We start from the raw sequence: 105109 nt of genomic DNA, 5'->3' as shown, positions 1-105109 counted from the left end.
GTGTAGACCGGGTGGTCCAGGTGTTGCTGGGCCCAGGGCCTGTGTTCTGGCCCCTGGCCTCAGCTTAGGGTGCTTGTGCTCCACCCTCTTCTCCCACCCGGCAGTGCGGCAGTGCGGCAGGTCCCCTGGGCCAGGCGGAGGGGCTGGGGGAGTGGGGGCAGGGCTCACAGAGCCGTCTCCGAGTGAGAGCGATAGAAACCTTGCGTGATGGATTGAAGGAGACGAGATCATTCCCAGCTGATGGCTGATGTGCGGCGGCAGTGACAGGCGGCGATGTTTGTGCTCTGAACCTGCAATCTCAGCTAATAGGAGAGATGGAGGGGTTTGGAATGAGAAGCGTCATGGGCCATGGCCCCAGGGGCAGAGATGCTGCAGGTGGAGAGGGGCACGGCTCTCAGCTTCCTGAAGGAGGGCGTGGGGGACACTCACCTGCCCCAGCCCCTGGGCCAGAGACCTTTCCCATCCAGGGTCTGGGCTAACTGGACAGGCCCCAGGCTGCCCCTCTGGTGGCCTGTGACTGTAGGAGGGGCAGGCGCCTTAAGCAGTGCCCGCCTCGAGCCTCCCCAGGGGTGGCCCAGCACAGGCATCCCCACTGCTATGCCAAGTAGGGAAGCCCCGGCTACCCGGGGTGGGGCTGGCCCGAGGCTGAGGGCCTAGTGCAGCCCTGGAGTGACTTCCCTGCCCCCCACGGGAGCTTCAGGTGTCCTGCTGGGCAGCCAGAGGAAAGAGTTGGTTGAAAAATAAGTATTAAAATCTGGAATTTGAGATTCAGCTCATGCACCTCCCACTGCTTCTTTCTTGGCTTTGAAGCCGTACTGCTCTGGGCTCCAGTTCCACAGCTACCATTTCCTACCCCTGACCTTGGACAACCAAGGCCACCTCTTTGGGCCTCAGTGTCTTCATCTGTGAAATCTGAAGGAGAAAAAAACCCATCTCCTGAGAATGTCGTACCAAGGACTGAACGATGCAAACTGTAAATCCCCACCTGCGAATCACCCGGGGAGTTCGTTCAGATGTGGACTCCGACTCTCAGGTCTGGTGTGGGGCCTGAGAGCCAGTAGTTCTGGTGAGCTCCAGGCGAGGCCAGTGGATCCCAACTCTAGTAACGGGGGTGTGGCAGGGTCCATGGTGGGTGCCGACACTCTGACCTCCGTGGTCAGCGTCATCACTGCCAGTGCAGAGTGGGTGAGGCTGCGTCTCCCCCTGCTCCAGTCCACCCCCTCCTTCTCAGCTTCCTGTTCCGCTCATGGTTTCCTCGGAAGACACCTGGACGCAGATATTGGAGAGGCCCAAAGGGGGTTCATTGCAAGCCTTGTCTCCAGGGCTATCCGGGAAGGCTCCACTGGCTCCACTGCGGGTGCCCAGTGGCCAACCTGTGCATGAGCCATTTCTACAACCAACCGTTGCTACGCGCTCTGGACCCAGGGTCTGATGGGCCCTGTCACTGGGACCTCCAACCTGTCAAGTGGGGATAGCAGGGGTTGTCACCCAGCTCCTTCTCCACTCTAGCACAGCTGACCAAACACATGCTGAGATCATTACTGTCCCTATCCCACCGCTCAAAAGAGGACGCTTGCTGTCCTCTTTCCTTATGGGAGGGGTCCCTGGGGGTCTGGGGCGAGCTCCTCCAGCAGCAGTGGAAGCAGCGTGGCCCAGTAATCAAAAGCTTGGAACTTGGGCAACTTGGATCATCTATCAGAGCCTCAGTTTCCTCATCTGTAAAATGGGGCTGACACTACCATCACAGCGTTGGCGTGAGCATGAAATGAGAAATGGATGTAGAACGCCTCTCACATGGTCCGCACCAAATGCATGTCATTTTATAGTCATTAGTGTCTCCATGTTGCTGGACCTGCCTCCTCAGCACCTACCTTAAAGCTGGCCCTAGAAGCATGTGAGCTGTGATGGGAACCACGGGTTTGAACCAGCTCTGCTCATGCTCGGACCGAGGTGGTTCTGTGGTTTGGAGCCAGGCCAAGTGTAGTGGAAACACAAAGCCCAAGGAAACAGAGGAGGAGACCAGCTGCTCGCAGCTGTGGCTCAGGTGAAGAGGGCAAAGGTGTGGGGAGGGGCAGAGGAGGGGGGAAGAGGAAGGGAGAAGGAGAGGGGGTGTCAATTTTGGAGAGGCGGATGCAGTGCCACACTCAACTGATGGCTGATCTCCAGGGGCAACTGGGAGGGGTGGGGTATGTGGAGGCCTTGGCACCTAGACCCCCACTGCCCTCTCTGGGGACACTTCCTGTGAGCCTAACTATTCCAAACCCTGCCTTCCGTTTGCACTCAGGGTAAAATACGTATAACGCCTTAACCATTTGCACTATTTCTAAGGGTACATTAGCAATGTCACAGAGATTTGTATTGTTGGGCAACTTATCTCCAGAAGTCTTTTCATCTCCCCAAACAGAAACTCTGTAAATTTGCATGCTCTAGGTACTTCACAGGAGAAGAATAAGACTGGACTTGTCTTTTGTGACTGGCTTATTTCACTTAGCACAGAGTCCTCAAGGTTTGTCCACATTGTAATTTTCTGTTTTTAAATCCAGCTTAGTCACCAGTTGTTCTCCGAGGCTTGGTTGGCCAGATACCAGTGAGTCACTCAAAGCTAGAAGCAGGAGTGCCGCCCATGGCCTGGGGAGGGACCAGCCCCCCTGCTGCAGGCGCTCGTCACCTGTCAGACGATACAGTGATGAGAGCTCAGCACCTCCTGCTTCTGGCACCTGGTTAATAAGGAGCAGCTTCCAAGGACACCGGGCTGGAGAACTCAGCTCACTGCAGCTGCAGTGCAGGCTCATGAGGTGAAGTCCATGCATTTGCTACCTCCAAGGTCAATGTTGTACACTGAGGGGAAACTTGGGCTCCGGGGTCAGGCAGCCTGGATGTGCATCCTGGTACTGTGACTCACTACCTACATGTTCCTTTATAAAGTGAAGGTGACAATAGGGTACATGTGGGGAGTGGGTGAGGTGACCTCTCTGAAGTGCATAGCAAGAGCCAGCCCAGAGGACATGCTCAGCGGGGGCTGGAAATGACTGATTTTGTCAGCATTTTATGGATCGAAAACCTCATCTCCACAGCTTCTGACGTTGCCCGGCTTGGACTGAGATGAGCACAGGGTCCCTGCAGGGTGTTCCCGGGCTAGTCGGGTGGTCCTCAAGTTTTGTGTGTTTGTGAACAGTAGAACCCTTTGGCAAATTTGTTGGTGAAGCCCCAGTCTTGGGTTGGAAAAGGAGAGTTGCTCTGACTGGGGGGTGGGAAATCCGGTCCTCCCGGCACCAAAGGCACGCACCCATATACATAGACACACAACATACACACGCACACATACATTCAACACACAAACATACTATGCACCCACTCCGCTTCTTCAGGTTGAATCCAATAAGCTCTGGGCTTTATAGGATAGAGTTGGAAACCGTGCCTTGTGCGAAGGGCCCTCTTCGTGGGCCGCCCCCACGGGGTCTCCAGGTGCCGTCAACGAGGAAACACTCACTGGGCTCCGTGGGAGGGAGGGCAGGGCTTCAGCCTGCCAAGGCCTCCGTACAGTCCCGGGCAGGCACGGCTGCCAGGAGCCCCAATCAGGACCAAAAGGAAGAAACACTGTGGGGTTCCCAGTGTCTCTTTGTCTCACCTTCTTTTGGGTCCTCAGAAGCACTTGTCTCTCGCTTCCCAAGAGGAAACTGAAAGAACAGGGCCTTTGATGGTGAGTCCCAGGGTCATACATGTGAGCTAAAGGCTGCGTGTTTGGTATGTGTCTATGTGTGAGTGTGTGTGTTCCTGAGTGTACCTGTGCACATGTGCATGAACTCCCAGATAGGTCCTCACGCTCTATCGTGGTCCCCTGCAGATCTCCTCATTAACTCACTAATTCACTCACTCCCCCACTCATGTACCCCTTCAACAAACTACATGATGCATCTTACAATGATGAATGATGACTTGTGAAATGCCATGGTGCCGGGAGGGCAGATGGCTGTGACTCTGTGATGCCCTGCACCCTGAGGTCTCCCTGGGGCCTGTGTCTCCCTGGTCTCAAACTCTGGCCCTCCCACAGCTTGGAGCGCACTGTCTGAGCTCTGAGTCTGTGCCCTGCCTTTGCTTATTGTATGTGTAACCCTGCTTCTCCCTCATACCTATGGCGCCAGGCCACCCCTGAGGGCAGGGCAGTTTCCCTTCCTGCTTTTTGCCACATCAGACACTCACGGGTCCCCTTCAGCATTTCTGTGTGCGTCCCCCTAGGTCAGTGGGTATGGGCCCCCACTTTGATGTAGGAAGGTATATTCTCGGGTGTGAGGCCTGGGAGGGTGACCCTGGGATCTCCTCTGAAGGCATCTCCGACTGAGTGGATGTGTCTCTGAGCCTGGCCTGGGCCCGGATCCATTCCTAGCCTGCCCCGGAAGCCCCCACTGTGTTGTCCTGCCAGTAATTACAGCAATAAAGTGCGCCAGTTGAGGGCTGCTGGCCCGGCTGGCTGCCAGCCATGCGGCCCCAGGCTGTGCCGTGGGAGTCCATTCATTTTAATAAGAGGTACACCCTGTGTTATTAAGAAGAGTGTTTATTACTGTCGCCGCACACTGACAGCAGCTTCCATCATGGTTAAACGGCAGATGGGGGGAGGGCAGGGGCTGTGCACTGCAGCTCCTTGGAGGCTCTAGCTCAGCTGGTGAGGCTGGGTGGGGAGGCGCTCACTCTCTCTCTCTCTCTCTCTCCCCCTCTCTTCCCCCTCTCTTCCCCCTCTCTTCCCCAACCCCTTGCTTCAGAACTGTGGCAACCAACCCCTTTCCTAGCAAGAATGGACACATGCAGCTGACGCTGCTTGGGGTGAGGATCAGAGATGGCGGAGGGATGTTGGAGGGAACTCTGCTCAGCAACCAGATGCTGCCCCAGAGAGGAAGGGGGACCCCGAATTTTGGCTTGTCCCTAGAGTTAGGCAAGGTGACCCCATGCTCCACCTGCCCGACTCCTGATTTCACCTGAATGCCCCACCTGGGGCTTTGCTTGATTGCTCTTTGGGGTCCTGTAGTTTCAGCTCCACCTACAGTAATCCACGCCAGCCACCAGCCACCAGTCACTCTCACTGGTCAGCAGTTGTATCACACAACCCTCTGCTCTGTCCACCCCACCGAGGGACGCTCTGTGGAGCAGGGCCCCTTCAGTCTGTTCACTGCTCTCTGTCCAGTGCGGACAGCAGGCCTGCATTCGACAGATAAGTATTTCATCATTGAAGGATGAAGCCTCGCCAAACTCCTTACCTACCCTTCCTGTCATCTTTCAGGACGTTTGGGTGTGGACAAGCGTCGGCGCAATAATGGGAAGTGTGTGGAGAAGAAGGAAGAACAGGAGTCCCCAGACTTCCTCAGTTCCCGGTGCTGTTAGCATCTCGGTAATTTGTTCACGATGCCCTTGGTCAAAGGAAACACCTAAAAGTCTTCATCAGTAAGTGGTTAGGCCTAAGCAACTTCAGTGTTTATAGCTTCATGGATGATTGGCCATTTGAAAAAATAATACACATACATTTAAGTTTTCAAGATTTAACTTTACTGTTAACCCCAATGACACACCCACGGACACGTGTGTTTGTGGGACACTGTACTTCTTCCCACACCCCGTCTGGGATCAGGTCAAGCATGCCACCTTCTTTCTGGCTCCACACTGATTTATCACAGCGACCACCAAAAGCCCCGCACGTTAAGGATACGACCCCATGGCAAAGAACGCAGCGCGATCTAATGTGGGAACTGCGAACTGCCTCGAGCTAGTCGCTCACGTGGTGTCTGACAGAGGTCGAACAGCGTTTGCCTGGGAAACTTCTAGCATCTTACACTCTCGCTTCGGTGCCGGGTACCTTGGGCCACGGTTTGGAAACCATGACGGTGGATGATCTGGGTTCAGGTCCCAGTGTGCTAGTTCACTGGTGTGCATGTTTATTTAACATGTTCATAGTGCTGACTCTATTATTTAATCATCATAACAACCGAATGAGGTTGGTTGTATTGCATGATGGCTCATTTCACGCAACCACCGGGCCGGTTAGCACACCCAGTTGTTTGGTCAAGCACCATTCTAGCTGTTGCTGTGAAGGGATTTCTTAGATATGATTAACATTTAAATCAGTAGACTTTAAGTAAAGCAGATGACCCTCTATACTGTGGGTGGGCCTTGTCCAATCAGTTGAAGGCCTTAAGAAGGAGGCTTCCCAAAGAAGAGCTTCTCAAGACTGTGACGTAGAAACCCTGCCTCCGTCTCCAGCTTGCTGCCCCACAACACTGAGACTTGAGACCGCAGCACCACCCCTCACCTGAACGTCCAGGCCGCTGGCCTGCTCCTATAGGGACTGCAGCCTCGCTAGTTCCCCAGTGACTTGAGCCAATTCCCGAAAATCAGTTTCTCTGAATATCGCTTCTTCTCTCTTTCTGTATTTATATTTTCCTCTGGAGAACCCCAGTTCTGATTAAAGCATACTGTTACTCTCATTTATGGATAGAGATACTGTTCAGCTACTAATGCCTACTAACTAGCTGTGTGGCCTTGGACAAGTTTTTCTCATTTGGACCCCTGTTTTATCATAGCCAAGTGCAGGGGTTAACCAGGATGAAGTCAGGGTTCCTCCCAGCGCCAACATCTGGGCCGTGAGAAGGGGGATCAGGAGGACGACGACCTTGCCGAGGAGACTGCAGTAGTCCCTGCTTGCCGGCCGCCCACAGCCAGCCCCAGCCACTGCTTCCTCGCCACCACTTACTCTGTAGTATAGCTTCTCTCATTCCTGGTTTTGCTTATGGCTAGGTGTAGCGTGTGAACTGCTTCCGGCTAACAATATACAAGGAGAAATGTGCTGGGAATTTGTACAAAATGCATTTAGCTTCTCCATAGAAAAAGATCAAAGAAGAGAATACCCTGGTGCTGATCTTTTCCCTTTGCTTTGCGCCTTGAAGAAGGCCCTGACGCTTGGCACCGAAACGCGGTCCACAGCTTGGGGCTGCGAGAGCCGTCCCCCGTGGGATGATTTCCACGGACGGCAGTGATGGCGCTGAGACTGCCAAGCTGAGATTTAACAGGGGTGCATATGAAACCGTGCACCTTTGTGTAAGAAAAACTCTGTCGTACTGACACAAAGCAGGCATGGGTGGCCACACTGTGGTGCGCATGCTGGAAGTTCTGGGTGCACCTGTGGCCGGCAGGCTCAGGGAACCAGACCTGAAGGGCGGCCACACACCAGCAAACTGGCTCCTTCGTGTGCGATCGAGTAGGGTGTCCAGGAGGGGGTAGGACAGACCTGAGACCCACTTTCCACAGTTGTACCACACACAGGTGGTTGGGTTCTACTCACTGAACTACATCCCACAGAGAAATAGCAACACACCAGAGAGCGCAGAGAGAGGGGGGACCATGGTAGCTACAGTGGTCAGTGGTTGGCCCAACCTCCATTCTTTCTTGTTCTGGAAAGATCTCCATGATTTTCCTTAGGCGACCCAGCTCACCTCATCGTCCACGTCATGTAGGAGGGGCCGACCCATGCGGCAGGTATATGATGGTTCAGGGACCTGCATCTCCCTAGACCCACAGACGGGTTTAGGGGTGGGCGTGTGATCTAAGACCAGCCGGAGAGAGCCCTAGCCATGGCCTTTTCCAGAATTATTGGGAAAGAGGAAATGCAGCTCTTTCTGTTGCATTTAAGCTGGTCTCAGTCGGCCTGTCCAGGGCTCCGGCATTGGGAGCACCTGCCTGGGAAGAGGCTTGAAGCAGAGGAAGGCTGAGCTGGGAAATGGGGACAGGTTTCTGGAAACATTGTCTGAAGTCTTGGGTCTCACTGTCCCTGGTCCCTCATTTTGCCACTTTCACGAGCCAATGCCTTTCCTCTGTGGTCTGGATTTTGTCCCTTGTGATTCTGACTGCTGCGGCAACTGAGCCTGTTGGGTCTTTGAACTCATACAGTAGATGACTTTTCCGCCTGGATCCTCGGAGCAGCAGCAGAAGCAGTGGTGGGTGAGAGGACACCCCGGATTTGGGCTCCAGGAGGAATGAAAAGGTTTCCTGAGGGCCAGTGCTACCCAAGGATGGACTGGACCATCCCTCTGTGGTGCCAGCAGGCTGCAGGGCCCTCTGTGCCCAGTTCATGGAGGCTACTCATGCACAGGGTAAAGAACTGGACCAAACAGTACTTGAACTCTGAGATGCAATGATTCAACTATAAATTTAACTTGGGCGTGGGGGAGGCAAAGTTTTAGTAGGATTATGGTCCAGTGGAAAGAGACATCTGGAATCAGAATCTCTGAGTGCTCTTCTCTCTTTCATGGGCCAGCTGAGGGTTTCCAAACAGGCCAGTAACTCTCTGATTCACGCTCTCCCTCTTCCCAGGGAGATGGTGCTATCTGCCATCTCAGGGGTCATTATGAGGCTCAGATGCAGTAAAAACTTGGGTTGGAGGAAGATAATTCACTGTCCAGATAGATGAAAGAGGCTGGCAATAAGCAGTGAGGTGGAGAAGGAGCCACAGGCAGGGTGCAGGGTCTGGGTGGGACCACCCAGGAGCCAGGCCTGGGTTGCAGGGGCTCTTGTTGGGGGGTGGGAATCATGCTCCCTGTGGGGAAGAGGCAGGTGATGGGACATGCATGACCAGAACTGGGACCAAGTGAGACGCAGGTGTCTGTGAGGCCTGGACGGGAGTGAGCCTGCCCTGTCTGCAGGACGGCCAATTCCAACTTGATAAAAACAATTGCAGACCAAATAACAGGCACCTGTGGAGCCATATTTGGCTTATGAGACCCAGTTGGCAACCCCTCGGTTAGATGAATAAATGAAAGAGGACTTGAAAGCTGTCCGGTGTGTTGTGAATAAGTGCGTTTCAGGATGATTGACATCCTGGCTCCAGGGTCCACCATGGAAGTGGTACATGCCTGCCTGGGTCAGGGATTCAGGCCATCAGATCCCATTGCTTCACAGATGCTAAGCAGTGAACCCTGGAAAGGCCCTCATGGGTCCTGCACACAACCCAGGAAGTCACGCCCTCCATGCCCAGGTGACCTATCACGGGTAGGAGGCACCACTCCAGGCTCCCTGTAGAAGCCGGAAGTGCTCCAGGCCTGGTGACCTTCCTGTCCAGTGCCCTGATTACAGGAAGCTCCTGAGAAGCCCATCCAAGGAGGTGACAGGCCAAGGGGTGGCTTGGCTTAAGGCTGGTTTTCTTTCCTCCTTCTTCCCCTCCCCTCGGGGTGTGATAAACCAGCCTAGGAGCCAGCTGCCCTCACCTGTCCGACCCTCCCCAGGGACACGGGGGTGGACATGACATGGGGACTCGTGTGGAGGCTGCTGGCTTTGGCAAGGTTGATTGGGACCCACGTGTCAGCCCAGGCCACTTCTTCATCACCGTGACTCTGAGCCGAATAACAAGACCACGGGAATCTGCTAGCGCAGGCCTAGGGCGCGCACTCCATTACTCTCTTTGATTCGCTCGGGAGATTTATGTGGCCTATCTCCCTTCCCTTTGTCCACCTGCGAGGCCCTATAAGTCATGTCCTCAGGCTGACAGGTCACAGGGCCTGGGCTGCTGCTCTGTCAGAGTGAGTGATGCCGGGGGGTGATTAAAGAAGAGGAAGGGTGAGAGGTCAGCAGCAGGCGGCATGATGGGAGTTTGGGATGTAATTATCACTCCTGTGACATACTGCTGGGCTGTTCTCCCCCTTCTGCTAATAGATATACACACTCGGGTGGGTGCAGCTCAGAGAGTGGGGGAGGGTGGCGATGTTAAGAGGTGCCGGAAGGACCCGCTGGGACGGGCCATGTGGAACGGGCCTCAGGAGAGAGGTTAGAGCACCAAGCCCCAGAGGAGTGAGCTGGCTCCGGGCGGGCGGCACCCTTGCTGCAGGGAGATGGCCCCCAGGCCTGCCCGCAGCACAGCACCTGGAGCAGAGGAAGCCGTCACTGTTGCCACTGGGTTTGTAGGGAACTGCTAAGGAGAAGCCCAGATGGAGCAGACTCAGCAGGTAACTGAGAAGAAAACTCGCCCAAATCGCTCATTTCCTGGGCTGCTTGGCACTTCCCACTGGCATCTAGTTGTCAGGGGCTTCCGGACATGTGGGAGCCCAGGAGGTGTCCAGTCCTTGCCTGCTCAGGAGCCTCTCCCTCACCCACGTGCTGCAGTGTCTGGAAGTTTCTGCTTTAGGAGACCCCTGCAGCTGCCCCGGAGGAGGGAGGGCCTGGCCTGGGACTGCTGGGGCCCAGCAGCGCCCTGACGGATAGGTTACCACGGATCAGCATGCTCGGTCGGTCCCGAGGGGGAGTTTTTATCAGAAAGGGTTATGCTGGAGGTGGGCCCCGAGGAGACCAAGCCTTGCTCAGAGTCCGTGTGGCGGGGGAGGGCATCAGAGAACCCCTGCTGCACGGCCATGTCACCCAGGGTGGGCCACTCCCTAAGTGCAGGAGAGCCACAGTTTCCAGACGGCGCCGTGCTGGGTGGAGTATGGCGCCTCTCTGCACTCACACCCTTGGGTGGTCCCTCCCACACTGAATCTGGACTGGCCTATGACTGTGACAAAAGTGAGGTTGTGTAAGTAAGTTCTCGGCCCAGGTCTGAAGAGGCCACATGGCTTCCACGTTTGCTCTCTCGGAGTTCTGAGCCACCACGAGTTCTGGTCATCTTGTCGGAGAAGTAGTGTGGCAATAAAGGCCTGGAGGAAGAAAGCCTGAGAGGAGAGAAGGGGCCCTGTTGCAGCCATCCCCACTGAGGGGCTGGGTGGGACAGGAAAGCCGTTTGGTGCCTTCCGGTCCAAATCGCAGCTGCAGACCAAGCCCGGACAAGCCACATGGAGGAGAGCTGGGCCAAGCTGGCTGAGCTCTGCCTCGACAGCTCTCGGCATCATAAGCAATAAAATGGTTGTTGCTTTGGTGTGGTGGGTGACCTTTTGTCTCTGGTCCCTGTAGCCACCCTCCCTTCTTGCCTTGCTTCCTGCTAGGATCCTCTCTTGAGGCCATGCAAGGACCCCTTATTGGAACAGATGTGCCCATACCAAGTAGCATTCTTACCTAGAGGTGGACCAAGGGTGGGGTGGGGGAACGGCCCACCTGGAGTGCAGGCGTTTAGAACTTGGACCAACGTTTTGGGGGGGAAGCATATTTTATCACTGGTATGGTTTGAAATTGCTATGTGCGGTAATAGTAAAAAGCAGGCTGACTGAAATTCAGTCTCCTGCTGCCTTACAGTTCTTTAAAACAAAGCACCTCTATTGCCCATGGTGAGGGCCAACCTTGCTCACTGCCCAACCTGCGGAACCCCTCTGGTCCCAGGTCTTTCTCACGACAATGTGATGTTCGAGAGGAGAGTTGGGAAGAGGTCGAATCCGGAAGTGGCCCAGAGGCCCAGGAAGGAAGGATGGTAAGGTGTTCTTGAGCCTCTGATAACGTGCAGGGCTTTTGTGAGTGTTACAGGGAACTGCCTGCATTTCGGCCTCGGGAGACAGGAGGCTCCCTGGGGTGGGAGGCTTGCCCAAGCCACAGAGCAAGGCCTGGCAGGCCGCAGCGTGGACACGAGGCTTTTTAGACTCATGCAACGCAGTGAGGGTGGAAGGAAGAGTGGGCGCCGGCCCCGAGGTCTGGGACACCGTGGACAAGGATGGGGTGCTCTCTGACAGGGGTGATGGTGGCCTTTTCTGAGAGTTTCTAAATGCCCTTCTGAGAGTTTTCGCCGCTTTTCACAGCTCCCCCAAGAAATGAAACCTGGCTCCTCCCTTCGCCTCTTCCCACGATGACGACAGCAGGGGTGTAGTGGTGCTGGGGCCTCTGGGGCCAAGTCCCAGCTCCACCCACCGTGCAGGGGTACTGGGCCTTGGACAGATTCTGCACTCCTCTTTGTCCTGCTTTCTTTTTCTCTAAAGTAGACAATAATAGTATTTATTTAAGTTAAACTGATGCATGACTCAGAGAGAATATAGACACTGGCATATAATATTATTAATTAACAATCACTAGGATAGTATTAGGGGCAGGCACCTTAACAACTTGACAAATATTAACTGTTTAATTCCCCAAACAACCTAAAAAGTGGGGATTACTATCCTCATTTAGTAGATGGGGGGCCCAAACTCAGAGAGGCTGAGTGGCTCACTCAGGGGCACACAGCGGACAAGCGGCAGGGCCAGGACCCAGACCCTGACTCTCCGCCTCCCAGACACGATTCAGCGCCTGTGCCGGGCTGTGCTGCGCAGAGGTCAGCTACCACGACTTCACCCAGCTCCCCCAAATAAACTCTGAAAATTCCGTAACTCTCCCTTCATTTTTCTTCTACAGAAATTGTTCTAGGGACCCATAAAAAAGAAAAAAAAAAGTGAAAGCAGGTACAGTTTCCACCCATCAAATATATGAAAATTAGAGAGTGTGGTGACATCAGGTATCATTGAGAGTTTGAGGAAATGGGCACCTTCGTAATCACAGGTGGGAGTGTTCACTGCAAATCTTTGAAAGGCTTGTTTGGAAGAGGACAGCCAAGTGAAAACCATGAATTCCTTATGCTCCAACAATGCCACATCTTGGTGTCCATCCCAGAGAAAGCTGTGCACCTGTGCACTGGGCGACATAGCACGGTGCACACTGAGGCACTGTAACAGTGTAAACGGGGGACGGCCCACGCGTCCGTCATGAGGGGACGGCTGCCCAGAGTGGGGAGCCCACCCGCCCACCCACTCTGCCACACCGTGCAGTGCTGAAACGGATGCGGTCCCTCTGCGGGCGCTCACGGAAAAGGGTCTCTAAGATTTAGCGTTTGTTCATTCGTCCAATCAATAAACTTGTGCTGAGCACCTACTGTGTGCCGCATACTCTTTTAGGTCCTGGGACACAGCTGTGAACATGAAAGACCTTGTGGGGCTTCTTCCAGTCACTGCTGAGTGAAAAGAGCAGCTGACAGAACAACACGTAGAAAGCCATTTGTGTAAAGATAAAATCATGCCACTGACAATGATATATATTTTCTCAGTACCTACATGTATTCTACATTCATGTATGTATGTAAACTACATAGAAAAAACACTGGAAGTTTACATTCCACATAACTAACGGTGGTAACCTCTGGGAATCGAGAAGATTACCACCTTGGTCTCAGGGAGAGACCAAGGCTTAAGGTTGGTCAAACACTATCAATAATATTTCTTTAATAAGAAGTAATACTCTGTATTACTTCTATAAAATTTTTCAATATTAAAATGGGAAAAATTGGTCAAGGAGCATAGCTTTCTATGGCGTAGACCCTGAAATTAGACAAACCTGATGTATTAGTCTACTCAGGCTGCTGTAACAAAGACCACAGACTGGTTGGCTTTGACAAGAGACTTTTCTTCATTTCTCACAATTCTAGAGGCTGAAGTCCAAGATCAATAGACTGACGGATGTGGTTCCTGGTGAAAACCCTCTTCTTGGCTTGCAGAGAGCCACCTCCTCACTGCGTCCCCACATGGGGGATGGAGAGAGCTCCAGGGTCTCTTCCTCTTCTTGTAAGGACACTGATCACATCATGTGGGTCACAGCCTCATGACCTCATCTAAACCTAAGTACCAGTCAACAGTCCCACCACCAGATACCATCACATTGGGGGTAGGGACTAAGCATGAGATTTTGAGGGGGTGGGGGACAAAAATATTCATTCCATAGCACTGTGTGGCCCTTGCAAATTGTTCATCTCTCCAGCTGTTTACTCAGCTATAAAAATGGGGGTCACACCCCTCACTTCACTGGACTGTGCTGTGTTTTAAAAGATCCCTGTGAGAAACGCCTGGCCGATAAACGTTGAGTCCCGTTAACCGATGACGTGAACCTTGCTTCCCCACAAGCCCTCCGTCACAGCCCCTCCACCTTCATCTCCCTGCCAGCTGACCTCACCACGTGCACACGGCTTTCTGTCTGCAAGTCTCTGCATTAAGGTTTATGAATGGAGGAACCACAATTGGTGTGCCAATGTTCCCCACCCAACACCATCAGGAATGCACCTCTGGTTTTTAATGAAGTCGGGCTTGTTGTTTTGCTGCAATGAGGCAACAGCGTGCCATAAGGAATTGTAGGATGTCTCAATAAGAGAGTATTAGAAATGAAGTATTATAGGATTTGGACTCATGATAGGAGATTTGAGGGAGGGTTCAAGGAAGCAAGACTTTGTTCTGAGTTGGATGCTGTCAGGGAAATGGGACAATTCTATGACTGAGTATCTTTTTTTTAATTTTTATTTTATTTTTAGAGAGAGGAAGAGGGAGAAATATCAATGTGTGGTTGCCTCTTGAATGCCCCCTACTGGGGACCTGGCTTGCAACCCAGACATGTGTGTTGACTGGGAATTGAACCTGCGACCCTTTAGTTCACAGGGCGTCACTCAATCTACTGAGGCACACCAGCCAGGGCATATGGCTGGGTGTCTTAATGAACCTTATCTGCAAGAAGACAAGATGGATTTAGACTAAAGCTACAATTGGTGAAGGAGTGGCAGTCATCCAGTTAGCACAGATAAGGGGGACACTTGGTCATTCTGTGCTTTGGATAAGATTCTTGTTTTGTCTGTTTTTAGACATAGTCTTGACGTGGTCTGGTTTTCACCTTGATCCATCATGGTCATGGAGTGGCTTTTCTGATCTTGGGTTCTGTGAAATTGTTTACAATCACCAGGAAAGCACCACAGCCTACCTTTGAGTGCTAGGCCAACTCTCTGATGTTGAAAACAGCTTTTTTCTTTTATGTGGGAACAACTTGGAGGTCAGCGGAAGCATTTAGAGTGTCCTTGATCATTCTGGCTTGGGCTGGAACAAGAGGATTAGACAAATTTCCCCTGCTTCCCCGTTCTTCCCCCTTGGCCCAGGGAACTTCAAGGGCCTCCCTCCTGCTCTGAAGCAGTCCCCAAGGCGGTAGGGCTCTCAAAGTTCAGCAACCTGCATTCTCAGCAGCTGCCACGGCAGACAGGCCTGAGGTGAGAATGGAAGTGTGTGTCAGGGGCTGGGGAGATAGGGAACGTTCTCTGTTGAGAGGGTGGGAATCCTATTCCCAGCCCAGGGCAGGGCTCGACGAAGGTGGAAGGGAGGGAAGCAGGTTCTGTGGGGACCGACGGTGGTCAGAGAATCCACGCATATTAGCGCTGCAGAGAGATCGGGGCGGCACAGGCTACTTTCAGCGGCAGAACTTTTTCTTCTGATGAAATTCCGTACCAAAGCCCATTGTGCAGTACAACATAGACTAAGGGGAGGCCCTGAAGTTGAGTCAGAAGAGGGGGGTGTGCAGAGGCCTGTCCACTCCCCCTTGGAGCCCCTTCGGTAGTGTTCCCTAAAGCATCTCAGGATCGTGTAGAACTCTGAGGCTTGCAGGATTAAAGTCCCTCATTTTGCTAAACATTTCACCCTCGTGAAGCCCAGAATGGGGTAGTTACTTAGCCAGGGGACTCCCCCTCGCCAGCCTTCGAGATTCTCCTGGGTCTTCCTCGAGGGACCTGGCTCAGATCTCACCCAGAGATTTCTCCACGAGATTATCACTCCCAGACACTGCCCTTTGGGAGGTGCTGGCCAAAGGGCACAAAGCTGAACGGATCAGTAAGTGTGGAGAGGTAATGTGCAGGCATGATCACCACATCTAATGATACTGTGTGAACAATGGAAATACGCTGAGGGTGTACTCATTTCAGGTGTACTCATCAGACACAAAACAGAAACTGTGTGAGATGATATCTGAATTAGCTATAGTAATCATTTCACTGTGCATATGTATACCAAACCATGATGTTATATACCTTAAACATATACACTTTTAACTTTAAAATATATAAATTAAAAAAATTAAATCTCCCCTTGATGGTGAGGGGGAAGCACTTCTGGGGTGCCGGAGATGCGCCCAACCTTGATCTGAGTACCTGCGTCCATTCCACAGCATACGGGGCTGCGTGATCTCACTCAAACTGGCTCACACCAGCGCATAAGAGCCCACTGCAGACATCTCTTCCCAGCTCTGCATCCAGTGACATCACATTGGTGACTTGAAATCAACAGCAGTGAGAGTATTTACACCACGGTAATGGGCAAAATTACAGTCAGGCCTTTTTCCCCTGCAGAGCCAGTGAAACATTTACCAACATAATGCTGGTGTATACATACATAAATATTCACTGAGTTGTATTCTAAACTTTTTATAGATTACTGCATGTGTGTTACACCTCAGTAAAAATATCTAGTGTCTCCAAACTCCTAGTTCCACAATTGCAACCTAAAATTATCTTACTGATGGTCTTCTTCCTGTAAGTTCTGTGAGGGCAAGGACCTCATCTGCCGGGTTGCCACCCAATAATTAGTGGTTGCCTGAAAAAAAGAATTTCAGTGATGCTAATGCAGCTTAGGCCAGCCGGGGGGCGTGCCTATCTATGTCCTGCCCACACGTATGCTGCCAAGGTCTGCGGTGCCCACGGAAGCTCCCACCACTGGTGCCTAAGCAGGCTAGACCTATAAGGCTGACATAGTTTTTTATCCCCAGTACTCTGCCATATTTGAAGTATTCTCCATATTTGCTTTTTTCAGCCCCCCTGCCCACAGGTAGAATTAACTACTGTCCCCACTGCCCTCTGGCTCTTTGTCTCTACAGAGCACTTAGCCCTGATGAATAGACATTGGGAGTTGTGTATGCTTCTCCTGAAAGATGAGAGGTTGTTTAAGAAGGACTGTACCTTCCTTGTCTCTGCATGGAGAGGACTGTGGGACTTAAAGCCACCGGGTTGTTTGAAGAGGCCTGGTGAATGAATGCAATGGTCTTAAGAAAAGAGAGACTAGGTTTGGGGAAGAATGGACTGATGTACCAACCAGCTCACACGCTGCTGAGACAAGGGTGACTCTTCAGGAACTGGAAGGGCCAGCGTGGTTTGGCGTGTGGCCTGGCTTGGTGGTGGGGGCTGACCAACTAACCTTTTGAGATCTTCCCCACTCCTGTTCAAAGCAGAGGAGGTGGCTGTGAACGTGAGCACAAGGTCAGAAGTCACTCTACCACACTGGCTGCCCTGGGACCTGGGTTTCCCCGGTACCAGGTGCAGGGACACTCCCCTCCCCACCCACCATCTCTAGACTCTGAGGGATTTTGCTTAGTTTGAATTCAGGGCTCGTTTCAACAAGGGCTTTATTCCCAACATCTTGACTGGCAGAGGGGCAACATGGAAGGGAGTCAATTCCGTTGCTAGAAATGTTCTACAGTTTGATAGAGTAATGGCCACAGCGGCAGTAGTATATTCTATGTAAGAAGGAACTGCGCCCTGCCCTTAGAATTTTGCATTTTGTGTGAGTTGTAGCTCAGTGGAAAAGTAAACAAAACCAAGCCCCGCCCCTTGTCCAGAAAGGCCCTAGATAAGTGAGCATCCACTCCTCCACCCTGCCCCTCCCTCTGGTCCCGGCTCTGCATGGGATTCCCAGCCGAGGGCCAGCAGGGATGGAGGGCGCCAGAGGCTGGGCTGACCAGGAGAGAGAGACCAGAAGGTGGCGCAAGGAAAAGCCTGAGAAGCTTTTCAGGAAAAACAAGGGCTCTAGGGCTGTTCGAAGGTCACGTCAAGGGGTTGGGCCTGGAGAGAAGACCCTTGGGAGTGCGGGGGAGGGGTGGCGGAGGCTGGCAGAAAGGACTCCTGAGGAAAGGCCGGCAGACCCTCCCCGAGTGGGCGCGGGCGGAAGCCAGTGCGTGCGCACTCTGAGGCTCTTCTCCGAGAAGGGCCTGGGCGGGCAGGGGAGGCGGAGAGGGGAAAGACAGCGTGACTGCGTCTGATCTACAGTGACGAGTACCAATGTTAACTGTCACCTCTCATCTCCAAACTAAATCACACCTGGAATTGGAGGCGCCGAGGAGCTGATAGAGTCAGCCTCGCAGAGGAGACAAGTCAATCAGCGCGGAGATGCGCGCGGAGGCACCAGCTCCGGAGGCCTGGCGCCTTCATTCATTCTGGGATTTACACTTGTCAGGCTGCTGCCTGGGGGTGGGCAGGAGGCTGGTCTCACTTCAACTCCACTTAAAACGAGATGACAGGCGGCTTCTCCCGGGGGGGGGGGGCACAGAGGGCTGGATCCGCTTGCTCTTGCTCCCCTTCCACTTCTTCCTGTGGGTCATTCACCGGGGTCAGTGAGCTTCAGGCTCAAGGAGTGGTTATAAACCCAGCAGTGATCGGGTCGGAGGAGTTAGCCTCTGGGGCCAGAGGTCCTGGTGGCCTAAGCAGCCCTTGTCACTCTGGGAGCACGTGAGGGCAAAAAGAATCCTGTGGGATTCCGACGGGGGCCCTGGATCAAGCGCTTTGGGGCAGAGCAGCAGGGCCTGGTGGGGAAGGAAGGGTAGCTCTCACCTGACTGCTTTGGAACAGTTCTATCGGTGGCGGAACGAAATGACAGAGATCTTCGTTTTTCCTTCTGCTCATTCCTGCACTCGTTCAACAAATGGTGTTCAGTCAGGCTCTCTGAGAATTCTCTGTGAGAATTCAACAGAGGCCCCATAACTGCAAGAAAGGGAGGGACTTAAAGTATTAGAACTTCTCAGGTTGCTGTTTCTGCCTGAGAATTAGTGTCTTAACCTGCAGCCCACCATGCCCCCGTCGCTGACCATACCATCGTGACCCTCAGCATCGTCATCCATAAAAGCAATTTTTCATGCACGAACATAACTCTACTGAGTGCCACACTAAGGAAAATGCCTGGAGATAGAAACTCCAGATGGAGAGAAAAGCATAGAGTTTCCATTTCTGTTTAACCCTTTATTTTATTTTTGCCACTAGAAAAGTAATATAAATTTATTACAGAAAACTTAGAGTCATAGAGAGGGAAACCAAATCACATAAAGACAGAGTTAGCATTTTCATATGCTTCCTTCTAGTCTTTTTTCTTATATCTCTTTAACTTTTTTTTTCCCTCAGAAGACATTAGTCCAGGGCATGTCCTATATCACTGAATGTGGAGTGAGGGTGGAAGCTGTATTTTCTTCTCTGACCCCCATTTGGAGTGGCCCCTGGGGACAAGGCTTCATTCAGCCTGGTGAGCAGGCACAGAAATGGCGATACAGGCACTTGGAAGGCTGATCTCTTAATCCAGATTGGTGTAGTCACTTGAAACTGAAAGCAGCTCCTTTTTATGTCGCCTGCTTCTTGGCATTAACTTCTCTTTGATGTAATTTTTGCTTCCGATGCTCTCTCCCTTCATGGGTTAGATTAGTGTGAAATTGGCCTGGCTCCTCCAGAGACTGCAGTGTTAAGCTTCAAATACTTGGTCCTTATTGGAAATCCTTAACCCACATCAGGGGAGAAAAGTGGCAGCGTTACTTGGGAGTGTGCAGGGCGGGGGGAGGAGGACTGAGTGTAGGGCAGGAGGGAGAGAAGAGCGTGTTGACGAGAGGAGGATGGGGATGTTGGGACTCTTCTGTAGTGACTGCTGCTGGTCTGCTCACCTGAGTCTTGGTGGGAGCGGGTAGGAACGGATCTTAGGGAACTTGAAATTGTGATGTGGACAGGAAAAATCTTCTTCAGTTGGCTGGAGCCCTGGTGGGAGCTGTCCAAAGGTCTTGGTGCTGAAAGGAAGAAAGAAAGGTGACCGTGTCTGGGAAAATAACGGGTGGTGTTGTGTGCCCTCTCTAGATCCCTGGGATTATGCCCACTCCCATGGGTGTTCCATCTGGTTGACATGGGACCTTGAAGCACATGCCAGACACGGTGACCTACATTCTGTGAGGACTGGCTGCCTCCCACGAGGCAGATAATGGCAACTTGGAATCGGGCTAGGCTGCTGTAGGAAGGCAAGGGAGACTCCGTCTTTAAGGAGGGGTGAGGGGGGGGGTCCTGCTGTGGTTTGGACCATTCCAGAGGGAAGAAATGCTCTAGGTTTGTGATCATGCCCCAATAACAACCTCAGGTCCTCTGTCCCAAAATCCAGATCGCTACTGGAGGGTACCACCGGAAGGCAGAAGCTGCTGAGCAGCCCACAGTGTCCACACAGGAAGTAAACTCTCTGACTTGCAGGATGTTCTGGGGGAACTCCAGGCTCTCCATTCAAAGGCAGGTGAGCTCTCGATATTTCTAGGTGGTTTTCAACCTACACATACTTTCCCCCTGCAGTCCCTATCCCACTTTCTCTACCATACTAGCCTTGACCTCTGCGTGTACCCAGCTTCTGCCACAGTTTCTTTTCTTCTCCATAATGCGTCATTCCTGAGCCTTGGCCCAGTTTGTCCATGACCTTTCTTTCCCTTGGCCTGTTCCCTGTTCCTTCCCCTCACTCCTAGTGGGCCCTTCTACCCATCTGCCCATTCACGTGGCTTCTGGGCTTTGTTCGTCCCCGACTCCAGCCCCAGGCTGGCCCACTTGTCCCCACTCTGGGCCTCGACATGGTCTCTGTGCAGTGGAAGGGCCTGGGCCCACTTTGGTTTAGCCCTGTGCCTCCCTGTGACTAGGGCCTCCTCGCTCCTTCTTCAGTCCGCAAATCACTCCTTCCAGTGTCAGCGGGCAAATTGGTTTATCCTCCCCCCAACCCGGCTTTCATTACCTTGCCGAAATGAAGCGATATCTCCTCCGCGGAGGCTTCCCGTCCCTGCTGCCGCTGGCATAATAAATGAAGACAAAGTGCCCGCGGCGTAGACCATCTCTCCCACCACACCACCAGCCGCTGCCAGCTTCATTATTCGCTTAAGTTGCCGGAGAGAATTACTTAACCCTGACCCGTGTATTAGGGGCCTGTATTAATGCTGCGACAGGCGCCTCTTACGGCAGAGAACAATTTATTAGTGCCGAAACAGGCTGCTTTTCTCTGTCATTTTTCCAATCTGAGCTTTGAACACACATCATTAAACTTGTCTGACTCTCTCCCCTTCTCCATCATTCCTTTTTCATTTTTTTTAAACAGAAAGCACCATAGAGAATGGAGATTGTTCTGAAAATCTCCAAGTACCTCTCTCTCTTTTTCCTCTCTCTCCTTTTTCTTCTTTTCCTTTTTCCTTGGCCTCTTGTTGGTCTCTGTCTTCTTGCTGGTGGCCCTCCTACTTTTAGAGTCAGAATTCAATGGGAGGGAACTTTTGGTGCCTGGAGGAGAATCCGGATGTCCCTTGGATGTGGGGGTTGGGGGGAGGGAGCAAGCAGAGCTCCCTGGCGCTGCAGCCCTGCATCTGTTCTCTTCCTCAGATTCCTTTTCCAGAGGCCCCTCTGCCTCTCTTTGCGCCTCCAGCTGGGAGTGTCTTATTTTAAAAAACAGGCACTGGGATCCATTCTGGGAGCTAAAGAATCTGGGTGTGAGGAAGGACTGGGCAGGGTTTCTATTTGTCATGGGGACTTTATTATGTGCACATTTGGGAGAGAAGGTTGGGAGGGGGTTGGAAGCACCCAGAGACGGCCATGCAGTGTCTGGAGGACCCTGAGCCCCACCCAGGGGTTGGCCCCATGTGCAGCTCGCCCTGACGGAGGCCGACCGAGTGTCAGCTTCCAGGTGCTCTCGGCTCTGGTTTCTTACAGGGCATTGCCTCAGCACTGGAGTTCCACCTAGAGCCTCCACGTCTTGTTTGGCTCCTGGTCTTGGCTCTTCTGGCACGTGCCCTTGCATCTAACAGCACCGCTGCCCAGAGCCACATGGAGCCATTCTCTGGTGCTGCATGTGCCACTTCTCCCTGGTGACTATGTCCTACCCTTCATGTTGGGGACACATGTGACCACTTACTTAGTGTGTGTTCCCCTGATAGCGGAGCTTGAGCAGACTCGGGTAGTTAGTTTGAGAGACGGCCCCAGGAAGCAGGAGTGAGGGGTACAGAGAGTGAGGCCCATGCGGAGGAAAAGGCAATGAAAGACTGTCCCTGAGAGGGTAGTGGGGCTGGACTCCACCAGGCCTCCTGAGCCAGGGACAGAACGCCTCTCGGAATTCTCTTTCTGGAAAGCCAGGGATATCTGTCTGCAGGCTACTATCTGCCTTTGGCTGGGGTTGCCCCTGGGGTATAAACTCTCCCGTGCTTCTCCACAGACCTTGTGTGTGGGTGATGCGTGCTACTGAGCACCTCCTTCTTGGAAAAGTCCCTAGGGCAGAAAACTGGAGAGAAACTGAGTCTCCTATCAAGGTGGGTTGGGTTGGGTTGGTTTCATGTGGACCTGACCCGCTCAGCTCTGGCTGAAATCAGAGGTGTGCCAGGGGCTGAGGTGGCATCAGCAGCCTTTCCTCTCGCCACCATCCCACATGCCCACCTCCTCACCGTCTGTTCCCTCTCAATGCCCAACCCTTAGGGCCTCCAGCCTCCTCAGCCTGACGAGGGGCTGCAGACGCAAACAGTGTCACAGATGGGGGGTGGGGGACATAAACAAGTGAGGCAGGATGGGGAAAATAAACAGGAAGTGGTGGGGGAATGGAACTCAGAGAGTAGAGACAATCTCGGAAAGACAGGAGCATGTTTTTTAAAGCACACCCTGTTAGACAAGCGGTGTTGGGGCTAGAAACCCTGACCTCCAGGCTACGGGTCTAGCGTCAGTGTGCCTGGTGTCTTTAGAGAAGATGTGACTTTTGCAAAGTTTTCACTCACTTTTTTGCATTTCCCACCCTCTAGCTGATGGCTTTGGGGACCGTTTGAAAGTGAGTACTGGGGGAGATGCCGAGAGGCAGAGAGCAGGAAAGCCTGTCTACAAGGCCAGTGGCTCTCCCCCCAGCTCAGTCCTCCCCAAATTCCCTCAGCCTCCAGGTCCCTGCAACCCTCCCTCCCGCTTAGCTCAATAGCTCTTGAAAGTTCTCTAATCACCTCTCTGCTTCCAGCATTAATGAGCCTCTCATCTCACTGATGGTAATCAGAATATTTGCTTATGAAAGGGACACGGTTAATAACACGATTGCTCCCCTCCGCCTTCTCCCTTCCTCTTCTCCCCCCTCCCCTTCCCTCACCCTCCACACAATTCTCTCAATTAACGATAGGCAGAAATTAATTTTTCCCCTCGATCGAAACAATTGCAAGGAAGCGGATTGCCAGCGTCGCTTCAGATAGGGACCGCTCCCAGCAGAGTGGAGAGAAAGGAGGGGAGATGGAGGAGATACACAGGGCCCTATCTGCAGGCACAGGACAGGGTAATACAAATGTTATCCTTAGAAATGTACTTAAAGAGGATATGTTTATAATTCGGAGGGGATTTTCAGGGGCTCTCCTGCCCGCCCTCCCTCTCCAAGGCACTCCACTGGACTCACTGCTGTGTAGCAGAACCCAGAGTTTGTAGCCTCAGTGAGTGTGGCTGTGAGAAGGGAGATCGGAGGTTGACCAGAGTGTCATTGCCATGGCCCAGAGGCCCAGGGCTCAGGCCACTTACTAATAGAGCTCACTTTGCAGCTAGGCACCAAACACCAGGCGTCAAGTGCGGGTTGTGTGGTCTTTCCAAGTGAGGACCTGGCTTATTTGCCACTTTTATTATCCCTTCCATGCCTGCCTGGATTTTTGGCTTGGGTTTCTCTGCCAGTCCAATCTTCCATCCAGGTGGAAAGGCAGGGGACCCTTTATGGGAGCCAAGATCACATCCTAGCAAAACACTTTTAAGAACGGATTGTGGAGTCAGACAGCCTGGCTTTAAATGCCAGCTCTGTTGCTGCGATCTCAGTCCTGTGATCATAGGCGGGTTACTGGACTTCTCTGTGCCTTAGTTTCCTCGTGTGTAAAATGGGGGTCACACCTACCTCATAGGGCTGCTGTGAGGACAAAATGAGTGAATATTAGTCAGTGCTTAGTGCGCTCCCTGGTAGGTGGGAAGTGCTATTTACATGTTTGGTACAAAAGGAAAGAAAAAAAGGCCTGTACTCCTGTGGCGGCTGGGAATTTGTTGATCTGTTCACCCACATTCACTGCATGCTGGTCCCATGGCGGGTGTAGACATTGCAGAGACGCTGTGGCCTCTACGCTTGATTGTAAACAACCACAACCTGGGCAGAGTTCACCGTAAGAGTGGTGTGTGAAGAAGGGCTATGAGATTTCAGAAGGAGAGGGAAATTCAGGCAGGACCGGGCAATCAGGGTTGGCTTCACAGAGGAGGTGGTGTCTGAGCTGAACTTTTAAGGAGTGACTTAAATTTCTATAGGTTGAGAAAGGTTGCTGCCGGGCAGACAAGGCTGGAGAGTTCTCATCCTAATGCCAACAGGTCAGGCGGGAAAGTTGGGGCATTGAGTGGAGGAGGGAGGTTAGAATTGTCCCTTTTGTGATCTGCACCAGTTTCTGTTCACCCCACCCACACCTCGTTCCGACCCCCCTCTTTCTCTCGGCATCTAAGAAAGATTAACTTCTCTCAGCGCGAGAGGAAGTTATCATTAGCAGAGAATTAAAAGTGATTAATGATGCCGCCCCTCCCCCAATAGGCCTTATCTGTTGGATGCGCTGGACAATGCAGCGGGTTGGGAGGAGGAAGCGAAGGAGAGGGAGAATGGAAAACAATAAATATTAAGTGCAAGAAAAAATGGGGCGCAGCGCTGTTCCCACTTGTTAGATCGAAGGCGCCTCTCCAGAGGGGGGAAGGTTCCAAATTGCTAATTAGCGCCTCTGAAAAGGCCTGACTCTGATATGCGCGCCGCTGAAAAGGCCGCCGTTAATGAAGCCGCGGCGAGCCCGCTTCCCTTTGACTGGCCTTCATCCCTCCTCCGAGCCCGGGGCCGGCCGCAACAATGAGGCGGGGGGCGCCGGCTCCCCCAGGCCTCGCCGGGACGGCCCGGGCAGCGCGCGCGCGGGGCGGCGGGGCGCCGGCGAAATGTGGAGGGGGAGATAAGGCAGAGCGGAGGGAAGTGGCGCACTCCCAGGGGCCCAGGGAAAATTTGCAGTTATTATGAAGGAGATGAGACAGATTAAAAGCCCTTGTGTTCGCCGCTTTGCCCCTTTATTTAGTGGCTTCATCTAGGAGATGAAAGAAGTTGGAAATGACTTTCTCTGCTTTGCGCTGCAAGAAGCTTCATGGCACATTTCTTGACTTTATTCCCTCTTTTGTTTTTCTCTTTCTTGCCTTTAACCCCTGAAAGGCTTCGCTGTGCAGCCACAGGCACTGAAGCCCGGGAAATAAGGACTGGTTAGGCCTCCCCCTCCAACCCCTGGATCCAGACCTAGGAGGTCAGTGGTTACTGGACAGTCTCTGCAGACAAGAGCTGAGCCGGGGAAAAAGGAGCTTGCCCTCCCCAGGGCCGCTGCTGGAGGCTGGGCGATCCATTATGCAGATGGGCTAGCGGCTCCCATAGTGCCCTGGACCCACTCCCAGAGGGCAGTGCAGGTTTGTGCGGGGACTCCACAGCCAAATCACCTGGGTTCGGACCCAAAGTCCCCCGCACATTACTTGAGACCTTGGGCAATTTCCTTAACTTCTCTGTGCCTCAGTTTTCTACCTGTAAAATGGGGACAATGGTAATCATACTAGAGAGGATAGACTGATTTCATGCCCGCCCCTGGTTTTTCATGCCTCCCTGTATCTACTACACCCTGTGTTAGTGCCTTCCCTGCGGCGGGGCTTGGCCATGTCACTAGCTTTGGCCATGGGGTCAGTTACAAGCTCGATTCAAGCAGAGGCATGAAAGAGACGTGGGTTTCTGTCTGGTAACGTGCATCTCTGTGCGTGCCTCTCTCAGACTACCACAGTCAGGAGGAAGTGCCAGCAGGAGCCTCTGGTCATGAGAAGTTGACTGTGCCAGCCTGACGAAACCATGTGGCAGACACGTGGAGGGCAGCCAAGTTGTTCCCGGCAAGTATCTACAGGAGAGCAGCCCCCACTGACTGCAGGTACATGCGCCAGCCCAGCCAGGATCTGCCAAACCTAGCCCAGAGGGCCAGGGCTTTCTAGCCAGCCGGCCAGTGGACTTATGAGAAATAATATGTGGATGCTGGTTTAAGCAACTAAATGTTGGAGTGGCTTGTTACGTAGCACTACTGAAAATAGGTAACTGATACACAAGTTGCTGCCTAGAAGTTTGATGCTGCTACAACAAAACAGAACCCAACCCAACCCAACCCTAGGGTGCATAGCAGTGGCTTTGGGATAAATGATAGAGAAACTGCTATAGCAGGTTGGAGAAAAGGTGACCCAGATTATGTGGTGAAAAATCAGTAAAACTGTTGTCTGAGATAATGTGGAAGGTAGAAAAAGTACTTAATGAATAAGGAATTTGAGTAATGAGATTGCCATGTTGAAAGGCTTTTGCTACCTGTGTATGGTAAGGTACGATGAGAAAGAGATGAGCTAAGAAAAAGGAAACAACTAGTCTGTCAACAGAATTTAGAGGGACTACAAAGGGCCCGGGACCCCCGAGTTGGGGACTGAGACTGCTCGTCCTCTCCAGTCTCCCTGGCTTATAAAGGATTCTCAGTGTAACCCAAGGTCTGGAGCTTCTGCTTCTGGCATTAATGGGGCAATAGGGAATGTATTTGCTTTTCCACCTTAAATAATTAGTGGCATACAAAAATGTACAATGTCGAACAAGGAAAAATTGGTAATGTCTAGAAAACAATAAAAAATCACCAGGCACAAAGAAGTAGGGGAACACAGCCATAATGTAAAGAAAAATCAATCAATAAAATCAGACCCAGAATTACGCAGATGATAGAACTGTTAGATATTAAACAACTTTTATTTAGTTAATTGGTTATATAACTTTTCATATATTTAACAAGATTGAGAAAAACATGAACATATTAAGGACAGTCATGGAAGATTATATATAATATATAAATATAAATTATATATAATCTACAAATACATTTATAGATTATATGTTATATAAATATATATATATATATATAATTAAAAGCTCCAAATATTAACTTGTATAAAAATATATCTCTGAAAAGCAAGGACATACAACCAAGATTGCTCTATCCAGCAAAACTATCATTTAGAATGGAAGGGCAGATAAAGTGCTTCCCAGACAAGGTAGAGCTAAAGGAGTTCATAACTACCATGCCCTTATTATATGAAATATTAAAGGGACTTATTTACAAAAAAGAAGAAGATCAAAACTATGAACAGTAAAATGATAATAAACTCACAACTATCAACAACTGAATCTAAAAAGACAAAAAAAAAAAAAACCTAAGCAAACAACAAGACAGGAACAGAATCATAGGTATGGGGAACATTTGGAGGGTTAACTGGGAGGAGGAAGGCGGAGAAAGAAAGAAATGGTACGGGGATCAAGAAGCATAATTGGCAGGTAGAAAATAGACGGGGGGAGGTTAAGAATAGTACAGGAGAGGGAGAAGCCAAAGAACTGACATGTACAACCCATGGACATGAACTGAGTGGGGGGAATTGATGGGGAAGGAGGCCCTGGATAGAGGGAGGCAAAGGGAAAAGAATTGGGACAACTGTAACAGCAAAACCAATAAAATGTATTTAAAAATATATCTCAAATAAAAATATATTGGGTAGGAGTAACAGCAGATTAGACACTACAGAAAAAAAATATGACTGGTCAGACACAGCAACATGAACTATCCAAAATAAAACACAGAGGAAAAAAGAAGACAAAAAAGAACAAAAGAACAACTTCAAGCAACCTGAAATATGTATAATTTGAGTCCCAGAAGTGAAGAGAAAGTAGGAGGGAGAAAACTATTTGAAGAAAAAGTAGATAAAATTTTCAAAATTCAATGAAAATTATAAACCCACAGACCCAAGAAGCTCAATGAATCCCAAGGGCAAAAAGCATGATGAAAATAACACATCAAAGTCAAATTGCTTAAAACTAGTGATAAAGTCTTAATAGCAGCAACAGGATAAGGACATAACACGTAGAGAAGAAAGAGATAAGAATGAAAGTAGACTTTGTCTCAGAAATAATGTGAACCAGAAGACAGCAACATCTTTACTGACAGAAAAACACCATCAACGCAGGATTTTATATCCAGCAAACATCTTTACACTTGATCTTAGCCAAAAGGCCGAGAAGTGATCCAGCAAACATCTTTTAAAAATGAAGACATTATAAAGACTTCTTCAGACAAACCTTAAGGAATCATTCCCAACCAACCAGAAATACCAGAATTGTTAAGGGAAAGACTTCAGGCAGAAGGAAAATGACACCACATAAAGGTCTGGGTCTATACAGAAGCACCAAAAATGACATTTGTGAAACTGTAACATTTTTTTCTTACCTTAAAAAATCTCTTACTCTTATCTTGAGAGTGATAATTGACTGCTTAAGACAAACAAATAATGTGTAATGGGATTTCTGCCATATATAGAAGTGAAATGTTGGACAATGGTACCACAAAGGCAGGGAGGGAGAGAGGAATTCTCTCTCAGAACTATGAGAGAATAAATTTCTGCTATTTATTTATCTATTTAAAGGTTTTATTTATATATTTTTATTTTTTAATTTTTATTTATTTCTTTATTTTAAGATTTTATTTATCTTCAGAGGGAAAGGGAAGGAGAGAAGGAGAGAAATATCAATGTATGGTTGCCTCTCTTGAGTCCGCTGCTGGGACCTGGCCCACAACCCAGGCATGTGCCCTGACTGGGATCAAACCAGTGACCCTTTGTTTTGCAGGCCCGTGCTCAATCCACGGAGCTACCCCACCCAGGGCAATTTCTGCTATTTAAAACCACTCAGTTTTTGGTACTTTGTTCCAGTAGCCCTAGGAAGCGAACAGACCACCACATGGCCCCTGCTCGACTGTTCCCTTTGCCTGGAATGTTCCACCCCCCCCCCCCAGGTGGTGGGATGGCACTGTCCCTCCTTCCTTTGAACTGTTCGCTCAGATGAGCCCTTATCAAAGAGACCTGTCACAAACAGCAGTAAGTCTCCACATCCAGCATTTCCTTTGCCCTTATCCTTCTCATTCTTCAAAGCATTTCCACCAACTTGACAGTTCATGTATTGATCCATCAACTGTTTCTCTTCCTTCCCTGGGAGGAAAGAATTCCTGAAGAATCCTGAAAGAATCCCATGGACAAGAAGCCTGAAGGCTTTTGTCTACGTGGTTCATGGAGTCTCAGCACCTTCTCCATACACTGCACAAATCTTTTTTTGTATTTCAGTTGCATTTTTACTTTTCTTGAAATAATAAAGTCTAATGCACCTAAAATGTCGTGTATTTTCTTCCATCTATAATATTAAAATGACTACACAAAAATTCACCATTTTAATAAGTTTTATTAAAAAATTCACACTGATATGACAGTTGTCACAGAGAATCTAACAAAATTGCTTTGAATGAAGTTAAAGACAACTAAACACTATGAGAGCCATCTGATGAAGAGCAACCAAAGGAAATTGTTGGCCAGCCCAAAACATCCTGATTAAATGCCTGAATGCCAGGGCCGGTGATGCCTGCCCCACACATCCCAAAAGGGGAGAGGAGCGTATAAGTGTAGTAAAAACGTTGGAGTCGGAGGCCAAGTTCTATTCACAGTTATTTCACACCAGCTATGGGACCCTGTTTAATCTCTCTGAGCTTCAGTTTCCTCATCTCTGTAAATCAGGACAATAGCACTTATATCTAAGGATAATTTCGAGGATTAATTGACTGATTTTGTCAATAAATAATTGAGGTACAAATCTCTCTGTATAACCCACACATCTGACGATGAATATAGATCACCTGTATGTGTGTGTATTGCTGTATGCATTCAGTGTGATGAGTACTCACGCTCATTTCAGATGCATTGTAACTTCATGGTGACATGCACGGCCCCGAGGGGCATTCTGACTGGTTACATACTTACCGGTCCTGTATCCTTGAGCAAGCAACTTGACCTCTCTGTGACTTAGTGGTCTCATCTGTAAATTGGAGATAATAGTACTCACTTCAAAGGATTTCTGTGAGGGTCACTGAGTTCATCCACATGAATATTTCGAATAGTGCCTGGCACCTACTGAGTGCTCAGTGGATGTGAACTGCTACCGTCACGCTCTTCGTAATGGTATCATGGTCAACCACGAGCTGCGTGTTTGGGGACCCACAGATTATAATGGAGTAAACTCTCTGTGAGATATAAAAGGATATGTGGTTCAGGAGGAGTTTTTTTTCTCTGACAAGGTCAGTATCTGTGGGGCTGGGCAATAGGATCCCCTCACTCAGAGCGCTGCAGTTGTGAGTGCACAGATTATGTTCCAGGCAGTCAGCCCCTGACCTGCTTCAGTGCGGAGGAGCCTGCCCCACCCCCTCAGATCTACACACTCAGAGGGCACCACAGCCTCCCCAGACCCAGCTCCATAATGCTCAGAGGACATTGCTGTAAATTCTCTGTTGAGGACCTAAGACCCTGTACAAGAACACAGGTCCACAGATGCTGCCATAAGACGTATTCAGTGCCACTGCAGTAGTGTGGAGCTGGCCTGTCCGGTGCTCAGGACGTATTTTCAGGTTGTGAGGAGGTAAAACATAGGGAAGTTCTATTTCTCCCACAAACTCAATGCCACAGAGAGCCCTGTGCGCCAGACAGGGTCAATGGAACCAAAATCGAATTCCAAAATCAAAATATTGAGTCCTCAGTTCTACATCCTCTCCATGTTAAGCAGCCTTCCTAAATTTTTATGAATACCACAAATTTCTTTAATCTGACCTCTGCCCCAACATGCAATACCCGAAACCACATCCCCATAGCAATCTCCTCTATTGATCTCTTTTTTAAAAATTAAAAAAATATTTTGTTGATTATGCTATTACAGTTGTCCCATTTGCCCCCTTTATTCCCCTCTGCCCTGCACACCTCCTCCCGCCCACATTCCCCCTCTTTAGTTCTTGTCCATGGGTCATACATATAAGTTCTTTGGCTTCTATATTTCCCACACTATTCTCACCCTCCCCCCTGACTATTTTCTACATACCATCTATGCTACTTATTCTCTGTATCTTTTCTCCCTCTCCCCCTCCCACTCCCCTGTTAATAACCCTCCATGTGATCTCCATTTCTGTGGTTCTGTTCCTGTTCTAGTTGTTTACTTAGTTTGGTTTTGTTTTCGTTTTAGGTATGGTTGTTTTTTTTTTAAGTATATTTTATTGGTTATGCTATTATAGTCCCAGTTTTCTCCCTTTGCCCCCCTCCACCTGGTACCCCCCTTCCCCACAGCAATCCCCCAGTTGGTTTGTGTCCATGGGTCATGTGTGTTTTAAAGAAGATAAAAAATATGAACAGTGAAAGGACAGCAAACTCACAGTTATTACCTGCACTATTCTTTTTTTAAAATATATTTTATTGATTATGCCATTACAGCTGTCCCATTCCCCCCTTCACTTCCCTCCATCCTGCACACCCCTCCCCCACCATTCCCCCCCTTTCGTTCATGTCCATGTGTCACAAGTTCTTTAGATTCTGTATTTCCCATAGTATTCCTGCCCTCCCCCTGTCTATTTTTCTACCTACTATCTGTGCCACTTATTCTCTGCACCTTCTCCCCCCTTCTCCTCCTCCCACTCCCCTGTTGCTAACCCTCCATGTGATCTTATTTCTATGGTTCCACTCCTGATCTAGCTGTCCTCTTGGTTTGCTTTTGTTTTAGGTGTNGTTTAGCCTTCATTTGTTCCTCTAATTTGTGACTAAAATCAACCAGTTCTGATCACCAGTATTTTGAACTGTGCATCTGATAGGTTGGCTATTTCTTGGTTGCTTAGAGTTATTGGCTCTGGGGCTTTGAGTTCTTCCTGAGCCATAATGTTTTGGTCTGTGTGCCTGTTATGTATGAGGGGCGAAGCCCTAGGTGTTCACCAGGGCAGGGCAACTCAGTTGCTGGGTTGTGACGCTGTATGTGGAGGTGGGATCAGAGAGGGGTAATAGTGGCCCCCTCTGCTGCTTCCTGCCACTGTGGCCTGTGCGGTCTGTCTCATTGCTCACTCCTTCACCTTGTTTATCTGCACGCGAATGTGGGACTGTGGTCAGCCTGCCTCCTTGCGCCCTCACTGGGTCCACCCGTTGCCACTCCACGCCTGGGTCAGTCTGGTCAATATTTCCTGCCTGACCCTGCTCCACCAGTTGCCGGCTCCACCCCTCTTACCACTTGGCTGAAAGGTTCGTTGTTGTCAGACTTCCATATAGCTCAATTTTCTGTGTTTTGGTTGTGTTTTTGTTACTAAAACTTTGTTGTCTTTAAACTTGGTTGTGCGAGGAGGCACAGTGTTTCCACCTATACCTCCATCTTGGCTGACAGCTTAGGTATGGTTGTATGGTTGTTAAGTGTGAGTTTTCTGTCATTTCACTGTTTGTATTTTTCATTTTCTTTTTCTTAGATAAATCCCTTTAACATTTGGACTTCTGGTCAAGATGGAGGCGTAGGTGGAAACACTGTGCCCCCTCCCGCAACTAAATTTAAAGAGAGCAAAGTTTTAGAAACAAAAATGCAGCCAAAACAGTGAAAATTGAACTGTACAGAAGTCCGATAACAATGAACCACCCAGCCAGACCGGTAAGAGGGGCAGAGTCAGTGGCAGAGCAGGGCCAGGCAGGAAAGATTGTTCGGTCCAACCAACCTGGGAGCGGAGGCAGAGGCGGTTGGCGGATCCCAGGTGTGGGGTGGCAACAGGCAGACCCAGTGAGGGCGCAGGGCATCTGGCTGACTGTGGTCACACATTCACGTGCAGATAAACCAAGCGAAGGTGCAAACAGTGAAACAGACCGCTCAGGCTAGGGCCCCAGCGATGGGAATTAGAGCCTGAAAGCACCAACTGGAAAGACTTTCTCGGGGTCGAGGGGCCGGGAGAGGCTCCCAGGCTCACAGAGAGTTCATTGGAGAGACCCACAGGGTCCTGGAGAGTACACGGGCCCACACACCTGGGAACCAGCACCAGAGGGGCCCAATTTGCTTGTGGGAAGCTGCAGAGGGACAGAAATCTGAGAATAAGCAAAGCAAAGCGCCATTTTTCCCCCTCTCTGACTGTGCCCCCACATACAGCGTCACAACCCAGTGACTGGGTCACCAGGCCCTGGTGAACACCTAAGGCTCCGCCCCTCATATGTAACAGGCACAAACAGATCAAACATTATGACTCAAGAACAGCTCAAAGCCCCAGAGCCTATAATTCTAAGTGACCAAGAAATAGCCAACCTATCAGATGCACAGTTCAAAATACTGGTGATCAGAACTGGTTGATTTTAGTCACAAATTAGAGGAACAAATGAAGGCTAAACTGATTGAAATGAAGAGAAATGCGCAGGAAACCAATAGTGATGGAAAGAAAACTGGGACTCAAATCAAGGGAGTGGACCGGAAGGAAGAAGGAAACAACCAAACAGAAAAGAAAGAAGAAACAAGAGTTCAAAAAAATGAGGAGAGGCTTAGGAACCTCCAGGACATCTTTAAATGTTCCAATATCCGAATTATAGGGGTACCAGAAGGGGAAGAGGAACAGCCACGAGTGGAAAACTGATGTGAACAAATAATAAAGGAGAACTTCCCCAGTCTGGCAAAGGCAATAGACTTCCAGGAAATCCAGGAAGGTCAGAGAGTCCCAAAGAAGTTGGACCCAGGGCACATCACAATGATATTAGCCAAGATTAAAATGAAGGAGAGACTTCTAGAAGCAGCAAGAGATAAGGGGACAGTCACCTACAAAGGAGCTCCCATCAGACTGTCAGCAGATTTCCCCAAAGAGACCTTATAGGCAAGAAGGGGCTGGAAAGAAGTATTCCAAGTCATGAAATCCAAAGACCTACAACGAAGATTGCTCTATCCAGCAAAGCTTTCATTTAGAATGGAAGGGCAGATAAAGTGCTTCTCAGATAAGGTCAAATTCAAAGAGTTCGTCATCACCAAGCCCTTATTATATGAAATGTTAAAGGGACTTATCTAAGAAAAAGAAGATAAAAAATATGAACAGTGAAAGGACAGCAAACTCACAGTTATTAACAACCACACCTAAAACAAAAGCAAACTAAGAGGACAGCGAGATTGGGAGTGGAACCATAGAAATAAGATCACATGGAGGGTTAGCAACAGGGGAGTGGGAGGAGGAGAAGGGGGGAGAAGGTGCAGAGAATAAGTGGCACAGATAGTAGGTAGAAAAATAGACAGGGGGAGGGCAGGAATACTATGGGAAATACAGAATCTAAAGAACTTGTGACACATGGACATGAACGAAAGGGGGGGAATGGTGGGGGAGGGGTGTGCAGGATGGAGGGAAGTGAAGGGGGGAATGGGACAGCTGTAATGGCATAATCAATAAAATATATTTAAAAAATTTCTTTAACATTTCATATAATAAGGGCTTGGTGATGATAAACTCCTTGAACTTGACCTTATCTCAGAAGCACTTTACCTGCCCTTCCATTCTAAATGAAAGCTTTGCTGGATAGAGCAATCTTGGATGTAGGTCCTTTCCTTTCATGACTTAGAATACTTCTTTCCAGCCCCTTCTTGGTCTGTTTTGAGAAACCAGCTGATTGTCTTATGGGAACTCCCTTGTAGGTAACTATCTTCTTTTCTCTTGCTGTTTCTAGGAATTTCTCCTTATTTTTAATCTTGAGTAATGCAATTATGATGTGCTGTGGTGTGTTCCTCCTTGGGTCCAACTTCTTTGGGACTCCCTGAGCTTCCTGGACTTCCTGGAAGTCTATTTCCTTTGCCAGATTGAGGAAGTTCTCCTTTATTATTTGTTCAAATAACTTTTCCACATGTTGCTTTCTCTTCTCCTTCTGGTAATCCTATAATTCTGATGTTGGAATGTTTAAAGACATGTTGGAGGTTCCTAAGCCTCTCTTTATTTTTTTGAATTCTTGTTTCTTCATTCTTTTCTTTTTGGATGTTTCTTTCTTCCTTCGGGTCCACACCATTGATTAGAGTTCCAGTTTCCGTCCCATCACTATTGGTTCCCTGTGCATTTTCCTTCATTTCACTTTGCATAGCCTTCATTTTTTCATCTAATTTGCAACCAAATTCAATAAATTCTGTGAGCATCCTGATTACCAGTATTTTGAACTGTGCATGTAACAGGTTGGCTATCTCTTTGTCACTTCGTTGTATTTTTTCTGGACCTTTGATCTGTTCTTTCATTTGGACCATTTTTTTTTTTGTCTCAGCATGCCTGTCACATAGTAAAGGGTGCAGGTATTCACCTGGGCAGGGCAACCCAGTCGCTGGGTTGTGACACTGTATGTGGGGAAGGTTCTGAGAGGGAACAATAGTGCTTGCTCTGTTCTTTGCTGGATTTCAGTCACTTCCCCTGCTTCCCATAAGCAAACTGGACCCCTCTGGTGCTGATTCCCATGTAGGTGGGTTGGTGTACATTCTAGGACCATTCTAGGTCTCTCCAATGAACTCTCCTGTGAGGCTGGGAGTCTCTCCCACCACCTCAACCCCCACAGGTGTGTTTTCCATCAGTGTTTCGAGGCTTTATTTCCCTGAACTGGGATCCTGGATTGTGAGGTCTGTCTCGCTCCCCAGGTGTTCCTCCTAGTTTATCTGCATGTGAATGTGGGACCACCCACTTCACCAGCCACCACCTTGCCAAGAGTCCTCTTTACCTGGCTGCCAGACTCTGCCCCTTCTACCCGTCTGGATGAATATTTCTTCTTTAACTCTTTGGTTGTCGGACTTCCCTACAGTTTGATTTTCTGTCATTTCTGGTTGTTTTTTTGTTTTTAAATTGTTGTTGTCCTTCTTTTGGTTGTGCAAGGAGGCAGAGTGTGTCTACCTCTGCCTCTTTGATGCTTCCATCTTGGCCGGAAGTTGATCTCTCCCTCTTGAGTTCTTGGTCCTACTGATCCTCAGGCCACCTTCACTCCCTCCTAACAGCCACTATTATAGCGATGTACACCCTATCCAGCCAGTTTCTCCTCGATATTTCTAAGAAATCCAGGCCATATCCCTGTTCATGGAGCAGCATTGACAGCTTCAATGTTCTATGTCTGACCTTGTCCAAAGGAAGCAAGGGGAGGGCTTGTGGGGCTGTGTTTATAAAGTGTACAGTAGTGTGCAGTCATGTCCTAGGCCTTCATGTTGCCCACCACTCAGCTACTTACCCAGAGCAACTTCCAGCCCTGCAAGTTCCATTCATGGTAAGTTCTCTATGTAGGTGCGCCATTTATTCCCTATATAGGTGCACCTATGTAGTTCCCTATATAGGTGTGCTGTATTTTTATGGTAGTTTTTCTATGCTTAGATATATTTAGATACATAGATACCAATGTGTCACAATTGCCGACAGTACTCAGTACAGTAATGTGCTGTACAGGTTTATAATCTAGGAGCAATAGGCTACATCATAGAGCCTAGGTGTGTAGTAGGCTATGCCATTGAGGTTTGCGTAAGTGTGCTCTATGATTTGGGCAATGATGAAATTGCCTATTGACACACTTCTCAGAATGTGTCTCCATCATTAAATGATACATAACTATATTCTTTTATCATGTAACTTAATTTTCTATGCATTTCTCAGGCAGTTCCTGGCACCCTGGCACTTCACAAATTCTAATTTTCCATTCTGGACTCTCCACAAAGTCAGGGTGAGCAGCCCTTTTATTACCCTTCCCCATTTCCCACAATGAGTTGCACCTTTACCAGTAAAGGTGCAACTTGGCCTAGCTGTCCCACCCAGAAGACTGATTGCCTACACAGATACGGTGAATAGTGGAGAGAAAGCAAAAAGAGGGAGGCTTGGTGCAGGAATACTACAGAAGTAGAATCTATGGGGACTGGCATTTAATTATGTGAAGAGGCATAAAGAAGCACAAGGAACTAAAAAAATGGCCTTGAAGCTTTTCACCTGGGTGACTGCATGATGGTGATGGCATTTCCCAAGCAGGGAACAAGGGAGCAGGGGCAGCGTTGACAGGGACTGTGGAAAAAAATAAAGTTTTTTTTTTCCTGTCCGTCTTAAATTGGAGATGTTGGTGGAGTCAACAGTGGAGATGTCTAGCAGAAAGCTGATAATAAAAGCTGGATTTCGAGAAATGTGAGTGCTTTCAGTACTGAGGGAGGTAACTGACACCAAGGAAGCTGACAGATTTTGGGGGGACAACTTCACTGAAGCAGAAAGGAGGGCTGATGACTGTGGACACCTGTCCTGTAGGAGTCAGAGATTCAGTATGTCCAAAGTGGAACTAATCCTCTTCCCACAAAACCTGTTTCTCTTCTTGTTTCCTCTAGTTGTGCCAATGGCACCAACCACTGTTAGTCACTGGCTGGAAAGCTCAGTCATCCAAGTCTCCTCCCTTAATTCTTTTCACAATAAGTTTCTCCTATATAATGAAAATCCATAAAAATCCATAAAACAACAGATCATAGACATAATATAGTCTTTTATAATGGAACTACTCTGTCGTGTATCATGCTGGTCATATTTCTATGCAAGCAAAAATTTAATTTTCTATATACATGGGTAGAGTCACACTCTACATTTTCAAAGTAACAGTTTTATTAAAGTATAACAGTCAGAAAAAATGTACACAATCAGAAATTAATGATGTCATGTCATTAAATATTCTCCCACAATTTCGAAAGGCTCACAGGTACTCCATCCCACAGATGTACCGTAATTTAGGTAACTAACCACGGTTGTAGGGTCTCTGGCTTTTTTCTAGTCTTCTCACCTCTCCTTCCACAATGCTGCAAAGATGAACTTACCGCATTTAACATTTTGTTGCCCATTTCCAATTTTTCCTTAGAATAAAACTAGAGACTAAATTTCAGGGTTAACAGTCCTGTGCATTTTTAAAATAAACCTTTAATTTTAGAATTGTTTTAGGTTTGCAGAAATTATGTAGGCACTACAAATCATTGTTGTATACCCCCAGTTTCTCGTATTATTAACATCTCTAGCTGTACAAATTAGTATAGCACATTTGTCACAATTAATGAACCAATAGTGAGATATTATTAACTAAAGCCCATACTTTATCCAAATTTCTTTACTTTTCTCCCAATGCCCTCCTTGCTGTGCTAGTATCCCATTTGATACCACATTATATCAACTTGTCACGTTGCCCAGGCGCCTCTCTGCTGTGACAGTTTCTGAGACTGTCCTTGTCTTTGATGACCTTGATAATTTTGAGGAATATTGGTGAGGCATTCTGTAGAGTGTTCCTCAGTTGGGGTTTGTCTGGTTTCCTTCTGAGGATCAGACTGGGGCTGTGCGTTTGGGCAGGAGATAAAATACCGCTCTCATCACATCTAGGCCACATTCTGTCAACATGATTTAGCACTGTAGATGTTAACCTTGATCACCTGGCTGAGGTTGCATTTCTCTAGTCTCTCCACTACAAAGTCACTAATTCCCACTCTTTACTGTATACTCTATGGAGTTACTATGCACAGCTCACATTTAAGGAGCCTGGAGTTGTGCTTCACGGTGGTGAATTTACATCAATTGTTTGGAATTCTTCTGCACTACACTAGCGAGTTAACTGTTCTTTCTATTCATTAATTTACTCATATCACTATTCATATCATTACCTCGTATCGGTGTGTTCTCATAGATTCTTCTTTTACTCTTTAGCTATAATCCAGTAGTACTTAGCTTGTTTTGTTGCTCAAGGCATGTGTATTTTTAATGCCGTGAGTTACACCCTGCCAAAGAGTGTACCAACGCAAACGGTTAAAATGAGGATCCTCTGCCCCCTAACTTCACACACACATTATAAGACAAACAGTAGGTCAGTAAGAGAGGATAATTTCTAAGCTCCTCCCTACCGCCCAATTTTCTGACGAAGAGAAGGCCAGGATGGTGTCGTCCTTCCCCAAATGGGCACAATACCCACTGCCTTGCCCACCACGCCCTGACCAAGGCCCTCCTCAACCCAGTGGGGTCCCCGAGCTTCCCCATGGCCCCGCCCTACTTGGGGCGGAAGTAGGCGTGATTGCGGGCCGGAAGCGCGGGTCGGGGTGAGCCCTCTCGAGCAGACAGCTCCTCCCACTCCGCCATCGGCCCTCCTCTCAGGCCCAGACCGGAAATGAGGTCAGGGAGGCAAACCTCGCCGGGGAGGCTTGGCCCCAGAAGCTGCGGCTGTTGGAGGTCCCTGCGACAGCTGGTGAGGGGGAGATGTGGGTCGAGAGGGTCGGGGTCCAGGGGGCTGGCGCCAGCTAGGGTCTGTGCTGTGGCTTAGCGGCCAGAGACTTTATGTAGTTATGGCGGCCGGCGGGAGGGGCGACGGTGGCCGGGCCTTGTTTTTCAGGGCCCATCGCCTCTGTCCCGCGAGTCGAGAGTCCGGCGGTTTCATAGACGACAGTCATCTCCTGTTCTTTCTGGCCGTTTTGGGCTGGTGACAGCGCGAGGGTTTGGTGTCCACAGCTGTGATCGCCGTAGTCCTAGGGGCGGGTGGGGGCGTTGGGGAGAGCCCTTGGAAACACGCCCCTCTCCCCCCACCCACGTGTGGCTCTGTTGCGACACCTGATCTCAGAGAGAGAGCTCAGTCGCCAGGACTTGCTTTGTAGCAGTTTCTGGCCTGGTGGGATTGACCCCTTGCCCGTGGTGAGCACGAATGAGAAGTCTTCCTACCTTTCTTGCTTCCTCGGCCCCGAACCGTGTCTTTCCCTCCGACCCCGCGTCTGCCTTCTTACTTCTGCCAGTTTCCCCTTCTTCCTTTGCGTAAACCAGACAGCCTTTTCTTTCCCGAAGTGCGTGCCTGGACCCGGGGGTCCTCTTGCACTGTGCCTCCCGAGACGAGGTGTGGGAGTCCTAGGATTCTTCTGTCACCTACTTTGAGAATTACGGTCTTGGAGGCGAATTATGGTCTTGGAGGCAGGAAAAGGTTCTGCACAGGGAGTTGTCTGGTAACTTAGTTCCATGGTAAAGTTTGTACAGTTCTGCCTGAGTTTACAGCCGTAGTTCTTCATTTGGAAAGTAGGTTTAGACTGTTTTGGTCTTAGGGACAGTTGTCTCTCAAACCCCAGTCAGGGCGTTTTAAACTACTTCTTATTTTCTAAAGGGAACTAGTCGTATGTGTGTGTGTATGTGTGTGTGTGTGTAGCTTTTGACACTTTGAAAAGTTTTGTTTGGTTGGTAATTTGGGGACTAGATGTCTACATTGCGCCCACCGATTTGGCAGATAAGCCAGTGGACTGTTTGGTGCCTTTGAGTTCGTTGACATTGGGACAGCATGCAAATAGGTTGTGGAAGTCCTTAGCAGAATGTAAACTGCAGGAACGGAAATCGGGTCAGAGGGTGGCACCACTCAGAAATTTAAACTCTAATTATGGTCTCGAAATACTTTGGCCTTAACAAGGGCTTGAAAAAGGAGCTAATTTAATACGTATTTAATAGTTATTGTACAAATTATATTAGATGTTTCCATTTAAAAGGGCATTTTGAAAACTGGTCTTTACTACTTTCATCCCTTTGAAGGTTTGCCTCGGAAGTGACCCCTGAAGTACGATGGTTTGACATGAATGAGTAGAAAAGTAGGAACACAATTAGCTAGAAATGTTAAGGACTCCACCCACCCCTGTCATTGCAGCCTCAGTCACACCCTTTTTTTGTGTGATGGTCTAGCACAAAAGCACATAGTTGGGTGATCCCTTATTTTCTGAAGGGTGGGACAAGAGTTTAAAAGTTGCTAATTATTAAAAAGTGTATGATACACTCTTACAAGGTTCTTTCTCTGGTAGCTTCCAGGTGGCATCTATGAGTGCAGAATAGATGTAAACTTAGTCTGTTTTTTTTTCCATTCAGAGGACAAATTCTTGGGTCACTGAAACTGCAAACAGTTTTCCTTAAAGCGCATCACTGAAGTTGTCTTTCTGCTCCCTTCCACAAGCATTCTTATCAGTGACCTCAGACCGCAAAGCGGTCCTTCAGCCAAGGTTTCGAAGTTGTGTGTTTTTCTGTTCCTGTCTGATGAGACATTTTCTTATTTATTTTGGGGATCTCATCATCAGGTAATTAGTGACAGGTTTAACTGGGGAAAGAGGGGAAATATTTATTCCCCCGAGTTTGCTTGTCTCTGCTAACATCTCATTTGTCATCTGTGAGTGAGTTTTTGTGCTTAAAAACATGTTGACTTTAGGTATTTAACAAGGGCCATGCACTATTTTTAGTGGCCAGAGGGAGCACAGATGGTAGGATTCTAAGTGTAGCCAGCTGAAAGGTGGCTGTTTTCTTTAGATATGGTAGACTCCGCAGTGCTGTGATATATTTTGTCAAATTATTCTAAAACAACAGAACCTATTCAGGCGCTCTCTCTCTTTTTTGAACTTCCCGTTGATAGATGCGGCCTCATGGATGAGCTGGTACACGACTTAGCCTCAGCCTTGGAGCAGACATCGGAGCAGAGCAAGCTTGGTGAGCTGTGGGAAGAGATGGCCTTGAGCCCTCGGCAGCAGAGGCGGCAGCTTCGCAAACGGAGGGGCCGGAAGCGCCGTTCCGACTTCACTCACCTGGCAGAGCACACCTGTTGCTACAGTGAGGCCTCTGAGTCCAGTCTGGACGAGGCCATCAAGGACTGTCGAGAAATGGCCCCGGTCACCAATTTTAGTGACTCTGATGACACCGTTGTAGCCAAACAGCACCCAGGTCTCAACACCATTGTTAAGAGTAAACAACATTCTTGGCATGAATCTGACTCCTTTACTGAAAATGCGCCTTGTCGGCCGCTCAGGCGCCGGCGGAAGGTGAAGCGAGTGACATCAGAGGTGGCTGCCAGCCTTCAGCAGAAGCTCAAGGTATCAGATTGGAGCTATGAGCGAGGGTGTAGGTTCAAGTCTGCCAAGAAGCAGCGTCTGTCACGCTGGAAGGAGAATACTCCCTGGACCTCATCAGGCCACGGACTGTGTGAATCAGCAGAAAATAGGACTTTTCTAAGCAAAACAGGAAGGAAAGAAAGGATGGAGTGTGAAGCAGATGAGCAAAAACAGGGCTCTGATGAGAACATGTCAGAATGGTGAGCTTTCTCTTCTTGATCAGAGATTTTCCTGATTAATTTGACCCAAAGTACAAATCCACAGTCTTGATGAAATGAACTTCCTTTCAAACCAGCCACTGTGATACTGACTTTGTAGGTCTCCTTTAACCAATCTGCTAGTATTTAGTTTTAAAAGAACATTCACGATTTTGTTTCCCAGTGCAAAGATGCTATAATGTAATGGAAGCACAGTTGTTTCTGAAAATTGTTTAAAACTTGTGTTCCAAAACTTGTGCATAACCAGAATTTTATTTTAAAAAGTTTGCTGCTGTTTATGCCACACAGTTCATACGTAGGTATTGTTCTTGAGAACCAGGGCTTCAGCAGAGGCTTGTGTGTGTGTGTGTATTATAAATACTAGTGCCAGGGCCATGGAATTTGTAAATATTTCTTGGAACTGCCTTTACCCGTTAAGAATCATGGCTTTAGATACTTTTGGGCCATAATTCTGTTCTCTGCTGCTTAGAGTTTGCCTGTATTGAGTTTATTTTTTATGGCTGGGACATTCAGGTTGTCTGAAGACATACATGGTAGGCTTTGAAAGTAACAGTGCTGAAGCCTATTAGTCTTATGACCGGTGTCATTGAGCCAGAAAAATTTGTCTGTAATGGTTGCATGTTTGTAATGTCAGTGTGGTTTTTATTTTTTACATTTCAGATAGTCCTAGGAACACTGAAGCTCCCCAGCTTGATACTCTAATATTATTAATACTAATAATGTGTGATTTCTGTTTCCCAATGGGGATGCTGCTGGTGTTTTAGACGGGCAGTGCTTTGTGGTGAGGGACCGTTCCATGCCTTGCAGGTATTTGGGATTTCTACGTTTTTCCCACCCCTTCTTCGTGGTATCAAACCAGATGCCTCCGTAGGTGTTCCCTAGGTGGGTTAAGTGACTGACTGAGAGCCATTGTATTGTATTAATGGTATTAATGATATCATTAGTTAGCATTTATGAGCACTGTATGCCAAGTACTATACTGTTGTGCAGAATATACATTCTTATGTAATGTTCATTCCTCCACTGTCTTGTTGGTACTATTTGCTACTATTTCTATTTTATAGAAGAGGTAGTGGAGGTTGGCAGTGGTGGGATAATTTGCCCAAGGATGCACACAACTGGAAATCACACCTGGACCCGGAGGTCACTCGTAACCACCGTGTTTCCCGCCGTTGACTTGGCTTTTTCCTTGGCTCTGTTTCTCTCAGCTTCTACCTTGGGGTATATGACCTTTCTTAGGGCTTTGCTTCTGACGTTTGCTGGAAAAACAAAGCCAAAACTTGGGAATTCTGAGGTGAGGCTGTGTCAGTAACAGGACAAGCTTTGTAAGTCTGTGTGCCTGTACCTTTCATGAGTGGTTTTTAATGTAGCTGCAGAACTTGGTAGGCTTGTAATTTGGTTTTTAATTTTCCTCTAATGTGTACTCCAAGGCCTATTTGTCCAATTTACATGTATAATTTTGGATTATAAAGATTTTTTTCCTTCCCTGGCTGGTGTGGCTCAGTGGATTGAGCGCCAGCCTGTAAACTGAAAGGTCACTGGTTCTATTTCTGGTCAGGGCACATGCCTGGGTTGTGGGCCAGGTCCCCAGTTGGGGTGTGTGAGAGGCAAGTGGTTGATATTTCTTTCCATCTCTCCCTCCTTTCCCTTCTCTCTAAAAATAAATAAAAATAAAATGTTTTAAGAAGAGATTTTTTCCCCTCATGCTATTTTTAATGAAACAAGAAATACTTAGTCATCTGGTAGCCTTTCACAATTGTTGAAATGATGCGGACCCTGGCTGGTGGGGTCCATGGCATTGTATCTGAAATAGAAGAAATTCAGACGGACTACTGAGTCCTGTGGAGGAAAAGGGACGGCACGGCTATTCTCTCTAGGGGAGAGCGCCCTGACCCTTGCCTTAACAGGTTTTTGTTGGGTTTCAGTTTGCCCAGGAATACAGGTAAAGTTCATTAATCATTGTCAGGCAGTAAGGATCAAACAATAGATAACATACAAAGAACTCTGAGGGCCTATTTTGAGTTAGGGTCAGATAGCTAAATGGCCATAAAACTTTGAGGAACAAACTCACTTCTTGCTCAGACCCTTATTTAATTGAGAATGTTTTTATCAATGCAGGTTTCAAAGGATTTTATGCATTCTTTTCTTAGGCCTGATCACCCAGGGAACCCACCCTTTCCAGCATAGGGCTGTACCACCCTCTGTCATTGTTTCAGGCTTAAGTCAGGCAGTGGAAGTAAGGCAGCCAAGAGATTAGGAGACTTCTCCCAGACAGAATGAGGACTCCAGCTATGTCAAAGCTGAGGGGTGAGGGTCCATCACGCCCTTTTGGGGGGCTATAGCCCCCCAGTCCTTCCCTGGGGCCTCCTCGTGATCATACCTGTCTTGAGTTGTTCCTCCCCTTGGAGAATCTTACCCATCATTGGCTAACTGACCAAGCATTGGGGCCAGTTATGGATGAAGTAAAAGGAGCAGAAGTGGTGCTCCTGCCAGGGAGATAAGCTTTGTCTCCTTAGTGGCTTATGGTCCAAAGGTCGCTTTCTAAGCCTTAGCCATGGGGGGTTTACAACTCTTGAAACCAGGCAGGGTGGTTCCCAACATTTTTCCCTCCTTTCCCTTTTCTCTAAAAATAAAAAAAAATAAGATGTTTTAAGAAGAGATTTTCCCCCCTCATCATGCTGTTTTTAACTAAATAAGAAATACTTAGTCAGCTGGTAGCCTTTCACAATGTTGAAACTCTCAATTGAGGCAATCAAGTTTGTTTCAATATTGAGCACACATACCAGATAGTAATCTTAACTATTGAGAGTGACTAATTTAAAGATAGTGTTTTGGGAAGATAGCTTGTGTATATTCTTCCCAAGGATTTCTTGTTAAACTCTGACACAAGTGTGTATGTGAGAGAGACTGTTAACTTGTTTCCTGTAAGATAACAGCCCATGTATGGTTCCAAATGCAGAGCCTATCACCTAGCAGTGAGGCACTTTGGTCTTCCTGATCCCTTCTTACCTGATCTATTGCACATTACAGTCAGGTTGTAATAATAAATGCTCTAGTTATCTGAGAGCCTGGATAAATGGAAGTAGGCAGAGATTCTTAGGGAATTCCTTACTCTTCCCAAATTGAGAAGATCTTGTTTCCCCCTTATCTCCCTGGTCTATGACTTCAGAGTTTCGTTTTTAAAGATTTTATTTATTTTATTATGTTCAGAGAGGAGAAGGGAGGGAGATAGAGAGGGAGAGAAACATCAGTATGTGGTTGGGTGCCTCTTACTGGGGACCTGGCCTGCAACCCAGGCATGTGCCCTGACTGGGAACCCTTTGGTTTCCGGGCCAGCACTCAATCCATTCATTTCTTTAGAATCCAAATATTTAGGAGTCTTAAATTTGTCTTGATTATGATGATTCATATGTAGTTATAAAAAGAAGTACTTTCTATTCCCCCCCCACAATCCCTATTCTATGGGGAAGAGGGGTAATTCTTACTTATTCTTTGACTGCGCATTATGTTCAGCCTCTCAACAGTGAGGTGGGCCTAAAAATCTTCTACCCTCAATTATTACTATTTTTAAAGATTTGATTTATTTATTTTTAGAGAGAGGGGAAAGGACGGAGAAAGAGGGGGAAAGAAACATCAATGTGTGGTTGCCTCGTACACTCCCCCAATGGGCACCTGGCCCACAACCCAGGCACGTGTCCTGACTGGGAATCGAACCAGCGACTTTTTGATTCACAGGCCAGCACTCAATCCACTGAGCCACACCAGTCAGGGCTATTACCCTCAATTATTAAGCATTACCTTATAAACAGGAGTAGCATTAGAATGTGTTTAAGTAGGTAATAGTATATGATTTGGATATTATACTGTCTTGGTGAATTGATTCTGTCACAATTTTCTTAGTTTTTCTGTATTAAAAGAACTACTTCCAAGAATCCTCTTGGTTACTCTTTTCATAAATTTGCTTGAATGTACCAATTTATTAATAGATCAAAGTGTAGAACTTTACTTTTCATCAGTGGTATTGAGGGTTATCCAAATGTTTATGATCCAACTTGTAACATTAGTAGGATGAGTGGATCATTTAGCTTAGCCTGGTCAGTGCATAGAGTGAGTTCTTAAAAAAAAGCATGTATTAGGTGTTTTAGGTTTAAAAATGTATGTCTCAATTAGAGAGCTTTATTTCTAATTTCCTTAAATTCACTCTAACTAAACATGGAGTGTTTAAAGTGTAACCAGTTAATTCTTTTTGTTTTTTCTCTTTCTGTTCTTTAGTTCTGCACCAACCAATCTCTTGAGTTCTGAGGAACTAAGATTGATTATGATGTAATAGTGTTCTTATGCCTGCAGAAAGATCAGTTATTATTTTAATAGTTCTCTGTATATGTGCGTTCCATTCTAAATAAGAACATCTCTTTTGTAAAGGTACTTTCTACTGATCTTTATTCATATTGCTTATATAGCAGTTGTTAATTAGGTGGTTCATAGCCTAATTTTGCTCTCTTTTCTACTAATACTTCATTCACTTGTTCTCTTTGAATACAGTCTAGCTTCTTTCTTTCATAAGTGAATTGGTTGGTGATGGCCTGAGGTTGCAGTCAAGAGCCTTCCTGTGGTGATGTATTGGAGGCCAATTTTACAGGAAAGAAAATAGTCCTTTCTCTTGGAAGGCAAGTGACAGAGATGGAGTGCTGAACGCCCCCCCCTTCTCCAGCCCGAGCTGACCTTCTACGGCCCCTTGGTGCCTCTTGTTTTCTTATTTTTATAGAAAATCAATATCCCTTCTGACACAAACAATAGCTCAGAAGCAAGAATAAATGGCAGAAAGCTGAGATCTCTGTCTATCACCTCTCACTTTAACTCCCCCAAACTCTTTAATTATGAGCTGGCTTTGCTCCAGGTGTTGGCAACGGTGAAATTGCTAAATGAGGACCATTTTAACCAAAGATTGGGTGATCAATAACATTCTATAGCAGTAGCTTGTTGGATCAATAGCATTCATTATTTCATGGTTAAGGTAAGTAGCCTCCTTTGCAAGTGGAGGTCATTAATCAGGGCTTACTGGAGCTGTGGAGAAGAATAGTGTGGTGGGTTGAGGGTATTTTGTTTTCTGTTCTGTAAATGGGGGTGTTCACCAGCGGTATTTTTACCAGTGTTGCAAGCCATACTCCTGCATTTGAGAGTATTGAATAGGTGGCAGAGTGTGCCTATATAGACTTATTCAAACTATGGTAGTGCATCGTTAGGAACAACGGCAGAAGACAACTTGGGAGGTGGAGTTGATACTATTGTGTTTGAGGATCTGTCACTTGGAAGAAGTGTCTACCTCTTGAAAGAAACGCTAGGATTTTCTCTGTGGCTCCAGTGGAGGGAACTAAGGGCACATAGATAGTAAGCAGAGAGTTAAATGTTACCTCAGTGTAAAATATAACGTTCAAAAAATTAGAACTCTGAAAATGAAGTGAATTGTTTCACTGGGAAATGAGGTCTAGGTCACCGGTGCGATTCAAGCCTGGTCTTGGTGACCACTTACCTTGTCGTGGTGAAGTCGGACAGTTTGAACTGAATGACCTCTGAAGTCCCTGCAACACTGAGTTTCTGTAATTCTTTTTAGTTACAACCTCCCTCCCATTGAACTTCATTTCTTAATCAAGCACCTGATAAGCAGCCTCCATTGCTCACTAAAGTACTTACAAAGGCATAAAATACTGCATTCTCATGTTACCAGAAACTAGGACTTACAGTTGGCCTGTTGCCAAGATCTCCCCGAAGTCCAAGGCGGGTAGAACTGCACTGAGAGTGCAGGTGGAAGCCCCCTCAGCAGTGCTGAGCCTGCCCTGCAGGTGGACGCCGAGGCCCGGCATCTTTCTCTGTAGTCGGCCCTCGGTTCAGAAATGCGAGGGGCACTTCTATCAGAAAATTGAGAGCAGCTGCAGTTTGAGCCAGAATGTTGTTTTATCCTTTACTGCCCAATCATTATCTTTCAGGGTCTATTTGGAGGCTGCAATTCCCAGAATACTCTTGGATAAGGGAGTCTTTCTGTTTCTCTGTGTTTATTTGTGTTTGAAGGTAGGAGAAGGCAGTCTCAGCATATTGAGTCCTAGGAAATACAGTCTCTAAAAATAAAGTTGCATGGATAGGAAAGGAAAAAGCACTCATAGTAGAGCATTCTGAAAATCGTATTGTTTTACATGTCTTCATTTATTGCAGACTCCTAAAAGGGGGCAGAATCAGGCAGTGAGGTTTAGAAGATCCTGTCTCAATCCAACGCAGCTCGACAAAAGCCTACCGGGGATGCTGGGAGCTAGGCCGAGGGTCTGCATGTCCTCTCGGCCAACTGTCGATGTGAGAAGAGCATGTTACTGCCATGTCCAAGGGAGTACAGAATGGGGTTGAAGGTAGTTTACATACTCTTTTTGCTGGCAAATACCAGGTTCTAGGGAAACCAGTTCTCAGCGAGCAGTCTTTCAACAACTTACACAGAATCAAGAAAAGAACATGCATCCTAAAAGTTCAGAGGAAGAACGCATCTTTGAAAATGACTGCCAGTGGACACCAGGAGAACATTTTACAAAATCTTCCTTAGGATTCAGGAGTATAATCACTCTGGAACAGGAGCAGTAATCGTAAGGACAGGAAGGTGGCTATTTGAAAACCCAAATGTATGGGAGGAAAAATTGTAGGAAATTTGAAGTGTAATTTAAAATGTTAAAATGAAGGACCGTTCATCCTGCTGAACAGTGAGTTGATGATATGGAAAACGTCAGAAGCCCTGCCAAAACGCAGAGAGGAGCCAAAAATGAGAGAGAAGGCGGTAGGTCTGCGGGGCAGAGGGTAGAGAGAGGCCTGGTCTGTGAGTGTGTGAACATTCCCAAGGAAGAACCCAAAGCATTGTGATTTAAAAAGCAGAACTAAAAGGAAAAAAGTACCCCTTAAAAACAATTAAGTGTGAAGATGAAAAGGGACGACTAATGAAAAATAAACCTGTGTCACATATATCCTGGCAATATTTTTCCATCTGAATGAAACTGAAAAAACAAACTCCTTCATTATGCAGTCTCATAATTTATTATGGGAATAATTTTACAATTGATGTGAGATTTTCTCTGAAAAACTCAGTCATGTTTACTTTCAGTTTCAGAGGTTTGGTTATGCATGGTTACAAATGCACCACCCCAACCCAGGAAAAGGATGGGAAAAATTGAGCAGAGAAGTCTTCGGACAGTGGATGTAGGAGTGATGTTTCTTCTTTCTGTTTCACTGAAGCCTAAGACAGTTTAAGATTTTTATTAAATATATCATTTTATTTAATGAAGAAATTAAAGTGAAAGCTTATTTTATAGCATGTTGTAAGTGGTAAAACTTGTCTACTTTTTTAAAAAATATTTTATTTATTTGTCTTTAGAGGGGAAGGGAGGGAGAGAAACATCAATGTATGGTTGCCTTTCATGTGTCCCCTGCTGGGAATTGGCCTGCAGGGAACTGGCCTGCAACCCAGGCATGTGCCCTGACTGGGAATCAACTGCGATGGTCTGGTACTTATTTCTTTTTTTAATTGATTTAATCTTTCTTGTATTTTTTTCTATTACCATTTAATCCCCTTATTAGGGGATTTAAATCTCCCCTCCCCCAGCAGTCACCATACTGCTGTCCCTGTCTAGGAGTCCTTTTTCCTTTTTCCTCAATCTGTCTACCCCCTAACCTCCCCCAACTGACATCTGCTCTGCATCTATGAGTTTGTCCCCATTTTCCTTGTTAGTTCAGCTTGTTCATTGGATTTCACATGGGAGTGAATCATATGGTATTTGTCTTTCTCTGGCTTATTTCACTTAGCATAATGTTCTCTAGGTCCATCTATACTGTCACAAAAGGTACAATTTTCTTTATTTTTATGGCCAAATAGTTTTCTATTGGGTAAATGTCTCATAGTTGTTTTATTTACTCATCTACTGATGGACACTTGGACTGCTTCCATATCTTGGTGATTGTGAGTAACACTGCAATGAACATAGGGGTGCTTATGTTCTTCCAAATTAGTGTTTTGGGGGTCCTTTGTATATATTCCCCAAAGTGGGATAGCTAGGTCAAAAGACAGATCCATTTTTAGTTTTTTTGAGGAGATTCCATAGTTTTCCACATTGGCTGCATGCAGTTTGCGTTCTCACCAACAGTGCAAAGTAGTTCCCCTTTCTCCACAGTCTCACCAGCACTTGTTTGTTGGTTTACCAATGATAGCCATTCTGACCTGCTTATTTGTTTTAAAATCGGATGTAAGAAATACCTCTTACTCAAGGTACTTGATCAGTCTTAAATGAACGAGGAATCCAGGTGGTAGCTTATTAGTATCAACTTTTGATTATAAGTGATAAACATTCTGTACCTCCTTGTTGTAATTGAGACAGGCAAAAATTATTCTCATTCAGTTCTAAATTTATGGTCTTCTGTAGTTAGGAATATGAAAGAACTAGCAGATTCTCAGGTGGGAGGATGAGCTTTGTTTTTCAACTGTGGGAATTTAGAGAGATTTGTCTTATCAACACTAGAAGCTTCTCATTGAGGCTGGAAGGTAGGGAATTATTTTCAAAAAAAGAACTTATAAAGATGCTATGTTATTGCTGCGGAAAAAATTGCCCTAAAGCATAGCAACAAACATGTATATTCTTATAGTTCCTGAAGTCAGAAATCAGGGAGCAGTGTAGTGGGCTGGTTCTGGCTCAGAATCGCATACTGTTGCAGTCAAATTGTTGGCTGAGGCCGAATGTGTCTCAAGACCTGACTAGGACTGAAGGATCCACTTCCAAGTTCACTCACAGGGTTGTTGGCAGATCTTACTTCCTTTCAGGCTGTTGACTAAGAGGTTCTTTCCACATGGGCTTCTCTGTAGGGCTCTTAGTGGAAAGAGAGAGGGAGAGACAGAATCTCCAGAGTGCCCAGATGGAAGCCACCATTGTCTTAAGCCTATTCTCAGAAGTGATATACCATTACTTCTGCCTGTGCTATCGGTTACACAGACCAACCACGGTGTGAAATACCAGGAAGCAAGTTGCCGGGAGTTTGGTTACCAGAGATGGCCACTGGTCATCTGATTTTTTTCCCTAACTTAGTGTGAGGCTAAATCAGGAATAGTTCAGACTAGCATTTCCCCAGAACTTATTAGGAGAAGGTTTTTACTTTAATTTCAGAGGACGTGCATTCAGGAACTATAAGGGCAAACAGATATATATCCCTAAGAGTGTATTTTATTGTGTTTTAAGTAAGTACACAGAAGATAAATGTTTATTTTGTAAACTCAAGATAGGGAATGAAGGGTGAGAGCTTTTTTCAAGTACAGAGTGAGTTTTCTTGGTGTTCAGCACATGTGATGCATTTTTTGGCTGATAAGCAGTAGTCAGAGCTCAGTTAGGACTCCATCTGTGTCTGAATGTGTTAAGTAGCAAAAGGCAAGGGAGCGTTTTACTTAGTCCAGTTAATCACTCTGCACTTTCAGAAGAATGAGAAGTGCTGCAAGTCAAAAGAAACTCAGAGGATTGACTTCAGTGAGTGAGGTGAGTTTCTCTGTGCACCAGCCGTGTTTTAGTGGCCATTCAGGGCTGATGCTTATTCCCTGTGCAGTGGTGGGCAAGTGCTCGCCTCTGTAAGCTTCATTCTTTTATCTGTAACAGGAGGCTGACATAGTTACCTCGGAGGTTTTGGGTAGAACAGATGTAATAATGAATATAAGGCACTTAGTACTTGGCCTGGCCTGTAGTAGAACTCAATACGTGGCTTTACTGGTATCAGTAATTAATAGTAGCCTTCTATGTTAACAATTTCCCTCGTAAGCTCAATTCAGATACCAAGTCTTTTTTTGAGACATTTGTGGTTTAGATATTGTTGAGGGTAGTGTCTCTTTCCTTCTTGGATGAAATCCAGCACAGGAAAAATACTAGATTTCAACTTTCACTTAAGATGGTGGCATTGGCAGACATGGCTTGCCTCTTTGCACAACCACATCATAATTACAACTAAAATATAGGACAGCCATCACTCAGAACCACCAGCAATCGAGTTGATGGGAAGTCTGACAACTATGGAATTAAAGAAACCACATCCATCTAGACGGAGCTGGCAAGCTGGTTCCACATCTGAGGTTCCATCAACCTGGCTAACGCTGTTTGATCTGCCTTGGAGATCTCCAGAGACTCTGCCCCACCCAACTTACGGGCTCACCCAAGCTACTTTTCCATGTGAATGGTCGGTCGGTCTTGGCTCCTGCTTTCCAACCTCCTAAATCCTCTCACACAAGCAAAGCTGGCCTCAGTGAGCCCTGCACGTGGTACTAGCAGCAGCCCGCGTAGATGAACAGCTTGGCTTCCCCTGGGAATCTCCAAGCCCAGCACAAGTAGCAGCCATCTCAGATTGCTTTATAGCTCCTGTAGGGAGGCCCCAGGCAGAACACAGGTGAGGGCTGCCCTTGACCTGTGCCACTTGGAAAACCCCAGGACCAATGCACACAGTGGAGAACTACAGACCACATCGGAGCACCACCACCCTGCCCCTGCACAGCCGATCCTCCACGGAGGGCAGAGATTGGTGGTCAATGGTCACAGCCAGTCCTTGCAACTGACTGGCTTGAGTAAATCCCTCCCATTGATCTGCCAACAGCAACCAAGGCTCAACTACAAAAGGTGGGTATACTCGGCCTACACAAAGGGTACACAGCTTGGGTGGTAGATAGGAGAGGCTGTGCCACTGGACCTTATAGGACACCTACTACATTAGGCCATGCTATCAAAAAGCAGCTGTACCTAATACATAACTATCGCAGAGAGGCTGCCCAAACGAGGAGACGAAGAAGCATGTCCCAAGTGAAAGAACAAATCAAAACTACTGAAAAAAGCTAAATGAAATGGAGATAAGCAATCCATCAAATGCAGAATTCAAAACACTCAAGGAAATTACTGAGGACCTCAACAGCATAAAAAAGATCCAGTCAGAATAGAAGGGTACACTAGTTGTTATAAAGAACAGTTTACAGGGAAACAGCAGTAGAGTGCATAAAGCTGAAAATCAAATCAATTAGGTGGAACATAAAGAAGCAAAAAACAACCTATCAGAACAATAAGAAGAAAAAATCCACAAAAATGAGGATAGTATAAGCAGCATCTGGGATAACTTCAAGAGGTCCAATATTTGCATCGTAGGGGTGCGAGAAGGAGAAGAGAAAGAGCAAGAAATTGGGAATCTATTTGAAAAAAGAATGACAGAAAGCTTCCCTAATTTGGTGAATGAGCTAGACATGCAAGTCCAGGAAGCAGAGGGAGTCCCAAACCCAGATGGATGCAAAGAGGCCCAGTCCAAGACACATCATAATTAAAATGCCAATGGTTGAAGATAAAGAGAGAATCTTAAAAGCAGCTAGAGAAAAGCAGAGAGTTACCTACAAAGGGAGCTCCCGTAAGATGGCCAGCTGATTTCTCAAAAGAAACTTTGCAGGCTAGAAGGGATTGGCAAGAAACATTCAAAGCCATGAAGAACAGGGACCTACAGCCAAGATTGCTCTACCCAGCAAAGCTATCATTTAGAATGGAAGGGCAGATAAATAGCTTTCCAGACAAGAGGAAACTAAAGGAATTCATCATCAGACCATTATTATAGGAATTGTTAAAGGGACTTAAGAAAAAGAAGATCAAAACTATGAGCAATAAATGGCAAAAATACAACTCTATCAACAACTGAATCTAAAAAACAAACTAAGCAAACAGAACAAAGATAGAATCATGGATATGAGAGTGTTTTCATGGTTGCCAGATAGGAGGGGGGTGTAGGGGAATGGGTGATTGGTGAGGAGATTAAGAAGTACAAATAGGTAGTTACAGAATAGCCATGGGGATGTGAAGTTCAGCATAGGAAATGGAGTAGCCAAAGAACTTATATGCATGACCCATGAATATGAACAATGGGCCGTTGCCTGAGGGAGTGGGGGGTACTGGGTGGAGGGAATATTAAGGGGAAAAATCAGGACACCTTGTAATAGCATAATCAGTAAAGAATAATTTTTAAAAAGTACTAGCTTTCATAGGCTACATTTTATTTTACCATTTAAAATGAAAATAGATTCAAGACCCATAGAATTTTTTTATTGAGGTATTATTGAGAGTCCCCATAGAATTTAGATCACTGTTTTAAGAATGCCAGTGAGGAAATTACTATTACTAGCTTCTAAAATAAAAATATTTGGGCACATACAAGAATCGGTACTCTAGAAGTAGCTTTCTAATCTTTCCGCCCTTTGCCTTTGTATAATGCTCCAGTGTTCCTTCACAAAGTGGGTTCACTTGCCTCGTATTATCACATCCTCCGAACAGTCCATCCTCGTTTGATATGCAGGGAAGTAGTGTTGGAGAGGTAAAGTGACGTACTGCAAAGGCAAAGCAAGGGGCAGCAACAGGGCTGATTTGAGTGGGTTCATTCCATTCCATAATATTTACTGGATGCTTGTTATGGGCCAGGTCTGTGCTAGGCACTGGGGACGTTGAAATGAGCAAGGTGCTTCCTTTCCAGCCTGGATCTCCCTCTTCATGGCTGTAGGAGGGTCTCTCTACTGTAGCTGTAGGGTTTGTTTTCTGCCTGGGCTAGGCAGAGAAGGGGGGCCTGTACAACTCTTGAGTAATTTCAGTTCTACTAGTTTGCCCGAAGAGCCAGCTGCCATCTCATGGTTCCTGGGATCTGGAGACCTGAGAGGGTCTGAGGCCCTGGCCCAACCCCAACAAGGGAGTGACGCCTCTGCCCCTGAGGCTGGCTCCCTCCAGCAAAGTGCAGGGCTCCTCTCTGTGTGGTTTCCCTTGAGGTGACACCCCTCCATCCCTCCGCTTTGTTCACTGCTCTAGATGAGGGTTGTGGCACTGCTTAAGCTCCGGGTGGGTAGTTCTCCATGGTGAGGGCTGTTGTGTGCCTCGCAGGGTGTTTAGGCAGGGTCAGGGGCCTCTACTCAGGAGATGCCTGTAGCACACCAATGTGCCCCCCCACCCCAGTCCTGACAAAAGCCGTTCCAGACATTGCCAGATGACCCCGGGGTTTGTGATGGTCAAAGCTGCCTCCAGCTGAGATCGCTGCTGCTCTAGCTGTTTCTGCTACTGAGACTGGCGTTTTTACTTCATTGACCCTGCCTTTTCCAACAAGCATGGGTTTCAAATTACAGAACTTTGTAAGACCAAATTGTTGACCTTCTATAGAAAAAAAATACTGTAGTTTAAAAACTTAAGAGTTTTTGCCAGTTTGAAAACAATACCTGTTAATTGCTCAGAAGTTGGAAATAAAAGCAGTTCACATGAAAGCATTATAATGTTGGTGCCGAAGTTTAGAATGTTTGGTTTGCCCTGGAATTAATTAAGTGGACAAGAGATATCAATAGTGTTTTATTAGGCTTGATTCCTATGATAGTCTACTTTGAAAGTGGATGTCACGTGCAGTCAGCAGGTGTACCAAGAAGCCTTAAATTATAAAGATACCCAGGTGGGAAGGTTAGATGGAAAGATGCATGATAAAAGAAACAAAAAAGCAAAATGTTAGTTGCAATGTCTAGGTGATGGGGTGTGAGTGGTAGATAACTTCTTCCAACTTTTTTTTGTGCTTGAAAGTTTCCATAAGAACATGTAGGGAGAGGAAAGCCGCCAGAAGTGCTGGTTAGGTTGACTTTCTTTACGCTCACGTCATTGCAGTTGGGTGTGGTTCAGCTGCTTTTCTAACAGCATTCCGTATAATGACTGGGTGACACCATTGGCCATCTGAAATCTGAGCTTTAGTTTTGTTTGTGTATTTAAAATGAAGCCTATGCTACTGAATTAAGTGTGGGAACACTTTTTAGTGAAAACCATTATAGAGAAGTGTGATGTATTAGTGCTGTTTTTACTCACGTAAGTATATTGTTGAGACATTTTCTGGCTTCTAAAATGGGGTGGTTTCCTCAGCACCGTAAGGTTAAATCCAAGGCAGCATCTCCCCTAATTTGCAGTGTGTTCTTCATTGGAAGGCATTGTTCTCTGTACCTTTTCACACACTTCTCCCATAGTCTAGACTAAGTTTTTAATAAAATGCATGCATTTAAATTATGATCATCATGTTTCTTTAAGTTTTAGTGCTGGTTATAGCAGTGTCTGGTATATGGTAAATAATAAATACTAAGTGAATGAGGGGAAGTTTAGGGGAAATAGTGGGAGGAATCCCTATTCCTTTTTCTGTTAGACTTTTTATTGGTTCCGTTGGGGATTGAAAATTTTTTTTTTGAGTGATGTATAAATTGCTTGTATGTTTAATACTCTTCTGTTCCAAAATAGTGTAGACATACTCTAGGAAGAGTGTTGTATGCAAACTATTTATAGATTACAAGCAAGTAAAAACAATCAGTACAGGACAGCTCCCAGGCAAAAACAGGAGGCGTCAATGCCGCTAGGCGTTGCTGCCATTTTAGGAAAAGATGGGATTTCATTACCTACTAGTTTGGTGGGCCCTGTCTTGTTAGTTTATCCTGAGATAGACTAATAATCTTAGGATAAAGGCTGAGTTAATAATAAAGGCTGACTTCTCTCTTCCTGACTGGTCTTCAGCGGACCACAGTGCATGAGAGTTCTCTTTGCTCTGCATCCTCGCCAACACTTTTTTGTTGGCTTATTGATGATAGCCATTCTGACAGGTGTGAGGTGCTACTTCATTGTGGTTTTAACATTTCTCTGATGACTAGTGATGTCGAGCATCTTTTCATGTTTATTGTTCATCTGTATGTCTGCTCTGGAGATGACGTTATTTGAAAGTTGTAATTTCTGAGCCAGAAATGAAGGAAGGCCACAGGACTAGACAACTTTGGCCTGTAAATATTTGGTTCTACTTTATAGCTAGCACCACATTTTGTATGCTGTCTCATCCCAGTGTTTTTGTGCAACCATGCCATGAGTCTCTGTTCCTTTCCTTTTCGGTAAATTATGCTGACAATTTCTTACATATCATTAGATTTCTACAATGCAATTTGTTCTGAAGGATAGAGTCAACAACAGGTGCTCTCAGATGAAATAGTCATTTCCAGATACAGGTAAGAATGATGATACTTCTAACTAGGTGTTCTGTAAGACATAAGTCATTTTCTCGATGAAGAAAATACGTCTCTCATGATCACAATCTTAAAACCCTGGTGATGGTTGTGTGACATCATTACCGTTACTCTAACGTTATGTAGAAATTTATAGAAGAGAGTAGTCCAACAAGCTCTTTCCAGAACATGGGATCTCCTTAAATGCGGTTGACAGAACTAGAAAACGTAGAGCGACAGGAAGGGTTTAGGTTACCAACCCCTTTCTTGATTCAGCAGATTTCTTTGAGCTTGCGCCTTTTGTTTAGAATAGGAGGAAAGAGTGGAATCCATGCAAAAAAGATAAGTTAGCACTGTATCCCTTAATGCTTACCAGTGACTGGGAATAAACGGGGAAGAGAATCAACAAGACTTTGCAATAAAGCAACAGTTTTAATTTTTCTCTGGAAATAATTCAAACAGAGGGGACCACAGACATCGCAGGATAGGACTTGTAGCACATGCAGAGCAGGGATCAGCAAACGTCCTCTGTAAAGAGCCAGAGAGTAACTATTTTAGGGCTTTGTGGGCCAGATGTTCTCTTTTGCAGCTACTCAACTTTGTGTTTGTTGTGTGAAAGAAGATATGGAGGGTGTATAAATGGACGAACGTGGCTCTATTCCAATAAAACTTTATGTGTGGACACTAAAATTTGGATTTCTCATCACTTCCTCATGCCACAAAATATTTTTCTTTTGATTCTCCCCTCCCCATCCCTGGGATTTGAAACTGGAAACCCTTCTTAGCTCACAGGCCATACAAAAATACGTAACTGGCTGTCGTTTGCTAACCCCTAAATCAGTTAGTGAGACCGCTGGCCAATAAAGAATGTAGTACGGTCATGGAGTAGAATATCTGTCCCATGGCCTCGTGTGCTTTTTAAGGCCTCCTTCAAAACAAGATGAGTTGAAAATGTGAAATTTTGCTCTACATTTGAGGAGAGATGAGAGTGGGTGGTGAAGACTCACTGGAGTTAGAGCAGCAGTGTGCTTATGAAGTCAGCGAGCGCACGGAGCCAGGACCGTGGAGGTCAGTGGGCACGGGTCTTTGAACCCAGAAGTAGGAACACTTCAGTGAGTAGTCTGTGAGGGTGTCTCCTGGATGTAAGCGCAAGCTTTGAAGATTCAATCCTCAGGATCCAGTGGTGTCGTTTTGTAGGATTTCTTATAACGATGCCTGAGAATGTTCCCACTTACAAGCACAGAAGAAAATAAAATGAAAGAACGTTGAAAGAGACTGGATATGTTTTATTGGCTCTTGCTGCACCGGATCTTTTGTATCTGTTATTCAGAGACAAGCTGAAGTGAGGAGAGTATGGCTACTTAATTTAGCCAGCTTTTTTAGGATTTAGTATTGGCAAGATATTTGGAAATACTGCAAAATACAAAATGTTTTCAGATTTTTGAATCAGAAACGTAGGTTGGGATTTTGCCAAGCCTTATGCAGCATGGTGAGGATGCTTCTTCAGTGATTTGGATTCTTCCATCTTCTAGAACAAGTGAAAAAAACGAAATAGCTGCAAAGGAAACGTTCCTGGTCAAGGAAACAGCTAATATTAAAAAGAATAGAGACATTTTTCTTGAACCAGATAACTCCAACTTGATGATTATGTGAAAGAAAAGCAGCCTGAGAAGGGGCAGATTCAATCGGAATAGCTTGGAAAATGAAACTTATCGGGTGGAAATCCATGGGGCAGAAGTTTTGTTGCAGTGAGTTCAAGTGGAGCTCGTTTTTATATTTTTATATCTTTTTGCAAGTAAGCTTTGTGGTATATGCTTGATATGAAGGAAGACATTAAATTTAGAAAATACAACTTTGTCATCAGGATTTTTCTCCCTGCCCATGGATTTTTGTTTGCTGCGTTGTAAACAGGAGAAGAAACTTGAGAGATGCTACATGTCATAAAGTTGGATAGTGTTATTAAAAACTGGTATTTGATGAAATTTAAAAATAGAATTAGTTGGTAAATTTGTAAATTTACGTCATTTAATATAACAAGAAATGTTGAGATTATGACCCTTAATAAATAACTTTCTAAGGCTAAACTAACAAAGTGACTTTAAATATTTTTATAAGTACTTTGAAATATAAATAAAAGTTTTAGAATTCTCTTCTTTTTTTAAAAAAATATATTTTATTGATTATACCATTACAGTTGTTCTATTCCCCCCTTCATTCCCCTCCACCCGCACACTCCCTCCCCCACCCTTCTCCCCCCTTAGTTTATATCCACGTGTCTCAACTTCTTTAGATTCTATATTTCCCCTGCTATTCTCGCCCTCCCCCCTATCTATTTTCTACCTACCATCTATGCTATTTTCTGTGCCTTCTCCCCCCTTCTCCCCCTCCCACCCCCCTGTTTCTAACCCTCCATGTGTTCTTCATTTCTATGGTTCCACTCCTGATCTAGCTGTCCTCTTGGTTTGCTTTTGTTTTAGGTGTGGTTGTTGATAACTGTGTGTTTGCTGTCCTTCCACTGTTGATATTTTTCATCATCTCTTTCTTATATAAGTCCCTTTAGCATTTCATATAATAAGGGCTTGGTGGTGATGAACTCCTTGAACTTGACCTTATCTGAGAAGCACTTTATCTGTCCTTCCATTCTAAATGAAAGTTTTGCTGGATAAAGCAATCTTGGCTGTAGGTCTTTGGATTTCATGACTTGGAATACTTCTTTCCAGCCCCTTCTTGCCTGTAAGGTCTCTTTTGAGAAATCCGCTGACAGTCTGATGGGTACTCCTTTGTAGGTGACTGTCCCCTTATCCCTTGCTGCTTCTAGGATTCTCTCCTTCATTTTGGTCTTGGCTAATGTAATTATGATGTGCCTTGGTGTGTTCCTTCTTGGGTCCAACTTCTTTGGGACTCTCTGAGCTTCCTGGATTTCCTGGAAGTCTATTTCCTTTGCCAGACTGGGGAAGTTCTCCTTTATTATTTGTTCAAATACGTTTTCCACTCGTGGCTGTTTCTTTCCCCCTTCTGGTACCCCTATAATCCGGATGTTGGAACGTTTAAAGATGTCCTGGAGGTTCCTAAGCCTCTCCTCAATTTTTTGAATTCTCGTTTCTTCATTCCTTTCTGGTGGGATGTTTTGTTCTTCCTCCTGGTCCATTCCATTGATTTGAGTCCCAGTTTCCTTTCCATCACTATTGGTTTCCTGTGCATCTCCCTTCATTTCAATTAGTTTAGCCTTCATATGTTCCTCTAATTTGTGACTATGTTCCTCTAATTTGTGACTATAATCTACCAGTTCTGTGAGCATCCTGATAAATAGTGTCTTGAATTGTGCTTCTGAGAGGCTGGCAATTTCTCGGTCGCTTAGAGTTATTGGCTCTGGGACTTTGAGTTCTTCTTGCGCCATCTTTTGGGTTGTTCGTGCCTGTTCCATAGCAGGATCAGAGCCCTAAAGTGTTCACTAGGACAGGGCAACTAAGTTGCTGGGTTGTGACGCTGTATGTGGGGGTGGGGTCAAAGAGGGACAATGGCTCTCACTGGTATTGCAGGGCAACTAAGTCGCTGGGTTGTGAGCTGTATGTGGGGGCGGGGTCAAAGAGGGACTCTGGCAGCCCGTCTGCCGCCTGCCACCCCGGCCCTCACCGGTGCCGAAGGGCAACTCAGTCGCTGGGTTGTGACGTTGTATGTGGGGGCGGGGTCAAAGAGGGGCAATGGCTTCCCTCCAGTGCCCTCAGCCGCGACCCCCACCAGCACCGCAGCCACCACCGTCACCAGGGCCACGCGCCCCACTCCACTGCACGCGAGTGTGCCACCGCTGTCAGCCCTCCACCACTGGGTTCGCCCCCTGGGGCCTGCGTGGTCCGTCTCACTGCGCGCGAATGTGCGACCTTGGTCAGTCTGCCCCGCACCCCGACTAGGTCCGGGCTGCCTGCGCTCCTAGGTCTGTCCTTCCCAACCCTGCTCCGCTGCTGGCTCTGCCTCTCTTACCGTCCCCGTTGAACGGTTCGTAGCTGTCGGACTTCCGTATAATTCGGTTTTCTGGTCTCTGGGTGTGTCTTGGTTCTCCAAAACTTTTGTTGTATCCAAACTTGGTTGTGGGAGAAGGCACAGTGTTTCCACCTATGCCTCCATCTTGGCGGAAGTCTCTCTCCTCTTAATAAACTTCCCCCTGTGACCTAACCATGAACTTTGTGTTTTGGATTGGCTAATGGAACCAGGGAAACTTTGGATTTGGAAACCGGAAGAAGAGTGGGCGGTGCTTTATGTTTGACTGCAGCTGACGTGTTGCCCTTGTTTTGCTCTCTGTCCTTTCAGTGAGACCAGCAGTGTGTGCAGCAGCAGTGACCCAGGCCTCTTCACGAACGACGAAGGACGGCAAGGTAATCTAGACCAAGCCCTGGGAAGCCCTTAATGGTTATAGGAGCGAGTCACTGAGAGTACGATGCCTGTCCGCAGCAGTGGCCCTTGAACTTCAGGGCGTGTGAGAGCCGTTTGGGGAACTCCTAGACATCAAGTAGGTCTAGAGTTTGCCCTTGGACTCTGCATTTTTCACAAGCACCTGCTGTGTATTTTATGCAGACAGTTCCGACTGAGTGAGATTCATTGATCTAGAGGGTCATGGGGTCAAGGATGGGACCTTGAGAAGTTGCTTTTGACCAGAACCAAAAATACTCTTTCTTTTGGATGTTGAGACATTTCTTATTTTCACATCGGGAGAATTTATTTTTATAATCTTATTTATAAATGGTCACAGTGTTTTGGGTGAATATGTTATAGGACACATCTTTCTAAAGTTAAAATTCCTGAAGTTTAGCATAGAACACTGGATAAACCTGGTGTATGTTAACTATCCGTCCTTTATTTTTACTCCCTAAACAGTAATTTGAAACTTGGTTCTTGTCCTGTTCTTACACTCACTGTCTTGTTCTTACACTTACTCAGGCCCACACTAATTGTGTACAAATAAGAATTTCATATAGCTCCTCTGGACTAGTTTTCTTACTCTAAATGAAGGATTTGTAGGTCTCTGAAGTCCCTTCTAGCTCTGAAATCAGTGATTTTACTCGAAGGGTTTGGTGATTGAAGGGTGGAGGCGAAGTGGCTTTGTGTCTTGGTTGATGTGGAGTGGTCCCGAGTGATGGAAGGGGTGCTGGGACTGAGATGCAGGTTCCAGTCCTGCTTTTGGAGAGACTGGGGAGCAGGTGGTGTCTCCCCTGTTCCTCAGAGTTGTGGGCGTGGGCGGTGTTGTTAAGCTTCCCCCACGTGGTGGAGGTTGTGAGTACATTTCTGTTCCTTTCTGTTTCTAAGGGAGCTTGGTGCTAGTCGAGGTTGTGTGTGTGTGTGTGTGTGTGTTCCCTGATAGGTTGTAGCCAGGGTTTTGCCTTTCTTACCTTGTGCTGGGAAAGTCTGGTTGTCTTTCCGTGAATGAACTGGTACATACTGTTCAGAATTACTCTTTTTCTTTGCTTTTACTGAGTGCTATGAAGTATCATCTCTTCAAAGGTCATGATGCATAATTAATTGTACAGAGGTGCAAGGAAGTATGGGCCTGTTACAACACGTTGCTTTGGGCCTTTGGAAAACCTTTCCACTGATAAGGAATCCTTGGTTTATCAGAAAGATTGTGGGATATTCTGTAGCCCCAGCTTTCTGTTTTGTCTGTCTCTCAACTTCACACATTCTGCTGATATTTTAGAGGCTTAGTGTTCTAGCACAAAGCCATGCTCTTTCCTGCTTCCAGGGCTTTGTTATACTGGCCTCTGCCTGAAATCTCATCCTCACTCTTCCTTGAGTGGCTGCTTATCTGAGACACAGTTCTCCTTTTTCCTCCCTGGGGCTTATTTAAGGGCTACATCAGTAGGCTTTTTGCTCTCAGGGGTTTGGCCAAAAGGAGGCATCAGCAGAAGAACAGAGGGAGGGAGAGAGGTGAATGAGATTGGATGGAATAGTTAATTTTTTTATTAAGACAATACTGTTTAACAACTGCAACATTCTAGTAGCTTTTCACTTTTATTTCTTACCATGGGGCTGGGGGGTTAGCTGAGGTTGAGTTGTTCTGGCTCAGCTGGTGTGCAGGCTTCGAGTTAGGTTTGTGTCTACTCAGTGCATCTTATTCTGGGCACCAGGCTAAAGAAGCACTGTCCATATGTGTCTCAGGGACTGCTTATGGCAGAGGACTTGAATGCCAAGTGACCAAGCTCCGCCATGCATGAATATTTAAAGCTTTTGCTTCAATCACATTCATTAATGTTCTCCTACCTAACGCAGGTCATATGACCAAGGCCAATGCCTGTGGGCTGAGGAAGTGTGCTCTGCCTTGGGGGAGGGCTCTGTGGAACCCTCTGGCAAAGGGCAGGGGCGCATCATTCTGTCACAGGGAGGGAGCCACGATGAGGTGGGAATGTTAGTGCAGTCCAGCACGCTGGAGTCCAGCTCCCCTGGACCCCCTTTCTGTTGCACTGCCGGTTGGCTGTGGTTGCGTCCTTCTGCCGAAGGCCCCGCTCCTGCTGGGCAGCCTCCCCGTGACCCCAGCTCCCTCCCTGGGCTCTGATAGCCATTCTTTCCCATGCTGCTTCAGGTTTAGTAACGGTGAAGGCTCCTCACTGTGCGGGTTCCTGGGGGCTCCCCCTCCCTTACTGGTTTCTGTCTCTCAACACTGTCTGCACCTTTGTGGATGGTCGCTTCATGGGAATCTCAGTCACCCCATGTAACTGTGCATGAGGTTCCCGAAGGGGTTCCCACTGGTGCTCTCACTGTAGGCGCCCTCCCTGGGGCCGTTCCTCTCTTCTTTCCCTGCACTTGCTGTTTTCTTACCACTTACCATGTTACGTTGTTGTTTGTAGTTGTGTGTCTTTTCCATTGAAGTTTTTCAAAGACAGAAAATTTTAAAAAATTATTTGCAACCACAATAGGTAACACATTGCCTGGCATATAGTGAACTCTTAATAGTTATTGGGAAGCCCCATTGAAGGGAAAGATATCCTTTCTTCCTCTCAAACAGAGGTGTGCATTGAACCTCAAATTGTAAAACAGCTAAACCCATTTTAGTTAAAGCAAGACCCCGCAGGAGCGGGGCGTCCGGAGGCCAGTCCACTCAGCCTCTCCCTTGCTCCCCGGCAGCGCTCTTTCGAGGGGCTCCCGCGTCAGGCACCGTGTGATGCGGGCTGATGGCTGCAGGTCTAGATGATCTCACAGGGTTGACTCCCGTTCAGTGAGTCTCTTCTCGTGTTACCAGAAGTCTTGAGTGAATGCTGGAGAGCCCAAAGGGATTCCATGATGGTTTGCCATTTGTCACCAGGAAACATGGTCTTGCTAAATATACCGTAAGAGAAACTGATTATCGTTAATTCTAGTGCCTATCTTTCATTCATCTGTATACATAGTTCTCACATTGTGGATCCCCAGACCAGCTTGGCATCACTAGGGAACTTGCCAGAAGTGCACAATTTTCGTCCTGTCCAGACTGGACTCAGACACTTTGCGGGTAGGGCCCAGTGGTCTGCGTTTCAGCAACGCCCCCCGTCTTCTGCTGTGCACTAACGGTCCAGAACCACTGTTTAAGAGGAATAGCTGCTGGTGGTGTGTTTCCGAGGGCACACTTTGTTTGTGGCGACATCCGCGCTCTTCACCACTAGGCAGCTTCAGTTTCCCCGTTTGGTGATCTCCACAGCGATTGAAGAGCTCTCATTCCCCCGGGTGGTCGTGGCCCATGAATCTGACCCTTCTTCATGTGATCGGCATGTTCCAGGCACCTTCCCTGGGATCCAGGATATGTTAGAGATGCACTGTGAACTTTTTAGATGTTCTCTAAATAATTTCCTTCATCCTTGCTTTTGGAAAGGGGGGTGTGGCAGCAGACATAGCGTTATCTATCTTACTCTGTTGGCAGGATTAAACTAGTGGAAACTGAGATGGTATCATTTTGGCCAAGAGAAAGAAGTTCGAACCAGGAGACTGGATGTGTGGATCTATTCTTGAGTTTGTCGTCATTGAAGAGGGTAGCCTTGGGTGAATGATGTAACTTCTCAACATCCACTGTGGGGGATTATATTACTTTTCTCTGGTTAGTTTTTTCTTGGTAGCTTGTATTGCTAGTGTCAAGATGACTTTCTGTCCCATCAATGAGGTACCAAGGGACAAACAAGGTATGAGTATATTTTCTGTATTTACATACTATGAGAAGTGCAAATGTAGTAAGAAATCCTCCGAGGAACAGCTAGTTTTGAGTTAAGAAACATTTGTGGGCTTTGAATCCCTGAGTTCATTTATACTGCTGAGAATGGTATATGGGAATCAGTTTAATTTTGTGGTAGGGGCTTTGGAGTTAGGCTTTGAGTTCAAATCCTGGCTTCATCATATACTACCTTGACCTTGACTTCTTTGGACTTAGTTGCCTCATTTGTAAATTGGAGCTAGTGTAAGGTTTGGAAGAGATAACATACTTATAGATTTTTTAGTGTGGACCCTGGTAGGTGGTAAGGGCTTAGTGAATGGGAGCTTTATTTTTCTATTGTTAAAAGCAGTCCCGCGTAACACATTATGAAATTTATGTGAAACTAGTTTGGTGCCCCAGTTTTCATCATACTATGGATCAACAAGGAGGATCAAAACAAGTTTTTGTACTTTGACTATTTAAAAGTACACTTAAGCCTGTAGCACGGAGAAGTCATCCTGCTGTGTGGCCTTTGGTAGAGCGTGCTGAATCCCAGCTAACGAAGATGCTCTCTCTACTGTAGGGGACGATGAGCAGAGTGACTGGTTCTATGAAGGAGAATGCGTCCCGGGATTCACTGTCCCTAACCTTCTGCCCAAGTGGGCTCCTGATCATCGCACTGAAGTAGAGAGGATGGACTCTGGACTGGAAAAACGGTCAGACCCCACATTTCTTTTACCTTCTCGGCCAGCTCAGAGGGGTAAGTTCTGGGGAGACCAAATACACTTCACACCTTCATGGTTCTGTCTGGGGAGAATCATCCCATGGTATACATGCTCTTCTCCCTCTGAGCACACACGAACTGTCTGAATTTTGGAGCTAGTCCAGGGATTTTTCTAGAGGATTCAAGGGTGAGTCTCAAAGCCTGAGGTTCTCTCTTAAATCATTTCCTGGACACTCAGCTTGTGTATCAGCAGGGCATTCCATCAGCTTGCCGTTGCCATTTGTGCCAGTGCAGGAAGCCCGTCGTGGCCGTTTATCCTTCCGTGGCTGCTGGGCTTTTGAGTGCTTTGGGCAGCCTGAAGCATTGGATCTTGGAAGAGAACAGATTTCAGTGAGAACGTCGCTCACAAGTTAAAGTGGATGTTCTGAGTGGATGACTTTAAAATATTCTTTAAAGCATTTTAATAATGCCCTGGCTGGTGTGGCTCAGTGGGTTGGGTTGCGAACTGAAAGGTCACAGGTTTCGGTTCCTGGTCAGGACACATAACTGGGGTGTGGGCCAGGTCCCCGGGTAGGGTGTGTGAGAGGCAGTCCATTGGTGTTTTGCTCTGTCTCTTTCTCCCTCCTTTCCCCTCTCTCTAAAAATAAATAAACAAAATCTTGAATAAATAATTTTAATAGTTCTATTACTGTGGACTTTAACATAAATATATATCCCTTTGCTTTTCCTTCACTGACAATAGCAGGACAGGTGGAAGGAGCCTGGGACAGGGCAAAGGAAATGGGGTGATGCTCTGGGACTGTCTGCCCAGCTCTGACTGTGACGGTCACTTCACTTCCTTGGGGTGTCAGGGTCACAGAAGATACTGTGACATTGAACAAAAAAACTGTTTCAGGGGTTTCTTTTAGCTCTATACATTTGTAAGATTCCCAACAATCAATAATTATCCAGTTAGTCAGTTGTCAAGTATTTGCGGAACATTGGTTGGTGGTCCGAATTTCACCCAGAGCTGTAAACTCCCGTAGCATTTTGTTAGGGCGAATTTGAGTGAGTGAAAGGCCTTCTCAAAGAAGTTGGTTCTCAGAAAAGACTGTTCTCTGGCCGAGGCATGTTGTTTGCTCCCTTAACGTTTATTGAGCATTTCAATGACTGTATCTAAACGTTCTTTATGGACTAGTTAAAACACACACAAATAAGAACAGGAAGAAGAAACTCAAAACGACCTGTAACCGCACCCCCAGAGACAGCGTCATCGGTAACATTTTGGTATGTTACATTCCAGTGTGGCATTGGTAACATTTCCAGCTGTCTTTTCTATGTGCAGAACACATGCAGCAGTTGGAAAAATGTGCCTAGATTATACAGGCTATTTTGACCATTATTTCAAGGATTAGAATGGTTTTGCATAATAACTAGTCATTAACTTATAATTAGAAATTGTTGATTATACTTTATATTTGTCTAGTTTCCTTCAGTTTACTAGTACCTTCCATGTGCTATTTCAGTTTGGTTCCAAAGCACCCCTGTACAATAGGACTGAGCAAGAGGCGATCCCTCTTACAGAGGAGGATGCCTCGGTCAAAGGTCAATGACAGGCCTGCTCTCACACTGCTGATAGCAAAGACACGGGAATAATAAATCCTTGACAGATGGCCTAGTGACACTAGTTTAAGGGTCAGTCCAGTAGATCCTGGGGGGCACGGCCTCTGCTCTGCTAGTGGCATGTCACTGCTAACGGATCTTGCGCATTTAGTTACCGAGGACTTTCTGTTTTTCAGGGTACCATGCCCGCCTGAATCGCCTGCCGGGAGCCGCAGCTCGGTGCCTCAGAAAGGGGCGAAGACGGCTTGTCGGGAAGGTGATGGCTCTTCTCGTTTGCCAGGCTCAGTGGGAGGGTCATGCCTGCCATGGGACCTGTGTACCTTCTTGGCAGTCAGAGGCACCGCAGAACACCCTGGAGTTAATTGAGCCAGCTGGGACATTTTGCAAGTTCTTAAGAGTGAACATTATATAGCATGTGAATGGATGCACACATGAAGGATGAAGTTTAATTCATACAGAAGCTCCGACAAAGCAGACGCTCGCTGCCGGGGCAGTATCTGTTGTCTGTAAATCTGCAGGCCTGGTCTCTTGTCTCTTCTATTCTTTTGATTAATCTTATTATTATATAAGTTAAAATACTCTTGGCTTCTTTATGGCTCCTCCTGGATTCATGGATGCTTCTTTTATCCTGTCTTTGGTCTTTTATCCTAGAATTCATTACAAAAGAAAAAGCTGGGGAAAACCTTGTTACCAAATTTCAAAACTCCCTCACAGCAGAGAATAGATACCAGTTACTCAGTTCGCCTTTTCCAAGGACTGTGCTGGGCACTCGGTTCATTTAACCTGCCTTACCACCTGGTAAAACAGGTGCTATTTTCCTTTAGTGGGTGAGAAAAACTTGGGTTCAAAGAAGTTCAGTGATGTCTGATGTGATCCAGTTACAAGTGGCAGAGCAGAGAATCGAACCCAGGTCTGCTCTTTTTAATTTAAATTTTAACAATTATTTATTTTTTATTAGCTTCGAGGTTGACTATAGGTTCATATTGGGGCTCATACTCAGAGAATATGATGGTGGGCAAAGAGTGAGGGAGGGAGCGCATTTTGGAGCACTGATTACTTGGTTTACTCAAGAGACGGTAAAGTGCCTACCATGGGGTGGGCTCTGTGCCCAGCTGGGTTTTTTATGGTGGTCGGGGCCACAGTCTGTCTGCCCTCACAGAGCTACTGTTTTATAATTTAATTAGGGGGCTATTTTTTTTTAAAGTTCTAGTAGTACAAAAGAAATGAGCCTCTTTATTTCCATATGAGCGTAGACTCTTTTTATCTTTAAATTCTATTTCAAACGTCTAATTAGAAAGACACTTGATTATTGAAAGAATGATACCACCTACTTTTGGATCACTTGTTTTCCCAACAGTAAAAGGCTGCTCTTGCTCTTCTGGGTGTGTATTTGTGACAGCCAGCAGGGTGGGAGTGGATGTGGGGCAGAGGGGAGCTGGAGGTTGGGAGTAGGAAACAGAGAAATGGTTTGATTTTTTTTCCCTTCTTTATTTGCTAAGCTTGACAGTGTTCTTCCTACCTCCTACCTTCTACCTTACTGTGTTCTGGCTCCTATCAAATAGGAACCTTCCACTTCCATGGAAGTAAATCAGCTCATCTTGAAGGCTCCCTTTAGCTTGCCTGGAAGAAAACTAGGACCTATTGGGCATCTCTAAGGATTTCAAATGAGTAGAATAATATTTACATGTTTAATTCATCTTTATCACCTTAAAGGGATATTTGTCATTTTTAGCAGAGGTCACTATTCTGTCCTCCTTTCCCCTCCCCCATCCCTCTTCTCTTTTTCTAAATTGTAATCATAAATAATGAGTTTCATTCACAGCGCTCTGCCAGTGAGCTGCTAATTACGCAAAGTACTGCTTGTAATTTACACAGTAATAAACTGTAAATTTAAACATTACGGCACTTTAAGTTAATAATTTTTCTGCTGTAACAAATAGCTCATTTTTCACCCATCTTTTCCCTGGGCCCCACTACCATGGCTTTGTCTGTGACTGAGAGGCACAGGCGTAAGGAAGGGATGAAGGATGTGAAGAGTACAGTATGTGAAACCTTTTCATTTAGCTCCACTCCTGCCCAGAATCTGACCTCAAATTAATGTTTCTGTAGCTAGTTTAAAATGTTATCTAATGTTTAAGCTAATTAAACACATAGATGAATGCAGATAATAATATTTACCCAGAAACAAATGTGTATGAGTAACAGCCTTGACATTCTTGACGCTCGTGCCTGTGACTTACGCTCTCCCATCTCAACACGCACTGATACTGCACACAGCTCTTGTTCATGCGCTGTTGGAGTGCGTCCCCAGGGGCCGCAACAGATACTCGCGTGAATGTGCTCACAGTAAATGAAGGGTGAGCGCCTCCTGTCAGTTTCCAGTTTTGGGGAGGTGATTAGTTCTGAATTGCTTGTGGTGTTATGGTAACATTTCATATTGCAATCTTGAGAACCCCAAATTTACAAACTTAATTTATACAAACTAACTACTTTTACTTAAAAGATGACATTTAACAGACAAAGTATGGGGTGACAGTTTCTGTAAGTGGTGAAAGTCCTCTGACGTGTGTGTCAGCAGCAAGGACTGTGAACGCCTCACTGCGAAGCCTGTCGGGCTGCAGTGAGGTGATTCTGGGGGCTCTGTGTGCTGCTAGCTGTGTACAGACTAGCTGTTGTCAGGTTGCTTTAAAGAAGTGTTTCTATTTCTATATACTTCAGTGACTCCAGGAGGTATTACTATTCATAAAATACTATATACATTAAACAATATTTAAAATGACGTTTTTTGGAACACTGGAGAAATATAAGTCTAGGGTGACATGAAATACTCCTAAGTTAGACTCCCATAAAAAGAAATACAGTTGCTGTCGGATTTTAAGATTGACATTCGACATGCGCATTTGAAGTTGCTGGCACTATTATGGGAAAGTGTGAGCTTGATTGACGGGTTGTGCTTCCTGTATTTGTTCTGCGATTAGATGACACTCGTGTCTTGTCTTTTCAGGAGACCAGCATAAGCACTTTGGGTTCTGAGAGGATAGGCCAAATCGTTAGTGACTCTCGGCAGAAGGAGTAAGTGCTCGTGTGTTTACTGGCTACTGTAGTCTGTTCCTGGGAGGCGGTGCAGAGGAAGGCGCTGTAGAGGAACCTAGAAATGGGACTTTCAGAGCTGAACGAGGAGAGCTGAAAGATCTGTGCTTTGTAACAGTCAGCATGGCTACTGCCCTGAACCTGAACGAGTGCTTATGTTTTCCTTCCTGAAGTAGTTTTTATTTTGTTGCTTTTTATATTTATAGGTGGTATATTATAAAAGTAGCTCCCAATAAAAATGTTATATTTTTCTGTCTCTTAATATTTTTTGTTCAAAATGGTTGATAGCCTCTAAATTTTTGTATATTCTCTTCCCATTTTGAGACCTCTGTGTAGAGAAATATCTTTTTATTCTAACTACTGTGACAAGTACAGCTAAAAAGCCCGTTTGTAGCTCTGGGGAAGTCATTCCACCCCTTCTTGTGCCAGTCTGTCCCCTACCGCGATTGGCTTCTTGGCGTCTGCTGCACAGTCATGGTCAGTCCCAGTTACGATCCTCTACCTCTCCAGCCTGGGCAGGTTTTTAATTTATGAAATAGACAAGGCGTATTTGTAGTTCATGCCCTTGTTGAACTGGGGGTCCTTCTGTCACTGCACAGCTGAGAGTGCGTTGGAGTAGTCTTCGGTTTATCGGGAGAGTGTGTAGTCTTTTACATTCCGGTACAAGGCTTTTTCCTTTGAAGAGTTACTTTCTGCAAAAAAACTTTGTACACATTTAACACCTCTTTCCTTTTCTCCTCCAATTGCATCTTTTCCCATTTCTTTCTTTGTATTCAATTCATTATGCTAACAACGTTTGGTCTTCTCCTGCCTATAATGTTCCTACCACTTCTTTTATTGTTTTTACTGTTATTCTCTTCCTCTCTTTAGCTTCTGGTTACCATCAGCTGGGAAAAGGGAGCGGAATCAGGTAAGGTCTTTTGTTTGTTATCTTTATTTTATCATTTGATTTCCTTCTCTTTAGAAAGAATAAAGTGTTGGCTTCTGATTTTCCTCACATTTCTGCTTATGCACATGAGGTAAGGCTTCTGTTGTCTGTTTTTCTGATTTTCGTGGAGGTCCATCTCACAAGGACAGATATTCACTGATAAGGACTGTAGCTAACCCCCTTTGTTAGGTTCAGCTGTGATCTTTAGTTTATGACTTTTGTTTCTTACTAACGCATATTTCGTAGGAGCCCCATTTTTATTTTATTTTAAACTTTGCCATGAGAAATCAGAGTGAACCTCATCTGTTGTGGTTTAAAAATGTCAGTGTCAGAGCCTTGTGCTAGAAGCATAGTGTCGACGCCTACACACATGGAACAGAAGAAGGAAATGCCGCTTTGAGTGACATGGGGTTGAAGACTGGGGGCCTTGTCCTCTTAGTCTTGTCCCTGGCTGCCCCTTGAGGGAGCCCTTGGAACATCGAGTGCTTTGTAAGGGTCATAATTTAAAAATTACTGCCAGTGGCTAGTGTTCCTTTCTTTACACCTTTGGATTTTGGGAGGGGGAGAGGTTGCTCTATCTTTGTGATTCGTTATAACGTAGAAGTAATCGTTATAGCAAACTTGTTATTTCACAGAACTGGAGTAAGGACAAGGCTGAGTGGGAATAATTGACGTGAAAATAGCAGGCGGCAGGCAGAGACGGCATTTGGGGGAGCTCTGAGCCAGAGCACTCAGCATGTTTGCATCGGGGGGCCTAACGGCAGCAGGGGACCTTTAAGGGTCACCCTGTCCTTCATTTCCAGTGAGGGTTAAACTATTTGTCCAAAGCTGCAGAGCTCATAGAGCTATGGCCGGAGCTTCCGACACAGAGAACAGTTCCTTGGTTTGTATTCTTTTTCTTAAAGATTTTATTTATTTATTTTTAGAGAGTGGGGGAGGGAGGGAGAAATACAGGGAGAGAAACATCCTGGTCATTTGCCTCTCATACACAATTGAGATGCCCAAACTGGGGACCTGGCCCACAACCCAGAAGTGTGTCCTGACAGGAATCAAATTAGTGACCTTTTGGTTCTCAGGCCAACTCTCAACCCACTGGGCCACACCAGCTGGGGCTGTAGTTTATATTTCTTTAAGTTCTTTTGGAATTACTTGGAGTTCATTCAGTCTTAACATATAGTTAGTTCTGAAATTTGGGGGGAGGCTTATTTATAGTAGAAAAAATCCAAAGAAAGCTAGCAAACATAAAGTGGGGTGCTTTTATGTATAGCTCTCATGTGATCCCCGCAGCCTCCTTTTGAGGTCCACAGATGTTTCACAGGTGAGAAACTGAAATCACTTTATAAGCTTAAAGCAATGTTTTGTTCAGTCTTTATAATACTTCTATAAAATAGTTAAGACAGACAGCGATACGCCCATTTCACAGGTAAGGATAGTGAATCTCAAAGAGATGATGTAGTTTTGAATACACGGCAACTCAGTGGTAGACTGGAACTGAGTGTTAGTTATTCTGATTCTTAATGTAGTTCCGTCCTCCCTACCCTCGGCTGCTGGTGTATGCTACCAGCTGTTCGCTGGAGACATTTGCCAGGATAGGGAAATGAAAAGGTAAGTTCGTATAGGCTTCTTTGCCACAAAGGCCGATGCTCAGTGGACTCACGTTTCCGTATGTCAGGTATGAAGTCCAGCTGACCCTTAGCCACTAGGGATTTGAACTGTGTGGGTCCACTTATGCACAGATTTTTAAAACTAAATACTGAATTTTATTTTCTCCTCATGATTTTCTTAAAAATTTCTAGCTTTTTTTCGGTAGGAATACAGTATATAATACATGTAACATATACAATATGTGTTAACTGACTGTTCACGTTTTCAGCAAGGCTTCCGGTCAACAGTAGTTAAGTCTGGGGAAGTCCGAAGTTATACGTGGATGTTCGACTGTACTGGGGGTTGGCGCTCCCGACCACCCCGTGTTTGTTCAAGGGTCAATTGAACTGTTTTCTGCCATTTGAGTGGTTACTGTTATCAGAAGTTTCTGAAGAACAGTCTTTTTTCTAGGAGTGGTAGACGAGGTGCGCTGGGGTGCGCTGCCAGACACACGCCACCTTAATGAGTGGTGTGTGTGGGACGGTCGGAGGGGCGCGGTCATCAATCAAATAGCAGGTCGTCCTTTAAGGTCAGGTCTGTTTCATATAAGCCTTACTAAAATATTCTTGTTTATTTTTGCAGTTTAATCCCCTCTCTCCCCTCTACTCCCTGGATGTTCTTGCCGAGGCTTCTCACCGAAGGTGTTCACCGGCACAGCGCTCTGCCAGGTAACTGTCTTCTAGCAGGTGTGTCCTTATTACAACACTTTTTAAATTATAAAGTATGTTTGCTTGTAGCATCCAGTTTGGTCTTTGGTCTTTTGGGGTCAGTGGGTGTTTTACAGATGCCGAAAGTGAGGCAAAGTGGCGAGGTAGCTTTCCTGTAGTCACGTGACGAGTATGCGATTTAAGTTTCAACTTTGACCTAAGTCTTCTGGCTCGTGTTTCATATTTCTTCTGCTACAAGCCCATCTTCCCAGACTGTTATCGATGGTCCTTGTTATGGCCTGCGAAACCCTGCACAGTCTGACTTCTGCTGCCTGTGCGTGCGGACCCCTTCAGAGACTTCTCCTCCCCTGCACCAGGGAGCTCCACTGCTTCCGAAATGCAGCCCTTTCTCACCTCTGGCCTTCCGCCTGCTCCCTTTGCTTGGACTGCAGCCATAGAGCAGCTCCCAGGATTGGCTCCTTTTCTCAGCTTGGGCCACCTCCTTGGAGGACCTCTCTGGCCATCCTATTTCAGGGGCCATCTCTACCACTCTCTGCTTATTATCTGTTGTTTTTAGAGCTTTAACACCGTCACTAATGACTTTATTGGGCTTCCCCTGTTCCCTTTCCCTCCCCCTACAGGAATAGAACCTTGGAAGTGCAGGGACCTTGTCTTGTTCCCTGATGCAGCCCTAGCATCTAAGCCGCAGTGTCTGTATGTATTTGTCAGAATCAATCCTAAGCCTACATAGCAGAATGATTTTAGCACCTCTCAGTATTCACTCTCTTAAGTTAGGTGACAAACATAGTAAATATGGCTTTAATTGTAGCATTCCCTAGCAGGGTTATTATGCCCAAAAGAGCAGTTGATAGACTGAACCAAAAGACTTTTATTCTTTCTAGTAGCACAAAGAACTTCTTTCCAAGGGCTGATGGTTGTTTCTTCTTCCTAATACATTCTTACATGGACATGTTCATAGATTTGGGTTACAGAGTACACGAAGAAGTTATTCTTTCATGGCTACAATTAGAACTTCCACTGTGGGCTATGGCAGTAAATTCTGTGCCATTAACAGCTCCCAGAGCTTCAACTGGAGAAGTAGTGGTTACTGGGGAAAGTCTTTTGGGAGGAGAGACTGTCACAGATGGTGTTACTAGAAAAGGGGAACATTGTGGGATGATGACATGAGCCTTTTCTTCAGCCGCATGCAATTCATCATTCATTCATTCAGCGTTTGCTGACCCCCTACGATGTGCCAGGCTCTTTGGTTAGGTACCACCCTTAAGGAGCTCCCGTGCTCATGGGAAAGTCAGGTGTGGAAATTGACCATTACAGTTCAGAGTGGTGAGTGTGTAAAGGTGTGCGCCAGAATGATGTGAAGCACAGAGGAGGACTCCTAACTCAGAGGCTCAGGGAGGTTTGCTTAGAGGAGGCGGTGGTCAGGCCATCTTGGAAGACACAAGATTTCCATTTATAGGAAAGCAGTCCTCAAGCTTCTAGTCTTAATACTAAATAAAATAATGGTCTTTGGGAAGACTGTAAGTAGCCCGGAGTCATGTTGGAGCTGAGGGTGAGTTGTTAGCCTGCCTTCCCTGACCGCTGCCCCCTGGAGCTGGGCTGTGCTCAGTGTCCGTGCTTTCATCGGGTGCCTCTTGCCTCTTGCCTCTAACGCCTCATGCCAGCTAGAGTGGGTGTCAGCCGCTTGTTTCTTTGTGTACCTCATGATCCATACCCTTCTTTTCACTCTCTTGCTGGCAGTGCTTATAGCTGCACTGGGAAGCATAAGGATAGGGTACACGTTGGTGACTCAGCTCTAGGGAAATACGGCTTATTGCTACAAGCATGGTGAGAGAATGTGGATGATTATGGCTCGGTCTGTCTTTCTAGTCCTCATTTCTAGGGTAGTGGATACAGAGTGGGTTGATGTATGAGGTTTTTGTTTTATATTGTACTTACATTAGTCTAGCAGCATATATTTTTGTGTTATGTGTATGCACTACATATACACGCGGTGTTCAGATTTTTTAATCATGAAGTGCACACTCAGTGGAGTTTGGCGACCGCCGATCTATGAGACTGGTCGGCACGAGTGACCTCTCTGTGGTTTTTAGAAAATGTGGGTGGTGAGACACGGAGCCCCTGGGGCTCCCTCTCATTTCTTTGAAATAGGGTCCCTGCCCAGCATGTGGTCAGTAGAGAAGCAGCAGCCAAGTTCTGGTGGGACTGGTGGGTGGGATTGGATTCAGACCTGGGCGGTGGGCTTTGTGAAGAGTGGGGGACTTAACAAGGCCCAGTCCCTCGGAGGGGACGTTAGAGCGGTGGTGGCCGGGAGCAGGCAGGCGAGTGAGTGTGCTAAAAAACTGTTTCGAATGGAAATTTTATCTTTCTCATTCCATTTTATCTGTAGTAGGAGAAATTTCTTTCAAAGCATTTGGGCAGCATTGGGAATTTCACACCCATCATTAGAACGATTTGTGTGTGTATGGTGGTGACTGTGTTATCATTAGTGGTATAATTTTATTTTGCGAAGAGAGAAGTGTTTCCTGTTTTATCACAGCTTTCCCTGAGGAGGGCTGGTGTATTAATTTGCTGTATTGCCTCCTGGCTGTTCCCAGGCTGTTTTTCCTCTTCATCATGGAATTTTTAATGGCCCTGGTGCCTCTTGGGAAGCATGTGAGGAAGAGTTCCTGGGGGAGTGCTTTTCTTTTTTCACATGCCTATAATTACTCTCCTTTAAGAGCACAAAGAGTTTGATGATCGTGCCTGAACTGTGAAGGTTTCCTCCTGTTGGGTTACTGAGCTGAGGCTGCTTCCTGCCCGGACACAGCCGCTGCCACAGTCCCCACACTCTGCTGCAGGAGAGCGAGGACCCCTGAGCACCCCATCACTGCCAGAGCACTCATTATACAGCTCTGGTGCTCCACGTGGGGCCTGGGGGCTGCTGGGGGCCACTGGGGGCCGGGACGACCTCAGGGCTCTCTCTTGTCTCGTGTCTCATTGCTATAAACAAAGAAATAATGAGAGCGTGATTTTAAGAGATCATTTTATTGATGTTTCATTTTAATACAGCCCTGATGGCAGGTGCAGTGGATGGGGAGGGAGTCTTTGAGGTGTTTGTGCCACCTGACAGTTTCGTGGGTCAGAGGGTTTCAGGTATACCTCTCTGGAAATACTTACGTTTGGTCATTTTTAACCCTGGCTACACTTGGAATCACCTGAGAAGCTTTAAAAAGTATATCCGTGCTGGGCTCTGCCAGTGTGGCTCAGTGGGTTGGGTGGGGTGAAGCAGAAGGTTGCAGGTTTGATTCCTGGTCAGGGCACCTGCCTGGGTTGCGGGTCTGGTCCCTGGTCAGGGTGTGCTTGAGAGGCAGCTGATAGGTGTTCCTCTCCCTCTTTGTCTGTCTCTCTTTCCCTCCCTCTAAAAAAATAAATAAAATCTTTAAAAAATATATATTTAAGCTGAGCCCCACTCCCCAAGATTGTGATTTAATTGATCTGGGACAAGCCAGGCCTTGGCATTATTTTAAAGCTCCCCAGTGACTCTAATAGGCAGCCAGGGTTAAGACCTATTGCCCTAAATGCATATGATTTTATGACTGGTGCTTTGTAATTTGCTTAACAGGAAATCTCATTTCATATTAAAAAAATATGGAACACTTCATGAATTTGTGTGCCATCCATGCACAGGGCTGTGCCGATCCGCTCTGTATCGTTCCAGTTTTAGAACATGCACAGCCAGAGCGATCACTTATTCCGTAATAGGCATAGCTCTGTGCTTTGATACTGTGATTCCTTGCGGGAGGTAGAGCCATGAACAGCTCCTGGCCCTGGAGGACTGCTTAGGTACTGAGAGAGTGTTAGGGTTTCCCACAGTGCCCTGCATGTAGTGAGTAACCCATGGGAGGAGTTGTTGGGTGGGTGTGTGGGTGGTTGGGTGGACAGCTGGCGAGGTGCATGGATGACATTCTTAAACCAGCTGTTTCTGTCCCTAGTACTGGAGCATTGCTACGACATGGTGTACCCATTGTCGGCATGGAGGACTGTTGTGGCTCGGACAGCAGGTGGTGTGATTGGCGTGCCGGTAGAGGCGGTGGTTTTGCTGTCAAGGGCACCGAGAACAGTGGTGAGGAACTAGTGCTGGAGGCAGCTTTTCCCAAAGTGGGAGAGTTATTGATCGTCCAGGATGGCTTTTCTGACTGTTATTGCCTCAGAAAACGCTAACTAGAACTTACCAGGTGCTACATCTCTGTGTGTGATGCGCAGGTCACCAGTGTGGTTTGTGAATGTCTCATGGCAGCTTTGAGTTTTCTCCAATGTGGCTGACCTTCCCTCTGTTGTGGGTAGTAATTTGGTAATTTAGCACCATTTCCATTTATTTCTTCTTGAGGTTCTTAATCTCAGAGTAGTGGATATTAGACCCAGGTAAGAATCTTGGCTTTACCTGGGCAAATGATTTAACCTCCCCAGACCTTAATTTCCTCATCTTTAAAGTGGAAATACCAGTATTTATTCAGCTAGTGGTGGTCAAAACTAAATAATACATTTGAATATTTTACACACTGGTAGCTAATATTATTATTTTTGTTATACAGTCACTACCCTGCCCTGTACTTAGGATAATTATGGTTTTACCAACTTTGAGTTGGCTTCCAGAGCTATTTGCTAATGAGATGTAGCACAGGTTGTTGAGGTGCTTGAATGGCCTCGAATGGCCTGTAAGAGGAGGCATTTGGACAGTGTTTGGGTTAAAAAGAGAGATTCCTGCCCTTTAGAGATTCAAAGTATGATAGACTCTGCTCATTGTAATTCATTTTTTTCTGTTCACAAACGTTATGATCTGCATATCAGAGTTGTGTGCCCAGCTGGCTGTGCCACTTGACAAGGAGTTTCAAAGAACAAGAAGAAGCCTCAATTCACGCTATTAATTTTGACCTTTGGAGCCGTAGTAAACAGCCTCAGGTTCTACCTCAGGGTGTGGGGGGAAGAACCTTTGTTGGTCTCCTCTCTGCTGCGGTTGCTGCGGATGCTGTAGATGCCGTGGATGCTGTAGATGCCGTGGATGCTGCGGATGCTGCGGATGCCGCGGATGCCGTGGATGCTGCGGGTGCTGCGGGTGCTGCGGGTGCTGCGGGTGCTGCGGGTGCTTCCGGTGCTGCCGTGCACTACAGCTCTTCCTCATGTCTTAGTGCTTTAGTTTTGGCCACGCTTGAGGGAGTGTTTCTGCTCTAATGTTGTCCACCAGGCTGCAGTCCCACTGGAACTTCCCTTTTTTACAGCACACCGTTCTTGAGTTGTCTGTCCTCTGTTAGAGAGTCTTGTTTCTAGCACCTCTCAGCCGGTTGGCATCGTGCTGCCCACGCAGAGCTGGGACCGTGTGTCCTCTCCCTCTGCTCTACCGTTGTGTGACATGCCCATCTTCCCAGCCACGGGGCGCGCTGCTGCGTCTGTGGGTGGCGTCCAGCAGCTTCACGTCAGCCTTGGCTCAGGCCAGGGAGATCGATCACGGAGAGTTGCAGGACGCCAACTCTCAGGTGCTAGTGAGCAGCCTGTCACAGACCACTGAGGGTTGGTTCAGAGTGAACGCACTAGTGGGATGGCCAGGGTCTCTCCTGGTAGGTGAGCCCCCATTGTGTCCTGTAATTGTACATGGTTTTCTCTCCCAGCTGCTCCTCATGCCAGAGGCCTGGGCCCTTTCTTGCATGCAAGTCTGTGAACACACTTCCCTACTGGGTGTTTAGTACATGCCAGTTAACCCTGGAGGTAAAATCACATGTGAGGAAGGGGTGCCTCTTTTTCCCCAAGTTCAAGTCTGTTTTCCTTCGTTTTACCTTGCATTCTGCTTGTTCCTTAGTCATGGCTCAGTGTCTGGCTCTGTTAGTTCTGTGTGCATCAGCCTCCCTCCTGTGTTGTGAGTTCCCAGCAGAGGGGCCCCAGGCTTAGTCATCTTGTGTGTCCCCCTCCACAACCAGCATAATGCTTTGCACAGGGTAGGCCTCCGTTCATTTTTGTTAAAAATAATTAAGGTAAACAGATTAGCAATTAAGGAGAATAATTGGGATTTTATATATACATATATATATATATATATATATATATATATATGAGAACTTTGTTTCTTAGAAAGATCAATAATTCTTTCCTGATGTTGCTAATTTGTAGCTGTTTAAGGAAAAGTATAGCAAATAAATACCTTTTCACAATAAATTTTATGTAAAAAAAAATGAACTCTCCATTGTTTTTTAAGAATGAGTGACTGTTGAAGGTGAACCGTTCCTAAATGAGCTCAGCATTGGCAGGTGAAGACTGTACTCTCTCCTTAGGAGTGACTCTGAACATCTTTGTTCTCAATCTGTGGCAGTCATTTCAGTTATTTTTTGCCAACATTGGTTCTATTAAACACCCATGTTTTTCTCAAAGTAATTTTCCCCCCTAAAAGAACATTCCTGCCCCAGGGACACGGTGACCTGCCCAGTTTCCTAAGTACCATTGCGGCTATAGCAGCTCACCTGATCTGTCGGTACCTGCAGCAAACAGTAAAGTAGAGACGCTGTGTTTACGTGTGCGTGTACAGAGCAGTCTTTTGATTAATTGTCAGTCTTTTGCATTCACCTTTCCCCCAAGATAGGAATTCAGTGACTTTTCCTGAAGTAAGAGTTTTTAAAGACTTTTTGTTGCTTTCAATGCTCGTTTCCCCTCATAACTTCTTTTTGCCAAATGCTGCTTGAATGTGAGGCTTTCAGGGGAAGCTCAGACCCGGCTTCCTGCCCGGACAGAGTGCTGAGGAGTGGGTACTGCGGCTGGTGGGGCCCGCATTTTCTGTAGGCCGTCGTACCGGGGAACAGTATTTTTGTCTGAGTGTTTCTTCATTTTAATCATTCTGTTATTTGTTATGTGAAATACTTAGATTCTTTTATTAACTAGTTCAGCTTTGAGAATAGGTGTATTTTAACACAGTAATTTTCACAGTAGGTAGAAGCTTATCAGTATTACTTGAGGAGAAATGTCAAAATGAACATATTACTGATTCCTCTCCCACCCCCACGTGGAGGGGGTTGTGCATTTTGTAAAAGCTCCTTACATCATTCCAGTAAACATTTGCCACCGCAGTTGAGAAGGAAGTTTTAATAACTTGGTAGAGATTTTAGCTTAACTGGGCCTCTACATAATTGAGTGGTCTCCCTCCCCATAGTTTGCAACACAAACACAACAGCTCTGGAAAAAGCGTGTTTAGAGATCTAGTTAAATCTTCTACCCTTTCTACCCATAGGGAGACATAGGGGCATAGAGACTCGGGGACAAATAGCCCTTCTGTGCTCAGCCTTAAGGTGTGATGTTATTATACCTCTTAGGAAATAGCTCTCCAACCTGGAAGTGGTCTTCAGAGAAATGTTTTAAGGAAGAAGCATTTAACTGAGTTTTAGGATCAAACACAACTTTTCTTTGTCCCTGCCTCAGTTTCTCTATGATTCAGGTTCTGTGACTGGAAGGCCGTGCAGCTGGAAGTAGGACTGGGCTACGGGTCTGTCAGGGGTACTGTTTTGTTTGCCACGACACCCCACTGCTCACCAAAGACTCAGCGAGCACTGGGAGAAGCAGAAACCTGCTGAGTAGTTCACACAAAATGCATACTTTTACAATAAAAGAAGGTTATTGACTTAATAAGTTTCGTTGCCTGGTTTCCTCAGAAAGCCTTCCGTTGTGTCCTAAGTCATAACCAGAGGAAACTTACAAAATTTGAAGGATTTAAGAATGTTCAAGATAACCATTAGGAGTGGGAATGAGGTGGGAGAAGTAGAACGTTTACTGCAGAGAGAAGAAACAGGCTGGATCCTTAGCAGCTGGGGGGGCATTTTGTGTAGGAAAAATTAACCCTGAAGCCCATAACATCACTGGGTGGGGAGTAGTGGGGGTCTGAGAACCATGGCCCACAGGGGCGGGGCATCCTAAGGACCACCAAGCCTTGGAGTCCCGGCAGTCCCTTAGGGACTTGCAGAATACGGTGCAGTCTGGTAACCTACGTGCGCAGTAGTAGGTAATACTGACTTTTATTTTACTAAAATAAATATTTTTAACACCACTGCATTTCTATTTAAAATGGCTAAAACTTTAAACATTGGTATATACATGGTTTCATCTTTTCACTCTAAAATGTATCATTCCTTGCAGATGCAAAAGAAGTGATACTGACTGTCTCCAGTCGGGAGAAGTAGTGTATTTTAATTAATTGAAGGACAGTGTACACACAGAATTTACAAAGAAATATACACTTGATGAATTTTCAGCATCCAGAAACAGATATTACCATAAAGAACCCCAGAAGCTCCTCATCACTATCCCTTTATCCCACCCCCCACATCTCAGAGATAACTGCTGTTCTGATGTCTAACAACATGTTTCAAGAAATGGCCCTGGCTGGTGTATAGCTCAGTGGATTGAACATGGGCTGTGAACCAAAGGGTCACTGGTTCAATTCCCAGTCAGGGCACATGCCTGGCTGGTGGGCCAGGTCCCCAGTGGGGGCCACGTGAGAGGCAACCACACATTGATGTTTCTTTCCCTCTCTTTCTCCCTGCCCCCCTCTCTAAAAATAAATAAATAAAATCTTTAAAAAAATTCTTCACTTGACCTTTAAAAAAAAGTTTCAAGAAATGGTGTTACCATTTAATCTAAAAAGTTTGGGATAGTCTTTTATTTATTTATTTATTTATTTATTTATGTTTTTAAAATATTTTATTTATTTATCTTTAGAGGGGAAGGGAAGGAGAGAGGAAGGAAACATCAATGTATGGTTGCCTCTCGTGCATCCCCTGCAGGGAACTGGCCCCTGCCAGAAACTGGCCTGCAACCCAGGCATGTTTCCTGACTGGGAATCGAACCGCGATAGTCTGGTTTGCAGGCCCGCGTTCAATCCACTGAGCTACACCAGCCAGGGCATTGGGATAGTCTTTTAATGAACTTGAAGAATAAAGCATGAATATCAACTGTCAGCCTGTGTTTGATTTCTTTCTCTTTCTGAAGCACTGTAGAAGCAGGATGGGATTAGAACAAGTGCTCGGAGGTCTGAGTTAGAGTGTGATTGTGCTCAAGTACCTTGTTTATAGAAAAGATGGAGACTATTCTGTATGCTTCTTTGTTTTGAGGAGAAACAGAAATTTAAAAACAAATTTTAGAGAGTGGGGAGGCAGAAAGAAAGGGAGAGAAACATGGATGTGAGAGAGAAACATCGAGGGGTTACCTCTCATACATGCCCCTAACTGGACGGAGCCCACAACCCAGCCATGTGCCCTGACTGGGAATTGAACCAGTGACCTTTCGCTTTTTGGGACGATGCCCAACCAACTGAGCCACACCTATCAGGGCTTGGAGAAACAAAAGTTTGTAGTGTCAGTTTCTTCTCAGCCTTTGTCTGACTTCGAAGGGAATCGCTACCTCTGCATTTAGGCTGAAGGCCTGTCTGCTGTTGACACTCTGACATCTATCTTTCTTACTAAGTCAGCGTGCTGATCTAGGCTTATTCCCAGGACTTGTGTAAGGTTTGAAAAATGAGCTGTTTTCCCTTCTTTACACACTTGTATTTACATTTCACGTTGGAATTTTGGAATTAACTATTCATGGGACATTTAATTTAAAGTTAACTTCTCTTCCATACAGAACAGAGTGATAGATAAAAGGTGATTTGGATGGACTTTCCAAGCCACAGGCTTTATTCTAAATCTGCCTATTTTGGTGCTCTTTGAAATCTATAAAATTTCTTGTGATTTCAGTATTTTTCTTTCCTTGTTTGTACATTGAGTGGTCTCTTAAGTGTTTGCTATTTGGAGAAAAGAGCATGAAAGAGCGAGGAGGAAGGAGGGGAAGGAGGGAAGAAGGGAGGGAGTAGTGAGGGAGGGAGGGAAAAAAACATGCACATATTCTTTTAAACTGTGAAAGTTGGCAGATGGGTTCACCCCACCTGATGGGAAAATTTGTCCATTCAACAGTGGTCTTCTTGGCTTGCTGACTAGTTCTCTTAGGTTTGACTGCGACTCCGGCTTAAAGACTATTAAACACGAGGTTTCATCCCCAGCTAGGGCTGCCAGTTCGGAGGTCATCTGGTGTCATTTTAGTAGATTCCTTTTTATATGTTATGTATTCTGGCTATTTTAAAAAAATTGTGATAAAATATATGTTTTAAGCATTTTAAGTGTACAACTGGCTATTTGGTGTTTTAAAGCTTATTCATTCATATCAGTTCTAGTCAACAGATATTTAATGAGGATCAGCTATGTGCCTTTTGCTGAGTATTGTAGATGATTGAAAATTATGAAAGAAATATAAATATAGCCCTTGCTCTCAAGAAGATTACACTTCATTAGGGAAACAAGATATGTGTACAGCAGTTAAATAATAATTCATGGTAGATAAGGTCTTGAATGTTGAAGGAAACTGTGTAAAGGTGAGATTCAGTTTGGTCCTTAATCAGGGCTGGTATTTGCTAGTTTGAGAGGGAGGAGGAAGTGGTGAACTAAAACAGCATGCCTCCTATTTTGGTGTTAAGCCCATTGTCTTTCAGACAGTCTTTTGCTTTTCTAGTATTGAAGCTATCACTGTTTTGTTTTTAAAATAAGCTGAACAGCTCTGACTGGCGTGGCTCAGTTGGTGGGGCATTGTCTGCCCAGCAAAGCTAAAGGTCACTGGTTCAATTCCCAGTCAGAGCCTATGTCTGGGTTGCAGCCTGGTCCCTGGTGAGGGTGTGTGTGAGGGGCAAAGAATCAGTGTTTCTTTCGCATACAGATATTTCTCTCCTTCTCTTTCTCCCTCCCTTCTCCTCTCTCTTAAAATAAATAATGTCTTTTTTTCCTTTAAAAAATATTTATTAATTTTTAGAGAGAGGAGAAGGGAAGAAGAAAAAGGGGGAGAGAAGCATGAGTGTGTGGTAGCCTCTCACACACCTCCTGTTTGGGGACCTGGCCTGCAATCCCAGGCATGTGCCCTGACTGGGAATTGAACCGGCGACCCATTGCTTCGAGGCCAGTACTCAGTTCACTGAGCCATACCAGCCAGGGTAAAATAAATAAAATCTTAAAAATAAAAAAAATAAGCTGAAGATTCAGAAAAGGGGACATATTGTTAGCACATAATTTGTATTTTTAAAAATCCCAGAAACTTAACTTGCTATGTAGACACTATTAAAAACCCAGATATAGAGTGATAGAAGAGTTAAACTTCCTACTAAAATTCCATGCATATGTCTGTGTTCATGCAGCATTAAAATATTCAGTATATTACTGCTTGGGAGTAGGTATTTCATTAGTGAGTTTAGAACAATTGAGGTTATAGTTTTTATGAAAAATATACAAAAATCAGCATGTAATGAAACACATGTTTACTGAAATTAATCTTGAATGTCTGCTCTTTTGCTAATCAGGTGAAAACTTTAGAATGGGTAGATTTTGTGAGTAAAGAGTGAATTATGATGAGTTACGAATAATCTTGTATTGCCACTTGATGGCAAAAGATGCTGCTGACTTTGTTAGTGTGTATCAGTGATGGCTGAGGACTTTATCCGGGCTGAACATAAGGTCGTAAACACTGAGGTTTATAAAGTTAAAGCAGTATTTTCCTTGCTACCTCTGCAGACAGGCAAACATACACTTGGGACCCCCGTGTTCACGGGACATCAAGAGGAAGCGGAAACCTGTGGCCACAGCGTGTCTCTCTAGCCCCAGTGCAGGTAACTGTACGTGAGTATTATTACTGGGCACCTGCTTGGTGTGAGATACTAAGTTGTGTGGTTTATGAGCCTTTCCATCCAACTTCGATGATAAGGTGGGTCATTTCATTCCTACTTTCATGGGAAAACTGAGAATGGGAGAAGTAGTTTCCTAAGGTCACACATGGTTTAAGGATTTTAACCTCGTTCTGTCTGACCCTGCAGTCTGTTTTCTCGCTGTGTCACGTGGCTTCCTTGAGTTTGAATCCCTGTTTTTCACTAAAACAATCTACAGTCTTCGTGCTTTTGTTTTAGCACAGATAGGAGCTGAGGTCTTCGTTAACGAATGTCCCATTAGGGTGGCAGTGTAGGCACTCAGTAGCCAAGGAGCCACATGGGTTTACTTACTTTTTTTTATCCTCACTTGAGGACATGCTTACTGATCTTAGAGGGGAAGGGAGGGAGAGAGGGAGGAAGAGAAACATGGATCAGTTGCCTCCCCTACATGCGCCAACCAGGGACCAAACCTGCATCCTTTTGGTTTATGGGGCAACACTCCAACCAGCTGAGCCACACCAGCCAAGACAGGTTTGTGTACTCTTTAAATTTAGTATGGGGTACAGTACGTTCTCACTGTTTGTATGTATAGTAGAGTGCTAATATTTTACCAGTCATGAAATTTCTAATGAAAAACAAATTTTCAAGTTAAAACCTTTTAGTTTTCTGACCAAAGCTACTTGGTAGAAACCAAAAGAATGGCTTTCATTGGTGGCCAGGAGAGGACATGAAATCTTCTGGATGCTGGGATGCTCCACATCATAAATTGGCTGGGGTTACGTGGGTGCATAATACGTAAAGGTTCGCTGAACTATACAGTTATGATTTATGCACTTAACTGTATGCATGGTATCCTTAAATGAAAACAAAGGGGGGTAGTTATTTATATCAACAAGAATACTGGATGTCTGTAGACCTTTTTCTTTGGAGTTAAGAGAAGATAGTTAAAAGTAATTAGTAGTCATAGGAAATCCTTTGTTGTTTTAATACAGTTCAGCGCGAATNTCTGGGATGCTGGGATGCTCCACATCATAAATTGGGTGGGGCTACGTGGGTGCATAATACGGAAAGGTTCGCTGAACTATACAGTTATGATTTATGCACTTAACTGTATGCATGGTATCCTTAAATGAAAACAAAGGGGGGTAGTTATTTATATCAACAAGAATACTGGATGTCTGTAGACCTTTTTCTTTGGAGTTAAGAGAAGATAGTTAAAAGTAATTAGTAGTCATAGGAAATCCTTTGTTGTTTTAATACAGTTCAGCGCGAATTACTCTGGATAAAAAGACCATATCTGGTCGTAGGACCAATCAAAAATACAGTTCTTTTTTTTCTACTTCTACTTACTATGTAAGTTTCAGGTATACGACATTATAATTCCACATCTGTGTACGGTACAAAGTATTTTCCCCCAAAAGCCTATTTATTATTTATCACCACACAGCCCCCCCCCCTTCACGCACCCTCAGTCCCCTTCTTTGGTAACCACCAATTCCTACAGTTATTTTCTTGAGGATCGTGAATTTATTCTGTGGAAATTGAGTAGATTATATATTATCCTACTTTCTTCAGAAAATATATAATTAAACACTACATTTTAATCTATATTATATATAGATCAGAGCAATCGATCGTTGAGTAGGGAGTACATCCGTGACAAACTCTTTTCCCTACTTTTACTTAGTAAGTTTCGCATGCTCTGTGACCGACCCCTTCAGGCTTCTGTTTGAGAAGACTGCCTGACAGTGGTTCACACTGACGCGATCACAGACACTCTTAGTCACAGGTCTGATGGCTGCACTGAATGTTTTTAGTGGTGTCCACATGGCCATGCCCTGAGCCAAACGTTTTGCATACGTTATTTCACTTAATCTCTGCAGCAACTTTAAAGGTGCTGTTTTTATTCCCAATACACAGGAGCTATTTGAGGCTTAGAGAGGTTAATCACTTCCCCAAGGTCACATGGTTGGTAAATTGCAGAGCCAAGGTCAGACCCGGTTCCCTGTGGCTCTGGAGCTGCCCTCTTAAACCCTGCAGGTGCCCCGTCTCCTGTGTGATGGGATCGGTTCCACACTGTGACTCCGCCTCGAAGGCCAGAGCCTCATGCTGTCTGTGGGGTTGGAGGCACTAAAACACAGTCTCCCCTCTTTTACCTTTTTGTTCTTTTTTCTCTTTAATATCTGGCTTCTTTTTTTCCTTCTAATTGTTTATAAGAGAAGGACTGTTGAGAAGAGTTTAAAATCCCTATTCCATATTCAAGCTGGGGAATGCTAAACTGGGAGGTGTTAAACAAGACTGGAGCATTAAACATTTCTCCTGCCGTTCCACACTCCTCCCCTCACTTGTTGACTAAGGCTTGCTTCGCTGAATGTTTTCTTTTTTTTTTTAATCCACAACCCGAGTGCCCCATGGAGGTGAAGGACATAGCCCGGGCCCGCGCCATCAGTCAGCAGAACAAATGGGCTTGCTCTGCCTAACATTGGGCCATCTCAGATTCCACCTCTTTTATAGAAATGACTGATGAAGAGAGGTGCGTTCCGCTTTGCCGCCGTATTAATACACATCAGGGGCCAGCTCCTGGCACTAAATCACGCTACCGCATACATCTGTTATCGGATTCTTCACTGGTGTGATGAACAAGACTGCAGATAGAAGCTTCCTTGTGTCATTCTTTATAGGATTTTCCTAAAAGAATAAATAGCTCAGATCTCTGCCAACAGTCTCCCCTGTCACTGTGATGAATTCAGCTTCTTTCTTAAACATGCAGCCACAAATCTTTCCCCTTGTCCCCTCCCCCACTGGTGGAAAATTTTGAGTTGAAAGTGACTGAATTTAAAGATATTAGTAAGGCTAGAGAGGTGAAGAGCAGAAAGGAATAGCATGCCTTGTCTTTTTGTACTAATATTAACAAAAGGCCAAGGAGAAGGACTTGTTCGTAGGGTCCTTGAGCAGATCCTTCTGGAAAGTGTAGCACCTTTACTTTCTTCTTTTTCTTCCCGTCCCCTTCTCTTTACGGCTTTATAAACACAGCTGTGTGGCGCACAGAGCCGCTGTGGGTCTGAGTGAGTGACTGTGTGAACCTGCTTAAGACGCCCGTTCCTCAGAACAGGGACTGTCCAGCCGTTACCACCTCGTGCCGAAATGAATTTGCTGTATGTGCCCTTAAAGAATGTAACTGGAAAAGAAAAAAATGGGTTGTTTTCTCCCCAAATTGAGATTAAGTAGCTATAAAAAAGCATAAGGAACGCAGATGAAAACCAGACCTTGTTTTCTTGAGATGATTTTCTTCATCGGAAGAGCAGGGCAGAGCCTTGTTGTACCGATGCCCTTCCTTCCAGAAGTGAGCGTGCGGCTTTAGGTAGAGGAGAGCGGGATGGCAGGGCGTGGTTTTCAGAGCCCCATTTTGCCTTTGCTGACCTTTGTCTCTCTGGGATGGGACACGTGCCTTCAGAGCATCAGTCGGAAGGGTGCCCGGCAGTTCGGCTGGTGATGTCAGTGCTGTCCGATTCTGCGTATCAGGCCCGTGGTGCTTAGAGGTGCAGTTGCAAGGACGGGGGTTATTGTCCGTTTTGCTGCTGCTGTGCCCCGAGACGTTGAAGTAGTGCCCCGCGGGTGGGGCCGTCTCACTAGACAGTTGTGTGAATGTGAGAGTGGAATCTTAAAGTTGAAACAGAGTTGTTCTCAGCATTACTCTAATGCTGTGGTTGGATTCAGTAGTTCCGTTTTAGGGTCACCCTTGTCTTGGGAGCCGTGGGGCAGATTCTGTTTGCCCGCCATGCCTCTATAAAGTTGAGACAATTTTTAAAGTTAAAAAAGCCCGATAGAAGGTATGCAAGGGGTAAAGAAAATGACACAGCAAAGACCCATGCACCCACCAGCAACTTAAAGAAAAAGAATATCACGTCTAGAATTTTTTCCCACTCTCCTCAGGGGTAACCATTATCCTGATATTTGTTTCTTGTTCATCACTTATCATTCTTGTTCTTTTAAAAATTGTTTTAAGACACAGGTATCTCTAAGCAGTATATTGTCTAGTTTTGCCTGTTTTTGAACCTGTGAACATTTATAAACTGTTGCAGTGAAAAATTTTATATTATGTATATTTTGCCATAATAAAAAACATGTAGCAAAATAAAAAATGTTTTTCTGCTGGTTTCAAGCAGGAGCCTAAAGCAATGTCTTTCCATGGTCTGTTGGCCACTGCACAGCTTAGGAAATGTAATGGTCAATTCATTAGAAAGAAACATCTTGGTAAAATAAAAAAATAAAAATAAAATAAATTTTAAAAAAGTTTTTCTAGGGTAGTAGGGGTGTTTTTCACTGTGGTTAATGATCATACACTAATGGTAAATAAATATAGTTGTGTGAAATTTCAATTAAATGAGTTAGTGTGAGTTCATGAGACAGTTATTGATTGATTGTTTGATTGATTGATTGGAGTTGTGATGTCAGATGTATTTCCCGCTATTGTGGTTTGAGGTTCCAAAACATGTGAAAGCCACTGCCCTCCAGAAACTTTTGTGTATGTGCCATAGGGTAATAGCGCTCAAGATTATTCTTACCATGAGTCCCTGTAAGAACCTCATGTTTGAATATATATGTGGGTATACATGTAAATCTGAAATAAGTCTTTGGTACACTCTGATATTTTCTCTTCCTTTTCATTAAGAAGAAGTATGATCATGACCCCCTAAATTGATTTTTGTTACCCACAATTTGAAAATTACTCTACTAGGTTATATTCCTGGAATTTTTGAATGACATGCTAAAAATGAAACTTTCTGGATTTTGTTACGTGTTAGTATATATTCACTATCAAGAGTGGGTGTGATGGTGGGTTTTACTACTCTGTTTGGAGGCATTTGGAAATGAAAAGACTGTTGGCTGTCCCAGTGACTAGGGAGGGCTTTGGGCGTTCAGTACATGGGGTCCAGAGTGGTAAGTGTCCTCAAACATACAGGACATCCCTGTACAAGCAAATATTATTCTGTCTAGAATGTGCTTAGTGTTTCTGTTGAGAAACTGGGTCTGTTTATGGAATCTTCTACCATTTCCTTATTGCCTGCTGTTTACTGCTGACGCTTACATCAGAGGCATGGGGCGTGATAGAAGGAACAGAGGGCTTGGAGTCTAGTATTTGAGTTTGAATCTTGCTACTTAACCAGCTCTCTTCTGGGTCTGCAGAAACTTACCTGCTGTCTTGTCATGGCTCAGTTTTCTGACTGGGCAAATGGGGATGATAATACGTACTTCTAAGAGTTTGCGTTAGGAAATAAGATTATCAATGTAGTGTTTACATAGTACAGTGCCTAGCACATAAGTGCTTGCTAAGTAATAATTACTACATTATGAATTCATATTACTGAATTTATTCATTTGTTTGGTTTAAGTCATTTTCTCAGGTAGAGAAATACGAATCTTACTTAAATCTTGCTTTCATTTCTTTGTGAAGAAAAAAGAAAAGCCTTATGTGGCTCCTGGGTTACTAGGGCATAAGATACAAGGACTAGGAATATTTGGGGTTGGAGCGTGTCTCATTCTAACTTGTCTCCCCTTGACTTGTTTCCTGTTTCCTGTCACCGTAGTAATCTCAGCAGTCCACGTGGACGCCATGGAGCCAGCCCCACCAGCCCCACAAGCCCAGAAACCTCCAAACTCCGAGTGGCTGGTCAGGACCTCTGCCACAGAGAAAGCCACCGACTTGGCCGCAGCTGCGTTTTTTAAAATGCCACAGGAGAAGAGCCCTGGATGCAGCTAGAGGGCAGGACCTCACCCACTGAAGCCAGTGGGGTGTTGTGAAGTGAATGTGAGGTTTTGTGTTGCGTAGTCTTGCATGTCTTAATAGACACCCCCAGTCTGTTTGTCACCAGGTCTGGCTCCTTCTCTTCCAACAAAGCAGTGGACTCTTTCTCTCAGAAATCGGATTGTGGAAATGTGTTTTTTTAAAAAAAAGTTAGTAAAGTATTAGGGCAGCGATTTTTTTAAAAAGCCATCCATCCTATATGGTATTTGTTACACTGCTGTTGCGGTCTCAACAGTTCCCGCCAGCTCCGTGTGCAGAGCTGGTCCTTTTTTGCAGGTGTGTCTTTTTTCTTGAAAAACCAGTAACCGCTTTTACATACTCTCTGTGTAGAGCTTTTAATATCATCTGAGGAAGGGCCGCATTTGCAGTCAGCCCCAGACAGTCGGACGCCGAGTCAGGGCCTGTTGCGGGGTTGTGTTTGCAGGCGGTGAGGCTTGCCTTTGAGCCTGGCCTTGAGTCACTTGGAGCGCCAGTGAGGTAAATCCACCACGGTCTCAATTTGGAGCCTCAGAAGTGACACCAGCAGCAGGGACGTCTTCTGGATGGCCTCGCGGGATCGCCGGCAGCTGCCTTGTGCTTTGCCTCATCTCCAAAGTTCACGTTCTACCAAACGAGGACTTCACACGTGCTCTCTCGCACACACACTGGTGTCATGAAGAAGATGGTTCACCAGACAGAAAACTTTAAACAGTGGATTGGGTCTCAGTGTTTCATGTTGTGATATAAGCCTTTATTACTGACTGGGATTTATTGTTAGTTTATAGGTCAGTTACCTGCAGCAGAAATTCACGCTATTATAATGGCTTCTCGGGGTTGCTCTTTGGGGAGGAAAATGTCTTTGACATGCCTGTCTCCTAGGCGTGTTCGTGGCAGCCCAGCTGTGGGCAGATTCGCACACACAGCCGTGCTGAGGTTGGGTGCTGTGTTGTCAAAATGGGGAGTTGGTGGCTGCCCGGGGCTGCCGGAGAAAAGCTGCCCTTTCTTAAAACATTTTATCATGGGTGTCTTTCATTCAGGGGTCTGGTTGATAGTAGGTTCTTTTTTTGGTACAAATTGAGTACATTTACTCTGAAATGTACAGAAGCTGTTCTCTAAGTGCCCACTGCTATGGTGATTCACGATCTAGAGGAACTTCTGGCCTTGCACCTGGGTAGTGTCTGTGCTTAAAACTAGGTGCGGAGTGGGGCGGAGCCTCCTCTCCCAGGTGGGCGGATGTCCCCTTTTCTTACCCAGAGCGTGATGGCAGGCTGCTTTATCGTCTTGTCTTCCCTTTGAAAGTGGTAGTCCTCCGTGGTAGTTCCAGAATTCCTTGTCTGTGGGGTTGGTGTGAATCCAGCTGGAGAGGAAGACTTAAACTAAGTTATGTGGCACTTCATGTAAGACTGAGAACATGTCAGTCGTCCCTAACAAGGAATATGGTGGCGGGCGGGCGGGGCAGGTGGGGATCGTGGGCTGAGGAGGAGTGCTGCCACCCGCGGGGTGCCCTGGGAGCCCCCCGAGTTCTTACCAGGTAGTGAGTGCACCACCCTTCCCAATGGGCCACACCCACAGATGTGTGGGAGGCTAGTCTGTGAATGCAAGGTGGCGCTTCTGAGTTGTTTGGTGAGGAAGGTAGGTCCTGTTGTCACATGTCACATTCCTGCCTGGTCCCCGTAGTGGTGTCCTGAGCACACATTTCTAACGTGCTTTATTAGATCTGGGGGAGAAACCCATTTTACTTTCTTTTAAGACACAATTTTACTTTCTTTTAAGTAAAGCCACAGGGTTTTCTTCTAAGCCCCATGACTCATGCTGAGATTGGTTCTGTGCTATAGACAGACTCTTGCGGCCTCAGTACTTTCCTCGATGGTCTTTCCTTCATGGGGTGTGGCCCGACAGGTTTTTTTAAAACTTTTTTTAACCTGATTGGAAGTAGTTTATATACACCATGGTGCATTTTAAACATCTCTGACGCAAAGGCGGTGATCACTGCCATTGTCAGCATAGCCACAGTTTGTTCAGTGACTCACTCAAAGTTGTGTCATCAGGCCAGGGTTAGAATCCCAGGCTTCCAGACTTTCTCTGCCCTGTGTAATCTTTCATTTGTCACTGATAGGCCGGAGTTGCGCTGAGGCCCGTGTTTTTGAAACAGTTTGCCATGAGTGCTTATGGTCTTTACTGGGCTTGCTTTTCTGCGTATTTCGAATGCTTTCAGCAGGAATCACCCCAAATGTCCTGTCTGTGTATACTAAGTGGGGAAAAAAATGAATTGCCTATGAAAATAGCAATTAAACACACAAAGTACTTTGCAATAGAGGTTTTTAAATTTTGTTCTCCCCTGTAAGCTGCTGTGTGAGCATGCGTGCAGACAGAACGGTTAAAACTCCGCTTGCTTTCTGTGTGGGTCATTTCAGAGGAAGTGTACTTCTGAATTGAGTGTACTTTGAATTGAGTGTACTTTGAATCTTAGATTTTAAATCTCCTTTTTATACAGCAAATTATGTAATGTCATAAATTAAGAAGAGTCTGTTACCTTTCAACAAAAGAGACAATTTCAAAATCCGGTTTTGTGATATGTTAAAAAATCTCTAATAGTATTACCTCCTTTGAGGGAACCCTGGGGCTTCCGTATATTCGATCTGCTCTAAAGTAGCACCTGAAGCTGAGCTCCACGGCGCCCACACACTTACGGGTTCGGACTCACCCCAACTGGCTGCACAGCCTGCCTGTCTGAATCCCAGCTATGTATTTTCCACAACAGACAAAAGTCAAGACGTTATCTTCTGCTGTCGTTCATAAAAGTTAATTTGGCGTGTGAGTTGAAGGGAATTTGATATCATTTTTCAGACACAGTATTTTAAAGGAGCAACTTCATTTGCACCAAAACACTTGTGTTGTTTTTAGGTAAGAACTGTTTAGAAGAGGAAATTAGTAGCTGTTGACATGGTGCCAATTTGGGAGAGAGAGAATATGGTCTTTATTGACTGGTGTGTGTGTTTTTAAACTTGAATTCTTTAGAAATCAAATATTATGGAAAATTTCAGATGACAGTGTTTTGCTGGGCTCCGACGCAGGCCGCAAACAAGGCCATTTGGGCCGCAAAATGACCGAAGCTGAAATCGGTCTAATCAACGCTTATAGCATCCTCTGCTAAGTAAAACCCCACACCTAGCACAGATGATCAAGCTATGCATGAATCCCAAATAGATTAACCTCATGCAACTTTCCATTGTGGAATCGGAAGCACAATTGAGACCAGAGCAGCAGAAGTCCTGCCGCTGCGAAGCCCAGGAGCAGAGTCATCACAGAAGTCACTCAGAGCAGGGAGCTCGCTGGGCTGTCATTGCTGATGTGATGGCTTCTCCACTCGGGCTCCGGGCGAAGCTCCTGGTGACGCATGATTCGTTTCAGGTCTTGGCTGTATTTTGACTTCATGGCTGTCTTCCGAGCCACACACTTTTTGTTTCCCGAGCTGTGTAAAAATCTCAGTGTTAGAAGCTGTAGTCAGTATTCTGTATGTCTGGCGAACCTCCCTGAGCTGGGATGAGAGCAGAGGGCTCACTCCAGCAGCTGTGGTGCGGTCATGTCAGTGGCATGGCTCGCAGGATGTGTCCTGGCTTATGGGGTGGCAGGAAGGATGATAGGGTTTGTGCTTGCTGTCAGCTGCCTCCTCTGTTAACACCTGGGCTGTCCATTTCACTTGTCAGTATTTCCATATCTCCCACGCCAGTCAGGACAGGTAGTGAACCCTGGCACAGAGGGAAACGGCAAGGAAACTGGTGGGTTCTGCTGTTAGCACTGACCGCAGGGCAGTCCGGAGTTGCTTCCGCTTGCATTGAGATCACAACAGATGAGTGTCAACTGCCTGTGGACAGCAGGACTGAAAAGAAACAAGGAAAATGAGTGATGTTGCTGAAGGGTGTGGATTACAAGGTTTTTTTAACAAGCCCAGTAAAACAGACTTACGGCTGAAAGAAGACAGTTTTCTGCCACTGCAGACAGGCATAGGCACTTGGTAAAACTGCCAACCTTTGGAAATAAAAATATTTAAAGCACAGTATTGAAGAATGGGACAAACCCTGAAGATGTTCACCAAGGAAAACAATCTTAGCAAGGTCTGGAAGTGAGAAGGCGAGGGGGAGAGGTGGAGGCCGTGCTAGGGTGCGTGGACCAACAGCATCAGCACGCCCTCGTTCTTGGCCCCCGGCCCTACTGGGTCTGAGTTCTGAGGGTGGGGCCCGGCAGTCTGTGGCAAGCCCTCCAGGGACTCGGGTGCACACTGACGTTTGGGAACCACAGGCTTCTCTGTAGTTAAAAAGAACTGTTTTAACATACTGTGTCCCTGAGCTCTGGGGTGCTTTCTTCTGTTTCCCTCTGTAAGAGATGTTTTGTGTATGATATTTGCAAAAACTGTTATGTCTTTATTCCCCATACCCTTTTTCCCTCCTGCTCCTGAAAGATTACCTGGAAATTTAGAAAGGATAATGTGGAGAAAATGCCATCAAGGCCAAATTTAAGTGGATGGAAATGTTTTAAAATGGATTAAAATATAAAAATGAATTTTTAGTCTGTGAGTGATAGTCATTTTTCACTTCTGACAGTAAGACATTTGTGTAAGATATTGCCATTCGTGGTTTTATGGTATTTGTTCATTATATCATAATCTCATGGGAAAATGTTATGAATGATGAAGGCTTTAAAGCGTAACTCACAAATATGAAAAAAATATTAGAAGAAAAACTACCCTACACACATAGTTTTTGTAGCAAATACCTGTTGAGTGACTGGTAATCTTTTGCTAGGACTTAATTCTAGCTCTTCACACGTGTAAACACCCATTTTCAGTTAGCCACTTAATCGTGTCCTGTTGTCCTTGTTTAACATTCCCAGTAGCGCTTCCGCAGGAGTTGGGGACCCACAGCGACAGCATGTTATGGCTTCTGTCGGACTCACAGATTCAGCATCTCAGAACACGGGACTCTAAAAGTTTTGAACTGAAATCATGACCACTCTTTCCTTCAGATTTTGTCTGTGTGCAGTGGGCAGGGCCCTAACCGACTACTAAGTACAGCCCAGGGAGAATGTGTGGCTACAGAGGGGCACTGCGTGTCATTTCCTCAGATGCTCATGTGGTTTTGTGCCCGGCTCTTAATTTGTAAAGGTGACTGGTGACCGCGCAGAGAGGTCAATGCCATTGAAAGAAAAGTGTAATGTTCAAGAGTTTCCCGAGAAACATGGGGCACCCCTTGCCACACAGGCCAGCAGGATGAATACCGGGGCTGGGTCAGGAGGCAGAAGACCAGGAGCAAGTGACAGGTTTAGGCCAGAGAGCCTCCGTAGGGTTTTCCTCGTGAAAGGCAAGGCCAGAGGATGAGCCGTTCAGGAGTGGCTAGTTTGAGGAATTCTGGGTCCTTTGAATTTCAGCATTCTCTCTAGTTGCCTGGTACCTGGCCCGAGGATGTTTGCTTCCTGGAATATACAGGCCAGGTGGAGGAGGTGTGCCTCCTGGTGCCTACCTGAGAAGTTTGTAACGTCAGAAGCAGCTGCTGGCTAAATCCATTGCTCTAAGACCTGGCAAGCTCTGGTAGCGCAGTCCTCCCAGCCAGAAAGGTTTCTTAGGGTGTCAAAGTGTAGTCGTTTACAGAAAATTTAAAAATATGATTAACTCATATAAGGCTATTTACCTCCTATTTCAATTTTGCAGTTCTTTTATAGTACCACCTAATTTTTTTCAATCTCAGAACCATTGAAAAGTACCTTTAGCCAAAAATGTTACTAGATATTATCAAGGTGTGGGAATATAAAAAGATTAAGATATAAATTATGGAAATTGGTATATTCATCCTTTAGAAGTCAGTTAGGACCCTGCAGATCTCTCATTCAAGTGATTTTTAATTGAAAAAGGAAAGAAAATATTAGCTTACAAGTGGCCTTGGTAACTTTCACTTAAATCTGCACATTTCACTATGAGTAGATTATCTTTTTTTAAAAGATTTTATTTATTTTCAGAGAGAGGGGAAGGGAGGGAGAAAGAGGGAGAGAAACATTAATGTGTGGTTGCCTCTTGCACTCCCTCAACTAGGGATCTGGCCTGCACCCCAGGCATGTGCCCCAAATGGGAATTGAACCAGTGACTTTGGTTCTTAGGTCGGCACTCAATCCACTGAGCCACAGCAGCCAGGGCTAGATTCCCTATCTTGCTCCTTCCAGTGGGCCGTGTATTTCTCCATGAAATATTGTCAAGTGCCTGTGCAAGCTTCCACCACCCCAAAATCACGGTGACATTTTGCATTGCCCTTGGTATTTATCTCAACCTCCCACCTGCTGTCCACAGCCATTGAAAACTCACCATTTAAAATATTTCTCTCTGCTCCTCTGAACCTCAGCAGCTCCCCTCCCCCTTCCCTGCAGATGATGGAACATTACAGACAGGTGTCCCCACTTACCCACCTTCACACACATCCTTCTCACCTGTCCCTGTGAGTGCCTGCCCTGCTCAAGATGAGTCCCTTCTCTGATGCCCTCAGTCCCTTGCTCTCGACCAGAGAGGTGCCTTGCTCAGTCTAGCTACAGCTTCTCACTGCTGGCATGCACAGCTCTGTATTTAAACACCCCTTAAGACTCTGTCTTCAAATGAGAATGCCCTTCCTTAACCGTGGAACCCCTATCACTGAAGTATTGCCCTCACTGGCACGTTCTGTCCCATAGTTCTCAACCCATGGGCACAGTGGTTTTTACCCCTGGCTGCACATTAGGGCTCCCTGGAAGATTTTTAAACATCCGAATTTGCCCTAGTGAATCAATCCCAGCTCAGTTACATCAGGATGGGGAGGGGAAACGGGCCCGGTCTTGTTAAAGCAGTGTGGAGATGAGAGTGGTGGGCAGCACGCTCCAACCCGCCCGCTGCCCTCACTGCCATTACAGTGGTGCCTGCTGGGCTCACTAGGGCCTGTAATTGCCAAGTTTTGGTCCTTAGGTTGAACTTCATGGCTTGATACTGTATAACCATTTTCTTCGTAGTATTCTTTCTTTTCTGACCCTGCTCTCTCTGATTTTTCTCCTTCTCCTTTGCTCTGTCATTCTCCAGAGGTGGGCGCGTTGGTTGGTAGGTCAGTCCCACACACTGAATGTCTGTTTCTGTCCTTGCCTCCAACACTGCAGTTAACACCTGTGTGCCAATGAGTTCCTTTGCCAAATCACCCTAATGCACAGGCTTAGAGTGAAACACTTACCTTCATTAATAATTACTGTAAATTTCTAGGAACATATACTCAAGGTCTCTGCGCCTTCCTTCACTTCTCCTCCCTTCTCCTCCCTGCCCATCAAGGTAGGGAGAGTTGCTAAGCACATTCGATTCTAAGATGGATCCCCCTATTGATTAGCAGATGGAGCTCCTATTCATGAAAAGTCAGGCTTGAACTGTGGTGCCTCTTCGGCTTTCTCCTTTCCGGGATCTCGGACTGGTAAGGAGGCCTGGGCCCCCTTCTGCAGGCACGGATACCTCCCTCCCCCCACTCCCTCGCCCCCCATCCATTGCTCTCTTCAGGTTCTCTCTGCTGCTGGTAGGATTTTGGTTTGCACTTAGGCGGTAAGAGAGACCCATTTCCTCACCACTTTTTGACCTTGGATACCACGTTGGATCTTTACCAGAGAACTTTATGTTGGGGTTTCAGGTACTACAGTACTAATTACCTCCACTAACAACAAAGTGGAGCTTCATTTTCTACTTCACCACCATCACTGGGTGCTGTCTCAGTAACTAGGTATGGGTCCCACCCTTACCAGGAGGAACCTTGTGTGTTCTTGGCTTCTTTGAATCACACTAGTTTCTAATTCAAAATCTGGGATAGAAGGATCTGATTAGTAGTCATGTGCCTAAGCCGTAGCTGTAGAAAGTGAGAATGAGGTTATTTGGAATGTTTTCTCAGGACGGGTGAAACAGAAGGGGGCAGTTTAGATGCTGGACCCCCGAAGGGAGTAACAAAGGTCCACTGGAGCCATTGCCTTGTTCACCTATTCAGAAAAAATCACTGCTTAGTGTTCACTAAACCAGTGTCCTCAGAGCTCTCTCGGGGAAGAGGATGGCTGCCCCAGCACAGGGTCGTCCGAGGTTCCTTAAACTCTTGAAACGAGTAGGAATCCTTCTCAGAGCCTATAGCAACAACAAAAACAACTACTTATTGTACACCGTGATATACTCTCACTTGATCTTAAATAATCTCATTCAGTCCTTCACGACTCTAAGGTAAGATACTTTTACCTCTGTTGTAAAGCAGTGAAATATGCCTGCAGTTGTACATTAACTCGCTCAGAGTCACATAGCTAATCATTGTCAGCCGGGGTTCAGTCTGTCTGATGCTAGAGTTTCCATCGCCAGCCAATGTCCTGTGCTGCCCCTTTTCACAATACAAACAGACTGTTGGGCTGTGTCTGTCTGAAAAGGGTGTATGCAAGTGTGTCTCTAGGAAAAATTCCTCTTATTGTTAGGCTAAAAGTAGGACTATGCCTCTGTAATTCTGATAGATGTTGCCACCGTTCCCTTCCTGGTTTGCACTAATTTGTATGATGCGTGAAATTGCCTATCTAACCACATGCTTGCCATTATAGTGTGTTATCAAACTGTATTATTTTTGATAAGTAAAAGTTTTATCTCATTACAAGTGAGACTTAGCCTATTTTCATATGCTTAAGAGTCATTTGTATTTTGTCTTCTATGAAATATTGCTGTTAATTTTCTTTGCCTATATTTATGTTAGATTGCTGCTCTATTCTTTTTTTATTTGAGGGGCTCTTTTCTGATGAGATGAATTAGCCTTCATCTGGGTAGAGTTACGAATCTCTTCCCCATGACCTCGTTTGTATTTGCTTCGGTGCTGTTGTCACGAAGACAGATTTTATACCTTACAAGATGAATCTAGCTATCTTCTCTTTGGTGGTTTCTGGGTTTCTGACATAATTAGAAATGCCTTCTCCACACTTCAGTTATTAAAAAAAATTTTCCCTTTTTTATAGCACACTTGGGGTTTTATTTTTTAATTTGTTTTTAAATTTTGCCACATGGTGCTGATTGTTCCTATGCAAGAACATGGTGTATCTTTCCATTTGTTCAGGTCTTGTTTTGTGTTTCTCATTAGCATTTTCAAGTTTTTACAAATAATATTTCCTAAGTTTATTTCTAAGTATTTCATATACTTTCTGCTGCTTTTATAAAATAGGTCTTTCCTTATGCATGTAATTGGACATTGTGCACACAAAGTCTGTTGAGCTCTAAGAATTAATGTTGTAGTCATCTAATTTACTAAATTCTTTTTTGTGTGTTTGTAAGTTTTTGGTTAGTCCCTTTCAGTTTCCATGTGAACAGTTTGATCACCTCATCTGTAAGTTATAATTTTATCCTCTATTTCTTTCTAGTTTTTATACCTTTAATTTCTTTCTCTTGTCTAATTGCTTTGTCTAAGTTCTGCAGAACAATTTTAAGTGATGGTGATAATAGGTGGATATTGTTCCTGTCTTTCATGAAATCGCTTCTCTAATTCTCAGTTAAGCACAATGCTATAACAGCCCACCAAATCAACCAGCCAGCCGGTGTACCCAGGGTCCTTCACTTTCTGCCTCCTGCCCCCCTCTCCCTGCTCCTCTGCACACTTTATGCGTCGGCCTCACCCAACTACTTGCTGTGTCCTGAACAGAACTCTCTGTACACTGGATGGCCTCATCCTCCTTTCTTCACGTAACTCCTGCTCATCCTTCAGGTTCAGTGTTTTTTGAGTGCGACTCCTGCTCAGTTTGAGGTAGTGACTTCCTTCTTCCCCAAATGCCCTGATATTCTTATTTCAAAGTTTACCACTTTATATTGTAATATTTTCTTTCCTAGTCTCTTGCCCAGAAGACCATGAACTTCATGACATCAGGAATGTCTTTACTCAGCAGCTAGCAGAGTGCTTGGCATAAAATGAGTTCTATATGTATCTACACAAATGAAGGTACGTTTAGAAAGGCCAAGACTGTGAGACAGCTATTTTGCTAGCAGTTGTATGAGGTGTTTAGCAACAGTCTGAACATATGAGATGTTCAGGACTCTCCATCAGTACCACTAACAACTCAAAGCACCTGTCCTGGCTGATGGATCAGCTTTGCTTTGGCACACAAAGGATAATACCTTTATATGCTCATAGGTTTGAAAGATTTCATTGACTTTTGCTCTCGTCACTTTCAAAACCAAGAGCAGGTTATTTTAAGAGGATGCCACAGGAATTGCCTGTCGTCATTCAATGCTGGAAGCCCAGGGGGGAGGTGAGTCCATTCATAGTTGCTCTGCTAGAGAATCAGTCCCCCAGGAGCAACAGGTAAATAGAGTAGAAGGGTGTTCCTAGGTACCTGGCCCAGGGCTTAGGGGCACATCATTTATGTATAATTCTGCACATTGTGTGAAAAGGAACTTGCACAGCAGAGGCCGCTGGGACGCTGCCTGGGTCTTTGGCCAGCATCTATCTGATAGGACGACGACCCTCCCTGGAGGGTATCCTGCTTTGAGAGCAAGCAGCTGCCCATGCATGTCTTTAGTATCCCTACCCTCGACCTCAGAGGGCCTGAGCACCTGTCCGGTCAGTGTGGCATAGAGGAAAGAGCTTAGGAGACGGAAGCGAGAAGGCCAGAGGGCCAGAGCCCAGGGGAGAAGGACTCAGGGGCAGAAGTGACTTTGAGCAGCTGATACCCACATGAAGGCATGAAGCCCGAGGCATGAAGACAATCCTGTGGGGAGAGATGACTCTAGGGAGGTGTAGAGAGGCAGCTTCAAGGCCATTCTAGGATGTTCAAGTTCCACTGCCTCACCTTCCTTGAAGGTCATTTGTGAATTAACATAAAACAAGCCCAATTTCTGCTAGGACACTTGCTTTTATGGCAACATATTAAAAAAGTAGCTCATGTTTCCACACAGATACATCTAGAAATGCATTGGAAAAAGCACTGCGTATAAGTCCAGTGGACTTGCTGTCCACCTTGGGCAGGTCTGTAAAACACAAGTTGCTCAGTACAAGTAGCAAAGAGGCCTGCAGGCCAGGCCGCTCCAGCCTGCACCACAGAGACTCTGCAAAGAGTCTGGCTCCTGGGGCACCTCCTACAGGAAGGGGAAAGAAGGACCATCCTGAGGCTTTCCAGAAGCTACACGACTGCTCTCTGGGTCCACGTGGCCGTGATACTGAGGAGGAGAAATGCTAATGAAAAGCCCTGTCTGGGACACGAAGGGTCCTGTAGCTCTAGGTATCAGGATATTACTGGTTTGTACCTCCACTTAAAAGACAATGAAGTCGTATTGCTTTCTCTTCACCCTGAAACCTAAGAGGGAATGAAAATTCCCCTTTCTGTTAGATCTGAGATTCTCAAGTGTTTTGTTTCGAATGTCGGGCTGCTTCTGGGGAGAGAGGAACATAAACACGTCCGGTGTTTGATGTGTGTGTGTGTGTACACAAAGAAAGGTTCTTCTTCCCTCTCACCTCCCCGCTTTGCAAGTCTCTGCCTCTTCCTCTGAACTTGTAACTTTCCGCGTTGTGCCACGGGGCACGCGGTTTCTGGGCTGTCGGTTTTCCAAGGTCATTCTTTGAGATTAGCAGACTGCTGGATGCATCTGTAATAAGTCAGACAAGGGTGTTTTGGGGCTGACTTGATAGGCTCTTCCCCTCTGATCTGAACTTGCTGAGGAAGTTTCTGTGCATCCTGTAGCCTGTTTAATGTCTGTAAATTCCCAAGAGAAAATGAAAGCAGAGTTTAATAATTCCTGGTGCCTGCTCCTTAGCCCCTCCCTGCCTGTCCTTTGGCGACATGTCTGGAGGAGTTGATGCAGAGATGAACAGTGGCCTGTGGGCCGGGGCTCTGAGAAAGAGGTTATCCGAGGATGACATGCAAACCGTATCACATTGATTTTCCCTTTGGGGGACCCGGATATCACATCCTTCCATTTCCCTCTAGTCCCTGCCTGCCATCGACAGGGACGCATTAACAGGGAATAATCAATGGCACTCTGTCCTGAAAATAAAAGGCTTGTCATGTCTCTCCATTTGGTGAAATGGATGTGGGACCAGGGGTCACGTGGCCAACTTCCATCTGTCTCCTGAGACGGGCGCCGACTCCGACGTGCTTACCATCTGCAGGGCTGCAGCCCTCAGCCAGGTGGTTGCGGACTCTCCGTGGCCATCAAGGAAAACAAGACTTCAATTTCTTTGAACTCTTGTGTCAGGAGCTTGGCTACCGATCAAACGTGGCAGCTTAGGGGTGGCTTTCCTGAACTTTAATTTCTGGGTTACGTCATGGGTTGATGTTCCTTAACATGATGGATGCTGTGCTTGCACTCAGAACGAGGTTCTGTGCTCGCTGTTGTGTGATAGAATTACAGTCAGTAGTGAAAGGGACTTGCATCTGAGGTCCAGCCCTGTTTCCCGTCTGATGTGTGAACTTGCTACAGTTTTCCCCGCAAACCCAATGGTTGCCCGGACACTAATGCCTCCCAGGGTTGCTCATCCTTGTCAGAAAGCTCAATTCTTAGAAAGTATTTTTTCAAACTAACCACAATCTCGTCGTTTCCACCTCTTCCACTTAGATCCATTCCCACTTGGTTCTAGTTTCCAACCCCTAATTTCTCCCTGTTCACAATCCTGCTGAGTCCCGTTAGATCAAATCCTCGTTTGTGGTTATTCATCAGAACCTCTGGCTTGGACGCATGGGACTTTACCATTTAGTATTTATTTCTCATTTGATCCAACCATATTTGTTGCAAAAGGCAAACAAGAATTTGTGTAAAAATGCTTAGTGAAGCGTCATTCATTAATTTATCTAGGCTGCAGTTTGTTATAAAAGCTCCCATCCTCATCTTCTAGAATCTTCTATTATCCTGGTTGCCTCCAAGATTCCTGACATTCCTTTCAATCCCGTTTGAAAGGGTTATCAGCATCCTGGAAAGTAATTCATTGAGGTAAGTGACTAATTTATTAGAGCAGCCAGGGAACAGGTGCACTTTTTATAATCTCTTCGCTCAGGGCTTTAATTCTCTCATTGACATTTATGCTACCCATGTTTTGGCAAAAGATTTTATTTAACAGAAAAGAAGGGAGCAAATTAGGGGTGTACAAGTTCTGCCTTCCTTCTGATACAAATCATGGCCATGCCTCAACAGTGGCCCGTGTCACCTCCTATTTTCGACTTGCCCTAAACTTAGCGTTAAAAAGTAGAACCCGTTTCTGACGCCTGTGGCTCTTTTTGTAAGTCTCAACTCCTTGCTGGCTTCCACCTTCCAATGCTCTTTAACCAACACCCATCCTGTTGATTATGGTCTTTATTCACATTCCACTCTGCCAAGATTTTGAAGACTAGAAGCCCGTGAGAACGGAACGGTCCTGTGGGAAAGTGCTTCTGAGCACGGTATCAAGAGACTTCTTTTGTCTCACTCGAGGCCCGAAGCCTGCTGTTGGTATTAGCCAGGAAGTGACCCTAAGGGCCACCACAGGGTCTGCCAGGCCATAGCCCCTGTCGAGTAGACTCACGTCACGCTGCTGTCATGATCTGCTCTTCCACAGCGCCGGCTGTCACTGTCCTCAGAGCTTCACACCTCTTGCTAGGTTGGTTCCAAGTTCTGTGCTTCTTTCTTCCACTTTATGTTTGTGCTCGTCACAGCTCCTCCTGCAGTGGCGTAGGTTTCCTTATGTTCCAATCTCCGTTCTCCTCTTTCAGTGACTCTGGCCCCACAGGCATGTGTGAGCGTCTGAGAGTTTCATGATCATGACGGACCCTCCTCGTGCTAGGGAATTCTCACTAATTTGGCAAAACCTTCCAAAATACATACACAGTTTTGATGATCAAAGTAAGTTATACATATTGCGTACTTTAAAATTTTAAAGAAGTAGAAATGTTTTTAAATCACATAAACTTACCACCCTACAATAGCTAATTATTGGCACTTTAATATAATTCATCTAGACATTATTCTACATGTATTTTGAAA

At 45.9% G+C, this 105109-nt stretch overlaps 1 protein-coding gene, 1 non-coding gene and 1 pseudogene across 6 annotated transcripts; 2 read left to right on the top strand and 1 right to left on the bottom strand.

Moving 5' to 3' along the window:
• Nucleotides 1-38785: 38785 nt before the first annotated feature.
• Nucleotides 38786-95682, top strand: GPATCH2L (G-patch domain containing 2 like). 5 transcript variants are annotated; one of them, XM_037031703.1, is made up of 10 exons: nucleotides 38786-38881; nucleotides 41057-41728; nucleotides 61110-61174; nucleotides 65531-65707; nucleotides 67450-67529; nucleotides 70278-70345; nucleotides 71328-71382; nucleotides 73518-73603; nucleotides 85201-85295; nucleotides 90920-95682. In XM_037031703.1, exons 2-10 carry the CDS (start codon nucleotides 41067-41069, stop codon nucleotides 91090-91092), a joined length of 1461 nt encoding a protein of 486 aa, XP_036887598.1. In that variant the 5' UTR covers nucleotides 38786-38881; nucleotides 41057-41066; the 3' UTR covers nucleotides 91093-95682. The 5 variants fall into 5 exon arrangements, with proteins under 5 accessions (XP_036887598.1, XP_036887599.1, XP_036887601.1 ...); XM_037031704.1 differs by lacking the exon at nucleotides 71328-71382 and adding an exon at nucleotides 71234-71273; XM_037031706.1 differs by lacking the exon at nucleotides 85201-85295.
• On the bottom strand, nucleotides 77225-77328 carry LOC118977040 (U6 spliceosomal RNA). The gene has a single exon (XR_005064436.1). It is a non-coding gene; the product is annotated as a U6 spliceosomal RNA (small nuclear RNA).
• LOC118976996 (uncharacterized) lies at nucleotides 89456-89583 on the top strand (annotated as a pseudogene).
• Nucleotides 95683-105109: the final 9427 nt, after the last annotated feature.

Source organism: Sturnira hondurensis, unplaced genomic scaffold (genome assembly GCF_014824575.4).
Source record: "Sturnira hondurensis isolate 20B ecotype Veracruz unplaced genomic scaffold, ASM1482457v3 Scaffold0021143, whole genome shotgun sequence".
NCBI lineage: Eukaryota > Metazoa > Chordata > Mammalia > Chiroptera > Phyllostomidae > Sturnira > Sturnira hondurensis.
The sequence above is the reverse complement of the archived record's forward strand: the minus strand, read 5'-3'. Positions and strand labels throughout refer to the sequence as shown.

Coding starts and splice junctions, on each gene's coding strand:
- GPATCH2L (XM_037031703.1), top strand. CDS start 41,067: ATGGATGAGCTGGTACACGACTTAGCCTCAGCCTTGGAGCAGACATCG. Junction 71,383..73,517: donor TTTCTGCTTATGCACATGAG/GTAAGGCTTCTG, acceptor TTATTTTTGCAG/TTTAATCCCCTCTCTCCCCT. Junction 85,296..90,919: donor TCTCTCTAGCCCCAGTGCAG/GTAACTGTACGT, acceptor CTGTCACCGTAG/TAATCTCAGCAGTCCACGTG.